The 112,836-nt window shown below is 41.8% G+C and overlaps 36 protein-coding genes across 36 annotated transcripts; 20 read left to right on the forward strand and 16 right to left on the reverse strand.

Annotated features, from left to right (window-relative positions):
* Nucleotides 1-1,121: 1,121 nt before the first annotated feature.
* Nucleotides 1,122-1,757, reverse strand: EAF01_008089 (uncharacterized protein; the record flags this gene model as incomplete). Its single annotated transcript, XM_038916345.1, has 1 exon — nucleotides 1,122-1,757. The coding sequence occupies one exon, from the start codon at nucleotides 1,755-1,757 to the stop codon at nucleotides 1,122-1,124; it is 636 nt and encodes a 211-aa protein (XP_038767707.1).
* Nucleotides 1,758-2,746: 989 nt separating this feature from the next.
* Nucleotides 2,747-4,044, reverse strand: EAF01_008090 (uncharacterized protein; the record flags this gene model as incomplete). Its single annotated transcript, XM_038916346.1, has 3 exons — nucleotides 2,747-3,307; nucleotides 3,359-3,449; nucleotides 3,503-4,044. 3 exons carry the CDS (start codon nucleotides 4,042-4,044, stop codon nucleotides 2,747-2,749), a joined length of 1,194 nt encoding a protein of 397 aa, XP_038767708.1.
* A 537-nt stretch (nucleotides 4,045-4,581) lies between these two features.
* EAF01_008091 (uncharacterized protein) lies at nucleotides 4,582-6,935 on the reverse strand (the record flags this gene model as incomplete). The annotated part of the gene is made up of 3 exons (XM_038916347.1): nucleotides 4,582-4,872; nucleotides 4,922-6,634; nucleotides 6,684-6,935. The coding sequence occupies 3 exons, from the start codon at nucleotides 6,933-6,935 to the stop codon at nucleotides 4,582-4,584; spliced, it is 2,256 nt and encodes a 751-aa protein (XP_038767709.1).
* A 126-nt stretch (nucleotides 6,936-7,061) lies between these two features.
* Nucleotides 7,062-8,871, forward strand: EAF01_008092 (uncharacterized protein; the record flags this gene model as incomplete). The annotated part of the gene is made up of 7 exons (XM_038916348.1): nucleotides 7,062-7,692; nucleotides 7,740-7,806; nucleotides 7,866-7,974; nucleotides 8,031-8,117; nucleotides 8,169-8,249; nucleotides 8,298-8,369; nucleotides 8,425-8,871. The coding sequence occupies 7 exons, from the start codon at nucleotides 7,062-7,064 to the stop codon at nucleotides 8,869-8,871; spliced, it is 1,494 nt and encodes a 497-aa protein (XP_038767710.1).
* A 2,502-nt stretch (nucleotides 8,872-11,373) lies between these two features.
* Nucleotides 11,374-13,458, forward strand: EAF01_008093 (uncharacterized protein; the record flags this gene model as incomplete). The annotated part of the gene is made up of 1 exon (XM_038916349.1): nucleotides 11,374-13,458. One exon carries the CDS (start codon nucleotides 11,374-11,376, stop codon nucleotides 13,456-13,458), a length of 2,085 nt encoding a protein of 694 aa, XP_038767711.1.
* A 1,118-nt stretch (nucleotides 13,459-14,576) lies between these two features.
* On the forward strand, nucleotides 14,577-15,105 carry EAF01_008094 (uncharacterized protein; the record flags this gene model as incomplete). The annotated part of the gene is given in 2 exon segments (XM_038916350.1): nucleotides 14,577-14,616; nucleotides 14,630-15,105. The coding sequence occupies 2 exon segments, from the start codon at nucleotides 14,577-14,579 to the stop codon at nucleotides 15,103-15,105; spliced, it is 516 nt and encodes a 171-aa protein (XP_038767712.1).
* A 1,696-nt stretch (nucleotides 15,106-16,801) lies between these two features.
* Nucleotides 16,802-17,879, reverse strand: EAF01_008095 (uncharacterized protein; the record flags this gene model as incomplete). The annotated part of the gene is made up of 2 exons (XM_038916351.1): nucleotides 16,802-17,104; nucleotides 17,286-17,879. The coding sequence occupies 2 exons, from the start codon at nucleotides 17,877-17,879 to the stop codon at nucleotides 16,898-16,900; spliced, it is 801 nt and encodes a 266-aa protein (XP_038767713.1). The 3' UTR covers nucleotides 16,802-16,897.
* Nucleotides 17,880-20,496: 2,617 nt separating this feature from the next.
* Nucleotides 20,497-23,874, forward strand: EAF01_008096 (uncharacterized protein; the record flags this gene model as incomplete). Its single annotated transcript, XM_038916352.1, has 6 exons — nucleotides 20,497-20,536; nucleotides 20,598-22,567; nucleotides 22,618-22,707; nucleotides 22,759-22,927; nucleotides 22,989-23,114; nucleotides 23,165-23,874. The coding sequence occupies 6 exons, from the start codon at nucleotides 20,497-20,499 to the stop codon at nucleotides 23,872-23,874; spliced, it is 3,105 nt and encodes a 1,034-aa protein (XP_038767714.1).
* Nucleotides 23,875-24,255: 381 nt separating this feature from the next.
* EAF01_008097 (uncharacterized protein) lies at nucleotides 24,256-25,098 on the forward strand (the record flags this gene model as incomplete). Its single annotated transcript, XM_038916353.1, has 2 exons — nucleotides 24,256-24,397; nucleotides 24,428-25,098. 2 exons carry the CDS (start codon nucleotides 24,256-24,258, stop codon nucleotides 25,096-25,098), a joined length of 813 nt encoding a protein of 270 aa, XP_038767715.1.
* A 12-nt stretch (nucleotides 25,099-25,110) lies between these two features.
* EAF01_008098 (uncharacterized protein) lies at nucleotides 25,111-25,595 on the forward strand (the record flags this gene model as incomplete). The annotated part of the gene is made up of 2 exons (XM_038916354.1): nucleotides 25,111-25,278; nucleotides 25,347-25,595. The coding sequence occupies 2 exons, from the start codon at nucleotides 25,111-25,113 to the stop codon at nucleotides 25,593-25,595; spliced, it is 417 nt and encodes a 138-aa protein (XP_038767716.1).
* Nucleotides 25,596-28,493: 2,898 nt separating this feature from the next.
* EAF01_008099 (uncharacterized protein) lies at nucleotides 28,494-30,587 on the forward strand (the record flags this gene model as incomplete). Its single annotated transcript, XM_038916355.1, is given in 4 exon segments — nucleotides 28,494-28,515; nucleotides 28,568-29,671; nucleotides 29,715-30,019; nucleotides 30,030-30,587. The coding sequence occupies 4 exon segments, from the start codon at nucleotides 28,494-28,496 to the stop codon at nucleotides 30,585-30,587; spliced, it is 1,989 nt and encodes a 662-aa protein (XP_038767717.1).
* A 1,100-nt stretch (nucleotides 30,588-31,687) lies between these two features.
* Nucleotides 31,688-34,914, reverse strand: EAF01_008100 (uncharacterized protein). Its single transcript, XM_038916356.1, has 4 exons — nucleotides 33,749-34,914; nucleotides 33,358-33,621; nucleotides 32,194-33,249; nucleotides 31,688-32,123 (listed from the first exon to the last, which is right to left on the reverse strand). Exons 1-4 carry the CDS (start codon nucleotides 34,327-34,329, stop codon nucleotides 31,700-31,702), a joined length of 2,325 nt encoding a protein of 774 aa, XP_038767718.1. The 5' UTR covers nucleotides 34,330-34,914; the 3' UTR covers nucleotides 31,688-31,699.
* A 1,769-nt stretch (nucleotides 34,915-36,683) lies between these two features.
* EAF01_008101 (uncharacterized protein) lies at nucleotides 36,684-37,508 on the reverse strand (the record flags this gene model as incomplete). The annotated part of the gene is made up of 1 exon (XM_038916357.1): nucleotides 36,684-37,508. The coding sequence occupies one exon, from the start codon at nucleotides 37,506-37,508 to the stop codon at nucleotides 36,684-36,686; it is 825 nt and encodes a 274-aa protein (XP_038767719.1).
* Nucleotides 37,509-42,544: 5,036 nt separating this feature from the next.
* On the reverse strand, nucleotides 42,545-45,245 carry EAF01_008102 (uncharacterized protein). Its single transcript, XM_038916358.1, has 5 exons — nucleotides 45,018-45,245; nucleotides 44,709-44,954; nucleotides 44,268-44,653; nucleotides 43,476-44,160; nucleotides 42,545-43,404 (listed from the first exon to the last, which is right to left on the reverse strand). Exons 3-5 carry the CDS (start codon nucleotides 44,499-44,501, stop codon nucleotides 42,953-42,955), a joined length of 1,371 nt encoding a protein of 456 aa, XP_038767720.1. The 5' UTR covers nucleotides 44,502-44,653; nucleotides 44,709-44,954; nucleotides 45,018-45,245; the 3' UTR covers nucleotides 42,545-42,952.
* Nucleotides 45,246-45,883: 638 nt separating this feature from the next.
* On the reverse strand, nucleotides 45,884-46,583 carry EAF01_008103 (uncharacterized protein; the record flags this gene model as incomplete). The annotated part of the gene is made up of 2 exons (XM_038916359.1): nucleotides 45,884-46,459; nucleotides 46,530-46,583. The coding sequence occupies 2 exons, from the start codon at nucleotides 46,581-46,583 to the stop codon at nucleotides 45,884-45,886; spliced, it is 630 nt and encodes a 209-aa protein (XP_038767721.1).
* A 1,317-nt stretch (nucleotides 46,584-47,900) lies between these two features.
* Nucleotides 47,901-49,604, forward strand: EAF01_008104 (uncharacterized protein; the record flags this gene model as incomplete). The annotated part of the gene is made up of 2 exons (XM_038916360.1): nucleotides 47,901-48,196; nucleotides 48,254-49,604. The coding sequence occupies 2 exons, from the start codon at nucleotides 47,901-47,903 to the stop codon at nucleotides 49,602-49,604; spliced, it is 1,647 nt and encodes a 548-aa protein (XP_038767722.1).
* Nucleotides 49,605-54,313: 4,709 nt separating this feature from the next.
* Nucleotides 54,314-55,371, reverse strand: EAF01_008105 (uncharacterized protein; the record flags this gene model as incomplete). Its single annotated transcript, XM_038916361.1, has 3 exons — nucleotides 54,314-54,527; nucleotides 54,587-55,001; nucleotides 55,263-55,371. 3 exons carry the CDS (start codon nucleotides 55,369-55,371, stop codon nucleotides 54,314-54,316), a joined length of 738 nt encoding a protein of 245 aa, XP_038767723.1.
* A 2,669-nt stretch (nucleotides 55,372-58,040) lies between these two features.
* Nucleotides 58,041-58,370, reverse strand: EAF01_008106 (uncharacterized protein; the record flags this gene model as incomplete). Its single annotated transcript, XM_038916362.1, has 2 exons — nucleotides 58,041-58,237; nucleotides 58,298-58,370. The coding sequence occupies 2 exons, from the start codon at nucleotides 58,368-58,370 to the stop codon at nucleotides 58,041-58,043; spliced, it is 270 nt and encodes an 89-aa protein (XP_038767724.1).
* A 218-nt stretch (nucleotides 58,371-58,588) lies between these two features.
* Nucleotides 58,589-59,474, forward strand: EAF01_008107 (uncharacterized protein; the record flags this gene model as incomplete). The annotated part of the gene is given in 2 exon segments (XM_038916363.1): nucleotides 58,589-59,232; nucleotides 59,243-59,474. 2 exon segments carry the CDS (start codon nucleotides 58,589-58,591, stop codon nucleotides 59,472-59,474), a joined length of 876 nt encoding a protein of 291 aa, XP_038767725.1.
* A 2,108-nt stretch (nucleotides 59,475-61,582) lies between these two features.
* Nucleotides 61,583-63,302, forward strand: EAF01_008108 (uncharacterized protein; the record flags this gene model as incomplete). The annotated part of the gene is made up of 5 exons (XM_038916364.1): nucleotides 61,583-61,873; nucleotides 61,934-62,062; nucleotides 62,129-62,402; nucleotides 62,453-62,683; nucleotides 62,740-63,302. 5 exons carry the CDS (start codon nucleotides 61,583-61,585, stop codon nucleotides 63,300-63,302), a joined length of 1,488 nt encoding a protein of 495 aa, XP_038767726.1.
* A 1,170-nt stretch (nucleotides 63,303-64,472) lies between these two features.
* EAF01_008109 (uncharacterized protein) lies at nucleotides 64,473-68,222 on the forward strand (the record flags this gene model as incomplete). Its single annotated transcript, XM_038916365.1, has 5 exons — nucleotides 64,473-64,670; nucleotides 64,805-66,224; nucleotides 66,275-68,014; nucleotides 68,072-68,146; nucleotides 68,197-68,222. 5 exons carry the CDS (start codon nucleotides 64,473-64,475, stop codon nucleotides 68,220-68,222), a joined length of 3,459 nt encoding a protein of 1,152 aa, XP_038767727.1.
* Nucleotides 68,223-70,209: 1,987 nt separating this feature from the next.
* Nucleotides 70,210-71,454, forward strand: EAF01_008110 (uncharacterized protein; the record flags this gene model as incomplete). The annotated part of the gene is made up of 2 exons (XM_038916366.1): nucleotides 70,210-70,421; nucleotides 70,548-71,454. The coding sequence occupies 2 exons, from the start codon at nucleotides 70,210-70,212 to the stop codon at nucleotides 71,452-71,454; spliced, it is 1,119 nt and encodes a 372-aa protein (XP_038767728.1).
* Nucleotides 71,455-71,715: 261 nt separating this feature from the next.
* On the reverse strand, nucleotides 71,716-72,591 carry EAF01_008111 (uncharacterized protein; the record flags this gene model as incomplete). Its single annotated transcript, XM_038916367.1, has 2 exons — nucleotides 71,716-72,411; nucleotides 72,481-72,591. The coding sequence occupies 2 exons, from the start codon at nucleotides 72,589-72,591 to the stop codon at nucleotides 71,716-71,718; spliced, it is 807 nt and encodes a 268-aa protein (XP_038767729.1).
* Nucleotides 72,592-73,379: 788 nt separating this feature from the next.
* Nucleotides 73,380-75,015, forward strand: EAF01_008112 (uncharacterized protein; the record flags this gene model as incomplete). Its single annotated transcript, XM_038916368.1, has 4 exons — nucleotides 73,380-73,396; nucleotides 73,492-73,795; nucleotides 73,866-74,321; nucleotides 74,374-75,015. 4 exons carry the CDS (start codon nucleotides 73,380-73,382, stop codon nucleotides 75,013-75,015), a joined length of 1,419 nt encoding a protein of 472 aa, XP_038767730.1.
* A 177-nt stretch (nucleotides 75,016-75,192) lies between these two features.
* On the reverse strand, nucleotides 75,193-76,145 carry EAF01_008113 (uncharacterized protein; the record flags this gene model as incomplete). Its single annotated transcript, XM_038916369.1, has 2 exons — nucleotides 75,193-75,630; nucleotides 75,849-76,145. 2 exons carry the CDS (start codon nucleotides 76,143-76,145, stop codon nucleotides 75,193-75,195), a joined length of 735 nt encoding a protein of 244 aa, XP_038767731.1.
* Nucleotides 76,146-76,919: 774 nt separating this feature from the next.
* Nucleotides 76,920-78,733, forward strand: EAF01_008114 (uncharacterized protein; the record flags this gene model as incomplete). Its single annotated transcript, XM_038916370.1, has 7 exons — nucleotides 76,920-76,944; nucleotides 77,065-77,156; nucleotides 77,209-77,235; nucleotides 77,307-77,382; nucleotides 77,451-77,981; nucleotides 78,032-78,455; nucleotides 78,505-78,733. 7 exons carry the CDS (start codon nucleotides 76,920-76,922, stop codon nucleotides 78,731-78,733), a joined length of 1,404 nt encoding a protein of 467 aa, XP_038767732.1.
* Nucleotides 78,734-79,836: 1,103 nt separating this feature from the next.
* Nucleotides 79,837-84,320, forward strand: EAF01_008115 (uncharacterized protein; the record flags this gene model as incomplete). Its single annotated transcript, XM_038916371.1, has 5 exons — nucleotides 79,837-79,852; nucleotides 79,973-80,124; nucleotides 80,224-83,854; nucleotides 84,028-84,191; nucleotides 84,294-84,320. 5 exons carry the CDS (start codon nucleotides 79,837-79,839, stop codon nucleotides 84,318-84,320), a joined length of 3,990 nt encoding a protein of 1,329 aa, XP_038767733.1.
* A 2,518-nt stretch (nucleotides 84,321-86,838) lies between these two features.
* EAF01_008116 (uncharacterized protein) lies at nucleotides 86,839-88,342 on the reverse strand (the record flags this gene model as incomplete). Its single annotated transcript, XM_038916372.1, has 4 exons — nucleotides 86,839-87,400; nucleotides 87,455-88,004; nucleotides 88,054-88,141; nucleotides 88,200-88,342. 4 exons carry the CDS (start codon nucleotides 88,340-88,342, stop codon nucleotides 87,009-87,011), a joined length of 1,173 nt encoding a protein of 390 aa, XP_038767734.1. The 3' UTR covers nucleotides 86,839-87,008.
* A 2,952-nt stretch (nucleotides 88,343-91,294) lies between these two features.
* Nucleotides 91,295-92,122, forward strand: EAF01_008117 (uncharacterized protein; the record flags this gene model as incomplete). Its single annotated transcript, XM_038916373.1, has 1 exon — nucleotides 91,295-92,122. One exon carries the CDS (start codon nucleotides 91,295-91,297, stop codon nucleotides 92,120-92,122), a length of 828 nt encoding a protein of 275 aa, XP_038767735.1.
* Nucleotides 92,123-94,942: 2,820 nt separating this feature from the next.
* On the forward strand, nucleotides 94,943-96,146 carry EAF01_008118 (uncharacterized protein; the record flags this gene model as incomplete). Its single annotated transcript, XM_038916374.1, is given in 5 exon segments — nucleotides 94,943-94,955; nucleotides 95,050-95,278; nucleotides 95,357-95,470; nucleotides 95,525-95,858; nucleotides 95,877-96,146. The coding sequence occupies 5 exon segments, from the start codon at nucleotides 94,943-94,945 to the stop codon at nucleotides 96,144-96,146; spliced, it is 960 nt and encodes a 319-aa protein (XP_038767736.1).
* On the reverse strand, nucleotides 96,005-97,745 carry EAF01_008119 (uncharacterized protein; the record flags this gene model as incomplete). Its single annotated transcript, XM_038916375.1, has 2 exons — nucleotides 96,005-96,778; nucleotides 97,128-97,745. 2 exons carry the CDS (start codon nucleotides 97,743-97,745, stop codon nucleotides 96,191-96,193), a joined length of 1,206 nt encoding a protein of 401 aa, XP_038767737.1. The 3' UTR covers nucleotides 96,005-96,190.
* A 304-nt stretch (nucleotides 97,746-98,049) lies between these two features.
* Nucleotides 98,050-99,381, forward strand: EAF01_008120 (uncharacterized protein; the record flags this gene model as incomplete). The annotated part of the gene is made up of 2 exons (XM_038916376.1): nucleotides 98,050-98,560; nucleotides 98,609-99,381. 2 exons carry the CDS (start codon nucleotides 98,050-98,052, stop codon nucleotides 99,379-99,381), a joined length of 1,284 nt encoding a protein of 427 aa, XP_038767738.1.
* A 312-nt stretch (nucleotides 99,382-99,693) lies between these two features.
* EAF01_008121 (uncharacterized protein) lies at nucleotides 99,694-101,534 on the reverse strand. The gene is made up of 2 exons (XM_038916377.1): nucleotides 100,239-101,534; nucleotides 99,694-100,182 (listed from the first exon to the last, which is right to left on the reverse strand). Exons 1-2 carry the CDS (start codon nucleotides 101,455-101,457, stop codon nucleotides 99,863-99,865), a joined length of 1,539 nt encoding a protein of 512 aa, XP_038767739.1. The 5' UTR covers nucleotides 101,458-101,534; the 3' UTR covers nucleotides 99,694-99,862.
* A 441-nt stretch (nucleotides 101,535-101,975) lies between these two features.
* On the forward strand, nucleotides 101,976-103,229 carry EAF01_008122 (uncharacterized protein; the record flags this gene model as incomplete). Its single annotated transcript, XM_038916378.1, has 2 exons — nucleotides 101,976-102,700; nucleotides 102,800-103,229. The coding sequence occupies 2 exons, from the start codon at nucleotides 101,976-101,978 to the stop codon at nucleotides 103,227-103,229; spliced, it is 1,155 nt and encodes a 384-aa protein (XP_038767740.1).
* Nucleotides 103,230-106,351: 3,122 nt separating this feature from the next.
* On the reverse strand, nucleotides 106,352-109,794 carry EAF01_008123 (uncharacterized protein; the record flags this gene model as incomplete). The annotated part of the gene is made up of 3 exons (XM_038916379.1): nucleotides 109,125-109,794; nucleotides 107,089-108,281; nucleotides 106,352-106,513 (listed from the first exon to the last, which is right to left on the reverse strand). Exons 1-3 carry the CDS (start codon nucleotides 109,288-109,290, stop codon nucleotides 106,352-106,354), a joined length of 1,521 nt encoding a protein of 506 aa, XP_038767741.1. The 5' UTR covers nucleotides 109,291-109,794.
* Nucleotides 109,795-111,077: 1,283 nt separating this feature from the next.
* EAF01_008124 (uncharacterized protein) lies at nucleotides 111,078-112,419 on the forward strand (the record flags this gene model as incomplete). Its single annotated transcript, XM_038916380.1, has 3 exons — nucleotides 111,078-111,198; nucleotides 111,474-112,220; nucleotides 112,295-112,419. The coding sequence occupies 3 exons, from the start codon at nucleotides 111,078-111,080 to the stop codon at nucleotides 112,417-112,419; spliced, it is 993 nt and encodes a 330-aa protein (XP_038767742.1).
* Between the last annotated feature and the right edge of the window lie 417 nt (nucleotides 112,420-112,836).

Genomic DNA, 112,836 nt, shown 5'->3' on the forward strand with positions numbered 1-112,836 from the left:
TATATATTAATATTATTGTATTTTTTATTTAAAAAAGCTTTTAATAATATAATGAATCTAATAAATATTTAAAAATCAATTTTAAAATTAAAAACTATAAAATTAAAGAGAGTATACTATAAAGCTATATATATGATTGGCTTGGAACTTAATATCGTACTAGTCTGATTGGACGCGATCATGTGTATATTGTGATAATATTACTTCAAACTCACTAAAACTCACTATAGTTATACTATATCTTTATATCTATTAATTTTTTTGAATTTTTTTTTGAATTTCTATATAGATTTAAGCTTAAAACTTTCGAAAAAATATATAGTTTTCTTTTAATAATTGTTGTTAAAAAGTTATTAAAGATTTTATAAAAGTTTTAAATTTATATATGATTTTTATATAAATTAAAAAATCGATATTTTAAAGTTCTAGATTTTAATATAGAAAAATCTTAAAAATTTAAAATTTTCAGATTAGATTTAAAACGATTTGAATTATATATATACAAATTTTCAATAAATTTTATTTATAAATAAGAAAGTTAAAAATTCTATTTTTTGGGATTTTTAATAGTAAAGAGTGGCTCAAAACAGGAGTAGTCTGAAAGTAGAGTATTCAATTTAATTTTTTTCTTTTAGAATATTCTCCTCCGCAGAAGCCAACCCACGCTCACCCGCCGCGGTCGCCATACTGGTAAAAAAATATTTTTCTGGACAAAGAAAATCCCATCGTGAGAACTGTAAAAGTTTTGGATCAAATTAAGGCTTCCGAACTGCAACGGTGCCGGATGCTTGGGCTTCAGCTTCTGCATGACCAATTCACTGCTCAAATCCTGATTTGGTTTCTCCATGCATAAGGGAATCCTTCCCAAGTTCTTGAACTTGGAGAAATTTCCAATATGGCAAGATTTTATGCCCAATCCCGGAACTGCTAAATTCAACGCAACGTGTTTCAATTTCGGGCTCGGATCTCCAAACATGTGATATAAAGCATCATATAGAGGAAAATGAACCTTTAAACAAGCATCGCATTTGAAGGATACATGAGGATTTCTCCGCTCATCCGCATGATCCATTGTACGAGCCGTAGAATATATAATATCCGTTTCAAAATTGACGTACATATTACGAGGTCATCGAAGCCGAAGATCGAAGGCCAGGCCGTCGAGATGGTGAAGAACTGGTGATCCGTGGATTTCTATGAGTATAGTAGGAGAGATAACCTCGAAGCACAGCGGGCTCGGGTAGTTCGTGAGAAAGTTGCTTGCTGACAAGTGAAAAATGGTATTTGAGTGCATGTTCACGAGATTTTCGGCATACGTGAAGAATGTTCGGGGTACGTGGTGTGATTAGAGCAAGGAAGAATTGCTTGAGCAGAGACCAATGAACTACGACAGGAATAATTCGTCGTGCTTCATTGCATATCAGGCGGCATATCTCAAATCGAATGTCAATAGGCAAATCGAGGAAGAATTTAAAAGTCTGAGGTGGAGCGGCTGGGCGCTTTCGAGAAGAAATCCGAGGACATCGATATTGTTGAGAACGGGGAATACATGATTTGCAAATCCGACGTCCACCGTGAAACTCATTGAATGCATTACCAGCTGGAATTTGAGAGACGGTTGGTATTAATGGAGTTGGTGATTGCAAATCGATGGTGCTAGGCCTGCAAGTGTCGGTGGAGAGTATATAATCAATTGGATTATATCTGCTGCTGTTTCTGGGAGACATCGGAGGCGTTTTTTGAACGTTGTAACGCATTACTTTGGAAGAAGTGATGGAGAAGAAGTAACGGTAAAAGAAGCGAGCTTGAAAGCCCTCAATCTCGACAGCTCTCAATCCAAGCAGTTCCCAAGAATATGACGAAAGTTTTACAAGCAAAAAGTCTTAGATTTAATAGTCTGACATGTCATCCATCTTCATTATCATTTTCACCAGAATCTTTTCAGGAATTTCGAACTAGTGGTGGGCCAAGATCTCTCAAATTGTATCTTCATTTCACCTATCAGAAGTAAAACCCTGGCGAAGTCTCCTCTTGTATCAAGGTAAATCTATATCTTATCCTCAATGAGTATACTCGACTCACCACAACATATGCACCACCCAGAAAAGACAAGTATCCTCATCTTTCCCTCTTCCCCCTTCTTTTGTCCGTTTCCGCTTGCAAGTCAATCTATAATCTGTGATCTCAAATTATACATATGATCTCAAGTTACAGCATCCAGTACCCAGCACTCCTCTTTCTTATACTGTTTTGCTTTCGAATTTGCGGTTTAGTGTTCCAAAATCAGGAGTGGTTATGACTACCTGGGCATATCATATAGTCGAGTATCTATCTCTTTCTCTGGATCTCGAGACTCTTCTATATCAAGATTGGACAGTTTGTGGATACTTAAAGACTTCCTTCGAGGGTGGAATGATGATGACTGTCGTTTCAGTACACGCAAAGAAGTTCTACAACAAATACGGATGTAGATAAAAGTATACAATGATATCACTTGACCAAATTAGAAAATAGGTATTAGTTATCAATTTTACGCTACATGAGAAAATTTCAGTATTTAGGATATTGTGAATCTTTCCGAGTGCTTAAGGATTTGATTAGATAGATCTTTCATTCATGATAACCCAAACGCCAGCCCATTTCATATCATAAAAGTCCACTCCTAAACTCCCCAGGATGGTATAATGCTCCATCAACTTTTCCTCCCATGTTTTTTCACACTATCACACTCCTCCATTTTCCCCATCTACCACTTCTTGGCCTCAACGCCCTCTGGAGGTTGAGTCTTGACAGGAGCTTTCTTAACATCCGACCAATTAGTACTCAAAGCAGTGCCATTACTTTCTTGGAAACTCTTCATCATAGCTCTCTTGGTGTCTGGATCCGCATCTTTATAAAGTTTCTTGAAGAAAGAATCCATAGGATCACCACTTTCTCCATCACTGTCTCCGCTTGTATCCTTTGCTCCTTCCTTCTTTTCAGATTTAAGAGCAGACGAGGCGAGGGCATCCCAATCCTTTGGACCATTTCGAGAGGACGTTGGGTAAGAGGGCGCCTTTTCGGCCAAGGGGTTTAGGACTGCAGCGGGGATTTCGGACTTCTTTTCCTCGGTGGATATGCTGGTGATGGGCTCGGTTCCTTCTAATTTGGACCACTTAAGGCCTTGCTTGATCTTGTATAATTCGATCTCGATCTTGAAGGGAGTGATGTTGAACTTGCTCTGCGAGGGATCAATTTGCGCGAAAAGTGGTGAAGCGGTGAAATCGTATGTGTTGCCAGTTTGTCCAATTGGGAATGAAACTTCAACCTATGACGTGTTAATTGCTGCAACTTTGGGAGCTCGGAAATAGTGTCATACCTGTCCATCTTCGATATTGATCTGTGCAGTGTCTTTCGCGACACCTTTTGCATAAATGGTGATTGTAACCTTCGAGTTCGATTGAATCCACCTGCGGAATCTATTAGCTCCTCATTTTACAACATCGAAAGCAAATATCCTTACTCTTGTCTAATATTTTCCTTTGCAGTTACTGCAGGAGCGGCGGCTGAAGCTTTCGAAGAACCCTCTACACCTTTGCCCTTAGGATCTTTTACTGACGGCTTGACAGCAGCCTGCTTATCAGGAACTTCCTTCACAGTACATTTATTACATTCCGCTTCCTCACCACCCGCATTTTCGTAATCCATCTTGACCTTTGCCTGCCACATAGTCAAAGCCTTTTCTTTTGGATTCTTTTGCATGCACCAGGCCAGACATAATCTCGCATCCCCATATCTGCCTAGACCATGAAGAGCGACTGCACGACGAAAGTGAGCGGTACCAATTAGTTCGCGACGAGAACGAGCGATAGCTGCATGGACGGCGGCTTCTGCATCTGCGAGTGATGCTTCGTAATTCTTAGCACGTTGGTGGGCTATAGATCTAGAAATGAGGTAGGTTGGAGAAGTAGGACTTTCCGCGATAGCTTTGGTCAAGTGTTCGATGGCCGCGGGGTAATCTTTCTTATCGATGGCGGCAGCGCCGAGAGCTGCTTGAGTCGACATGATGTGTTTGTGTACTTGGTAATGTTTGAATTGATATGTTTATCTGTTGTGAAATTATTGAGTCTGAATGTTCGAGAATAACGAGAAAACTTTTGGAGAAGAAACGGGGAGATGAATTCATTTATAGATTTGATCTATTGGGACTCGAGTAATAATTGAACTGGAAAGTTCGATGGTTCAATCTTCAGCCTTGTCGGTAGCCTGTAGTATAGCGCTATGTGGAGCATAAGCCACCCAATTGAACCAATTGAAAACTGGCAAACATTAACATTGGCGGGGTTATGATTTAGTACAGAAGCTAGAGCGAAGCTTGGTCGTCTCGAGGTCGTCTAGCGTTGTTATTAGATTTGACTGGTTTCTATTCACCAAGTGTATTGATTTTCCCTGGAGATCTATCTATATAAGTGCATTCACTAGAGAATATACTATCCAACCAAGTATAGATATAAGTATCATTACATTAAGCTAATAGCTGTTATATATAGTCATTACGCCATTCCGAGACCTAGATTCGATAGTCTCCTGCCCCTTGTGTCATTACAAAAGTCTAACATCTCCATATTTCTTGGCGAACAATCCCAATGCTTTCATTGGAAAGATGAACTTGTAGTTGGGATACGAAATCATGCAACTTTTATTGAATACACCCTCAATGGCCTCTTGCAGCCATTCGCCATTAGCTTGTTGCCGGCTCATGATAAGCTTCAATCCTCTTTCGATTGGTGCACGATCTGGGTAGTTGGCCTCAATCAAAGCAATACATGCCCACGCTGTCTGTACAACTTGAGAACCAGATGGATGCTCAATATATTCCGCTTGTTCACAAGACTGAAGAGATGTTAGAACTATTGGCAATCATAAGCGAGAGGCTGCGTACCTTATAGCTTTCAGACCATCCACCATCACTTCTCTGCTTGGAAATGAGAAAGTCACATCCTTTTCTGGCATTCTCACTGTTCTCGTAGGTTTCTCCAATACTTGCAAGACTTTCCAGAGCAAACATGCCAGCATATGTGAAACAGATACCCCAACTGCCATACCAGCTACCATTGGCATATTGGGCTCTTCGGATATATTCAATAGCTCTACCCTTGAAAGCCTTGATTTCGGATGCACGATAATCCGGATAGTATTTTGAGAACAATGATAATGCTGTGACTACAGCGGTTGTGCACTCGGGGTAATCGTATTCGATCATGATTCTACCGAATACCTCAGCTGCATTCAACATTTCCAAGGCTTCTGAACCTCGAGTTGGCTCATAAGATGCACAGCCGCCAGATTGATTCTGGTATGTGAGAAGAGTATCAATGGCATCAAAAATTCGTTGATCTTCCAGCAAAGTTGGATAGCCAGGCGTTCGTTGTAAAAGTAGAACGGCTTTCAAAGCTTCGGAGATACAGTCACTGACAGCATATCCTTGATCTTTGTTACTGAAACCCCATGCTCCTTTTCGTTGCTGACGATAGCAAATATCTTGATCGTCGACATTCTCTCGAATTTGTTGATCCTCAAGAAACTCGAGTGCTTTAGTCAACATAGGTCTCCATCTCGGATCTTCAGCCAAACCAGCGTCCATCACGGCTTGAATTAAAAATGCCGTATCCCAGCATTGCACTCCATTTGTTCCATTCATCAGCATACCTTCATCCTTGACCCACATAAAGTCAGCCATTCGTTCTCGATGTCGTTGTACCGAATACGCATTAGGCCCCTCTCGAATATAGCACGCGAGGAAGTTCATGGGTCCATTGACAGGTCCGAGATTGGAGAAATCGGTATTCTTATCTTCCATTTGAATCAGTTTGAATACCCAATCTTCGGCTTGCTTTGCCAATGCATCGGTCCGGAGATATGGGTTGTAGATATTGACGAGAAACCAATTTGCTGTGTTTAGGAGCCATGATTTGGGATGATAATTGTCTCCTGGATGAATGCTGTTTCGGTTTCCTGCCCAATTGATAGCTGTATATGGTTCGACAAAAAGCTCTTGTCGTAACTGCTCAACAATGGGTGTCGTTTTGTATGCGAACTTCTTCGACCAGATGAATGACATAGGTGCATATACTTGGCGCATGTGAATCCACCATCTCCAAGGATGGAAAGGCACCCAGTTAGGCAACAGCCAAAACTCGGGCGGTACGGGATTGACTATATCCCATTGACATACACCGAGTACGCTCAGCCAGAACTTTGCCCAATGCGGTCCATTCTTAGCACTACCAAGCTTGTGTAATGTTCCTCTAGCTTTAACCATTCGTTCGTCCTCTTCACTGACTCCGACCAATCGAAGAACAGTATAGTTCATGGCAGTCCCGAAAACGCTACTCTCTGCCTCAATGTGTAAACCCCATCCCCCATCATCCGGGTGCGCTCTTGCAAATAGATAATTTTTTATTTCTGTCGCAATATGATCCGGGATTGGAGTTTCGGTGACAGTCCAAGTGATAACCAAGCCAGGAAGCAGAAACATCGGCCCGCCATATTCACATGCCCAATTGCCAGGAGGAAGCTGAAGTTGTTTAAAGAATTCGAGGCAATTGTTGACGGAATCAAGAGGACTCTGAGCTTTTGGAAGATCCGGTAAACCCTGTCAATGCTGTTAGCAATGATGTTATGACAAAGTACGATTTCCATACTGTTGGCAATCCTAAGAAATACTTGTCTGCAGTTGTTTGAGGCCATTCCGCAGCATCTTCGTCATTTTCAAGGTAATGCCATGTCTGCCTACCTCTCTCGTCGAGCAAACGCCATCGAGAGTAATCTGTACGTTCCTGTAATTTTGGCCGTTTTGTAGTCTGCGTAGTATCTGAAGAATCAAATGATCTTTTTTCGCCCGTCTTTGGTTTGGTCTCGGTGTCACCCATAGAATTAAGTTTGGTTCTCGCCATAGTAAGAAAGGTTAAATTCGAATGATATGATACAATTGTCAAAACATCAACTGTATAACTAATTCTAATAAAGTTACAAGCTTTGGTGGACCCTAGATATTTCAGGGGCCAACAAGGCGGTCAAAAATGGCAGTTGGAGATCATCACCGTCACTCTATTTTAGCGTATTCCACATTTTCTCGTCTCCCGTCTTCCCCACGGATCTTCAAATGTTCCAAATTTAGACATCAGACGTCAAACATTCAAACATCAACCGTTGATGAAGATGCACTTCCAGCCGATAGATGTCGAATCAAATTTAAGAGTGCCATGGACTTTGTTCTTCTACAGGATAGTCTGAAGGATACGCCGTCTTCATCGTCTCAGTTGCTACATGACTCACCTGCCAAAAGACTAATCAGTGGAACTGACTCTATAGATCACAGTTATAAACAGCAATCCGCTTCATATCACCACGGAAAAGATAGTGATGTTACCATTCTGTTGACAACACCATTATCAAGGCCCGAGAAGATTGAACATCTGAGTTCAAGGGACACCTCTACACAATCTTACCAAACAGGATCTGCCATATGCAAGATCGAAGAAATTTGCGAGGCCATGACTGATTGTATGATCGGACGAAGCAAACAATTTTCCATTCATTTGAAATCTCGAAGTCGGGGCACAAAAGATGCAAGTTCAGGGAGCAAAGAATTTTTTACTTCAAGGATTGTGCAGTTTCCCAGCTCCTCGCCTCGAGAGACGTGGAAATTTGGTAGATCTAATGTCTTTGTTTGACATCCCTTACTGATGTCAATATAGTTGCGTTGCTACGGATTCTGGAACTTTCTCATGAGGCGCTGGTCACTGGAAACATCATCACCAAAAGGTATACTACTATCATCACTTGGCACTGATGTCCGTTTCAGACTGACAATGCATCATTAGAGACATGTATTATCGAGACCCAGAGCTTTTTACGAAACAAGCAATTGTCGATCGTTTCGTAGATGACATCGCGTGTACCCTTGGACTGAAGCGCGACGCTCTGAATGTGGTCAGTGAAGTCCTTGCCGCAACAGCGTCAATTGTTGGCTGACTTGCACTTTGCAGATGGCCGCTGCCAAAGGATTGGTTACAGGCTGGTTCATTATGAAGGGAAGGAATCAGTCCACAATGGATTATTCTTCAGCAGCAGATGTTTGCTCCTAGGGACTCTCTCTGTGTCACACCTTCTCACTGATTTTGTAGTCACGACTAGTACCATGGGTAAAAGAAATAGAAGAGATGGACCTCTCGCGGGTTAAATGGATACTAGTAATTGAAAAAGAGGTTTGGCACACTTTAATACGAGCTTACAACATCACTGAATGCAGATAGGCGACGTTTCGTACATTGGCAGAAAAGCGATATTGGGAATATTCGACTGCGGGGAGAGGAATATTACTTACAGTATGTAAACCGGAGTATTTTTTCTATCATCATGCGCAGGGCCTGATCATAGTAGGCAAAAGGTTATCCTGATATACAAAGTCGACAATTTCTCCACTATTTGTCGAAGCATTATCCAACAATACCGATATGTGCTTTGGTAGACTTTGATCCTGACGGTATAGGCATTATGTCCACATACAAACATGGCTCTGTCGCACTCGCACATGAAAACGAAAATCTATCCGTCCCCTCCATGCTTTGGCTAGGATTTAGAAGTAAGGACATGATGCAAGGAGGGAAAGAGAACGAGGGTTTACTAACATTAACGGAACGCGATAGACGACTCGCAGTGAAGATGCTGCAAAGAGATGTATGTCAAGAGGACGGAGATGAAGACGAATGGAGAAGAGAGATTCAAGTCATGTTGATGCTAAATAAGAAGGCGGAAATCCAGATTATTGGAAACGGCGACGCATTAGAAAATTGGCTGAATAGAACTTTGGGAAAAGAAAGGAATTGACTGGAATTAATATGAGAAAAAAAAAATCTCTTTAATGAATCAACGACATTATAAAACAATGCAAGGGTCATTGTTTCGGTGAGATCACAAACATGTCGCAAAATACATGGAATGAAGAGGATCAAAATTTACCTCTCTATCTCACGCGACGTCGTCACCTCTCAAAATTGGGCATTTTCAACAATCAAATATCGATGGCATAAAAAGTCTAAAAAGATAATTGAATCCATCACGCGCTATATTTCTCTACTCACGTGAGCTGTGCAAACCACACGATTCTTGACTGTGACCTGGCCAGTGGCTCCTCATCAAGGTACAACAATTGGGACTTTTGGGACTTTATTAACGGGACTGGGACTGGGACTTGCCAACACGGCTATACAGCCGATTTTGTGTGTTGACGAGAAATGTGATGTGGTTCGGGTATTTGTATGGAGGAAGGCGGTGGCCTGGTGGATATGTGTGTGGTGGGTTGAACAAGATGAACGGTGAGCGGTGATCATGGGGTGAGATGAGATGAGATGAGGTGATTTGGTTTATCTTGGGGCGTACTTGGAGTGGTGATGAGTATGATGAAACGATATGATGCTTGATATTTCTGCTGCTCTGTATGTTTTTGTTTATAGAATCAGCTGTGCATGCTACATGCGGTGGTTTTCGTGTGTTTGAGTATGTAACATATGCCATTTGTGAAAGAGAGGGGGATGAGATGATGTTAAGGTGACGATTGACGGGCGTGTTTATATGATATTGCGATTAGCTATTATTTAGTTTCCTGATTTCCTAGTGGAACATTGAAACACCTATGGTGTGATCTTTGGTATTGTATGTTTGGGGGGTGTTAGAAAACCACTCCTTCATATATTTTGCTCTCAGCTCTCAAGTTCCTCATTTGGCTGTGTAGCTTTTTGTGACTCGTTATTCAATGGCTCAGTTCTAATGCCTTTCGAAAGGACTGACTTTAGAACAGTCTCCCTGCCGAAATTCTTGCTTATTCAAATATATCTACGGTATTCTATTCTATTATTGTCTAATCTATAGTTGGGTATATATAATCAAGAGCTGTATGCCGTGTGAATGATACAAAATTTGTTATTCTGGAATTCGATGGGCTAGACACTACAGTGAGAAACTTATTGAAAGAACTGCATGATGCATATTCCCATTAGAAGAGTTTCTTCTACATAGGTGTGAGGAAATGAGACTGCCTAGCAAAGTACCATAGGGGATCAATCAAGCTGGTCTTCTTTCATTAATTGATATTTTTATTAGCAATGAATCATCAATTTTTCCTCAAAGTCACTGTGTTGTGTTTTAATGCTGCAGCATGTTTGCTTGGGGCACAAAGTGTTGTGTTATGATGTTTCCCCTAACTCCTGAGCCCTTGGAGATTTTGAAAGCTTATAGAAGTATCTTTAGATAGGTATGAACTCATAATAACTGAACGAATATGCCCATCCTGGACTGACTATAAACTGTTGCAAATTCTTTGCGATTTTGCTAATATCATTTTCACTCAAAGGTGTTAGTCTAATAATAATTGTTTGACCATCAGTTGCTAAAGAAGAACAAGATATTCACTCTTTACACTGGAACTAAGTACTACTCACTCTGAGCTTTCAAACTTGCATCTCAATACTTGTTCACTATTCCATCAGATCACAGAAAAGTAGTACATTCTTGGTGATTATATATGGATCATGATGAAGTAGCATATGCATTGAGAAAGCCTCTATACTCAGGTAGTTGAAGGGAGCCCAAGGAATTTCCCAGTTCACACAAAATATTCACAGTTGTTTCAATGTAATCTCCATCTATTGATCATTTGTGAATGAATTCACTAATTTCTCGAAATGATAATGACCAATTATTATCCACAAGTCCTTATTCCATCATCTTAAGTTTTCTATGAGGCTGAAATAAGTCAACAATCACTTTCTCGGCTTACCTAATCATCACATTTGTGTCTCGAATTTCAATGGCAATATTGTTGTTACTATTTTATGATCTACGCCCATTGAATACTACACCTGCAGCAGCTACAATGCCTCATCAATCTTTGAACCTCCAATCAACATATCAGATGGCAAGAACAGCCACTTCTAATGATTTCAAACATGCATCTTAGCCAAATTGCAATAATACCCGTGGACCTAGTTACAGTATCCATATTAGTTTCTCATTGTCAGAACATGAATCATGTGACTATGAAGGAACCATAGTAGCTAGTGAAGTGCTTAAGTCCCGAGGACCCCATTATCAGTGCTGCTTTTCTACAATTTTGCCGACGTCAAATATTTTGACAATTTATATTTAAGTACTTATTATACTTTCATCCACCCATTTCATACTAATAACAAACTCTACAAAACAAAAGTTGATTGTCTTTTTGACGTTTTGAAGAACTTTTTTTTTCGGGTTAGCTCGACTTCGGTCTTGAAAGACAACAAATCGATTCTACAACCTCCCTATCCACACTCAACCACATTTCAGATAAACGCCATGGTTGATATCACCAACAGGATCGAAAAAGCCGAGCGCCTCAAATCTCTGAACGTTTTGAGCTGCGAAGTAAAATATAGGGAGATAGATGACCTAGCTCGAAGACTATCGGAAGTAATTCTGTATAATTATCGAGCACTGCGCCGCATCATTGAGTGCAAAGAGGAAGCTCTTCGGCAACGGTGGACCAAGAAATCATACGCGCAGCGACGTAACATATTACAAGATTGCGATATTGAATTATCTGAAACGCATCTCGCAGACTACACACAACTTTGTCGATTGCAGGTGGACCCTGATAGAGATCCGACCTCTACCAGGCAATTGATATCTAAAATCCTGAGTCATCGAAATGATTTTCTACACCCACAGTTGAATGTCGAAGATCTCACTAAGGTGAAGTCTATGCTCCTACTGATTAATTCTCGAGGTCGCAATCCTCCTCATCTCTTTGCGAGCGCAGATCTCAGGGCGGCAGACTTGGGTGTGGCCGGTGGTTTTTTATCCTTACGGTTTTTGAAGGATCATACCTTACTGCTCGAAGGAGAGTCGGTGGAGACTTATGGACGGCTAGTTAGGTGGACAGACGAAACGATGAAGGAGAAGATCCTGGCAGGGTTCCAACATTTGCCACATGAGGGTTTACTGATTCTTGAAATACAGTATAATATTTATTTGTTCCTTGTGAATTGGTGTCAGGCGCTTCTTCAGGACATTGAAGTCGCCACAATATGGAGGCTTCCTATTGAACCAGAGCCACCGCTACTTGTAAAGACTTCCGATAATACAACGATGGCTTCAATAGCCATGGAGACGCCATATCTATTGCCTTCCAAGCTGGATTTCAATCGCTTGCGAGCTGTAGTCATTGCCAGGCGACTTAGCGCGGAAGATTATATCCACGATTTGAGAGAGAACCCCGGTATTTTCGCTGATGCTATGGTGGAAGCAAGTGAACATAGAATAGAGAGAGTGCTAGATGATGAGGGTAAAGCTAGCTCATCTTTGGGCACGCCAGAATTCTGGGAAGATTTAACTCGGGGTGTGGTGGCAGATGCATATTCTGACATAATCAGCTGGGATATCGTCAGCCAACAACTTGAGCGTCTAGGTATGCTTCAAGTCAAACATGCCGCTGTTATTCATCCGCAAAATTCTCTACCAGAGGAGTTTTTAAGAGAGTTATTGGGCCTCAAGAGTGTGCTTAAACTCATACAAACGGGACCTATGAATAACTTGACTCAGGGACTTCCGGCTTCCTTGCCTTTTCGCCACAAGTTCCATCGACTATCGGTAACTTCTGGTTCCGGACAAGCTACTCAACAAGTTGACAGAGGAATTTCTAAGAGTGAAGATCTTATGATTCAGCTTTTCGAGATAATATTTACTCCAGAAAAGCAGGCATTCCTAAGTTTACCTGCAATTATGGACGAGATCAAGCACATGATTGAAGAGGACCTCGAATTAAAGGCAAAAATCACACCGTGGGTATCCCGAGTAGTCTCTAATCTAGGATTAATTTTTCGACTTAGACAAGAGATAGATTCTTATCTACCATTGGTAACAAGTTTTCCAATGGAAAAGGAAACACACAAGGACTGGCTCAAAAATGACTTACGAGACCGGTGTTCAGTGTTACACAGGACAGAACATTATATGACATTTACTTTCAAGTCATTGAAAGCGCTAGCAGACCCTACTGATGGACGGTACCACTATCCATGTGACCAGCGACGAACCAAAAAGATTACGGAGGCAATGCAAAGTGCTGAGGGAAAGTTAGACTATTTTTGGACTAGGCTAGATTTCGAATATCGCCGACTCTCCCGCTATGCTTTGAACAAGACTGTTCGCCATAGATATACCAATATTCGGACTGTAGAGAGGACACCTGATTGGATTGCGCCCACCAGACCAGCAAGAGTCTTTTCTAAAAGTTTCCAAGTTTCTACTATACCGCAATTCTCTACTAATGAGCCAGTATCCAACTTTGTTGCTCCTGAAGAGAAGATTAAGCCAAAAACCCGCGGAGTACCTACCCCCTCTGCGAGTCTTGTTGAAGTGACTGGCGAACTACCAAAATGAAGTGAGTCTGAGGACTCAAGTAATGTCTTCAAAGGGCTTCAGATCTTGCACAAAATCAAAGAGGCCAGAAATTTCGAATACTACCAGCGATTCACAATGTGATGAAATATTTGCTAGCAATACTGACTACACTCACTGTTGTCGCTTCAGTCAAAAATGACCCTCAGAGCCATCTTTGATACCGGTCGCATGCGCAAATTCTGCTGGAAATCCGCCATCTTCTTCTACAAGACTCTAGACAGTCTGACGTGGGTGTGCGGATACTAGATGTTAACTCTTCGTGCTTTACCTCCACCCAAAAGTCCTCTATGCTTCCAAAAGACCTCTCATCATATTCTGTAAGAGGCATATAGGTAGAAAGCAACAGTTCTTTCTCATCATTTCTATTCAATCAAAGAGTTGAATCTTCCAATATGCCCTATACGGTTACATTATGCTTACTCAGCATTATTTCAAGCTTCGCTAAATAAATTTGATCCACTATTTTCCGATCTAACTTCATCTCGGTCAATTCTATTTGTTACAACTGGACTATTCATCACCATGAGCTAAAGCTCAACAACCATACTCATTCAATAATGTCAATCTAACCCCGCTCGCTCGAATCCTCCCTCTTTTGCACACATGTTCTACTTCACGAGCAATAGCGCTTGGCAAATATTGACTTCTGGGTAACGAACCTCGTTATCTAGGTGAGGATCTACTTGATAATGAATATCTTGATGAAAATGGTCTCCTCATTGACGGCGATTATGAAATTACTCGAGGATTTTACATCAACCCCTCAATTACACTTCACTTCACTTCACATGTAGAAGATCAGGATATTAAGCATCACCCTCATTGGAAAGAAAGCGAGCCCACAGATTTTGAAGGCGGCATATTCGCGGAAAGCTCTCTATTTTCCGGTCGAAGATGTGTTGGATTTGCTAATGGGGTCTAATAAGGTTAGTGAAGAAATCAGATATCTGGCTTTTAATCTCGATCTCCCTGGAGTGGGACACAGGATCTTGGGGTATCATGATTTAGGGTTGGGTCCTAATGGAAACTGAACGGGTCTGGAGAGAGTGATACTTTGTTGGAGGGTGTTGGTGTGGTTAGAATTGCGGCCGAAAATGATGACTTTCCAGAAGACTCAAAGGAAAAGAAACATTCTCCGTTAACACAAAAGACAAGTCTACTTCCTCAGTCATAGACCTCGAGAAGGAAACAAAACTTTACGGGATTAGTCAATCTTTCACCGGCCAGTCAGCAGGGGAAGGCAGCGCCTTGTTCAAAAAATGTATGTCCAAATACTCAAAGTTTTCTGGAGATTTAGTTTCTCAAACAGAAGCATGGTTCGAATGTTTCAAACCGACTGGAAGCCTAGGTGTAGACGGAAGACCTGCTGTTAGTTATACGGGTACATTGGGATTGGGAGCTCTCAAGCGAAATGGTAACAAGGAAGAGGAAGAAATGCTCGATATTCTACCATTTATAGGTTTAGGGATAGTAAGCAATTACATCAGTGATAAAGAAAGAGATTCTGGGGGATTGGAAGAGAATCCTTTTGAGAAAATGTGTTATGATAGATATGGATCATTTGAGAAAGATGAAGCCAACGAGTACAGTGTCTTTGGGTGTTCGGTAATCATAGGGGAAGACTGATTTCTTCAGTCGAGGAATTATCGAGCTTATATACTTGTTTCATATTTCTCCCGTATCGAACGCAATCACAGCCTCTTCTTCTTACTCTGAATGGGAAACATGTCTTCACACGTATTGTCGCCGCTTCAATAAAAGATCAGTAACTCATTGTCAGTTTAACAAGCTCTTCACCCGTTTTCCTCCGTCTTAGATTAAAAACAACTTCAATGCCAAAAGGTTCTTCTAGATTTTTCCTGTTGCCCCCTACATCCACATTCTTCACTACTACGCATATACTTCCTCACGCCACGCTCTAATCCCGCGCCTTCATCTTCCTCCCCTTCCAACACCAAAACCAAATTCTTACCACCACACCGGAAATAACCTCTCATACCGGTCTTATCCTATTCTATATCAAGTTTTCTAATGCGTCGCTGAGACCGATCACTTCAGATGTGCAACCAAACTTTTTGTGTGGAAAAGTTCATGTGATTTGGGGTTTTGGCTGCTAGGGGTTGATTGAGAGGGCCACCCCCGACGCGGGGAGGAGGTGATATCTTTAGAGGTTGGGTAGGGGAGGATTGACGGAGGAGAAAGGGTGCTTGGATTCTTGAATGCCAGGTATGATCAGTGTTGGATGTCAGTTCGCCTGTTGATGTTGCACTTCGAGGGTTTGATGAATATGAAGATCTCTAGCTACCTAACAACTGATAGATAGAATGAGCTTAACAGCGAACCTAATGCTATTCGAGAATACAAGATCTTTCAAAAACTTACCTATCCTTTGTTTTGGCAACAGAAGATATTTTATCAATAAGTCATATTCCATACTTCCGATTTGAGAATCTCATTTTGTAGATTCTGTATCCACGGTTCTATCTTCAAGATTTCAGTGGCCGAGTACCGGAGGAAAAGGATTAGGAATCTATCCCTAGAGTTTTGAAAATCAACTTGAGTGATGATTTGCTATCAATCTTGGACTGAAAAATCTAAAGCAATGACTTCAGTATATCCAACATCCAACATTCATCCCCGACAAAAACCTCTATGTCATCAAAATAAAAAAAGCGTGATGGACATTCAAAATGCCACTTTGATAGAACAGAGAGATAGACTCGAAAAAACATGCAAACACACGATGAAGAATCTTCATATCTATTCTCCATACCTATCTACTGAGATATATCATCGACGCAACGCGTAGTCTTCCTTGATGAATTTTCTCACTAGATAGGTAGGGTATGATTGTAGTATTTGATAGCTACTATATATGGTGAAGTGGTGTTGTGATAATGGGAGTTTTACCATGGTCCATAGAGCCCTGACTGAAGTAGCATTCATGATGAATTATCGTTGTAAAACGTAGGTACTCACGAAATTAAACAAGACGCTCAATTGCGTGAGGATGAAAAGGCCACAATTCAGATCCACAGGAAAATACACAATCAACCACCTGTGCCAGCGAATTATCTCTATCTTACAATTCCTCTCCACCAACATCTCAAGAGTCATACCCTCAACAACCAAATCCACAACAGCGAACTTCACAACAACGATAAGTAAATAAGCAAAACCCACAAAAAATTCGTAGCAAACAGATCTATTTTATTCAAAGCCGAATATAAAGCTAAAACTAGCAAGATTGTTCAAGCCCTTCTATCTCTAGAGCCGCTGAGAGCTAGCTATAATGATTACCTACATAGGTATCTATTCTCCATTTTCCGCGAAATCATCTCCCACAACAAAAAAATTTCATCACCCCATTCACTATCCCCGAAACCTCATCACCTCCCCTTCACAACAGCACCCTAGCTCAAAAAGGAGAATAAGTATAATCATTCCTCAAATTACTCAAACTTCCATCCGCATTGCACAAGGAACCTTGAGGTTCGAGGTTGTAGTCAGAGGTGCACATGAACCAGGAATAGCGGGAGACCCAGGAGAGATTGTCCATCCAGGGCATCACTTGGCCGATGAAATATTCTTGGTCGGCTTCGGTGACGGGGCTCCAGAGGGCGAACTATGAGTAGGGAAGGTTAGCGGGGGGTCAGATAGGTGGATGGTGTGGGGTTGCGGGTGCGGGGTTTGAAGTTTCGGGAGGAAGAATGTGGTATAAAAGGTTGTTTGAGATTAGAGGAGATAATGGATAAGAAAGCATGTGTTAAAGTGAAAGATAGAATGAAATGGAAAGGATAGCATACCTCAGTAACCCAAATTGGGCGATTTCCACCAGCCGCATAAGCAGCACCGACATAATTATAAAAATCTGCCAAATAATTTTGACCACCAACACTTTCATACCAATGAATTGGCACGAAATCGATCTGGCAGCCAGTGCACAAGCTCAAGAAAGATTGTAACCAAGGCAATCCGCTAGGACCATTTGTAACCTGAGGAGCACCCAGTGCAACACGACCTGCAAAAGGTTGAACGTAGGTTTTCCAGGCATTGGCAGCTTGTTGAGGACTCATGCATGATTGACCTCCCCCACATGCATCGGGCTCATTGAAGGCCATGGTGTGACCGGTACCACGAGCGATGGCGGCATTGACGTTGGCGGCCCAGTTGGAAGTGTGATCGGAGGAGTCGGACCAGAGACAAGGGATAAATTCCATGGAGGTGGGGAAGGAGGTTGGCATGTAGGAATCCCAGTTCCAGGCCCAGTTGACTTGGGAACCGCCGCCGTTGAAGTGTTGGATGAGGGAGACGTCGTTGAAGGGGACACCTCGCTTAGGCCAGGTGGCGAGAGCGGTTTGGGTGAGGAGGAGAACGGAGATTTGCATGATGGTAATCATGATTTATATACTGTGATTGATTAGCTGGTACCAAGGGATTGGGTAGAGGAGGTAGAACTTACGTTTCACAACTCGAGAAGATCACTCGAACTCAATTGCTAATGTTTATGATGAAACAAAAGGCTTCTGCGATTAGTTAGAGTCAGCTATGAAGGCTGTGGGGAGAGTGGATTGTTAATCCATAGCAGATTGATCTGAAGGATGCACCAAAAGTCTGGATATGAACTTACATGATTGTATACTATAAGAGTAGAGGTGGATTGGAAGGAAGAAAAAGAGTAGGGTGGAAGTGCTGTTGTGACTGTAACGAAGAGAAAGATCAAGGGAAGAGGGGAAGAAGCGAACACTTTTATCTCTCTTCATAACTATGAGGTGATTGGGAGTCGGGAGCTCTAAAAAAAACTGTTGAACTAGTTTGACAAGGGTAGCAAGGGACATTCCGATATCAGAAGAGCTGTTGATGGGCCGACAAGGTGCTTGGTTTGATATCAACTAGCATTCAACTTGCTCACAATTGATACTTTTGAAGAGATCCACCGGCTTCTAGCTCAGGTCGATCTCAGTGAATAGTTGTTTTAAGGGTTCATACATTTTGACTAGTTCCCACAACTAAGCGTTGGCCAGCTGGAGGTAGCATTCGAGTCAATGTATCTATCTTGATTGCAAGAGTTGTGCAGATGAGTTTAGCTTGAAGGCAACGAACAAGATCGGACGAAGTTCAACGACATTTGATTGGACAAATAGACGTGATAAAGACTAGATCGATCTAATTGAGGTTTAAGGCGGCATTCAAGAGGAATCTCTGCTACCTTTGAGCAAGTTTTTTAAATTGGGGTGCATAAAAATAACTGAGAATAAGTCTCACTTTATATAGATAAACAATGAAGCTTTCTATACATAAGCATCTCCGGTCAATACTAGTAGTTTCTGAAATATTTTGTGCATCGAGAAATTCTTATATCATTCGCTACGAACCTGGATGGTTCGGAGTGTATATTTATCTAGACTAGATTTATTTCTGGATAGAAAAGCTTGCAGGTGAAGAGTGTTGATGAAAAATAGCTAAGAGTGTTCAGAAAGTCCCAATGAGTCAATCATGAGTATAGTATGCACAAGGAGCAAATATAATTCTGTGAAATATGAATGAAGAGTTAAAGCAAGAACCACAGAAAACATATCATATGCCATCAACACAGACTTATATTTAAACTGATGGTAGGATGCATGTATAGATAGTATAGCCCAGTTAAATGTCATCATGAAAACATGAATTGAAGAACCAAGTCAAGAGAATTTGTTATTACCAAGCAGACTTGAAAGCAATGAAGGGAATTTTAGTTTACTGAAAACGGTTGTTAAACGTGCAACAGTAATCACTGCTGATGAATTCCTACATCATTGATAAGCTCATAGCAAGAAAGTTAGCATTGAACACTATTCATTCAATGCCAACATCACTTGTCTGGCAGACAAGTATTACCTTCCCTAGAAAAATCATGTGATAAGAATCACGTGTCTAGAAGCATTGGCTCCAGGACTTCTGGATATGTTTCAGCCTTAACATATCAGCCATGTTCCACTCCTAAATCCCTCGAGCACCCTTAAAAAGACTCTACATCAGATCTATATTAAGAAAATACATCCAATTGATGATTGAGTGGCTGAAGTAGCCCTACCCCAGATTTTCGTATCCCCTTGATCATATTAGTCAAAAGGTTAAAACAACCACTTTGCTAAAACTGTTGATCTCAGGGTATCTCTAACCCATTACAGAAGTTCAACCTGGGCATTCAAGATAATCTTCTATATTCTCATAAAATATTATGATTGATAAGAAATAATCAGTAAATGGATGCTACCGCCCAACTTAGGAGCAAACCCTCGATTTAGGCTTGACCGCCACACCACTCGACCTATAGATGGTTCAAATGATGATGGTCTGAGTCAATAAGGGGGAGCTGACCAGGGGCAAAGAAACAGGGACAGATATATATATGAAGTCCGAGCCATGAGTTGGGCTTTTATGAATGATGGCAATCAAAAATTGTTATTAAAGTTGCTATTGGAAGAATATTTGGAATAACCAAGTCAAGACTCAACGCCAGTCATGAAAGAGTAAGTTAGTTGTCACCTCCAGCTGTACATGATACCTCCAGTATCATGTATTACATAATACACACAGAAAAACAAAAAGTGGCTCAAAGTGGCTCAAAGTGGCTCAAAGTGGCTTGTTTCACTCCATATAAGGATGATTTCACAGTATTAGCCAATCAGAAATGATAGAAACAAAATCATTCTCCACATCTCTGATAAGAACGTCCAAATCTAGAATTGATGCTTAAGACCTTGTTGATTGATTGCCCGAGCACCTGAATTGACTTCTTAGGTTAACTTATACCAAAACATCAATTGATCAACTAACAACTGAGAACCCCGAGCCCAGCACAGAAATGGTCACACACTTTTCCGATGAACGGATTATGCATTATCTCAAATCAATCCGGGTAGAAACGCAATACAGAAAGCTTTAAGGGGATATATCTTGTCCAACATCTCACTCACATCGCTTTAAGACAAACCCAAGAATTCGTCCTACCAAGAACATACCCGAGTCACCATGAAGTTTGCAAAGGAGCTGGAGCAGAGCCTCGTGCCTGGTATGATATTCACCAGTATTTACGTGTATTTCAACTCGCATTCTTACTGACGATTGTATAGAATGGCGTGTAAAATACCTCGATTATAAGCAAGGCAAGAAGATGGTCAAAGCAGTCGCTCGTGCAACCAATCGTATAAATGCAACCCCTCGATCAGATGCGCGAACAAATTTGAATCCTCAAAGTGGCAGTATATACGGTGCTACATCCCCTCTCGCCCCAAGAAGGCCTCAACCGTCCGGAAGGTTTGATGGTACGACCGACCGTCCTCAGTCAGCTTCCGGGAGGGTATACGAGGCATCTCACGGAACTGGGGAGGAAACGGCGTCATCGAACCCTGCTTCATCGATACCAATCGCAAGTAGGCGTGTACCCACAGAGCATACACAAGATGGAATGTACGGCAGCTTTGTGCCAACCCCTCCTGCCATGGATATGCACAATTTCGAACTCCCAGATCCAGCGATACAAGCTGACTCTCCCCTTGAATCCTCAGAGCGTATGATGTCCACCGTTTCAAGTAGGAAAAATTCTCTGGAGATTGACGTACCATCAAGAACCCCAGAAAGGAATCCTATGTCAGCCTATCAGAGCGCATATGAGGTGGGTACAACTGAAAGTCCGACTAGACCCAAGTTTGCTTCACTGAGAACCCCCGGGTCGCGCGCCGAATCCCATGATATTCATGGGCAGCAGATCCTGAAGCGAATCTTCTCAGTTGGCACTCCATTATCTAAACCACACAGTCGTCCTGACGTCGATATGGTTGCCTTTGATCATGTACGAATACGTCAGCAAGAATTTCTCTCTTGGATGGATAAAGAGCTTGACAAGGTCGAAACTTTTTACAGGTCCAAGGAGGATGAGGCGGGAATCAGATTACAGGTTTTGAGAGAACAATTGCATGAGATGCGAAACCGCAGGATACAAGAAGTGGCAGAAGCAGAACATGCAAGGTCAATACGTAAAGATGACGAGCGTTCAGTAATGGGAAGGATTTCTCGTGGGCATTCTGGAGATCAAGATCTCAACAGGCATTCCTCTCAAGAACATCGAATTGCTTGGCTGGCGCCTTTTGGGAGAATGGTAGATAATGCAAAAGCAACAGCATTAGGGCCACATCCAGGAGCCAACTCTAGGGCATTAGCTAGTATGAGAAACTCGCCCGAGTTGCAGTTTAAGTCTCAACCAGACGACGGAGTTGCAACAAACGGCAACCGCGATTATGTCAGACGGCCTTTCGAAAACGATGTATCCTATCGAACCGCGAAACGAAAGTTGAAGCTGGCTTTGCAAGAACATTACCGGGGTATGGAACTTCTAAAGTCCTACGCGCTATTGAATCGGACCGCGTTTCGTAAGATCAACAAGAAGTATGACAAGGCAACCAATGCGCATCCCCCCCTTCGGTTCATGACGGAAAAGGTTAGTAAGGCATGGTTCGTCAATAGTGATGTACTTGATGGGCACATACATACGGTTGAAGATTTGTACGCACGATATTTTGAAAAGGGTAATCATAAAATTGCGGTTGGAAAATTGCGCAAGACTGTTGGAAAATCGATGGACCAGTCCGGTAGTGCATTCAGAAATGGGGTGCTGATTGGAATTGGTGCTGTCTTTTCGATCCAGGGAGTCATCTCCGGTACTGAGTACTTGGATCACCCCGATCCTGTGATCCAATTTCAAACCGGATATCTGCTGCAAATATACGGTGGATACTTTCTCGGGTTATATTTATTTTCGTTATTTTGTTTCGATTGCAGTGTATGGACTCGACACAAAATTAACTACAAATTCGTTTTCGAATTTGATCCTCGGCATGATCTGGATTGGCGACAACTTAGCGAATTTCCAGCATTTCTCATTCTTCTATTCGGCCTATTTTTGTGGATCAACTTCTCTGGCTACGGAACACCAGAAATGTTTATATACTATCCCATCATTTTGATCTTCGTTACAGTCGTGATAATATTTATGCCTGCTCCTATAATTTTTCACAGGAGCCGGAAATGGTTTGTTTATTCTCATGTAGGTCTCTCATCACTTTACTACATACAACTCGTACTCATCTTCAATAGTGGCGTTTACTTTTGGCTGGATTATACCCCGTAGAGTTTAGAGATTTTTTCTTGGGTGATATGTATTGCTCCCTTACCTATCTAACGAGTGTAAGTTTCTTCGTCAAATGAATTATAGATCAAATCTCACGCATCGAACAGAATATAGAGCTCTTCTTTTGCCTTTATGCGACATCCTGGCATAATCCTACGAAATGCAATTCCACAAACTCTCGTCTTCTTGGATTCTTTTCGACCTTACCAGCTATATGGCGTTTACTTCAATGCTTCCGACGTTACCATGATACTAAAAATATGTTCCCGCATTTAGGTAAGCAATTACTCCAGGTTATTTAATATTATATACATCCGTATGCTCATCAACATGATAGTCAATGGTGGTAAATATGCTATGACCATAGTATATTATGTAACTTTAAGCATCTACAGAATAGATAGAGATAGGACGAATTTAATTGTATTCAGCTTTTTTGCTGCATTAAATGCGGTATACGTCAGTAAGTATTTTATCCTTAATGATTCGTGATCTTTAACTGATCAAATACAGGTACCTGGGATCTTTTGATGGATTGGTCTCTGCTTCAACCTGGAGCTAATAAGCCACTTCTTCGCGATCTTAGAGGATTCAAGAGTACCTGGTGGTACTATGCAGCTATGATTATCGATCCAATCCTTCGATTTAATTGGATATTTTACTCGATATATACTCACAACCTCCAGCACAGCAGTACCGTATCCTTTTTTGTCGGATTCTCCGAAATTACTCGCAGAGGAATGTGGACATTATTCCGTGTTGAGAACGAACATTGTTCCAACGTTGCTCGTTTTAAAGCATTCCGCGATGTTGCATTGCCATATGATCTGGAGTCCGGAGAATCGGAGGAGTCTCAGCCTATTACTCCTGTTGAAACAAATGAAATATCATCGGCACTTGATAGAGAGCGCACCCACACAAGTGGTCTCTCACGCCAGCAGACCAACACCAGTTCGACACGCCGTCGCCCACAAAGAACTTTTACTAAAGTTTTGGCCGACGCGCATATTCAAGATTTTCAAAAGAAGAAAAAATCTACTGCTAATAATGGAAAGGGTTTGGACGGAACTGATGAGACTGATGTCGATATAGACCGTGCTACTAGTAGTGAGGATGATGATGATGATGATGAGCAAGATGCACAAGATCGTCTGGATGCAGATAGTTTAGTTAGAGGTGGACCAGACAAAAGGGGAAGGAGAAAGAGTCGAAGAGGGGTTTAGTTGTCATAATATGGTGGGCAAGGCTAGTTTATATATTACCAGCTGTGACAAGTCATGATGGAGTTTACTTGAAAAGTTGATGTTCATTTATTTATCTTCTGTCAATAGATCAAACAACCTTTTAGACCCTGAATCTGTAATCCTCCTCTCTATGCGACAATATTGGATTATGTTGACTGAGGGCCATTGGTAACGCCCTGATCTGGGAAAGCAGTCCGGTGTTGGATTATCACGTGTTTTTCCGTTTCGTGGCTGTGCCGCTCGCTAAACTTTCCCGGATGATATAAGTTACCCATAACTTCCATCTTCTTTGCTTACACTTTACTTTCTCTTTATCATCTTCATCGCCTTGCAAAATATGCTCTCGATCACCACTTTCCAATGCCAAGACGAAGAAGGACCGCCCGCAAATTCACAGTGCCGCCTAATCCTCCCAGGCCGCTAGGAGGAAAACTTTGTTGCTACAGGGCGGTCGTGTATCCTGCACACAGTGTAGAATATACTCGACTGCCAAGCAAAAACTGTAGCTAATGCCATAGTTTGCACATGAAAGGCACCTTGCCCTTGATTTCGGAGCAGATCATGCCCCCCACAACATTTCACCAATTTTCTCTGCTTCCAGTCGAGATTCAAACAGAGATTTGGAAGCTTGCCGCCAGTTTCGCAGCTGATGAATCTCGTGTCATACCAATTATTGTCCATTGGACACCTGGCTGCTCGAGCCAAAGGTACAGCGAAATGAAGAACAAGACTCCTCTTTTTCTGACACCCATTTCTATCATACCTCCGCTGTTACATGTCTGTTCCATCTCTCGCTCACTAGCTCTGCCTCTATATGAGCTCGTGAGCATGTCCAATGAATCTGGTCATCAAGATAAGATCAATGCTATGGGCGTTCGACTCAATGTACCCTCCACGCACGGCGATGAAGCAACAGGCATTTATGTTAATCTCAAGAAGGATATCGTTTATTTCACAAACCATGATTTTTTTGATAAGACATGGAATCAACATTTTCCAATGTCAAATGCACATGCAGATTTGAAAGATCGTCTTATATACGAGCCACAATTTTGTCAACCCTGCTCAGACCTTTTGTTTCCGGTTAATGATGCGCTTCGTCTGTTATTTGGAGATGTGGATATAAGGAAAGAATTGAGGAATATCGGGTTCAGCTTTGATATTCCAGTGAAGAGACATCATTTCTGCTGGGGGGGGGTTTAAATAAAGATTTCTATGGAATCCGAAAGATTGTTTTCGTATCTGAAGAAAAAGGTGAAAGGAGAACACTACGAAATGGGAAAGCACATGGCACCTACACCGCAGCGTCTACCTCCCAAATCCCCAAGTTTACGAGTCCCTCGCCATATGTCAGAAGTAAATGTTTTGAAACGTACAAAGAACGTTTTCATAAAGAAGGAGCTTATACGCAAAATGGGTGGGAATATATGATGGCTCATGCCCGAGAATAGTTTTTCCAACCGCTGATTAAGGGGGAAAGGGGACCTCGTGGGACCGGGCCAGGCACGGGCAGAAATTGGTTGCAGTGGGGAATACATGGGTTGGTACCTTTTGGTTGGAAAGATACGGGAGTGGGAGAGGATTGGGAGGAAGATGGGGGTGAGGAATGGAATCATGAGTTTATAGGGCCGAGAGTGGAGTTTTTAGTTGAGGATGGGAAGGATAGGAATAGGGCGACGAGGGATATCTTTTTGGTTTGAGAGATACTTGGGTTTTTTTTTGATGATTGTGTCTGGGGAAATGTTTCGTGGTCCGAGGGTAAACGGGTCATTTCTCGTATTGTCTATGGCGTGTCAACTGCTGCTTTTGTAATCTGTCTTTTAGCTAGTCAACTGGTTATGTCTTACCAAACATTCTTTTCATTTTCACAACTTTACTATCCTTCTCATTTTCATCATGTTACTATTCTCCCAAATGAATCAAATTTAAAAGCTATAAAATAGGAAGCTCTCGCACAACACTCCCTATTTGATCTTCAGGATCGCTGAAACCAGACCAACTAGGTTCCAGATTTAAGATCGTAAATACCACCAACTTTCTCTACAGATAAACGCACATATTTGATACTCACATCCCTGATACACTACCACATACCATCTCATCACGTCTTCCCCATCAAAATCATCCGCACAACGAAATACAATACATCCTTCCCCCCGCTATATCTAGTACCATACTCACGCATAAACTTGGCATCCACAAGACATTTACATGCAACTTCGATTATCTCTGAAGAACTCACTTATTCCTGTTATTACTCTCCAAAGAAAAACAGCAAACATACTCAATTATAGTTACCAAGAATCATAGGTAAAAAGAACTAGAACTAGATATTTGCTAATTTAAATACGTTTTTAAGAGTTTCTAAATATTGGTGGCTCAGATGGAGGCGAATCGCCGGCGGTAAAGCTTTGCAGGCATCAACTATCGGGGAATATCATTGCCAATGGGCATGCCAAGATTTATCTATCGTATGAGATGGCTGATATATCTACAGAATCATTGGACTGTCAGAAACTGCGAGGTTATGTTTGTATTGATTTATTCACTGGTATAGAACGCCATATCTTTGTGATTGGGGTCGTATGTACAGTGTTCCGAAATTTGAATATTCTGAAATCGAAAATAAGTGATCCAGGGTTTTATTATCCCATGCCAAATGTTTTTGCATCGCGGCTTCGAGAAAGTCGGCAGTTATAGATGAATTATGTTTGATGCTCAAGAATGAGGTCGGATATTCGAGATTGTGAGCCGTGGAGCGAAATTTCGAATGTTACGTATTGAAAATCTGAGAATGGGAACGGCTTCAAAGCGCTAGGCAGATAGATAGCGCACCAACTAGATTCTATCTACATTTTTCGAAACCGTCTATTCACGCGCTTCTAATGCGTGAGAGTTGGTGCTAGAATTCAACTCTTTCATAATATTGACTCGGGGCATAATTGAGGCGACATTGAGCTCACGGACATAGAGTCAGTGTAACCTTAACGGGTTCCAGTCAAGTTACCATTTCTATTAGCAACATTGATTTTTCTTACGTAGACGTAGAACGTGTAAGTTGATATGTTTTATGTAGTATAAGCTCACTATTCATTCTTTATCTTCCCTCCTAATCTACATCGTTCAAGTGATCCCCTCATCTCTAAAAGTTGTCTGCTCACACTGTAGGTGCAGCCTCACTATGACGTCGCAAACTCCACTAATTACTTTGAAAAGTTGATACTTAGGTAAATTAAAGCATGCAGTTACTCAATCTAAAAGCCAGTTCTACTATAAGCCTCCCATGCCCTCAAAAAGTTGACCACAACAAGTATCAAGTCCAAAATAATACCCCTTACACGTGACCCCATTACCCGAGTTCTCAAAGTTGGAGAAACTAGAGTCTCACACATCAAATCACCCTTCAAAACAATAAGAAACAACTTTTTAGATCCTTGACCATCCTCAAAATAGTTGATTACTGTTTATTACATTGGTCTCATAAATATCCAACTATCCAACTAATAAAAAACAACTTCTAATCCCCATAAACCCCTCTAACAACCTATTTCCCTACCCAAACTAACTCTTCAAATCTACCCAAACCAAATCTTCAAATCCGAACCCAGCACTGAAAACTAGAGAATCAAAGAACTAATTTAAACAGCTCAGCCTCGATTAAGTAAGGTGCTCAGCCGCTTTCTACCCTTCAGATAACCTTACTAGAGAATATCTTGTGGGGAAGATTTCCTTTCTTTCTTCTTTTCTTTCTCTCTCTAAGTAATAACAATAACAACGAACTCCCAGTACAACCACTGGGATATTAAATACTTCTTTTACATCAGCCTGCGCTTTACTTTTGGCTTCATTTTCAGTCTTTGAGGCTGGTATTTTCTGTGGTCTTGGTGGTTTGGAATTGTTTACTGGGTGAGTTTGTGCGCTTTTCTTTTGTTTAGTAGGTTGGGTGTATGGTATTGAAGGGTTTGAGATTGTTTCTATTGGTATCCTTTCTCTATGGTATTTTACAATACTTGTTTAAGGATAGGAATAAGGTGAAGATTTGCCTGGTTTGAATTGATGATTCTAGGGTTTGGTCTTTCATCCTACTGTGTTTTGATGAGATTGGTATGGTTCTTTATACCTTTTATTCAACTCATCAGTCTCTCTAGCTCATCACAACTCAATGAGAGTGATTCCAATCTCTCTCCAAGTTCTTGAATTTTCTTACACATGTTCAGCAGAAAGCTACTTCTCAGATTTATCACCATCACGTCATCTATTTTGACTCTTCAGCTTGTCATACTTCGACGATAGTAGTTCCATTGTCAAGGTTTGATCTTCAGATTCTCTACTCTTCGTAGAGCTAGATGGATATCTTGAGGTCTTGGATTATATTTACTCTTATTTTCTAGCTCTAGTTATCTACCATGCTTCGACGAGAGTTGTGTTATTCTGATCTCTCTTGTTGGAATTTCTCTGCTACTTGCACAAGTAGACAAAGAGTTCTGAGATCTTTTCCTATTTTCTGTTTCTAGTCTATCTTTCCTAGCTTATCATACTTCGACGAGAGTATACAACTATCTAGCCAGATCTAAATGCTAACTTGCCAAAACAGAAAAATGGACTCTCCCAACTCCCCAAGTAAGCAATTCTATCTGAACAATAGTCTCTTGATTCACTAACATCTCATTAGATTTCTCCCGTCCTCTTCCTCCTCCCTCATCTCCTCGCAGACCTCCTCCTCCACTATCCTACCTACCTGGACACAATCTCCCCGTCTCAGTCCCCGAACTGAGCGAGGAACTCGCCCTCCGCGCTTCACTAGACGGCAACCTGGACGATATTCACTACCCGGCAAAACCAATCCCCGACCCGCAATCCTCAACCAAAATCCCACAAATCCCACGCCACATGATCTCCTCACCTTCTCCCAATTTTCCATCCCACCACCTTCGCACCACCATGTCTTCCCCCCAGCTTCGTCGCTCAGCTACCTCTCCCGATCTTTCAGCTCCTCCAGTCTCACCCATCCCCGAAGAGCAAGAATACACACCCAACCGCAATGGCGCAATCAGTCGCACAGATCGCTATTCACGAGTCCTTCCCGCAATTCTTCCTCATCCATCAACTCCACCACCACCAATCCCCTCCTCCTCCTCAACCAACCTCTTCACTTCCTCCCGCCCCAGTAACCTCCGACACGTAACATTCGCGCACGAAACCTCCGATCTCTCACTCACCCCTTTGATTCCCTCTCAAACCTCTCAAGACTCCTCCCTCCCCACCGAAACCACCAAAAAATCCCGTTTCAACCTCACCCTCGCGCATCAAAAGATGCACAAAGCATTTTCCACCCTGCGAACACACACGCAGACCCTCTCTCCAAAACCTAGTTTGATTCTGCGAAAAAAGTCTTCCAGTTCTGCGCTCTTTGGTTCGGGCTCTGGCTCTTCTCCACTCTCTGCTTCTCAAGCATCGACAGATGAACCTACGAGACCGAAAACCGCACCGTCGTCCTCATCATCTTCTTCTTTTTCCGGATTTGGAAATCCTTTTTCGGGGATGCCGGGTGTGTTTATGAAAGATACAAAGGATAAGGAGAAGGAGAAAGAGAAGAAAGATGCGAGAGCAGGAAAAGAAATGCAGATCGGTGCGCCAACTGGAATGGTGAAGAAGACACCCGAGGAGATTCAACAGATGTTGAGAGACATGGGGGTGAGGAGTGAGGATTTAGCGTTTGTTTCAGGTTCTTCGGCTTCGGCTTCATCTTCGGCTGCTGCGCATCTTGGCTCTGAAGGTGATGATACCGATAAACCCCCATCCAAGGGAACAATACCAAGTCTCACCACCTCCCACTCCTCAAAATCACAATCCCCACAGACCCCCCCCAATCTTAAGCGCCAACCAAAAAGGCAAACTCCCTGCTCTACATGCTGTCCCGCCAGCCCCGAACCCTCACTTCACTCGTCCCCTGCGTTCTTCCTCGCTCTCCGTCCCCCAAGATCTCACTACTAAGCCCCTCGGTTGGTATAGCATTGCTCCTCTCGATTCTATTAGCGCTACGCTTCCGAAAATAAGAAAGGAGAATTTATTGAAGAATGAGGAGATTGAGGGGTATTTTGAGGAGGTGAAGAGGAATTTTGAGGTTATTAAAGAGTTTAGAGGATGGAAAGTCAGAGAGGAAGAGAGACAATGAGGAGGAAGAAACGAAGAGGGATATTGAGAGGTTGAGGAGGGAGTTTGTTGCGAAAGAGAATGAGAATGAGGAAGGGGAGGATGGCGATGGTGATGATGATGATGAGGACGACGACGAAGAAGAACCATACATCTGGGGCCAATACGGCAAGCCAAATCCAGATTTCGTAGATGGCGGCTGGGCACAAGAAGAAACTAGTAGTGCGGGGGTTGGAGCACGTTGGTTTGTATTCAATGATGTGGAGAAAGTGTTGGGGGGACCAAAGTGTCCGATTACACATGCGGTTGATGGGTTTGAGGATGAAGATACTGATGTGGGAGAGAGGGAGGGAGAGGTTGTGGGATATACTGAGGGAGATGAGGATGGAGAGATTTTAATTGGGATTGAGAGAGAGGAGATAAATGGTACGCTTTTGAGTCCGATTCAAGAGGGATTTGGAGAGGGAGAGGAGGAATTTGATGAGGATGCGCGACAGCTTTCTCAGGAGGAGATATTGAGGAGAGAGGGATTACTTTGAATAACCAACGCAAACCTTGCTCGTTTTCCTTTCCTTTTGTTTCTTCTTTCTCAAGAATTCCGCGGATCTAGAATGAAGAATTTGGGAATCTGGGTGGAGGTTGGATGCATAATGACTTGGGAGTTGGATCAGAGATACTGCATTCAAAATGGTTGAATTACTGGGTTATTGTGATTGGGAGTTCGATGAAGATGCGCGATAGCTTTCTCAAGAGAGATTTTGAGGAAGAAGGGAGTACTTTGAATAATGGAATGGTCGAATAGTTGATGATGAAATGATGGATGGAATGATGGAATAATGGATAATGGGTGGTGGAATGGTGCAATAATCACATAACGAAGTGATCCATGGGGTATTTCATTTTCGATTTCATATTCATATTCATGTTCATATTCATGTTCATGTTCATTTTCATTTTCATTTCCTCTTTTCCTCCTTTCCTTTCCTTTTCCATTTCCACGTCTTTTCTCAGCAGCTTCTAAGAATATTAGAGCAGGAGATTTAATAAATCGGGGTAGAGATTAGATGAACCATACCAATCTTTAGCGATTCTGCACTCACCAGGACCGAGTCACCGCAGATGGGAGATGGGAGCTCGAGGAAGATTTTACTTTTATTTTCATGATACCAGCGAGGAAGGAGCGATTGTGTTATTGGGTGTACTGGATTGGATGTATCTGGATAGGATTTGTTTCTATTGAACAAGAATCAGAATCAGAAATCGGGATGTTATATTTGAGGTGCTTGATTGAGATGGTGGGATTATATGATGTGATGTGATGTGATGCGATGTGATGTGATGTGATATGATTCGTAATATTTGCAAGTGATATAAGTTATATGATAACAAACACTGATTACAAAATATGACAGGGGAAAACCCAAGGAGTCGTTGAGAATCATTATATAACTTCAAGTAAATCTATCTATCTATCTAGAAGATTCAATCATCAACTCCTATAGCACCCGTATAAGTATCAAAAACCCCAGGATACTATACATTATCTTTCCCTATCCTTCCCAGCCCCAGCCCCAACTCCATCGCTGAAAGAACTTCAATTCAAATTCCAAATTTAAAATTCCTATTCACAGCAAACCCAAATCATAACTCATCACCTCTCTGAAAATACCCCCACGGGATCAGTTTCCCTTCTAGCCTCATACCCCTTCCTCATTCCCACCACTCTAAACTCTCTTCCTCCCCCTTTCTTTCCACCCATCCCACACTCATCGACTCCACCACCATCAACATCCACAAATCTCAACTGTGTCTCCAACACCCATTCGGGTAATGGAATCTTCCCTCTCACTCCCCCAGGTAATAATCTTCCAAACTCACTATCCCTCGTCGCTGCCAGGATGGCTGAGAAACTTTTATTATGCGAACGTCCATTGATATGATATGCGTATGCGCCCAGAGAATTGGCGATGAGTGCTACGAATATTGCTATACCGTATGAGAGGAGAAGAGTAGAGGAATGGTAGGCGTATATGTTTATGGAGGTCGTGGAAAGGACTGAAGTATTCGTGGAAGGGCTGTATATGTTTGTTAGTATCTCTTTACTCCGAGAAGAATTTGACAAGAAATATGAAACGAAAAACCTACGACAACAAATTACTATTAAGAAACCCACACGTGACATTCCAAGCTAATTCCTCCACCAACGCTTCCAGAGTCGCATTTCCCGCCAAACTAATATCCTGCGCTCTCTGATCACTAACCGCCGTATTATTATTCCCCAAAGGATCATTACTCTTCCTTTCAAAAAAAGCATCTAAATCCGAGCTACCAAGTAAAGATGTATGAGCAATCTGCGTTGTGATTTCTGAAAAGTATGTAGATGGAAGACCTGGAGCCGAAGGAGCAGCTTGGAAAATACCCATGGTACCAACCATCAGATCAGCAATTGCCCACATATACGCTGAGTATGCATGTTGAACCATGAGTGATTTGGAGAGTGGAGTGTTAACATCGGGATAAGGGACTGAGTTAAGTACAGAGAGGGATTGAGAAGTAACGGTTTGGGTTCCTTCTTCGAAATTAATGTTGATATTGTAGGATGCGTTATAGAGTGTGCAAACTGTGTAGTGATTTTCTGTTTCAAAGGATTTTGATTGGTGGTATCTCGAATAAGCCATCCAGAGTTGATTGGAAGCATTCTGGGGTTGTTGGAGTCGGGCTTGAGGGATTACTGTAACGCCGTGGTTGGGTAATGAACTATTGTCATAATTCCCTAGGTTAGGAACAAACGCGTAATAATAATTCGATACCTCTGTAACTGATCCTGTGATATTGGCGACAGATTCATCTCGAAGATTTTGTATGATCGTGGCGGTAGTTGAATCAGCTTCATTACACTTGACAATAGGTCCGTAAAATTGTACATCATATGTTGCGTTGGAGAAAGGTGCATTTATTGGTAGGATTTCCCCTTGTGTTGCAGTGGCAGTCGATAGACGTGTAATGATTGTTCGTGGCCCAAGAAATAGTGCGTGTTGTACACCATCTGTGACATTCACAGGTGCTGAGTATGTGAATCTTGAAGGTTGATCATGACCATACATGTCAAGGGAAGAGACATTGGCGTATGTATGAATGGATTTGGAACTGGGTACAACGTAGAGTGTACCGGGAGTGAGTAGAGAGCCGATGGGTAGAGTCCTATATTGGAATGAGTATAAAGTTTCATGAAAGCCTGTCACAATTTTGACTCCTCAAACTCAAATTCAAGAGACAGTAAAGCTGATGACACAGAGCAGGCCAAGTAACGTTGAAAATGGCCACGCATAACAAAATCCAAAAAAGACTAACCATGCAACTATCGCAAGTAAAGACCCCAATTTAAGCTTCCAAAGCATTTCTGTGTTCAAAATTGATAAAACAGATGTATCGGCAACGAAAGCAGCATCAAGACAATTAACAGAAACTTTCGTATCCTTGTGATACAAAGATTTCCAAAGCCATTGTGTATAAGCAAATCCAACTGAGCTGACGAGACATACTTGTGAAACAAAAGCAAAGGTTGTTCCATATCTAAGTTCATGTGTTAGTCCAGTTATCGTTATGTCGGAAATGAGAATTAAGGAATGAGGGATGAAAAATGAGGGATAGGAAGTGAGGAGTGTTACTGAGGACTCTATATTCAATATGAAAGACTTACCTCAAAGTCCACTGTTGAGAATAATCATCTCCCACCTGCTTTCCCACCATGCAACTATAAAATACATGATGAGCAATACTAGCAATAATTCCAACGAACAAATTTCCACCCATCAAAATTGGTGAGCGCCAGAAGATACCATCGTGATAATGGTGACTTGGTTCCGACTTTCCCACCAAGTCCTCTTCTTGTGTATCGAGTGGTCTAATTGTTGAATGACTTCTCCCCGTCTCGGAATGCTCAGATTGCATAGAATGAGTTGATTGTAGCGAATCCACTCGAATGGGATACGGTCTTTTTTCTTCGTCTTCCATGTCGATGGTATGAAAAGCATATGGAGTTTTTTCATCATGATTTGTCTTGGGAATGTCATGCGATTCGATTCTTTGGTCCTCCATTTCGATTGTATGGAATGTATATGAGGTTTCTCGCTCGTGGTCTGTTTTAGGGAAATGGTGCGAATCCTTTCCTTGATCCTTCAACTCCATAACATCCTGCAAATCCGAGGCCTTGTGGCTGTGATTGGCCATGGGCAAATAATGATTCAACCTCATGGGATGAGAAGTCCTTCGGCCTGCCATAACGACCGAATAGAAAAGTGTGTGGCCATGAAAAAGCGAATTGCACAAAGGTGAATTATATTTCGCAACCAACGCAATCTAAAGCAAAGGGTCTCCAGGGCTTCGAGAGACCCTCTCATGTACTTGATTCGAAAATTCAGGAGCTTAAATTTGAGGATATTTCCTCTGGAATATATTTCCAATCGATGGGAGTCTCGACTTTCCATCCACTTTCGCAAACTCTAATTGATTAAAAGCACGACGACGAGTGGTAAGCGAAAGTTTCTTTTGCCGGTAAGTATTAATTTTGGCACCGATTCAGCATCTTGGTATATACTTGAAACCTTATTGAGTTCATAAGGCATAGTGTAAGCTTTTCCACGAAATTTGACAAACGAGCGAACCCATCCCATGTTGACAAGACGAGAACGGTGGAAATTACATGTGTGTATGGCTGGATCATGGAAGCGGCGTAGTCCCCAGAGAGCTATGATTTTATATCCATCATAAGTTGATGATTGGTGCATCAAGTAATAAGTAGTATCAGATTCAGATACGTGGGAAATCGAAGATTGTGTATGCTTCCTACGAATGTAACATGACACGCACGAGAAGGATTTGACAAAGGTAAGGTTAAGGGTTGAATTCTCGCCCCGTAATCGGTACGCGGAGAATGTAAGCACATTGATTATTGACACGATGGATCATGGAACGAAGAGATCCATTGGCGAAACTGCAGCCAAACGATTATTGAAAATGATAAAGTTGTCGAACTCTACTACCATCTACGGAGGTCGTGGTCATTTTGAAGGAGACTAGGTAGCCCTGTAGATATCTATAATCAAGCACACTAATTGAGCACTATAAGGTTTGTGTTCTAATCGTTTCAAGCCTATATTAGATTTAATAAGCCTATAGGCTTCAAGTATTGTTATTTAAGGTTGCTTTGGAATTCATTTGAGCCCTAGAATATAGGCATCACGAGTCTATTCAGGTAGAGCGGAAGTCAGTTTTTATAGATCTTGATTAAATTCGACGATTTATAGAGCCTTATAGTGTATGTGCCTTGAAAGAGTCTATAATCTTTTCAAAATAACTATTATCTTTATAGATCCTAATTAAATCCAACGATTTATAGAGTCTTAAAGTGTTTATACTCTGAAAGAGCTTATATTCTTTTTCAAAATAACTATTATCTTTATAGATCCTAATTAAGTCCAACGATTTATAGAGCCTTACAGCATATATACTCTGAAAAAGCTTATAATCTCTTTCAAAATGACCATCACCTTCATAGATCCTAATTAAATCCAACGATTTATAGAGCCTTACAACATATGTACCCTAACAGAACCCACAATCTCTTCCCAAATGACCGCGACCTCCGTATGTGTTGAGCCCATTCTTGTTGTCAATGTTGTCGGACAAATGTTGTGCAATGTTGTATATAGTTCCACAGAGTTGTATATAAAGGAATTCCGTTGGGCATCCGGCCTCTACCAGGATATTGGACACTGAAAACTGCACGTGGAGCCATATTCTAGCCTTGATGTGATATCTCTCCCAACAACACATAATCCCAGAATAGCATCACATCGTCAAATGAATCTGATAAATGAGATATCGTGAATACGTAGACGATGAAACATGGGATCTTATTCATCGAGACAAACTCGTAAACTCTATTTTCATCATTGTTTGAACCCCCAGCCGGCCTTCAAATGATAACGTGAATGAACCATTTCCGAGGCTCACCCGTGAATCCACCAATCACAATCGAGGATTCGGAGTTTGGAATCCTCCTTAATTTTCGACATTTTATATTGTATATCGTTCCCGATAGTCCGAATACTCCGTTCGTATGTGTAGATTTCACTGCATCTTTCACTGGATAAGTTCCTTCACGTCTTCCTGCCTGTCAAGATGAATCGTCTCATCCCTCAATATCATCATCCAGTATGTCCTATTGTGTTCCATTATGAACCTTTGTCAATCTACACCATTTACACCATTCACACCATCTATATCGACTGATATACGGTTCCTCACTCAAGCCCGCCTCATATATTCATATCTCTTCCTATCACCACAACGACCGGATATTCATATCTCAAATTCATTGCCCAGTCTTCTCCATCACAATCAACTATCAAATCCACACCTTCGACATCCTCTACGTGTACCTATCAAGACATCTCCTTCTCTCCTTCTCTCAAGCCCACTTCATATATTCATATCTCTTCCTATCACCACAGCAACCACATATTCCTATCTCAAATTCATTGCCCAGTCTTCTCCATCACAATTAACTATCAAATCCACACCTTCGACATCCTCTACGTGTACCTATCAAGACATCTCCTTCTCTCCTTCTCTCAAACCCGTCTCATCTTCCTCCCTCTCACAACAAACACCGGATCTTCATATCCCCTCAATCCCAAGAATCCATTCCCACCCCCCTCCTTCAACACCACCTCTTCCACATCCACCCACCCCCCACTAGCCCAAAAATATCCTCCCACCCATTTCCTCCTCTCACCATCATCCATCCTCATCCATTTCCCCACCACCTTCGTCGGAAAACATCGATTGCTAAACGCCATGTGAGCTTCCCCTCCCTCCTTCAACACCCTATTTATCTCCTCAAAAACTTGAACCGGTTGAGTGAGATAATCCACTGATACATTACACATCACCACATCCATAGAATCACTCTCCACCCCCTCCAATTTCGGATCCCGATTCAAATCTTGAACAGAATATTTCGTCAAATGTTTATTTCGTTGTAATTCTGCTTCGTTCATCCCAATTCCTATCATCGTGCTGGGTTGGAGTGATGATGGTAAATGTGAAACCCACGATGAACAGATATCCAAAACAGATGTTTTGGACGTGATGAAAGTCGAATAGTAGTGTTTCAATATGGATATAGCGCCATCGTCAATGTGTTGAACAAATCGTGGTTGAGAATACCATTCTGTATCTGGAGATTCATCTTGGCGATGGAAATCGGATGGTGTGAAATTGAATGTGGTTGGATAGAGAGATCGAGGAAGTGGTGTAGTTTTGGGTAGAGGGAATTTTGGTGGAGAGTTGCTCGTCATTGTTCTGGTGCTGGTGAGACTTTGAATGGGAATGGGATAAGATGGTTTTATGATATTCCGAACAATCGCTGCGGATTTGATCGAAGGACGATACATTGAAGTTTTATATATTTAGATGTAGGAATTACCGGTACACGTTTTGTGGTTTATTTCAATTTCAGAATAAAAAAAGTTAACAAGTAGGAATTTCGAGTGGTGACCTAACCTTACCTCCCTAACCAAAGAAAATGGTATCGTCATGGAAGCTGGTGAAGCTTAAATTAATAGATAACATCTTAACAACAATTGAATACATCCATCTCACCCAACTTCATCCTATCCAACATAAAATCCCATTCTTATAAATCTCATCATCTTTCAATTCCTTTGTATATAGTTTTTGAATAATCTAGTTATCTTCACCGTACCTTAACCTACTCGTTAAATTATTGCCATTCGACCAAAATGACTATATTCCAGCAACCATTCAAACACAATGCCTTCCCCGTCAAAATCGAATACTCAACTATATCAAAAGAAGATCCACGAAAGAAATAAGCAATGACGCTCCGCTGGCTCTCCGAGGGCCACTGCCGTGGAGGCAGACCATCTCCCTAGAAAATCTCAACAATATCCACTCATCCAACATAAAAAAGTGCTTTCTCCAAGATCCCTCCCATCCTCACTCCGTATTACCTTGACCCCCTCAAACTTCCCCATTTCCTCATCTCAAACTACATCTTTGAGTCACCATCACCCGGGCAGATCTCTAATCTCTCTATCATCTCAAAACAAGCTTTCCGCATTAATAAGATTATATAAGAGATAACAAATACATACTCAGGACATCTCATTACAAGAAGCCTTATTGAAAACTAAAGCTAATATTCTAAATTATAAACTCTTAATATTCAAATGTAATTCAGATTTCGTTAATTTATAAAAATAAATAACAAATTGTTCATTATATGTGTAAATATCGAAAACTCAATTAATTATCAAATCTAAATATCGAAAAACTTTTAATAAAAAAATTACAATTTTTAATGAATTATATATAATATGATTTATCATTGAGTAGATTATATCATTAAGTAAACCATTTTCACCTCAATTCATACTTTCAAATTCATATTATTTAATAACAATTAAATCAATTGATTGAAATTATAAAGATTTTAATAATCTAGAATCTATTAAATCATTTTGATAAGTCTTTATATTATACTCAATCTTTCTATACTTATTATAATATTAATTAAAAAATACTTTTTTATTAGAATTCTTTTCTTTTTAATACTTATTATATTAAATCTAAATATCAACTTTTTATTGAAATAATATATTAAGAACCTTTTATTCAATAAATACTCCTTTTTGATATAATTAAGTTTTTTTTTATATGTTAATGTTTATTTAATGCTTTATTTACTATTCGAAGTATATGAATCTCTATATTCAAAAATGTATTTTTATAAGCTAATCTTTTTATATTCTTAACTAAAGCTAATATAGTTTCGAATATAAATGTAGGGAAGCTTAATTAATGATAAGTTATTCGAGATTTTATTAAAGTTAATTGTGAAAGAGCTTCAGATGAATTATAAGGGGTTTAAGAGATTCATAAATCTTAATTGAAAAAAAAAGGGAATAGATATACGAATTTAAATATTCAATTTCAAAAGCATAGTTTTAAAATCGAAAGGTATTAAAACTATTCCTTAAAACTTTGATTTTATATTCTAAAAGATAATTAATTCTTTATATAACGTGGTTTATTAATGAGTAGGTTATATCAGTAAATAAGTTACTTTCACCTCAATTTACACTTTCAAAACTATATTATTTAATAATAATCGAATTAATTAATTGAAATTATAAAGATTCTGATAATCTAAGATCTATTATATTATTTTGATAGATTTTTATATTATAACCTATCTTTCTATATTTACTATAATATTAAATAAAAAATACTTTTTTATTAGATTTATTTTCTTTTAATATTTATTATATTAAATCTAAATATCAACTTTTTACTAAAATAATATATTAAAAGTCTTTTATTTAATAAATACTTCTCCTTAATATAATTAGATTTTTTTTATATATCGACATTTATTTAATACTTCATTTACTATTTAAAATATATAATTCTTTATATTTAAAAATATATTTTTATAAACTAATCTTTCTATATCTTTAACTAAAGTTAATATAATCTCAAATATAAATGTAAAGGAGTTTATTTGATAACAAATTATTTAAGATTTAATTAATATTAATTAAGAAAGAGCTTTAATTGAGTTACAAAGGTGTTACGGGAGCTGCCTCTAGGGTCACGTGGAAGTGTCTAGAGATCTCTTGAGGTGGTTTAGATTAGATTTTAAGTAGGAATTCAATAAGGTTGTAACTGGTTGCAATTCTCGTAACTATAGTAATGAAACTAATGATTGTTCTTGAGCACGAAGCTCTACATTGTAATGAAACCCATTCCCTTATATAGACCTTCGTTCCTTGTTGTCCCATTGATCCCATCGTGTCCCACCAGGTGGGAGCAGTGGGATCCAGTGGGAATCTCTAATCCCGTGACTTTCTGATCAGGTGACTCGGTATGTTAGATGTCGTCGTAACAAAAGGGTTTAAGAGATTCATTAATCTAGATTGAAAGAGGGGGGGGTAGGTGTATGAATTCGAATATTTAATTTCGAAAGTATAGTTTCAGAATTAAATAAAATTAAACCTATTCCTTGAAATCTCAATTTCATATTCTAAAAAATAATTGATTCCTTATATATAACTTTAAAAGCTATAAAGAATTCAATCTTCGAAATATAATTAATATATACCTTAATAAATTTATTAATTTAATTACCATATAAACATTTCAGATTACTAAAATAATTAATATCAAATAATTAAATTAAATAATTTAAATATAATAATAAACATAAATATATAATATTATTTTCTTTATAACATACTTAAAAAGCTATTGATTTATAATTTTTATATTTATCTAATATTAATATTTAATATTTACCCTTTCTTTAATTCTATTACGACAAACATCACATAACACATTCGCATATCACATGAGAGAGCCTTAAGGAGCTACAGACTCCAGGAGCATATGGATCCCAAAAGTTTCAAATAACAAAGGTCTATATAACAAATAAGTTTTATTAGAATATAAAGCTTTATATTTAAAAGAACAATTATTAATTTCATTATTATAGTTACGAGAATTACAACCAATTACAACCTTATTGAATTCCTACTTAAAATCTAATCTAAACCACCTCAAGAGATCTCTAAACACTTCCATATAACCCTAGAGGCAGCTCCCATAACAAATTCTTAATATACTTATTAAAGTATTTCAATTATTTTAAACCTGTTTTATTATTTGTTTACCTATTAAATATAAATTTAATAATTTATTCCATAAAAAGATTCGTTTTAGTATACCAATTAGAAAGATGAACTTATTCTTAAATTATTAAAAATAAGGGAATAGTTTCACTCTTTTCATTTTTGTATATTATTACTATAGCTTATTCTCAATTACCTAATTATACTACCTTACTTTTATTATTTCGTTCAATATTAATTACTATTATTACTATATATATAATCCCTATTATAAAGTCTATTTTATTGAAATTATAGGAATCTCTATTCAAAATACTATATTTTGCTTATATATTTATAACTAATTGAAATTACTTTTTAAGAAGTTTAAAATTCTTATAGAAAGCTTTTTGAAAGTTATAAACATAATTAAAATATATTTTTAATTTAATTTAATATTTTACGAATCGATATGCCTAAAGCTTTTCAATATATTTTATACCCTTTAATTTGAGAATATGATTTACTATATCTTTTATATTCTTGAATTTAAATAAAAAACCTTCCAAATTTATATCGATTATATATTTAGAAATAATATTCTCTTTTAATTTTAAAAGATTATAAGATTTAGGTTAATATTTAGAGTAAAGAGTAAAACCTTTGATTTTATATTATAATATTATATTCGGGATATTATATATCTTTGTAGTTTTTCGAATACTTATTTTTTTATTTTTTTTGAATAGCTTTGATAACGAGGAGTATATAAGCTTTTTGATTATTCAAATTCATTATGAATTGTTGATAAAACGTATATTGAAAGAAAAGAATGTAAATTGAGGTGAAAGTGATTTATTCATTGATATAATCTACTTAATAATAAACTACGTTAATTTATATTACTAAATAATTCATTTCAAATACATTTAAAATTCATTTATATATAATCATATACTTTCTTCATTTATTAATATAATTTTTTAAAAATCAAAGACATAATATTAAATTATATAAATATTATAAAAATCTAATTTGTTTTTGAAAATTTAAATTAATATAAGAATTATTATTAAAATAATATTTTTAAAACAAAAATCATAACAATTTTGATTTTTTTTAATAATATAATGAAAATCTTTAAATAAAAACTAGATTATATTTAAAAAGCTAATTTTCATAATTATTTAACCTTTTTTAAAAAAAAATTGTTTGATGATTAAAATTTAAATATCAAAAAACGCCTAACTTTGATATATTTTGAAATGAGCTATCTAATGATATAAACTACTTAGTATTAAACTATATTATAAGAAAACATTATTTTTATAGGGGTTTTATTATGAAACTTACAGGGTGTAGTAAGAAGGTTTTAGAATTCTTATGTATTAATATTCTCAATCCTCCACCCCAATCCTCCACCCTAAGCCTCCACCCCAAGCACAAGCACGAGCACAAGCACAACATCCAAGTTCAAATTCAATCCTCTCATCATCCAATCCAATCCAATCCAACTCTACACATCCTCCCAACTTCCCATCATCTCCGAGTAAACATTAACCTACTCCAGTAAATCCGCACAGCTTCTCTCCCTCAACAGATCCCATTCCAACTCTTTCAAATTATCAACACCTTCACCATGATGATATCCACCCGTCTGTTCGGATATACTCTCCACTTTCCCTAAACCCCCTGAATTCTGGGAGGGGGTTGAATGTGGGGGTGGGTGGTGAGGGGATAGGGAGGGGAAAGATGTGGTGAGGGGATGGGCATGGAGATGGAGATGTAGAAATATGTAGATACAATACTGATATTGAGCTTTGTAACACGTATTTTGATATATATCCCTACTATAGAGTAAGTTTCAATATCAATATTCTCTCGTACCTCGCGAAACGTTCTATGTATGTTATGCTTTAAAAACTATTCAACGCCTTCTGCACTATGCTCTGCAACCGTCCTATACCCATAAGCGCCTAAAAGCCCAATCATCCTACTCCTATCTGACAAAAACGCATTTTCTTCATCTCATCATTATACTTTGATGTCCATCCAACTACGAGATTCATCTCAATCATTAAATCTCCTGCTTTTCTTCTTTTCTTCCTCCGACACATTGATTTATCCAACACTTCCAATTCATCACACCTTCCCCCCACCATTTCTAAACCCAAAAACTCCATCTCCCACCCCCCCTCATCCCCATCCTAATTTACCCCCTCCATCGCATGCCCCGAGGGTCCCTGCACCGCATAATCACACGTGACAAACGCTCTATCCACCTCCGGCAACCCCTCACAACAATACTGCAACGTTTCCGCCACATCATGTGCCTCCTCGAGCGTCGTTCCCTCGGACAATAAAATATCAACTTCAACCCACACCCCGTCGCCCGCATGATACGCCGTGATACTTTTGTATCCATTGACCAGCGGGGCAAAGCGCCACGCGAGGAAGGTGAGTTTTTGCTGGAGTCGATCATCGACTGCGGAGCCGGTGAGACGGAATATGTTCTCCAGACAGGTGGATGCCCAGTCGTAGATTATGAAGAGGGAGAGGAGACCCGCGCCGAGGGGGTCCAGCCACCAGAGGTTGGCGGCGTGGCCGATGTAGGGGAAGATGAGGGAGAGGGTGTTGAAGATGACGTCGGTTTTGCAGTCTTTGGTTTGTGTTAGTGAGGGAAATCTTGCCTCGGGGTTGAGAGAGATCAGGAATATAAATGATACATACCTTGAGCCAAAGCTTGTACCTGAGTAGTTTTAATCCTAATACAACCGAACCAAATAAATCCCTTGAGACCAATCGTACCCGCCATCGACGCAATCGCAATAACCGGTAATTCCTTTGCTTGATGCGGACCCTTGGACATGAGTTTCTGAGCCGACTCCTGAAGAATTTGTAGAAATGAAATAATCATGATGATTGAGAAGACCAGAATTCCAATCGGTTCCAATCTTTTTCTTCCGACGGGAAATTTTCGTTTCAAGCTCATTAATCGCCATTGCACTAATCGATTCGTCATGAATACAATCACCGTACACAAAAGATCAAGCGCAGAATCCACCAACGAAGCAATGAGAGAAAGAGACGAAGAATAAAACGCCGCAACCGCTTTCGCAATTAGCAAGATGACATTCGCGATGACATTTATATTGATCGCCCATTTTGCGCTCCTGCGAGCTTTTTGACGTTTTTCTTGTTCGGCATCGGGTAAGAAGGGTTCGACAAATCCTTGGGTATCTTGTAAGGCGCCGCCGCCTTCTGCTACTCCGTCTCCGTTGTCGTCTCGTGGATCGAAGGATTCGAGAATGTCGTCTGCGAGGGCTTGGACGAGAGCGTTTACTTCGAGCCAGTCGTCTAGTCGATTGTTTTGTTCTTCGTAGAAACCGCGGACGGACTTGGGCATTCCTTTGAGCTGTGGGGAGAGTTAGTGGGATGTTTCACTTTGCGTGTAGATAGGTAGGTGTATTTGAGTGTATTCGAGTTTGAGGAGAGGATGAAACAAAGTAGAAAATAACATACCTCTTCATCATTCTTGCGAAAGCCCTCTAAACTCGATTTTTTGACTCCATCTAACAACTTCGTCTTGAATTCTTCTCGTCTTCGATCATCTGGTTCCAAAGGGCCATGATCACGAAATCTATATTTTCTATCTTTGGATGGTCTGCCTTGTTCTAAGTCTCGACGGAGATATGTACTCTGTTTGGCATCATATGCACTATCATTTCCAGTTGTTCGGCTTCGATGACCTACCATGTTGAATTATGTATGGTATTGATATTGTCGATGAAGATGGAGGAAAGACAGGAGGGAAGGGAAGGAAGGAAGGAAGGAAGAAACAGAACACAAGGATAAGGTTACAAGAAGGAAAGAATGAAAGGATAGAAAAGGAAATCGATTGCTCTAACCTATTTTACGACGAATTATTAATGTATTGTAGAAGTCATGATCCCTTCATCTTACCTAGCACTTATTACTTACTTAGTTACTACGAGGTAAGATTAGATGAATCGACCTTGGTTTTTTGGTTTTTGGTTTTTGGTTTTTGGTTTTTGGTGGTGGTGGTGGTGGTGTGTGGTGGAACATTCATGGTGTCATTTGATGTCACTGGCAAGCCAACGTGGATCATTTATCGTTGCCGTGAGATGCGGATGCGATGGTGCAACAAGTCGACAACGAGACAGCGAGAAATATGTTTCTAGAAATATTCTTCTTTGTCAATCGATGTCTTTAGAAGATAACAGAAACATTCGTGTTGTGTAGAAGATATACTTTGATATGGATTTACGATAGAGTTACTGTCTCGGCATAGATGAGAGGGTGGAGATGCAATTGTTCAGACAAGAGATCAAGTCTGAAGCGTACGTGTTGGATGTCTTTTGATCATCATATCTTGATTTGGGCAATACGACGATATGTTGGATTCTAGAAAGCTGACGGTTGATACATACGACGATATGTTGAATTCTAGAAAGCTGTCGGTTGATACATACGTAAGATCTTACAATCTCGAGTCAGACTTTCCACACAATCAACACAAAACGATTCATTGATCGCTTGACTCTCCCCTGCCAAGTAAGGTTATAAGGTTATAATATATGAGGGGCGAGAAATCTATTATCTTAGTGCGAGGTACTTCGTACAAGGGACGAATTAGCGGTCCGAAGCGATGATTAATTTATCATCTTGGTTACTTTCTTTCTTTTGAAATGACAAATCAGACTACCTAGGTAACTATAATAAATACAAATCACGACCAGATTATAGGACCAAGCACACATATCGTCGATCAAGTTCAGAGACTTAATACAATATCCTCGACTGATTATTATCAATCAAAACACCCAATATACAATATTCTCGAGTTGTAAGGTGCAGCCAAACACACAATCCCTCGCACTGGTAAGAACACAAGTCAAAACACCAAACACACCAGAGCCTCATCAACCAGCTTAATAGACTCATGATGTTCCTCCAAGTGTATCTCCTTGCTTCTTTTACTTCTTTCTCTTTTTGCTGTTGAGTAAGCTTAATTCGTCGGAGATTTGGCTTAAGAGTTCCAGCTTGGCTTTAGACAGATCCTCATCCACACTGGAATCAGAGTCATCACTCTCTTCTTCGATTTTATTGTGAGTTTCCTATTCTTTCCCGCTGTCATCTTCAATCTTGATGCTCCTCTCCTCTTGTCGCTCACGGTCATTGATGACGTTCTCATTTTCCACCTTGATAACACTCTCATTCTCATTCTCACTCTCACTCTCATCCTCATCCTCATCCTCATCCTCACTGTCATCTATCGTTTTATCGACTCTCTTATTTTCAACCACAATGATACTCTCATTCCCATTATCACTTCCACTTTTGTTTTCATTGACGTCTCCTTTCTCCATTTTATCCCTCGCCAGTATTCGTTTTCTTCTCGATTTGTCTCCTTTCTCCGCTTTCTTTCCTACCGAAGTCTCCTTGATGACAGATTTTCGCGTCTGCGATATTGGTTTCGCAATTGCTAAGGGCTCTCGATCACTGTTTGAGTCGATGGTCGTGCTATCGGTTCTGATAAAAGGCTTAACGACCGACAGTGCATGATTGGTATCGATAGCCGGCTCCCCCATGGTAACACAGAGGGTGCTCTGGTTCGAGGGCTCATCTGTGAAGAAACTTGACGCAGTGCGGATCTCCCTGAAGTTCGTTCGAGAAGAAATTCTGGATAGCAACTGTTCGTTCAGATGTCCCTCTGAGCCTTTGTTCCACTGATCTCATCACTTTTCTCGACCAAGAGCTCACTTTGACAAATTCTAAAAACTCCCGGCTCTGCTGCCCTACATCTTTCTTTGACATATTGTCGACTTGGTAATATTTCATTTCTTCCTCAAGCCCCTGAAGGCTTTTCACAAGCGTGTCCCGGCCCACATCCGAAAGCTTTGCCATCATCACTACCTTTTTACTTTCCTATACGAATAAATGATTCTGAGCATCAGGGACGTCACAGCTTTTGATGTGGTCGGTAACCTCGAGAAGAGGAACCTCAACATCTGCCAGTACAATTCTGGAGACTTTGTCATGAAGAGTAGGGCTGTAGTTTGCGATACGCCGATCAGAATCATTCCGAGGTGTATGCTCTCTGTCCAAAATTTGAACATTTGGACATTGAACGCGCTTGGGCTCCGCAGCAAGTTGATCGGCATTATCTTCGCTTATGTGCTGTTCTGAACCAGCAACAACGTGATTATCTATGCTTTGGGAAGAGTCAAGCTTTGCGTTAAACCGATTGAGGCTAATTTTGTTCGTGCTTGTATTGGGCGTGGGTGAGTGAGTTGAAGTCGTACTGCTACATTGAGACGCGGTTGTACAAGGCTCAGTAGGCAAAATGACAGTCCCAGACCTTTCGACGAAGTTTATTGCTGTGCTTTGTTATTTTGAGTGCGTTCTTCGATGGATTCGAGAGTGCGAAGACAAACATTTGCGGTTATTCTCTTGTTTGTTATTCTGCAGGTATCCACGAGTCTAATCGTTTTGGGAAGTATGGTGGTACAAACATCTTCCTACATATTAGATCAACTATCTTGTTCTTCAAGACGATATAAGCTCGAATCTGACAAGTGCCTATCTATGTACTAATCAAAAGCTAAGACATCTAATTGTAGATATCGCGAATTACGACACTCGACTTACAATCTTTCATAGATTAAGATAAACTTTGGAGTCTTTGCGAATAGTATCATCTTTGTAAACTGGACATATACACGCTGTTATTACTGTTGGGTTATTTTGTTTCTAAAAATAGGTACCTATTCTCTCAAGTGGCTGAATTTACCGTAACGCCACTCCCATTGAACGCCACATTCGCTATGACGTTTCGGGAAGGGGCACACGAGACCTCGGTCCGTTCTAAAATAATGCTTAAAACTTTCCCATAAATTTATTTTTACCAAGTTTTTGCTCACATTAACATTAACATAATAGAACTCAATCACATAGCTCAAATATCTAGATTTATAGATTTCTGAATAGATTCATATTTTCTTATTCCTTTTCTCATCCAAAATCGCAACAGTGTCTTCAATTCCTAACCACATTCTTCATTATATCAACAAACTCCCTTTGCGACTACGATTGCCACTTGCTCCAAACAAAACAACATTACAACCACCACAAATGACATCCTACTTCTCACGACTAAGTCCAATTCCGGGGTTTCCGGAGTATACTGGACCTCATAAAGTAGGAACAATTGATGTCGAAATCCCTATTGCAGAACTCGATTCCCCAGCCCAAGTACCAAACAATGCAGGAAATATTCCAACAATTCAATATCGAATTTTTTACCCATGCGAAACCGAAACAAAACATAAGGCAAAGAGTGTGAATTGGATACCGGCACCTCAAAGAGATTATATAAGTGCATATTCGAGGTTTTTGGGAGCTGGCAGTACATTGGCAGAGGTTATCTCGTAAGTTAAGGTGATTTTTAGGACAAGGGGCAAATGCTGATACTTGGGGCACGATAGATATTTCCCAAGATTACTTCATTACGTTACGATTCCAGTTCGCAAAAATGCGCCTCTTCTACAACCAAAGACGAGCAATGATCGTTGGCCGGTGATGATATTTTCGCATGGGTTAGGTGGTTCAAGAAACGCGTATTCGCACATTGTAGGATCAGTGGCGAGCCATGGGATGATAGTTATTGCACCTGAACATCGTGATGGTTCAACCCCTATATCCTACATTCGAGAACCGCCATCCGATTCTTCGACGGATAAAGAAAAACATGCAAAGAAACAAGTCAAGAAAACGATTGACTATGTTAAATTGTCGCATACACCCAGTCCTGAAGTTGAGGAAGGAAGAAATGAACAATTGAAGATTCGACTTTGGGAGATGGGGTTGATTCATGACAGTTTAGTGAAATTGGATGAAGGAAAGCAAATTACGAACCTCAATACATCTTCGACTTCGTTAACAATATTCAAAGACAAAATGAATGTCCATGAATCTGGGAAGATCACTTTTGCAGGTCATTCGTTTGGAGCAGCAACAGTTGTTCAGTTCATCAAATCGGTCTTTTATGCCCCTGAAGCATCTTCCGCTCCAAAATCTTACAAACCGGTTTACGAACCATCTCCAGATTCTTCCATATGCTCTCAAATCACACCGAACAGTCCAATCGTACTTTTAGATTGTTGGTGTTTCCCTCTCCGCTCCCAAGCAACTCGCTGGCTATGGGATCATCCTCTTCCATCATACGCTCCCTCTGGACCTGGTGGCTCTGCAATTCTTGCAGTCGAATCCCAAGCCTTTCACAAATGGACCGAACATTTCAACGCTACCAAACGACTTCTTTCTGCCGATCCATCCTCTCATCATCCATCCAGTGATGGAAAATCAGAACCACATTTTTATTATCCTACCTCGAGTGCGCATCTTAGTCAATCAGATTTCGGTGTTCTTTTCCCATGGGTTACGAAAAAAGTATTCGCAGCAGAGGAACCAGAAAGGATCATGAAATTAAATGTTAGAGCAATCATGCAACTACTTAGGGAAAGAGGGGTAGAAGTGGGAAAAACTTGTAAAGAAGATTTGGAATTAGAAAGTGGAGAAGAGGAGACAGATAATGATTTGAAGATCTTTGGAAAGGATGGAGGAGTTAGAGGGTGGAATTGGTTGAGTGTTTATGATAATGCCGGGACAGGAAAGTTGGATGAGGGAGAGGAATCGGAAGTCGCGGATAAAAAATTGGATGGAAAACAAGTCGAGGTTGGAAAGGATGAAGGAAATGGTGAGAAGAGTATTGATGTAGAACCGGCGGATGTGGTTATGACAAATGAGGTTACCGCGAGCACAGAATCAAAATTGTGAGGAGATGCCGCTTGGAGACTACCTAACTAGTGGTCTGCATCCATGACCTTCTGGTGGTTGGTTTTCGAAAAGGTGTTTCTTTGGGGGCCTCTAGGTTTCAACAGGGCCGTTCCTTTTATTTGTATTATTTTGGGCTGAGGACAATTGATTCTGGCGTTGGTGTTCGAGAGAGGAGACTAACCAGGGATCTGGAAAGATGGAGATGATAAAGGAATATGAACAGAGATCTTGGATATGAATTAGATCGAATAGAAGTGAAGGATAGGTTATATACGATATCTTATATCAGTCAAATCCTTCGGTGATAGTATATATACGGGACTATTGTTCCGCCATGTAATATTGAAAGATATATACCTGGGGATGGTCGATTGGCTGGAGAACCAACTGATCTTCTCATATTTTGGCTTGACCAGGTGGTCAATGACACAGGTATCGTCACGCATATTTAGCATGAATATCTTATCCCAATTCGAAGAATCCCCAGCTCCTCGGCACAGAAGCATCGAATCAGGTAACTTGTGAGATGGAGAAAATCCAAGAAAAACTAGCTCGTTGATAGAGCGTCCATCTGAACCTTGGAAAGGGGGAATCATAGTGAATCCCTTCCGCCCCACTTCTGCGCTTCAAAAGCGGATACGAGGAATTCATTATGCGATTGCGAGGGATTTACAAGTTGATTGTTTCTTCTAGTCTGCTTCTCTGTTGGAGAGAGAGAGAGAGAGAGAGCGAGAGATTTGGGTTTGAGGTTTGAGGAGGGGGGGGGGTTTTTTTTTTTTTTTCTGTCGATTCGTCCTAGGTGGTAGTATGTGTTTTGGGTGCTGGAATTCTTGTGTGGGCTTTGGGAGTTGGGAGTTGAAAGGAGAGGGTGTATGGATGGGATGTGGGATGTGGAATATAGGATATAGGATATTAGGAAAAGCGACTTTGGATTTTGAGTTTGAGATTTTGGGCGGTAGGTGGTAGGCGATTATAATATAATATAGAAGTTTATAGATTTTGGATGGTGGATAGAGGGATAGAAGGGGTGGAGGAAAGAAGATGGAAGTGTAAAAGATTTGAGCTTTTGCAAAGGGAGAATGATTCTGGGAAGGATGCTGGGGAGGTGGTGTTTCGGTTAGTTTTGTAGGGTTTGGGGGTTGGATGTGGATTTAGGTATGCGGGGGGGGTTGTTAGGGTGGGTTTTGGAGAGATTAGGAGGGATCACATTTGCGTCTATGAGTCTTGGCATGTCGAATTTAAGGGGTGTGAAATTTGATTTTTTTTTGGTATACAGAATGTGTCTATGGGTCTTGGCAGGGTCATTTTTTGTTGGGATTTGGGGGATTGGATTTGGATATTAGGCGGGAGGGGAGGGGGGGGGGGTTTGTTCATGAATTGAGGGAGATCACATTCGTGAAATAAGGAGCTCTCTGCGTATCGAATAAGAGGACATAGAATTTGGTCTTTCGGAGCAGAGAAAATGCATCTATGAGTCTTGGCATGGTTTTTCTTCACGCCAGTTTTGGAATGTACGTGAATGAATAGCGTGATTTCTAATAAAATTGAAGAGATGGGGGGATCACATTTTCGTCTATGAGTCTTGGCATGATGATTTTCTCACCAGCTCTGGAATACCGAATATACGTGAATAATTAGCGCGGTTACTGGCAAAATTGAGAAGGGAGGAAAAACTCACAAATGACGAAAAAACTGAAAGTCGAAAATACTCGGTCGTGTCGGCTCGATTCGTGATCACTTAGCTTCTCATTTGAGAATTTCCAGCTGGCACCAACGGGGAGGTGTGATCAAGCCAGCCGCCCTATTGACGAATTAGCAATTAGCGGGAGGGATACTTATCTTGTCCTGAAAAAAAGGGAGTGGCGCTGATGGCCCCGGAGGGGGCCATGGGGAAAAAAAAAAAGGAGATATGTGGGAAAAAATCGCTGATGGAGCCGGAAATGTCCATGGAGGAAAAAAAAGGTTATGTGGAAAAATATCGCTAAGGGAGTCCAAGGGGCTCCAAGGAAAAAAAGTAAAGGGTATATAAATTAGATTCGCTGGTGGAGAAAATCCACGGTGTGATTTTTTGTTTGTAAGGGTTTTTGGTATGAAAGAAAGGAAAAGTCCCAGAGAGATAGATCAAAAAAAAGGAAAGAAAAGAAAAAAGGGAAAAAAAAGGAAAAACTCCAGGCGCCGATAAGAACAAAGGAAATTTTTTGGTGATTGTTTCTTAATTTGATTTTTTTTTGGTGCGGGATGGCGTTTTTTTTTTTGGTATATATGTATCTTCTGTTAGCAGAAGAAAAAAAAGACAGAAAAGTGTCAGAAAAAGAAGAAGAGGTGGGTGATTAGTCCACCTCGCAGAGCCATCCCGCGAGCTCTGCCTTCATGCCCCCGAAAGCCCACATGGGTCTGAATCCTACTGGGAGGATTGATGACCCGCAAAGATTACCTGCAATGTTAGGATAATCAAAGGATGGAAGATAGGGATGGTGCCACGTAGCTGGATGTTGTTTTGGGGCCTTGGGCCTGGCCCAGGCGAAGTAGACCGAAGCGTATTGGTCGAAGATGGATGTGTCCATGGAGGAAGACATCGTGGTATCGGTGGTGGTGATGGTGAAAAAGTGTGAGTGAAAAAATTGAATGGTTGATTGTGAGCTTGAAAGTTTGATTGTAAAAAGAGTTGATCGTTTTCGTACGAAGAAGAAAAGAGGATTGAGTGAAGGGGAAGAGCTCTTTATATAGAGAAATTTGGCCTTGAAGGCCTTTTAGTCTCGGAGTCTTACGGGGGCACAATCATAGCAAACAGTCATGATGTCGCTAACTTAGGGGGAAAATTCTAATCGTTAGAGCCCTGCACTAGATCTACAAGCTAGATGTAGATCATAAGAAAAGTTTAATTTGTCGATCTGGCTTGGGTAATTAGCTTATCTGAGAACATGAGTTGACTTGAGATACTGAATATTATGATTTGCTGTACTGCTCTGTAATATTTGATACACAAAAAGTATTGAACTTAATCTAGACATCCAATCCCTATGAGATGCTATCCTGTTCTGAAATATTTGATCTACGTAAAAGTCTCAAGTAAATCTAAACATCGAAGCCCTATAGATTGCTAAACTACTTTGGGACATTTGATCTACGTAAAAGACTTAATTTAATTTGTAAGTCGAATGATTATGAAATTCTGTACTGTTCTGGAACATTTGACCTACATGAAAAACTGACTGGATTCCAGACAATGAATCCCTATGAAATACTGTACTGATGTGAAATATTCAAACCACCTCAGATACTGTAGTCAATACAGGCATCCATTCAATCTGAAATATTCTCTCAACATGAGATGTTGAATTTATCTGGTATATTCATTTCCTTTGCAACAATCATAATTCAAAATTCGAAGGGGTTAGTTTGCACCCACATTATTATGATTCAATCTTGCCCATGTACTAAGAGTCTATGACGCTAGCATTTACTCACGCTAGCAATCAATCACGCTAGCAGCCCATCACGCTAAATCAATGACAGCTGGAGCCGGCAATCCCGTCCTAAACCTTAAAGTATTTTATCCAGCCCTACCACTCGGCCCAAGACTCAATGATCTTCATTATCACCCGTAAATCTAACCTCAACAGGAATTCATGAAGATTATCCTGTCGTTCAAGAATGACTCACAGAAGATACCAAAACTCAGTACGTCAAATTTCGGAAAGCCCTACGGATTCACCCGAAGAATGGCGCAACCAGTGATGATTGTGCGCTTCGAGATGCCTGTTAGTGAGTATATACTTGTCATTACAGGAAGATAGTGGGTTGGGGATCTGCTAGGTATGGAGATCTGGTATATATAGAGATTTTCTAGAATATGAAGATCCGCCAGAAATTCCCTTCAAACGAAAATAAGCGTGCTTATCTTGACACAATTCAATACTTGACGTAAGAAATTGTCATGAAGATTATTGAATTTATGGTAGATGGGAGTTTAGCTTGTGCTTAGAAATGATCATCGCAGCTTCTATCTTGATTATTGGAACTTGAGTTTAAGTGCAAACAGATTTATACTTTGGTAAGAAAGGACCATAATGCAAATGTCATTGTGCACATGTAATGCATCCGTATGAGCATAGATGACGTAATAAAAAGATGAATATCATGAGAATGATTTGGATCTGGCAGCATAGAAGGAGAGAGCCTGAGGATATCATGAGAGTTTCTCTCTTTAGATCGAGGGTGGATGTAATTAAGGCGCTCGGAATATGGTGTTGGTATCGTACAGTTTGGAGTCATTCTTGCTGGGAGTTTGACATATTGATGTCCCTTTCTTAACCGAAAAAATAAATCACATAAACTAAAGTATAATATCGATGGCTCTCGCAGTCATTTAATTGAAGTTCCTCAGATACATATATAAAATGTCTTAGAGATATGGAGAGTGAAACTGCTAGTTGGGAATATATGTAGGACTGAAAGACTGAGAAGTAGCTTCCACCACTGATATCGTGTCATATAAGGACAAAGATGCACATGCCCTCAGCTGCAGAGTCATAAATAGAACTTTACTAGTATCATTGAAGGAGAAGATGAAAACTGTAGTCTGAGGCTCAGTACACTTTCACCTGTACGATGAGCAAACATGTTTTTACAAGGTTCTTAGAACCATCATATACTTAAATACTGATAGAATAAGTGATATGGAAAAAGATAGAACAGTATTGTGAGATTTACAAATCCTTATCCAAAGCCTGTGCCTGACTCATAGCCCAATAAGTCCCTCGCAACTCCATTAACTCTAGGTGTGTGCCTCTCTCAACAATTCTTCCTTTCACATGTACCAATATACAATCCGCGTTCCTGATGGTCGCAAGTCTATGTGCCACTGTGATCGTGGTAATCTGACCCAACATCCGATTCAAAGCATCGAGTACTTCCTTCTCGCTCAAAGAATCAAGCGCACTGGTCGCCTCATCTAACAACAAAATTCTAGGTTGGCGTACGAGTGCTCAAGCAAGTGCAATTCGTTGCCTCTGCCCCCCGCTGAAACCGAAACTTTTCTCTCCACGTTATGTATTGTAACCTTCTGGAGAGAAATGATAAAATCGTGTACATTTGCATCTTTTGCAGCGTTTTCGAGGCGTTCATCAATGGAAGACAGATCATGAACACCAAGAAAAATATTTTCTCGAAGAGTGCCCTCGAATAAAGTGGTGTCTTGAGAGACGAGACCCGTTTGACTGCGATGGTTTCCGGTATCAATCTCGTTCAAGGAAGATAAATTGATGAGAATGGATCCATTGTTGATTGTGTAAAGCTTCTCGAGCAAGGCAATAATGGTGGGCTTTCCAGAGCCTGGTGGGCCAACAATCGCTAGATTTTGGTCTGGTCTAATTGATAGATCGATTTCTTTCAGAACTGGATATTGTGGAAAGTTTGAATAGCTAAATGTGACGCCTTGAAATTCGATAGGGACTGGAGTCTTTCTTACTTTCTCGTCATCTCAATTCTTTTGCTGAGATGTGGTCCCGTCAGATATGGGAGCTACTCTTGATCTTAACCCGAGAATTCTGTTGATGAAATGGCCCGCTTCGGACACACCTAGACTTTTATAAGTTATTGATTTTTGAATGCGTCGAAACACTTACTACACGGGCTTGCAAAAGAGCTCAGCTGCACCTTCACCCTCTCCACCGGACAATATCGCCAAGACAACAATCCATAATTCAACATGTTCCAGCTTGACATCGGCCAGTAGGTTACCTCCATGCCAGAAAATTAAGGCCATAGCTGTACATAGAAAAAGTGTTAATCACAGTATTGTATATAATCAAGATATAAATTTAGCAAGAAAAGCTCCACTCTCAGAAAAGGCAAATAACGGCATTGTTATTCTTGGAAAGGACCAGAAGAGATTTTCGCATTCTCTTGTCGAGTTGAAGGTATACCTCGTCCTCCATGGTCAACGCTGCCACTGTTCATACTGCTCAGTAGGGGTCCAGAACGAGTTCTACTCTTCGCGGAGGCTGAACAAACTCTAAGGTAGCCGGCCTAAAGAATAACTGGCACACTACAAAACAACCCCACCAGTGCTAGTCGCTATCAGACTACTAGCGCCAAAATGCTGCACGATGTTAAATTTACAAAGGCAACTAAAAGAGACCCAGAACTGTAAACAAGATCTGAATGTGGTTCGTATGCAATGAGAGAGATGCTACAAGAGTTCCTGTCGAATTTTGGTCCTTGTCAAAGAAAGAAGGATCTTGCCGTATTCATGGATTTGAAATACTTAATTTGGTAATAGAACTTTGTGGTAATTCCCATTATCGACGAAATGGTACCCATTAAGAAGAACGTGATAGAGACTCTGATAGCAACTACAAAACACATGAGAGACAAAAGTTTTCCGTCCTCTGAATGTTAGAGTCAAATTTTCCAAGCCTTGAAACACTGTGTCCAAACAGAATTGCTTGGGCTAGGTATACGCCACCTGTAATCACACATTTAGATACCACCGCTACCAAGCGTCGTATGAGTGCTCTATGATCCAGTAAGCTTGGCCATAAAGATCAAAATAATGAAGACCTTGGCGGAGATATGCCGTCAAAAGCTCTCATGGGTTGCGCCATCGTGTCAAGTTGCAATCCTGTGGCATCGACTTTGTTTTCTTCTTAAATTTCAGATTTTTCAAGCCGCTGATCGGTGTATTGAATTGTCTCGTCGAGCCGTTGTGCCTCATCAAGCTGAGCATATTTACCGTTCCTTGCCAGTCAAGATTGATGTGAGCCACTTTCAAGCACAGTTCCATTTTTTAACAAGATATTCTGGTCCGCTTTTTGAACAAGGGATAGTTTGTGTGTTATGATGATACTCGTCATACTTATTGAGACCTTTTTAATCGCTGTCTCTACGATCCGCACCAGTTCAATCTTGCCCTACAATGATTTCGCATTCAGCTCATTAATAGCGAATCCATCAATTGAGACGGTGCCTTGTGCAAGCTCATACCATTTCTCAATCAAACCAACAATAGTACTTTCTCCAAAGCCACTGGTGCCAAAAAGAGCTGTCATCTTACCGGCCTCAAAGCGGATATTTAAGCGATCAACTTGAACATTAACAGAAGACCTGGAGAGACCAAAGTAAGAGATATCATGCAATCTAATCTCGCTCTCAATACTTTCGAGTTTTACATCGCCACTGCTGAGGGAATTGATAGTTGGCGTACTGTTAAATACTTTATTCAGATTTATCGAGGCTACTCTCGCCGCTTGAAATCTTCCCCCGGTCTAACAAAATCGTTCCATACAAGAATGCAAGAGCATACGAAGAGAGCAGAGCAAATCAGCTTATGGGATACTGCACTGCAAGCATGGGACTCTTCTACATTTTTTCAGCGTGGCAGCTTCGAGGATTGCGGTATAGTCATCAACCAAGCTTCGATTCCGCGACACAGGCCATGACCATACGTATACTGTTAAACACTTCTTCCGCCAAATCCGCCGCGCTTTCCTCAACTTGCTGAATTTTCTGCTCGAAGCGTATATCCAGAGCAGCGGTACCAGAGTTACTGATGAACAAAAACACAATTGTAGAGAAAAGAACCAAAGTAAGCTGCCAGCTGTGTACAAAGGCAATGGTCAGAGAAACAATGACAGTTGAACCTACTTGCATAACAAATCCAAGCTTTTCAGCCAATGTATCCTCCATACTATTGATGCTCATGGCAAAACTCTCGGCGACTTTTCCTTAGCTCACTAGTCCCGTATCTTGATGGATACCTGACTTCAGATACGATGCTCTGAGTCTCCTGAAACGATTCATTGCAGATATTGATAGTAAGATACCATTAGCGCAGGTAATAATCCATTGTCCAAAAAGAAAGATACAATAATAAGCGCAGAACTTCATAATCAACGGTTTCTTTCAAAGCAGAAGCATCTTGGAAATTATTAAATTTGTTGGCTAAACCTACAAAAATCAAGGGCATTAGTGGCCGTGCTGTCCCAACACCAATTGCTGCTGCAATTCCCACAAGCTGGAGAATATCCACTGGCCATCTTGATGCGTCAAGAAAAGCCGGCCAAGAACGGCCTATCACTTGAGCTCTGGGTAGGGCGGTGCCATGGCTAATAGTTGCCATTGAGCCTTTGAACAAAATGAGTATAGTGAAGAAAAAAGAAGATAAGAATGTGCTACGGAGATTTTCTGACAGAAAAGCAAAATGTTTCCTTTCGCCCCGAAACTATTGAACATCCATGGATACTCTTAACAGTTTGCTGGATATATTAGAAAGACCATATATGGTGTGATGTGTACCGCAAAGTTCTAGATTACAAATCAAGATCATAATGATTTTGCCGAAGCATTCAACCAACTCAAATCTAACCATAAACAACCAATCAATCGCAAATTTCGCCCTGCCTCCACTCATCTCACTCTATGGATCGTCGAAATCTATTTATCTGCATCGGACAAATGGTTATTATAGGCAAGAATCATACTCAAAACCGTGTCGCTCGCAACAGCCGCCCTAAGGTTTACATCTGCCGATTCCGGCACAGACAAATCGTCGTTGTAAGCCAAAATCATACTCGAAACTTGCTCGCTTGGAACGGGAATTCTACTTTTAAGTTGAGCAGGTGCAGCCTCGTCTTTAATGTGTTAGCAACGCGTTGACGACTTCAATCCAGTAATAGCCGGCAGACATGTACCTTTAGTCAAGATAGGAGCACCTAAAACGGTCGGGGCAGTGGCAAACAGGCCGATTACGAACGCGACTTGCATCATGAAAGACTTGGATATGTTTGGGCTTCAAAGTTGGGATACCTCACCCCCTCAGTCCCATCCCATCATTTGTCCGCAGCGGAAATGAAAAACTTCCTTCATTCGCGCAATTAGATTCGCGTCTCTATGATCTCTCTTCGCGATCAGATAGACCAATTTCATTTACTTTTTGACTTTCGAATGCGGAGAAGAGGAAAAATTTGAGGGATACGCTTGGTATGCTTATTTCTGGGACAGTGGATGTAAATGACGATGGATCGCAAAAGAGCGAGAAAGTTGATTTGGGGGCTCCTTATGCGGTTGTGGGGGATAAGTATGCGGAATTCATTAGGTCTGGTGCGATTAAACAAGGTTTTGGTCGAATCACTCAGCTAAGACAATGTGTAAGTCACTCCCGTCGTTTCTCCATAAAACAATATCTAACACATGACACAAATTCAATGCTCGCAACCATTGAAATGCAATGCAAGCCAATAAAAATAGAAGAAATCGCAGCCGTCGTATACGCTACTGGATTTTCCACCTCTCCCGCGCTGAATTTCCTCCCAGAAGGGATTAAAGAAAGTTTAGGCTACAATGCTTCATATGCTTGTCTTCCTTTACTCCTAAGTGAAGATTGTATGAGCAGTTCTCGAGACTCACCTAGCAACTTAGCACTCATGGGATGTTTCGCCGGATCGTATTGGGGAGTTTTAGACAGTCGAGCGCGTGTGATTACGAGGAAATGGGGGGAGCAAAGTATTGAGCTTTCATCTCCTGATTTTTCTCATGATGAAACGGAAGAAGAGGATTCCTCGAAATTCTGCGCTTTTATGGAAGAGCTGAGGATCACGATGGATAGATCCCTCATCCATCCCCCGAAGTATCTTCAGTGATTACCCCGAATTACCCGAATTAACGGAAGAAAACTCTCGGAAACTAGGGCTTCAGAAAATAAACCTATCATGGGACGAAAGAGAAGGAATGGTGAGTCCAGCTCACTACATCGACTCACAGTGCAACATAACCGAATCCGAAAAAGCCATGCACAAACTACAAAAAACACTCCAAGATTCCCGGGACGGGAAAGCTGTCTTCGCTAAATCTACTTTCCATGGTCTGTAAGGAAACTGGAAAGATTCCAATACAAAAACCGAACTTGATGAATTCTCACACAAAAGCTCGAGCTCGAGCTCATTCCATCCCCGATACCCAACAGATACAACTTCCGATCTCGTGTATCTCTTTATCACACAGTGCGAAAAGTCTATCCTTTCCATCCCCCGATCAATCTACTGCCTCCGCGAAAGCGCAAATCGAATCGAGATTTGGAGTGTTGATCTAAAAAGTGGATTAGCAGCTGACAAAATATGTTATATTCTTGATTTCAACCACGGCATCTCCGAGGAACAGACAGATGCGAATCGAATTACTGTTGTAGCTAAAGGAACTCCTGATGCAAATTTGAGATGTAAAGTTATGTACTCATCCTGTTTTGCGGGGGTGGGGATTACAGAATTCAAGATTAAGTATTTTGACGAGAAAAATATCAGGATTAATGATTCTGGCGCTCATTTTGTGCGATGGATGCTCTAGAATAAAGAGGGTGGAAATGTTAATGTATATTATCAAGAATTGTAGTTATGTATTATATCATATATACCATCATAAATCTCCTATACGATCCTATACGAAACAAGAAGCAGTTCGAAGTCATAGGCCAATTTCGGAACGCAACCATGAAATGTGCTTCGCTATCTCAACAGTCTCAGCCATTCGAGCCGTCAATTCGACCAGAACGCGTAACGATATTCATTGGGTAATTCATGGCTTCTGTGTAACTACATGACAAAATTCAAGTCCACGAATCTGAATAATAAAAACCATCTTCCAAACTTTGTGCTTCTACATTTAAACAGGCGCTAACACCAAGGAGATGCGGAGAAAGGTATAGCTATGGCATTGCGAGTATTGGGAATGAATACATGGATGAAGAGACAATAGAACTGCAGGATACAAAGAGCGCAAGAATAGTAATGGAAAAAGCACCCATTATTATCACAGACTCAGTTTGGTTGTGAGAACCCTGTACACTGTACAGCCAACCCTGTGTGGTGTTGAAGGTACAAAAAAGTCAAACTTGACTTGAATGAGATTGGCAGGCGGACACTAGATTCACTCTCGCGATATCTCTATCAAGAAATAGCATGTTTGGAGTGATGAAAGCAAACAGCAATTGGATACCAGATAGACGTGCTACCTCGGAATCTGGTTCGTTGTCAAATGAAGAGAAGTAAGGGAGCTCTGTCGGGTTTGATGGATTGTATATGGTTGGATTCAATCAGAATCTCATGTTCTAAATATTCAGTTAAAGATCTCTACGGAGTGACATGTACTCGAGTATGGTGCTAGTCATTTCGTAATGATGTGTTTGAGATCTGAGATGTATGAAGGGCGTGTTGAGCTGCAGGCAGGTACGATAGTATGGTGACCAAAGACAAATAAATGCACACTATATTATACTGCCCCTTTTGAAGCGATAAAGGAGTATTAACTGGAATCTATCTATAAAAAAAGGGGGGGGGGAAATCGCAAGTAACATAAATTCGAAGATCCAAGAGTTTGCTGCAATGACAATAGTGGGTGAATATTCTGGAAGTGCCAAGTAGGAAAAGATTGACAATATCTCATAATTTTATCCGAGAACTTCGGTAACCCACCTTCCCCCAAAGTAAGGTTGTAATTTATATCTTCTACAACCTACTTTGCCCTTGTTCTTGTCCTCTAGTTGTCCCTCGAAATATTCATTCTCAGAACGAACACCTCTACAAACAATTTGTAGTCCCATGTAAGTAATCACAATAAATCCGCATGGAATCTAAAAATCTCATCCCGCGGACCCGAACTCCCATCCATACCTTGTAGCTCCGAATCCGTAGAATCCCCGCACAAAGTGTACATGGGGACCTGCGTTATCTAGTCAATCTGCAGCGGATGCACAAATGCTTTGTAAGAACGACCTGGGTACTTAGAAATGTATATATCCGGCTTATTTATCTATGAGTCAATTTTTTATTGGATTAGATGTTGATTTACAATTATCCGGTATTGTCGAAAAAATTCCACGTTTTTGAGTTTTTGAAATTGTGAGCGAGTTGGTATAGTTGTTGTTTGACGTATTGTTTCCGTGTGTGTGTGGAATTTACGAGGAACGGCGTGAGATTTGATCAACGATGGGCTCCCCCGATTTTGCAGCAGCTTCTTCGCCTCACCATTCTTCTGATTATGACGATGGAAAAACAGCATATGCTACCCCCATCGAATGTCAAAATCAAGATCTTGACATCGATGAAGCTTCCAGAAAGAATTTGGAAAGGAGATTGGTGAGGAAGGTAGATTGGAGATTGTGTACGATCGCTGGAATATTATGTAGTTTGAATTTGATGGATTCGGGAATCATTAGTTCGGCCAGTGTCGCAGATGATTTCTTTATGGATTTGGGTTTGGGGGTTGGAAACAGATATGTAAGTTCTTGTATCCCGTCAATTGATCTTGTTCTTGCATGTTGATCTTATACACTGTAGTCTGTGTCAATCTTAGTTTACACAGTGTCAAGTGTAGCATTTCAGCTGCCAGCTACACTGTGTGTGAGGATGTGTGGACCAAGATTCGTCTTCTCGTTGATTACGATTGGGTTTGGCATTATAACCTTGGTATGAAAGACTCTGAGTCAATCCCAGACTTGATTTGAAGGAGGAAATTCTAATGGCATGGCGAAGTGCACAGCTTTCATCAATACCTGGCAACAGATGGTAGCCCTTCGTCTACTCCTGGGAATTGCCCAATCTGCGATCTTTCCAGGATTGAGCTATCTTATTTCAACTTGGTACACCAGAAAAGAACAACAACTTCGTTTCGCTTTTTTGCAGACGGGCGAGGTTATCGTTGTGGGTCTGGGAATTTTCCTCAACTATGGCGTAAATCATCTGAATGATAAAGGGGGCTTGGCCGGCTGGAGGTGGATGTTCCTAGTGCAAGGTTTGCTTGCTATAGGTAAGTTGCTCAGGTTCATGGCCCGGTGTCGAGAGCTAATTTGTTGATAGTTGTGGGATGTGTAACCTATTTCTGGATGGTAGATTTTCCAGAAAATGCTCATAAAAGTTTTCGTTTCTTGACGGCCGGTGAGCAAAATCTGGCACTGACGAAAATTTCTGATGATAGAGGAGACGTGAAGGCCGAGGAGTTTTCATTGGGAAAATGTATTATCCATTTCCTAGATCCAAAGATCTATGGTTTCTGTGCTTTGCTCTTTTGCTTAAACCTGGTATCGACCAGTAAGTACTAATCACCAGGCACACCATTGGAACTAATACGCTAACTCCAACCAAAGGCATGTCTTACTTTCTACCCATCATTCTGAAAACTGGAATGGGATTTTCTGAGGACAGTTCCATCATGTTATCAGCACCACCATATTTCTATGCTGTGATTCCCGTCATTATCTCCTCAATAGTTGGTGATCGCTATCAACTTCGAGGCTTGGTCATAATTTTCAATTCCATCTGTACCATTGTGGGTTTCTGCATGTTGGGATTCGCTAGTCAAGACACAGCTCGATATATTGGAACATATTTAGCGACAGGAGGTTATGTGTCGAACTGGGCAGCAATGAATGCATACCAATCATCAAATATTGTCGGACAGTGGAAAAGAGCAACCTTTGCGGCTGCCGGAACTGCCTGCAATGGGCTCGGAGGAATTGCAGGTGCATTCATTATCAGATATAATGAGGCGCCTCGATATTTGACAGCTATTTGGGTCAGCATTGGCTCTCAAATTTTCATTATTGCCATTGTTGGCATTTTCTCAATGTATTTTTGGTATGCCAACGGCCGACAGAGAAAGGGGATGGTCTTACTAGAGAGGACCATGAACTTTAGGTATACTTATTAGAATCTGAGAATGTAACGTCGGGTGGCTTGAATGAAGACTTCACCAGCTCAACGCCTCCCGTATTTTGAAAAAATTCATGCAGTATCTAGCTATATATACGTTGAACATGTAGCTTCTCAAAGGATCTCGCACGAGAAATGGTTTTCGCATCGACGAGTACTATTTCTTTGACCAAAAGAGAATGGATATTCACAGCGGAGAATCGTCTAACGAGGGCCAACTTCACAACGCCTATATCAGCTCAACTCTGCAAACAATAGTTCATCGGATGTTGTCTTCTCGAACGAACGAAGTTATGAAAGCCACACTCATTTTATTGACTTCGAGACTTCCAAGTTGTTAGCAGGTGCGTTCAATGTGTGTTCATACCCCAGTAAAAGTTACTCATGATACAGTTTATGCTTGATCATCCATCGGGACATATATAACATCCCAAGAGTTAATGCATGAATCTTGACATGCCAATGCCTGACCTACAGTATCGTTCCATCCATACCATGCTGACTGACGTAGCTGGTGGATGCAACTCAACCACGTCTTTTTATCCCGATGACTGGGGAACTGGTGAATACAAAAGATGAGTAGTAGTGTTCTTCAATATGAATGAGATAAGTTTGTCCTGATTTATACTCGCGCAATAACTGGTGAATTAGATTAGATGTCTGCACTCTAAAATGTTTCAAGAGCTGGAGTTGTCATGCAGAGCGAACGAACGCTAGGATTTACATTAAACAACTTGAACTTACTCGAGTATTAGCATTAGCATCTAGATGTGACCCTAGATACGGAAAGCTCTTCAGACCAACTACGCAACATCATTTCCTATCAACTCACCTCACAATAACCAATCCGTGTCTACACTCAATTGTTGAAGCTTCCTAGGTATTGCTCCTAAGATCTTAGAATATTCATTTGCTTCGGTATCATTTAATCATTCGGCATACATAGACCATCGACTTCAACAGCCCAATAACCCAATACAACTTTGTCATTTGTTCAAAGCGGCAAGCTCATCCATATCTGGGTCAATCCGGCATCGCGAACTTGGAACGACTGAATTCCCGAAATTACATGGGGCAGTCTTTAGACCACTTCGCAGTACAATAACAATTCCGAAACCGAGCAGGAGGTTATTCCCCTCATAGCAACCTTCCAGGCGAGTTATACAAGATGGGTTTCCTGGGTGTTTATACCGCAGTATATGATTACGTTCCGGCAGGTGAGGGAGAACTTACTATCAACGAAGGTGATATCCTCTATGTGCTAGAGAAGAGCACAGAAGACGACTGGTGGAAAGCAAAGAAGAAGGCCTCTGCAGACGATGAGGATGAACCCGTGGGATTAATCCCAAGCAACTACATCCAGGAGGTATGGATATTCAATTTGGATCTGCGATTTATGACGATGGCAATAGGGGGATTAACACACCCGTTCATATGACAATATGAACATACTTAGTTTATTAGCGATAGTGCAGCAAATATTAACTTCTATCTCTATAGGCAGTACCATCTAGCAAAGCTAGAGCTCTCTACGATTACACGAGACAGACAGACGAGGAACTATCATTCACGGAAGATGCACAACTCGAGGTTTTCGACACATCAGATCCGGACTGGATCTTGGTCGGCTTCGAGGGAGAGTATGGCTTTGTACCTGCAAACTATATTGAATTGTCCGAGAACTTAGAAGAGCCCAAAGAAGCACCTGCTCCAAGTCTTCCAAGCCGACCAAGACCACCACCAGCTGCAGTAGAAGAAGAAGTACCGGAGGCGCCCGAGTCTCCTCTATCACCTCAGTCGCCCGAATCCCCAGTAGTTGCGACCCCGGCTGCTGCAATCGCAGGTATATTACATCAGACTCAGCAGAGGAAATCGTCCGCTCCAGCAGCTCGAGCCCCACCAGAATTCACCCCCGAAGCCTCCGATGAAGAACTACCCACACCTACATTGCCTGCGAGGCCAGTATCGCAAGTATCTGTACCCCAGCCTAGTCGAGAGCGGGATCGAGAGCCTTCCCGGCATTACTCTCCAAGGCTTCCTGCATCTCCCACTGGTGTCACCGCATCCCCTCCTTATAATAGAGTATCTTTCGCCACAATGGGCGTCGATACCCCAGATGAGTCTAGAGCGAGTCGTGTGCCAGGTGGATTTCACATGTATAACATCAGCGAGATGGTACACGTAATGGGCAAAAAGAAGAAAATGCCTACAACTCTAGGTATCAACATCGCTACAGGTACAATTTTGATCGCCCCGGAGCAAGCCCGAGATGGACCAGAACAAACTTGGACAGCAGAGAAAATGACGCATTATTCATTGGAAGGCAAGCATGTTTTCATGGAACTAGTACGACCCACCAAGAGTATTGATTTCCACGCCGGGGCTAAAGACACCGCGACGGAGATTGTGAGTGCCTTGGGAGAACTTGCAGGTGCTGTTCGTGCAGAAGGATTGAGAGAAGTTATTGCAGCAGGATCTGGATCTGGTCAGAAGAGAGGACAAGTTCTCTACGATTTTGTGGCACAAGGAGAGGATGAAGTGGATGTAAATGTTGGAGATGAAGTTGTTATAATTGACGATATAAAAAGTGAGGAATGGTGGATGGTACGGAGAGTCAAGAATGCGAAAGAAGGGGTTGTTCCAAGTAGTTACATCGAAGTTGTTGGTACAGTGCAACCACAAAGTTCGGCTGGAATAAACGCGGGGCGATCAACCGTTGAACAAAATAGACTCGAGGAAGCGCGACTAGCAAGGGAGGCCCTGAAGACAGCGAATAGAGACGAGGTTGAGGTAGGCCCTGGAATGCGACTACCCGAACGGGGTAGCAGTCTATATGCTCGTGACAATGGTAACCAATCTGGGCAACAGAAGAGACGAGATAATGGCCGAGAAAATAGCTCTTCGAAATCTTCGAAATCCAGTAAGTAACATTTCAATTCAGCGCAATGCATTGTTGCTAACAATCCATAGAACCTGATCCTGCCAAAGTAAGAACCTGGACGGACCGCTCGAAGTCCTTCAGTGTTGAGGCACAATTTTTAGCGCTGAAAGACGGTAAGATAAATCTTCACAAAATGAACGGCGTGAAAATTGCTGTCCCAGTTGTCAAGATGTCGGTTGAAGATCTTGAATATGTTGAAAGAATGACGGGTATATCCTTGGATGAAGACAAGCCGCTATCAGACATCAAAAAGCAGCAAAAGTCACGAGCAGCTGAAAGACAGCCGAGCAACGGTGCAAGCGTCGGCGCAAGCATTGAACGTCCAGAGTATGACTGGTTCCAATTCTTTCTCTCTTGCGACGTTGCTGTGGGTCTTTGTGAAAGATATGCACAGGCATTCAAGCGAGATTCTATGGATGAGAGTGTTTTGCCTGACATTGATGCCACTGTACTTCGGACCCTTGGAATTCGCGAGGGGGATATCATTAAAATAATAAGATTCATAGACAAGAAATACATGCGGAAAGATGGGAAGCGAAACATCAGCCTCGGTGAGGATGAGGGTGAAGCTGGCCTCTTCTCTGGACCCGGTGGTACATTAAAAAATAATACTCGAAAGGGTCGCCCCGCTCCTGCTGTACAAACTAATGATGTGGTGGATGCAAACGCCTTTTCGCAAAATGGCACCGATAAGTCATCCCCTCAAGGTGTCGCCACGCCCCTTGCAACTGCTCCAACTCCAGCAGGAAAGGACGTCAAGCGAGGAGGGTTTGATGATGATGCATGGGATGTCAAACCATCAAAGCAAGAAGTCACAAGCAGTGCGCCTGTCGAGTCCACACCGGCTCCAGCTCCCGCTCCACAGCAGCCAGCTATTACTGGCTCGATGCAAGAACTTTCGCTGTTGTCCACTCCCCTTGAGCCAGTAAAAGCACAGCCGACTGCTCAAACAACACCGCAACCTCAAGGCCCACCTCCTGTCACTCCTTCAATATTTGCTGGAATTGGAAACCAACAAACTGGACTCCCTCAACAGCAACCTGCGCCTTCTGGGCCTTTATTCCCAGCAAATTTGGCGCGCCAACGTCCTGGACCCCCTCAAATGGGAGCAAATACGACTCTGATACCACCACTTCCTCCTTCGCGACCTTTATCAGCTCCTCAAGCTGTGACTGCTTACGCCCCACCTCCACTTCAAGCTCAAGCAACTGGGTATGGAGCTTTCCAACCTCAAATTGCTCCTCCTGGACAAAGTCTGCATGACCTCAATCAACAACGCATGCAACAGCAGCAACAGCAAATGCAACAACAACAACAACAACAACAACAACAACAACAACAACAACAACAACAACAGTTTATGCAACAGCAAACTGGCATGATGCAACAACCTACCGGATTCAATCAATTCAATCCTGGAGCACCTAACAACTTCCAACAATTTCCCATGCAAACAGGCACTCCTCAGCAATTCATACCGAATCAGACAGGTACACCATTTTCGAACCCTTCAATACAGCCATTCCAACCACAACCACTTCAACCTCAAGTTACAGGCTTCCAGAGTGCATTCCCTACTGGGCAACAATTCCCTCAACCTACCGGTGTAAACTCATTCTTGCCTCCTGCCATGCAACCTCAGCAAACAGGCATGATGAATGGAACAACCAGTTTTGGTGGCCAGAATTTCTCTGCACCACCGGCTCCACCTGCGCCACAGCAACATCCATCTCCCTTAATCCCTCAAGCGACCGGGCCAGCACCACCAGGTAATTTTGTTCTTTTACCATACTATCATATGAACCTGCAACTAATGTAATTTCCAGTTCGTTTTGGACTTAATGGCACCAACAACATCGCGCCACAACCCACTGGCAGACGCGCGAACCTCTCACAAGCCAGTAAGTTCATCTCTATGTCTCCATCAATCTCAAACACTAATGCAACACAGCTCCTCAAAATCCATTTGGATTCTAAGTTGATAATAAACAAATGTACACTTTACCCCGGCTATCAATGTTTTTCTCGTTGTAAAATAGGTGGATAGGCATGCATAGCTAAGCATCGAGATGTTAATATCTTTTTCATTTTACTTTGACAGAAATTCGTTTACGTGGTCACGTATTCGTGGCTATGGATATATTAGGAAGGGCGTAGGGGAGCCTATAGGAGAGAGGTTCATAGCGATATTATATCATATTTAATTGATCAATTTATCTGGAGGGAGATAAAGTGTGATGTGTCCGGATTCTTGCTGATGATGTTTGTTTGTGATTTGAAGTTGACACATGGAGTGTTTTATGGTTGAGTTCCGAACGCGGTCTTTGTGTTTTGCTCAATCCAGTTGCAAGGACAAGAAATCACAACATGGTTAATAACTCCACAGCCAGATTCCGAGAAGTTCCTCGAGAATGTTGAAACTTGCGAAACGACAGGGAGTAGGGAGCCTTAGAGATCTGCACACGCGCACGGATGCGCTCTTATGCACGGACTGAAAGGGGAATGTGAATCAAGCTTGTTTCGACGAGACTCGTGTGAGAAATGTTTGTGAATTACAATGTGGTTGTGTTGGGCTGTGCTGTGGAGGGAAGGTTCAAGGGACTGAGGTTTGGGGCTTGGAGTTTGAGGTTTGAGGTTTAGGAGGGGAAATTGAAAGGAAAATTCGGGTAGGGATTTGCCGGGTAAAAGGGGGCTTGGAGGATGTGAATTTGTGAGTCTGTGACTTTTGGATTTTGTGAGAAGAGGGTTATACTGCAGTGGCTACTAGTATAGTCAAGCATGGAAGGGGGCTTGGTTGAGGAGCGGGATGAGTGGTCTGTGAAAAATTTGTGAAGAATTTGTGAAGGTAGAGGTGTAAGTGAGGATGATATCAAAAAGTTATGGTGTATTTTCTCGGGGTCGAAAAAGAAGGGAAAAGGGAAGAGGTGAATTATACTTAATAATTGGTTGTTTTGAGAGTATTCTGCTTTGATCTGTACCGTCTCTGTCTACTTTTTAATTGGCACATCAACCAAGGGAAGCCTCTGAAGACTTAAATGATAAATCCTAGTCAAATATTCTGCCGTGAAGTTTTGTGGCACGAGAATGGAGATTTTTCATGGTAGGATGTGATATGATATGTTCGTGTTCGTATATGCATTTTGAAAGTTAAGCTTAATCTTCCCCTCCTGGTTCGTTTCGTGTGACGTGTGACGTCTTTTGATTTGGATGGAGTCTCCAGAGCTTGGCGTGTTATGGGTTGGGTGAGTAGGTGGGTAGATACTAATGATGATGATGATGGCAAGGAGGAGGATGTTTTGAGAAGATGGAAAATCTTTGGGGGGATACGGTAATTGATGATGCGTGAGATGTTTTATGGTGGTGAGTTTGTGGTTTTGGGGGTAGTTTGGGGCGAGGATTGGGGATTGGGGAGAGGGTAGATGATAGATGATAGATGGGTGTTTAGTGTAAGGCGGAGTATTAACGCTTGTGAGGGATGTACGGGTTTGTGTTGATGATTTTGTAACTTGTAGCAAAATATCAGATATCGGATATCAGATATCGGATACGCACTGAACATTGACTCGAGAAGTCGTGTGCCAAATTGTTTGACGTGAATTTGTGCGATTCATGATAGTCTGATGTTTCTTGTTGAGGATGTGGACTTTGTGTATTAGGTGATACTTGCTTTTGGCACCGAGAGGGTGGTATGATCTATGTTAGTTTTTGTGTATATATACATTATATCGTTCACCCCAACTCTTTATCTGTTTTTTCTTTCGTCTTGCTCTAGTTTCTTGACACATTTGTGTGCTCTAATTTCTTTCGTATTTTTTATTTTTTCATTTCTCGTAATACTCTATATACAGTTGACAGGTTCAATTCCATCTACTTGATACTCTCATCTACATTCATCCATAACCGAACCTAATATTTCACCCCCCTTTTTCACAAAACTTACGGATATACTCCTAATCACTCAAAGATGCATACCCAAATCCTCTACACTTACGCGCTGGTCGCATTCGCCAGTTGCGTCCTCGCTGCTCCTGCTCCTGTCGGGACCTCGGGGTCACTCAAATTAACGTCTACATCTGTATCCAAGAATCTCGTAGCTCGAGCACCATTCGTGATTTATGGGAAATCTTTTGAGGAGGATGGTGCTCCTTCGTTTGAGAAGCAGAGAAGGGTTGATGGGTGTGTAAATCTTTTTTTCTTCTGTATCTATTTTTGTGTCTGTATTTGTGTTCAAAAGCACGGGATATAGCCAGAAGAAGATAGAATGTATAAAAAAGAGAAGAGCAAAAAACTAACAAAATATAGATTCGCACTCCCAGTCTCAAAAACAACAGTAATCTCGAGAGAAAATGATGAAGCTTCGGGACAGCCTCCTAATGGACAGTCGGAAGAATCGAGTAATGGAAGTGGGAATAAACCTCCTGCTGGACCATCGCCTTCGAGTGGAACAAGTAATAGCGGGGGAGTAGATCCTGGATCACCTTCTGGATCACCGGCTCCTTCGAGTGAACCGGGGAATAGTGGCTCGAACGGAAAGGAAAATGGAAATGGAAAAAAACCGGCTCCTAGACCTCCTACTGCGAATGCATCAAATAGTACTGAACCGGGAAATAGTGGTTCGAAAGGAAATGGGAAAGGAAATAAACCGGCTCCTGGACCTCCTACTGCGAATGCATCAAATAGTACTGGACCGGGAAATAGCGGTTCGAATGGCAAGGGGAATAAACCGCCTCCTGCACCTCTTTCTCCAAATGCATCAAATAGTACTGGACCGGGTAATAGTGGTTCGGAAGGGAATAAACCGGCTCCTGGACCTCCTGCTGCAAATGCATCAAATAGTACTGGACCAGGTAACAGCGGTTCGAATGGAAAGGGCAATGGGAAAGGAAATGGGAATGGAAATAAACCGTCTCCTGCACCTACTCCCTTGAATGGACCTAGTAACACTGGGGGAGCGCCTCCTGGATCACCTTCTGGATCGCCGCCTCCTTCGTCGACTGGACCGGGTAGTAGTGGACCGGGGAATAGCGGCTCGAGTGGGAATGGGTCATCGGGACCGTCGAATGGACAGGGGGATAATGGATCTAGTGGTTCGAATGGTTCTAGCTCTGGGGAACCTAGTGGGGAGGCGAGCGGGAGTGGTTCATCAGGACCATCGAATGGACCTTCGAATGGGGGACAAAGTGAAGGATCGGGCGGTAATCAGTCTTAGAAATCAATCTGAAAGCGTGGTGAAGAGTCAGGGAGAAAGGGAAGAGCGATCCCCTGAATTGGAGAATGTTCATTCGAGTTAATAATTTATTTTGATAAAAAAATTGGTACTTAATACGCTGCGCGTATATACAAGGGGCAAAGTAAGCGGAAATAGAAGCAAAGAGTATTCATATTGTACATAATTTGTTGTAATAGAAACAGATGTCAAAACAGACAGTCTAGAATTAGAAATCTATTGTCATTTTCTCTCCTCATCCATTCAAAACACTGCACCTTCCTCTCCTGTTGACTTCCCAATTTCCACCTGTGGAGCATCATCCGCATATCTCTCATAAATCGGTAAGTAGTATTCCGTCGCACTCAAAGTCATTTGGATACTCTTTCTCTCCTCAATCGCCTCAACCCATTTCTCCCATCTTCCTCTCAATCCTCCTAATTCCTCAAGATGCAGACCCCCTTTTAAATAATCAAAGACCCAGATACGGAGTGCCCAGGGCGCTAGAATATAATCTACTATACACGGTTCTTTGCCTGCGAAATAAGGTCCAACGGGATGCATTTCCTGAGTGAACTCATAGAGCGAGGTTAGGAACCTATTACGAATCGACACAAACCTAGTATCCTTCACTGAAGCCGATTGATACTGAAGAAAGCGATTGAAAGCCGGTACAACACGTGATGTAATGTGATCGGTCCAAATCTTCAATCTGGCTCTCTCGAAGGGTTCGCGAGTGAGTAAGCGAGGGTAGTGAGATGGATAGGCGTCTTCGAGAAACTCGCATATGATTGTGCTTTCGTAGAGGGCTTTGCCTTCGTAGGAGAGGGTGGGGATCAGACCGCGGGGATTGAGTTTGAGGAGGGAGAGGGGTTTTTGGTATGGGTTCACTTCGATGTATTGGAAGGGGATGCGTTTTTCGAGGAGGAGGAGAAGCACGCGTTGGGTGAAGGGACAGAACTGGTGGGTGGAGTGAGTGAGTGCGAGGTTGTGGGAATGGGAATGGGGAGGGGATGGGAGAATGCATACCCATCCAGCATAGAGCTTAACTGGCTCTTCTTTAGAATGTTTTTTAACCATCTCGGCGGCCAAGCCAGTGGCATGTGGAAAGAGATTCGCATCTGGATGTACAGCGGACATAATGAAAGGGTTGATTAATTGAACGACAGAACAAACTCGAGATCACTGCAGAGGAAGAAAGAAGTATAACTAGAGGAAAGAATATATTTACTGACTCAATAAATCCATAAATTAGCTGCTATTTACCTGTGTACCCATCTAGTAGTGCAGCACTTGCCTATCTAAACTAGAATGTTGTGGGTTTTTCACCAATTTGGGTGATAAATTCACGATGATGGGAAAGTTGATTTTCCATACAAATCGGCCACCAAAAATCTAAGCCACAGGTCTTATATATCCATGGATGCGGAATGCAGGGGCTTTTAGATGTTTGTAGTTTCCTCTATCTTCCTAGGTACCCAGATAGGTCGATAATAGTAAGACATTACCATCACTAGAAAAAGAACGAGATTGATTAAGAAGAACTACTCAAGATAGATATATATACACCTTTATATAAATGCTCGTATGAAAATAGTAATATTATATAATTTTCACCCAACCCCCCTTGTCCAGCTGAGAAAAGAGTCAGATTCACCTGTCACTCGTGTGGCTGAATAAAACATCCATCCATATGAACAAATAGTGGCGGGGCTATGCGGACCACCTTTTGTCCAACAGACATACATACCTCGCATACCTAACATACCTTTTGATTTCTGACAACCATTTGATTTCCACAACTTCGATTTCGACTTCGATACCCATTCTGATTCTTCCATCGGTTTTTACAAATCATCATCTCTGGAGTCGCATATCCCATCCCATCCCATCCCATCACACAAATACAAACAAACACAGTTGCGAAAATGACAGGACCTTCAACGTAACCCTCCACTTTTCTTTCCCTTCCCTTTCCTCAACTCCCCATCAAGCATCACTCACATGTGAACATTACTAACCTTTTTATCATCCCCACAGACCCGGTCAAGAAGGGCCCTCCTTCGCACCTCCTCCTCTCCCATCTGGCTGGATTGCCCAATGGGACGGCAATTCCAAGAAATACTATTTCGTGCAACTCAGCACTGGGGCTTCGCAATGGGATACACCTACGCACGCTGCACCTACGGGTCCTACCCCCCAAGCCACACCACAGGGAACAGAACACCCATATGGATTACCAGGAGAGAATGGAAGTCAGGGTCATGCGCAGGAGATGGGCGGTGATGGGACCAGAGGATTTGGAGGGGAGAATGCGGGCGGTGATGGGGAGAGAGGTATCGGGGTGAGTTTATTTATGTGTTTTATTCTAGAGAGTTTATCGTGCATCATGCTAATGTCTTTTTCGACAATAGTCTTTCATCACCAACCAATATCTTAAGAAACAAACCGGAGGCATTCTTGGTGGAGGCAGTAGCAGTTCCGGTTCACAAGGTGGATTGGGAGGACTAGGCGGACTCGCCGGTTCGTTCCTTGGAGGGGGATCATCCGGATCAAGCCACAATAATAATTCGCATTCGACGAGTGGAGGTGGTTCATCAGGTATTGCCGGACTCGCCAGTTCATTCCTTGGAGGAGGATCATCCGGATCAAATCACAATAACAACAATTCGCATTCGACAAGTGGAAGTGGTTCATCAGGTATTGCCGGAGCTTTGATGGGCAGTTTATTGGGCGGCGGAAAGAAAACAGACAACGCGCAGAATCAGAATCAGAATCACTCTAGTTCGCAGAGTGGTCAACATGGACAAAGTGGTGGAAGTGGATTGATGGGAAGTTTGGGAGGAATGTTCGGCCATCAGAGTCAATCTGTGAGTAAAACCATAATGATACATTATGGTATTGTGCTAATTTTCCCAATAGCAGGGTGGTGGAAACTTTGGATATTCAAACAATAGCAGTGGAAGCCAAGGAGGCTATTCCGGTGCTGCTCCTCCAAGTTCCTATCAACCAGGTGGTACAAGCCAAAATAGTTACAGCTCTCCAGCTCCTGCACAGCAATCTTATGGACAAGGAGCTACACACTCTCCATCGTCACAGTCCTATTCTCAAGGTCATGCACCATCTTACTCCCCAGGATCTGCTACATCACATCAATATGATCCACAAAACCCATCTCACGGTATGCCACCAAAACATGAATATGGTGCTCCAGGTCAACAATCACAATATGGTGGTCCTCAACATCAGTCTTCATTTGGACAAGCACCACAATCACAACATAATCAATACCCAGGAGCTCCAGCTTATGGATCTGGTCCAAGTTCTCCAGGTGGATATGGTGCACCTCAACATCAACAGCATGGACAGCACCAACAACATCAATACGGTGGTCCACCTGGCCCAGAAATGTCAGGAGGAATGTATGGTGGTGGAGCGCCTCCTGTACCACATGGAAGCCATCCTCACCATGGTCAACATCAACAACATGGCTCACAAGGTGGTTCATCTGGTGGTTACCCTCCTCCTCCTTCAGGTGGTTATCCCGGACAACCAGGATGGTAGTGCCTCTACTCGCGTTATGACATGATGAATATAGGTAGCAATCTAAAAAAAATTGGTGTGTTTGGGATGGTCGGGTTTCTTTTTTGATAGAAAGGATATGGTATCCTGTAAATGCGGAACTTGCATGGCTTTCTTTGATGGCAAATAATTCGAGGAAAATGATAGCCTGCTTATTATTCATGATTCTTTCTTCTCATGATTCAATTCTTCAGTTCCTACCTTGCATATCCATATCATGACGTATCGGGAGATACACCAACTTCCGATAGCAAGTAATATTATATAGGCGATTGTTGGTACTAATGGTTGAGGTAGGAGATTGAATATGTAGGGGTCGAGAATTATGTCAATTAATACGGGTGGAACGTTTTCCATCAGAGTTTGGTTCATGGTGTAATAATCGGCTGCTGCATAAATCTGCAGGAATAAAGTTGACGATGTAGCATCCTTGTGCTTGTGTCTGGACTCCGAATCTTGAATTTGGGATGTGGGATCGGAGAGATCGTTGAAGAGAGGTTGATGGGTCTCGGAATATTGTGCAAGAGATGTGATTAACTCCGAAGTTTCGAATACCGTAGGTAGATCATAGGTTTGGAGGTGAAATGAAGTTGGATCCTGGAAGGAGGGAGGCGAGGTAGAAATTAGCTTGATTCAGATTTATATAGATGGAATGTTAAATATTGGGATTGGGATTTCGGGGGTTGTGATGTATGAATTATGATGTGTGGGATGTGGTATATTATGTGTGAAATGTGAAATATGAAATGTGAAATGTGACATCAACATGAGATATGCAAGGTGGAAACGGAACAGAAATAGAAATCAAATCATACCGTAGCAGCCCAACATACTCGCACTTCATATCGCTGTCCCTCTTTCAACTCATCGAGTAGATACCATGAAGAAACTCCATATCGTGCATCTGCCGTGGGAAACTCGGCATGGATATGCGTGCGCAGGGTGTGGTGATCGGGAGTAAGAGATGGGAGATGTAAATCGGAGAGGGTGGGGTGGGAGAGCGGGATGCTGAGGGCGGAGGGGGCGAGGAAGATGGCTTTTTCGGTGTTGGCTTGGACGGGGGAGGGCTGGGTTGTTAGGAGGAGGAGAGTGAGGAGGTTGGTGGGTTGCATTTTGGATGGGGTGAGTGAGCTGGTTGGTGTGATGGATGGATAGTACTAGTTTTGGTGTGGTTTTTAGGTTTGGAGCTGTGTTGTGTAACTTGTGTTGTTGTATTGCATTTTGGAATTCTCGGGGTTTGTTGTATGGAGCTAGATGTATGGAGCTGGATTGCACCTTGGAATTCTGGTATAGAATTGTATTGGATCGGACCTCGTATTGGGGATGATTTTCGTTCCTTTATGAATGTCTTGTGCTGGAATTCGTATGATGATATTCATCCTAATTATGAGTTTCCACTCCCAGCTCGTCCAGCTATGTACCAATGTTTCTTCTAGAAGTCAGTCAAGTCAGTCTACAGAGTACTCACTCCGTACCTTCCATCGTAACCCGAGGTGTTTCATATTATTCTTTTCCACTAGCTCACCTTTTTACCAATCAACTAGACCGACTAATCCCTTCTAAGCTTAATTGATCTATCCAAGTGGATAAATTCCAGAAGCTCTGACTATAATCTCCCAATCCTTACTAGTCCCCAAAACGCCAACGCGGTCGCCCCTTTAGATAAAAATCCCGTTGTTTATTTTCTCTCCACTTTTTCCAGAAGCGACGACTTTAATTCCTCAACATCCTTCCCCTGGTGCTTTCCCAATTCCCCACTATCAAATCCTCCCGAAAAGTACCATATTTGAGCAACATTCTTGCAAGAGATTTCCTTGCTAAGATCATCTTCTTCTTCTAAATAATCTCAAATCTACATCTACCTCTTCACCTATTTACTATTCAAGATGCGTGAAGTTATTAGTGTCAACGGTAAGATTCTTCCGACGTGTTTATACTATACACCGCTATAACTAGGGGTTGATCTGGTATTTCGTAAACAAATACGATATTGATGCTGGAAAAGTATATACTGATTTGGGTTCTCTATAGTCGGTCAAGCCGGTTGTCAAATCGCAAACTCTTGCTGGGAGGTATGTCTACAAGTCAACAAGACATGTTGTCGCACTGTTGCTGTTGTTGGAGTATGTTGATATGGAACTCGTATGACTGACACATGTTTTTTCTCTCTTGCAGCTTTACTGTCTTGAGCATGGTATTCAGGTAAGAATCTCCAAGTCTGACAAAACTCTTTGGAATACTTGCGAATCTTCACTAACACCATCTTTCCACAGCCCGATGGATACTTGACCGAGGAACGTAAAGCCGCCGACCCCGACCAAGGCTTCAGCACCTTCTTCTCCGAAACCGGTATGCATACAAGTCCAAGTACGTGAACTATGATGGGTCAGAGTGCTGACAGGTTATTTGAAATGAAGGTCAAGGAAAATACGTCCCACGTGCGATCTACTGTGATCTCGAGCCAAATGTCGTCGATGAGGTCCGTACCGGTACATACCGCAACTTGTTCCATCCGGAACAAATGATCACAGGAAAGGAGGATGCTTCAAACAACTACGCTCGTGGACATTACACTGTTGGCAAGGAGTTGATTGATCAAGTTTTAGATAAGGTTCGCCGGGTTGCCGATAACTGCTCTGGTCTCCAGGGTTTCCTCGTTTTCCATTCCTTCGGTGGTGGAACTGGATCTGGTTTCGGTGCTCTTCTTATGGAGCGTTTGTCAGTCGATTTCGGAAAGAAAGTAAAGTTGGAATTCTGCGTCTACCCAGCACCACAAACCGCTACCTCCGTCGTCGAACCATATAACTCCATCTTGACCACTCATACCACCCTTGAGCACTCCGATTGTTCTTTCATGGTTGATAACGAGGCTATCTACGATATTTGTCGCAAGAACCTTGGTCTCGAAAGACCTGATTACGTCAACTTGAACCGCTTGATCGCCCAAGGTATGATAGTTTTTGAGATAGGAAATTTGCCTCGTGTTAATGTTTTATAGTTGTTTCTTCGATCACTGCCTCCCTTCGATTCGACGGTTCCCTCAATGTTGATCTTAACGAGTTCCAGACCAACTTGGTTCCATACCCACGTATCCATTTCCCTCTCGTTGCCTACTCCCCAGTCGTCTCTGCCGCTAAGGCATCCCACGAGGCCAACTCCGTTCAAGAAATCTCCATGTCTTGCTTCGAGCCCAACAACCAGATGGTCAAGTGTGACCCACGTAACGGAAAGTACATGGCTACTTGCTTGTTGTACCGTGGTGATGTTGTACCAAATGATGTTCACGCTGCTGTGGCCACCCTTAAAACTAAGCGTACTATTCAATTCGTTGATTGGTGCCCAACTGGTTTCAAGATCGGTATCTGCTTCCAGCCACCTCAAATGGTTCCTAACGGTGATTTGGCCAAGGTCAACCGTGCTGTGTAAGTTGATGTAAACCCCTTGTATATGATTTTGCTAACCCCTTTTAAGATGCATGCTTTCAAACACAACTGCTATCGCTGAGGCATGGTCCGCGCTTTCCCACAAATTCGATCTCATGTACTCCAAGCGTGCTTTCGTGCATTGGTATGTTGGTGAGGGTATGGAGGAAGGTGAATTCTCTGAGGCCCGTGAGGATCTTGCCGCTTTGGAGCGTGATTATGAAGAAGTTGCGACTGATTCTCTTGAGGGTGATGAGGGTGCCGATGCTGAGTACTAAATCATTCTCTCTTTCCACATATTTATCTCCTATGGGATCAAATATTTGCAGAGCTTTATTTAGTACTTGATATCGTAGTGTGTGATGTTCTTCGAGGCTTGTTTTGGAACAGGTTCATGTTTTCCGGCAAGCCTATAAAGACATTCTTCCTTTCAAGGAATTCATGAAGGAATTTCTCTTGTTTTTTAATCAGAATGCTTTTTTGTAATCCCAAATACCACAAATCCTAGTAGTCAATACAGATACCAATAAGAAAAATCTAGACAAATGTGACATTCCTTTTTAAATAGGATACTCTTTGGTTTTGTGATCATGATCAATTATGCTAAGCAGGAACATGCATTTCTCATCTACCCCCTCTTTGATAATGATGCATGAAATTGTCTTGTATGTCATACATCTCATAAAGCTACTAATGTATCACAATGCACGACCATGAACGACAGCAAAGTATAAAAGTGTTAGTTTAGGCAAAGAGATCGGAAATGACAGCAAAATGTGACACAGAAAAAGATATAAAAAAAGAGTCAGAGTGGTTGAGGTGATCCAATCATTCTAAATGAAGTGAAGCAGATGATGATATGATGGAAATTGATTTGTTGCCGATCCGATTTCTCCGCCTTTCGCTTCTGCTGGCTAATTTAATGTTTTAGGCCTGGGTTGGCTGTGGCTAAAAGTAGGTAGGTAGTTATTTGTAGGTACTTTACTTTTAGTAAGATACATTACCGTACATGCCTTGCCTTGCCTTGCCTTGCCTTGCCTTGCTTTGACCTTATTAGTACCTTATTAATAACCTTCGCTCTTAATAATAAGTAAAGTACCTACCATCATTACACTACACTACACTACTTCGTCCGCATTAGATCGAACTTTGAAAAGAACGTCCAACTCCCACGTTTTTTGATATTTTTACTACGTACGGAAGGAAGCTGCCTTGGTTTTTGAATTCTAAGAAAGATTTCTCGTATTCGACTTTTCCGAGTTAGCGTCGGTTGAAGTATTATTTACATGCTCCAGGAGCTTCACGATTGTCGCAAGCGGCTTCAGTGATTATCGACAACTTCTTGCTTTAACGACTGTTCTCGAATATTCAGGAGAGCAGAATGGCCGACGATCCAGGTGAGAATTTCTTTATTTTCTGAGCTTGATGGCTGTTGCGGATAGTGTTGGATGGTTATTCAATAGCTATAGCTATACGGGATCTGCGGATGGATGAATTTATCTACTAACAGCTGCCAGTGACACCAGCCTTAAATCTAAGTCCCGAGGAGAAGCGTGTCTTTGGACAATTGTTTCGACAGGCAGACACGGAAAATATTGGGGTTGTTACAGGAGAAGTCGCAGTCAAATTCTTTGAAAAGACGAGATTGGAACCCCGAATTTTGGGAGAGGTATGTTTTATGCTATTTACTTGGCTTACTTGTTTTACTTGGTGTAACGCAGAAGAGATGTCTCTATGGGTGATATCATACTGACTTTCTGGCTATTAGATATGGCAGATTGCGGACACGGAGAATCGAGGGCTTCTGACACCAGCGGGCTTTGGTATTGTACTAAGATTGATCGGACATTATCAAGCTGGACGAGATCCCACCCCTGAATTAGCTCTACGCCCCGGACCGCTACCAAAATTTGATGGAGGTTTAGGTAATATCAGCCCTACTGGTGGCTTTCAAGCTCCCCTTGGGCCTCCCCCCAGCGCCTTACAACCTCAACCCAGCGGCTCTGGTCCAATTCGAGTCCCTCCTCTTCCTGCCGACAAATCATCACAATATGCACAACTTTTTGAGAAATCAGGGGCTCAAGGAGGCATTCTTCCAGGTGAACACGCTAAGCAGATATTTGAACGTGCTGGTCTACCGAATGAGATATTAGGTAGGATATGGAATCTGGCAGACACCGAACAACGAGGGGCTCTTACATGTACTGAGTTCGTGATTGCCATGCATTTAATCGCTTCGTTCAAATCCGGACAATTACGAGCCTTGCCCAATATTCTTCCTGCTGGTCTTTATGAGGCTGCTACACGAAGAGGACCTGCTAGTCGTCAATCTACTGGGAATGGTGCCATGTCGGCAATTCCAAGACAATTCAGTGGGCAGCATGGAAGGGCTAGTAGTCCTCTCAGTCGACCCGCATTCACCCCTCCAGTTCCACAACCTAGCGCTGGAGATTGGGCGATTAGTCCAATAGATAAACAAAAATTCGATACTATCTATCAAGGTCTTGACAGAACTGGCAAGGGTTTTATCACGGGTGATGAAGCTGTGCCATTTTTCTCCGAATCGAAACTTCCAGAGGAGGTGTTAGCACAGATCTGGGATCTTGCTGACATAAACTCGGCTGGTTTTCTTACTATGGATGAGTTCGCTGTTGCTATGTACCTTATCCGACAGCAGCGAGGTAAAAAGGACGGCAGAGATTCGTTACCAGCCACTTTACCCCCTAATCTTATCCCACCAAGCATGCGAAATCAAGTCAGACCGGCACCCATGACTACAGCTCCAGCTTTTGAAGCTCCTCCACCCACAATGCCCAAGTCAGCTGCTGAGGATCTGTTTGGACTAGATGCACTATCATCACCGCCCCCTGCGCCTACCCAAGCACCACAATTGACTGGAGGTTCTGCATCCTTTGGTGGAAATCGCCAATTGAACGCTGATCCTTTCGGAAATGGTGCTCGACCTTTGAGCCCAAGTTCACCGATTCAAGCATCTCCACAACACACAGGATCTGTCTTCAAGCCTTTTATTCCATCCTCTTCATTTGGACACACCCTTACTGCACAAGCCACTGGAGGATCTAACAACTCTGGGCCTTCTCGATCATTCTCGCAGCAACCATCAGTCAGCGAGGATCTTCTGGGAGACAACGATCCAGAAATTAGCAGCAAATTGACTAACGAGACGTCTGAACTCGCAAACTTGTCCAACCAGGTTGGAAACTTGGTGACACAGACGAAGCAAGTTCAGGATCAGAGGAACGCAACACAGCATGAATTAACTCAATCTGATTCTCAGAGACAACAAATTGAGGCCCGTCTTGCTCAACTTAGAACAGCGTACGAGCAAGAGGTTAAAGATGTGCGAAGTTTAGAAGAGAGGTTGACTGCCTCGCGCAATGAGACCAAGAAGCTTCAAACAGAAAGTGCTATGCTTGAAGCGACCTTTGTGGATCTTCAAACTCAACATGGACAGATTGTCACAGCGCTGCAAGCTGATCAACAGGAAAACGCCAGTTTGAAAGAGCGCATGCGTGTTGTTAATGCAGAAATCGCACAGCTAAAGCCATCGCTTGAGAAGTTGAGATCCGAAGCGCGTCAGCAGAAGGGTTTAGTCGCAATTAATAAGAAGCAGTTGGCAACTAATGAAAGTGAACGAGACAAGCTGAAGGGTGAGGCTTCAGATTTGAATAAAAGTATTGAGGAAGACACTGCAACCCTTGCAGCAGCTGCTAGGGCGCGTAGCCAAAGCCCCGTTCAGGCTAGAGCTCAGAGTCCTGCTTCGGTTGCAAGTCCAGCACCTTCTACTATGAGCGCCAACAACCCATTCTTCAAGCGCCAAGTGACTGGTGGAAGTAATAATGATATGGGCTCTCCTTTTGCTACTTCACCCGTGCAGCAGACTGACCGTTCATTCGAGAATGTATTCGGACCAGCATTTACTTCTGGTCTTCCACATCAAGAAACAGCAGCACCCGTCACTTCCTTCAAGCAAGATCTCCCAACCCGACCACAAACAAGCGGTGGATTTGCTACTCCGTCCCTTTCAGGCGAAGCACCCCCACCAATGCCTGCATCAAGACAAATAAGCTCTAGCTACTTGCCATTCCCATCCCACGATGATTCTGTAAGCTCGTCGCGACAAGTTTCTGCCCCAAACAGCAGATTCGGGGATACTCCCACGGGAATCGATAACCCTACAAACTTCCTGGGAAATACTTCGACTGGTTTCCCTTCCGCGAGCCAAGCTGAACCCGTGATAACAGCCAGGGCCATTTCTCCTGATATCGATCGCCGATCCACCGCATCTCCTGCTGTTACAGATACCAAGGAAACAATCCCCGGAGCTTTCCCAGGTGATGATAATTCTAACATTGTTGCCACGCCTACTGGCGGTACTACTTTGAGCGAGCAAGCTGCCGCTGATCCATTTGCAACTACGAAAGAACCTGTACGTTCTGGTACAGCCAAGGATGACTTCGATGCAGCCTTTGCTGGATTTGGTAGCTCTGGCAAAGCCCCAGAGCGTTCAAATACTGGAAACTCCGTGGAACCCGCTGCACCTGTAGCAGCCCAATCTGGATTTGGCCAGGAATTCCCGCCCATCTCGGAACTGGAAGTTGATGACGAAAGCGATAGTGCTAGTGAAGATGGGTTTGGTGGTGGTGGTTTTGAAGATGACTTTAACCCAGCGTCTCCAGATCAAGTCAGGAAAGCCCCTGAGAGCCCTGTCGCATCACACGCTGCGGGCAGTACAACTGGAGGTGCCAAGGAATATTTAAGTGCACCAGCTCCTGCTCCTACTGCTGGTAGTGACCCTCCAACTCCTAATGCTCAAGCTTCGCCACCTGCTTATGATAAGGCCGTTTCGCCGGCTGATCAAGCACACTCGGAGGTTCAGCAATATTCTGGACTTCTTCCATCGCGAGAAGTTCCATCTCCTGAGCATTCTACATCTTCTGCCGCGGTCGCTCCCCAGACTAACTTTGGAGCGCCAACACAGCCAGCCCCGCCTGCCAAGGTCCCCTTCGATGATGACTTCGGTGACGACTTCGATGATCTTGAGGATGCTAAAGAAGGTGAAGCAGATGACGAATTTGCCAATGCAGCTTCATCTATCCATGAATCGAAAAATGGTTTAGATGACTTCAATCCCATGTTCGATAGTCCGCCATCATCTAAACAACAAGATCATTCTAGCAATGCTTTTAGTGGTGACGGTTCTGGATTTGGAGACTTCACCGCGTCTCCAACACAACAAACTGCTGCGCCAGCTGCCGTGAACGATAACCATGATTGGGACGCAATTTTCGCTGGTCTTGATGGACCAAGTGCTGAAGGTAGTGGTTCTGGCCAAGGTAATGGTAGTGGTACGGCTTCGAAAGAGACAGAAGTTGCTGGTAAATATATATTTCCTTTTCCGGATGGTTTTCCTCCCCCTCCTCCCCTCCTCCTCTTCCTCCCCTCCCTCCAGGGCACATCGCGCTCATACGTGGTGGGCAACTGTCGGCATGGAATGGAAGGACTATTTGTCCCAACCCAAATCGTATCCTAGGGCTAACCTGGAACCTAGGAACAATATCAACTGGAACAGCAGCAGAGAGACCACAAATTGGAAGAGCACTGACAGAAGGTGGCGAACATGATGATCCAATCTTAAAAAATCTTACAGGGATGGGATATAAGCGAAATGATGCTTTGGCGGCATTGGAGAAGTATGATTATAATTTGGAGAGGGTGAGTTTCTTTTAGTTTTCTTTCTCTGCCTAGGTTGCTTTGGATTCAAGGGTTGCGGGGTCCTGAAATGAACATACAAATGCTAATTATGAAATGGTTTAGGCGGCCAACTATTTGGCAGGTCAGTAGTTAATAGATGAGCCGGGAGTGCTGAAGTGTATGAAGGGATGGAAGACAGAGAAATGGCAGGATTGGAGGAGGAACGGGGAAAGACCGAAGGAATTGTGCATACTTAATAACCTCCCGTTAATATTGTATCGATTACGTTATTATGCGTTATAATATACCTTTTTTTAATTTTTGCGAGAGGCTGATGGAACGAATATAATTTTTAGAAAATTCGAGAAGTTTTAGTCCTCGTTTGTTTCTGATTTCTATGAGAAGAATTGGGCAGGGAGACGGGAGATGAGATATACATCTAAGGATAGACTATATGACATCGTCAATTAGTAGTGAATAAGTGAGTGATTTAAAGATTGAGGGATTGGATTTGGTGTGTGCTAGGGTGAGAGTTTGAGTATCGGTTTGGTATGAGATAATTTTCTTCATAGCCTTTAAATGAATAGATTGATATATATAAAGGTTTTTTGGAGAAGAAGGTCAAAGTGGTGATAAAGAGCTTCATTGCTTTCAATTTTGTAGCTCGAGGGTCTTACTTGGTTTTGTTAGACCCTCTCGCGTGCCAGGTAAGAGGTCTGACATATATGATATATATCGACATACTACAATTAAGTAACCAATTCACAATAACCGGAATTGGATTTAACAAATAATATAAACGAGAAACTAAACCTAATCTTGACTATTTCCCGTCACATACATCAGAACCATCATCGAACATACTAGAGGGTCTGGTAAAGACCCGAAGACACCTAGGTTAGATGATTCTATACCCTTTAGGGTATATAAGCCCTGGTTTCTTCTTCCCTTCTAGAATTCTTTTTCAGAACCTTATTTAGCCTCATTTAACATTGCTTTCAACAGCATCGTTCTCAACAGCGCCGATTTAGATACTTGAGCAATGGGATACGTGCTCCGAAACGCCCTTGCGATTCAGAAGCGATGGGTTTCTCCGGCACAGTCGTTACTCTTTCGACGTTAGAAGGAGAGATTTCCGAGACTTCTCGCACAGATGTGAGAGAAGGGAGGGCTTCGAATATATCAAGTATGTATGCATTCTTCTTTTGCTGTATACCTGGGTACTAATATGTTAGACTAGATGAATATTGAATCTCATATTGCGATCAGCAAAAGGATTTCTAGCCGTGTATTAGGATTCATTAATATATACTGAGCTCAATGTGACTTTCACATTGCCTTTGGTAAAAGCAATATTAGGTCTACTATCTCTAATATATTATGTCTAATACCGGAAAATGTCGATCCGAACAAGCCCTTGGATTTTTTAAGCTGTAATGTCAAATTTAGTTGGAGATGAGAAAGCATTTACATCGTCATGCTCTTGAAAATGACAAAGACAGACGCAGCTGTATAAATGATTGAATGAGTGAAGAATGAGCTTGAAAGTAGATATGGATTATCTCTGGATGATTTTGTTGGTGATTCTCGCGGCGTCCATGGGAGGTTCATGATGATATTTGCGATGTGGTTACAGACCTGTATTGGGGACAAGTAGGCCTCTTACCAGGTCGATGGATGCATACACCGAAGTTGCGTCGAAGATAATCGGATGGTGCTGCTGGTAAGTCTCGAAAGGTAAGATCTTACAATGTCGGGTTGATCTAATTTCTCAGTGGGGTTGCTGGCACTAATATATCACAGTTGGGGTGAGAATGAGATCTTGAATAAAGGTCCATCGTATTGCGGTTGTATTGTTATTTGCATATATCCTCTCTCGTATTTGGAAATTACAAGTACGATGACGGGATTGATGAAGGATAAATGGACCGTTACGATCCATTGACTGGGAGGAGTATACAGAACCGGACGACAGAGTGAGTGTCAGCTCAACAGTCGTTTCATAGCATAGTCCTGACTGTCTCCTCTAGATGATATGGTGCATCCACTAGGGCGAAGATCTCAAGCGCACCAAACTCTCATATTTTGTTTCTACTCCTGATTGTCCTCTTCTTATCCCCCCTCAGATCTAATTTCTACCATCAAAGTCTTGCAAATCGAACATAGAATTGTGTCAACATGTCCCTCGTCATATTCCACAAGAACGAACTGTATACTGACAGCCGATCTAAGAAATGTAGATAAAAGCTTGCTTGAGAAGATAATGGGAATTGATAGAAGGGAATATTGGGGCCTGTATTATGAGTCGGTTAGAGATGAAGCAGTTGCGAAATTTTCTGTCTAGTTTGGGGAAGAAAATAGGGGCCGTGGAAGCGAGATACTAATGAGAGGTTGAGCATAACGATATAGGATTGTACGACGCGCGAAGCCTTTTTGTAATTTGCTGAATAATGGGGACTAGATGCAATGCTCTCTCTGTAGCAATTTTGTAGCAGTAGAAATGATCACTAGATCCTGGTCTTCAGTCTATACCACTTGATCAAGAATTTGCGACAATGGATATACGTCCCAAGAATGCAAGAATCTGCTTCGCACAGTTGGAGGTATGCAAGTATTGCCGTTGATGCAATCTGTAAGGATAGTCTGAGTTCTAAGACGGGAGATCATGTTGCTTTTCAAATTTGTTGATTACTGTTACTCTTAGCTATTGCCCAAAAACGAATTCAAGGTCTATATTGGTTTATTTTGGACACCCGTTCATCCCCCAGAAATCCACCTAAATTATCAAACTCCATAGCCATAATGCAATACAATCATATCAAAAATGACATTCATTAATTATTTCATAAGTTCTGCGCCTTCCCTCACCACACCAACCAATGCTCCCGTCTGTATGACTTCGCTTCCTCCACCACTCAATCTATATTCGACCTCCGCTAATCCTTGCAACCAAGTTATCATAACGCTTGCTGGGACATCCAGTTTTGTAAGTTCTTCTGAGAGAGCAGTTATGATATCTGCTAATGCGAGTCCTTGTGTGGATTTTACCGCATTGATCATTTGTAAACAGGATTTAACATCAGTGGTTTTGAGAATTGTGTTCATGATTTTGGAAATGTCGGCTGGATGGGGGGAGGCGATACATTCGTATATAGTAGTTTCGGTAATGAGGTCCCGAACAATGTCTTTTTCTTCGATCTTGGGTGTGCCTTGAATATGGATTGGAGTACCTTTGCATTATATTAGCTTCCTCGAATTTTACAAAAATAACAATGACAACTTACTACTAGCATGACAAGCCTGTAGAACGTTCAAAGCCCGTCTCATATCTCCCTTACTCAGTCTAACCAGTGCATCCGTAGCCTCAGCATTAATTTGTACATTCTCCTCCAAAATCACCTTATCAACAAGTACCCTAATATCTGCCTCTTTCAACGGACTAAATCGGAATCGCGTACATCTACTTAATAGTGCCGGACTCAATTTGTGCGTATAATTCGCAATCACGCAAAATCGTGTATTGGCAGTATATTTCTCCATCACTCGTCTCAGCGCCATCTGTGCCGTAGAAGTCATCGCATCTGCTTCGTCGAGAATAATCAATTTATATGCGCCGGGTGATGTGGTTGAAGACTTCGAGGCGAAAATTTGTTTGGTAGAGGCGAATGTTTTGATTTGTTCGCGCACAACGTCGATTCCACGGTCGTCTGAGGCGTTGAGTTCGAGGACCATTTGGCGCATGTTTTTGGATCCGTAGATGCGACGGGCGAGAGCGAGGATGGTGGAGGTTTTACCGGTTCCTGGGGGGCCGTAAAATAGAAGATGGGGAAGTCTCTGGAGGGAATGTTAGGGTGGGGTGAATTTTTAGAGCAAGAAGGCATACATTTGTGTCGACGAATTTGTTTATAGTAGCAAGAATGTCTTGATGACCGGAGACATCTTCTAAAGTATCTGGACGGTATTTCTCGACCCTGAGGCGGCATGTTAGCTTAAAAAATGATTCTAGATCTTTGACTTGATCCGACTTACCATGGAAGACTATCTTCTGCCTCCACTGGTAAATTTGCTGCGCTCCGTTTGCCCTTCGAAGTCGTAGCATCGGGGCCAAATATCATTGAATCACTCGCGTTGGGGGCAACGTCAATTTCCATATCATCCTCATAGTCGGACATATTTGCGAGGAGTATCTGTGGTGCTCTGAAAACTGTTGATCGTGAATTGGGATCGAGGCTACAATAGAAAGAACGTTTTCCATTTACCTATCTCGAGTTGTGAGACGCGTCGAGATTTTGGGCGCGTTAAGTGGTTTATGTAAGCTATGCCTAAGGACCTGATGGCAGTTTTAGGCGGTGAAAACTTTCGGTCGTCTCCTTTAACAACACCTAGTATCCTAGGGACCTTTTTGTGTCCAGGATTTCAACAATCTCATTGATGCCACTCTACTTAGAAGTAGTCATACCTCATTCTGTCATGAAGTGTCAAAAATTTTCATTCCTCATGAACGATCGAGCAATTCTTGATATCTGGGAGTAGTAAGACTATCAAACTTGGTTGCTGCCATGGAACGATACGTTCATGGTACTGATTTGGCTCTGTCATTTGCAAGTGCAAAGTCAACACCTATCATTATTTTGAAGCTCCGTTGTTATTTTAAACATTGATATCATGCACTATGACAAATTCTCAATGTATCCCAAGCAGAAATCAACCCTGTGCCAAATGTTCAATTGGTCGCGTTCGTCTGGTAATACTAGTTGCGCCCGAAGAGCATGCTTTACCTAGGTAGTTTTCAATTCACATTCGTTTAAAGCTACCCTATGTTTTCTTCATTCATAAAAGCCTGCTTTTACTCGTGTTAGCCTGCGTAGCCTGCGTAGCCTGCCGAAGCACCCGGTGTTATTCACGGATCCGGAGACTTGAAGTTTTCGCCCCCATTGCCGAAGCTATGTTCTCACATCTTATTCGGCGTACGTGGAAATTCTATGACACTGTCCAAAATCCTTGCCCAATCTTTCTTTCCAAGAGTTGTATTTGAATTATGGCCGTCGAAACATCTCCTCATGCTTTTAGACATGCCCTGCAAAATTCTTCCAGCCAATTATCTTGCAGCAATCGAATCTCTATAGTTTTATAAAATTTCGTACAGATTTCTCGTATACTAGGGGTTAAAGAACCCAGCCGTCTGCTATTGATTGCGCAAGTCGGATTTTACAATTCGGACGAGTTTGTCAGCGCGCTGAATGATATTTCGATGAGTTGTCGATCGATACAACTAAAGCTTAACACCAATGAAGGGGATTTCGAAAACTAAGGTACTCCAATCACATTTCTTAAACTTGCATGGGATACTTTGTCGCGCATCTGAGAATCAATTTAACAAGGTATATCCTAATAAGCCTTTGAATAATGCTCAGGTAAGATCTGTCCGGCAGAGTCTATGGCTACCAATTTAAATCTAGTATGGAACGATGCTAGACTGGAATCTTTCATTCATACAGTATGGGATCGTTTTGTTGCACATCGCCAACTCAAAATTTACATGGCTCATCCTGTCAAATGTTTAGGAGCCCCAGACACTAGGTCATCTCTGTAAATTGGTTCCAATACTAGAGTGAACCCGTCAATCATCGCCCCGTTTCTCATCCCTTTTCTTTTCATACATCTCTTTAATTTTCGCCTACCCCTCCAATCAAACTTTAGTGCAGTTTTGTTTTGTTGCATATCTACGAGCTTCCAAGAACCAGGTATATCCTAACAAATCTTTAGGTTTTCGCTGATCACCCGGCAATTCGGTAAATACTGATTAACGATCACCGACTCGTCAATACACCATTCGCACTTAGCAGTTACTAGCTTCTACCTTAATTGTAAGCTATCAGTTTATGAATTTTTGTAAAGAACTCTAGTAATGTGCATTTGGCAATTCCAACTGAGTAGAATCGTTAAGTCTATACTTGACGCTCGTTATTCCAAAACCGCTGACACATAATAGCTTTTTCAAACTGGAATTTGAGTACTCAAGGCTTTCATTTAAGTCGCTAGTCTAGTGCGTGACATCATTACCTGCCAGTTGACCTAGTGATTTATTCAGTGCAATTAAAGTTTTGGATGTCAGTGAGGGAAAAGTAGTGACGTTATCGCTCGATCGTCATCAAGATCACATTGTCGTTGTCTCGCTAGATTAGTGATAATTACCTAAAACTGCCACTTCATCATCTAGGAGGCTAGTGATGGTTATCGCATAGAGTAGTGTCAGATACCCCTGCACAAAGCTAGTGTCTACACTCATACACATTAAGTAGTTGATAGGTTCAATTGGTAGCGCTGCCCTAGTTCTCTGTCATGCAGATTCTATCTCAAAGCCTTCGATCGTCGGAATACTGCGAGTTCGACCTCTCAACGCTTTACTGAAGCACACGAGCTTCAATTCAATACCTCATAGACAAAATTAACTCACTCATGTCATATTGTTTTCCATTGATTCAACATCTTAAGCCGGCTCAGTAATAAGTATCTTAGATGAATTCAAAACCTCACGGAAATTGAGTCTTTCATATGATCTCAGCATTTCAAATAATTTCAAACTCCGAATTGAGATGGATATTTTAATGAGCTCAATCTTTCAGGCTGTGTGAATTTCTTGTACGAACTCAACATCTTAACCACACATATTGTCTAACATCATGTTGGTATCCGAGACGTGTTGAGTAATTCAAATCGATACGATGTTCTAACATTTTACAACACTTCAATGTCTAAATTAAGCCCATTAAATTATGAATATCCATTGTCTGTAAGTGTTTAGGGGTTTCAAATTGACTCAATGTCTCGAAGTAGTTTGGCATTTCAAATAGATATAGCATTCAAAGGTGATTAAAGCATCCAGAGCCTTCCATTGTTTGATCGTCGTTTGATTATACACATTGATATTAGGCGGATGAGGGATCAACAGTAAGATTTCGCCTATTTATTTTAGTGTTACGAGGTTACAATTAGTCTCGAGTGCTAGCGAAGTTGTGTGAAGTGGTGACGTCTTTCAAGCTACCTATTAGATTGCCTATATATTTCACGCCTTTCCCTCTCAACTCTTCTTTTTCTCTTTTTTTTTTCTTCTTCAGCTTATTATGTCTTTCTTCTTGAACACATTTAAGTCCACCCTCGCACTTGTCGGATTCGCCACCCCACAAGTCGAAACCTCAACCCCCGCTGCGCCCACCTCCAGCAATGCCATTCTTTCTGGTGAGTATAGCCTCTCACCACCTTTGCTAATTGACTATTCAGCCGAGGATCCCTCTTTCACCTCGGATTTTGCAACACAGGCCCCGGTACCTACAAATACCGGACACATTCTCACCGGGATCCTCCGGCCCGGCCTTAGGCCCTCCACTGTCGTTGACAGCATGCAAATCCACGGATTTCCAAGGACACTGGAAAATTGGAAGGTTTGCCCTTCCACCCCACTCTCATTTAAATTTAAAAAGGTAAAAGCCAAGAAGCAGGTACACTTCCATGAATACCACTCGAAGAACCTCCATAGATACCTTCCATTCGACCCAGAGGAACCAGCTAACTCCTGGATCCCTTACGATGATGCTATCCTGCATCAACCCGGCATGATGCCTGGGAAACGCCTGTCAGGGTCATGGACCTGTTCCATTTGCGACAGACTCTGGGGCAATACAGGCAACCACCAAACCATTCCAGGACGTCCGGGCTGGGAATGGCGGGACCCGGTCCAGCCCTGTCCCAAACACCCACGGCCTCTATCTTTCAGGAAACCCGAGCCCTTTTATGGATTGGCTCTCTCCCAGAGGGAGCTAATTTACAGTAACCAGGGCAAATACAAGTATCCATACGCCCTGCATGGAGGCCTCATCAAACCACCTACGAGGCCGGACCCAGAGGATGAATCAGAGGTTGAGGACGCTAGGCTAGGCGATCTCGGACTCTGAGACATCCTCTGGATTCATATACAACATACCAAGTCCATCGCTACCTCGAGTGATTCAATTGAATCTACCAGGTCGATAGCTACTTTGAGTGGTTGTATCCTCCTCTAGGTTCCCATACGACATACCAAGTCCATCGCTACCTTGAGTGATTCAATTGAATCTACCAGGTCGATAGCTACTTCGAGTGGTCGTATTCTCTTTTTCTGGAGTTCTGGCGTTCTTTGCTTTCTAAAAAAATTCGCGGTATCCCCCTATTGGAACACCTGGTGCCAGCCTCAGGACCCTTGGCCGGGTACCTGACTAAGGAGGGGCCAGGGACTACGGGAAGGGGAGCCTTTACCTCGGGCCACCAGTCTCGGGATCCTGCTAGGGGACATCCAAGGACCTATGAGGCCATTGGCTATTCATAACCTTCGGATGAACATTCCTGTTACCGCCGGACTGGTCTGCTGGGTAATCTTGCGATTAAAAATCAAAAAAAATATAAAATTCTAAAATCCAAAAACATTTTGCGCTTTTTGCTTACTTTTCTAGGCATTCTCCTTTCGAGTTTCACTTCAGGACCTTTTTTTTTTCCTTGGACACTTAGTCCACCAGTGATTCTCTCTTTTTTCCTTTTTTTTTCTTTGGACATTTAGTCCACAAGCGATTTCCTTTTCTCTTCGGACATTTGTCCACCAGCGATTTCCTTTTCTCTTCGGACATTTAGTCCACCAGCGATTCTCTTCTTTCGAACACCCTTCCTTGCCTTCGTCAACCGAAGGCCACCAGAGCATTATTTTAGACAAGTATAATCTCCCCTGTTAATTGCTAATTCGTCTATAGGGTGGCTAGCCTTGATCACACCTCCCCGTTGGTGCTAGCTGGGTACCCTCAAATGAGGAGCTAAGTGATCAGAAATATCCCTGCGTGAATACGCTCAAATACACGCTTCTGAGGCGAATATCTCGTTTGTCAAGTATTGAGCTTGATGAAGGTTGGACAAATGTCCTGATTTTGTAAGAGTTCAATTTGAACAGCTGAATTTGGCGATGCATTGTAAGTATATCAGTTTCGTGTATTTCACTTGATTCTCCCTGATCTTCCGTCGAACTCCATATTACAAATCCATTGATCTATGACTATCGGCTAATCCGAGTACTCCAAGAAGACTCTGCTGAAGTCAGCTTTGTGATATATTCAGAATCCATTATCCGACAGTTCCTCTAAACTGCGATCAACTAGACTTAATCCACACACTTGCTTTATCTTGCATATCTCCACGTTCCGGAATGGACCTCCCTCAAAGAATCTCAATTCCTCTCATTGAGAAAATTCACCCCACTACTCACCAACACAATCAGCTGGGTACCAGCCCGTTGTATTTTATGTTGCAACAACCAGCTACGTCACAAACTCGGGGCGCACGAGATCACTAGCGAGATTGAAAAGTTGGAGTGTAATAGTTGAAGTGATGTTGAAGTAATGTTGAAATGATATTGAAGTAATGTTGAAGTAACATTGAAATGATATTGAAGTAATATTGAAGTAATATTGAAATGATATTAAAATAATATTAAAATAATATTGAAATAATATTGAAATGATATTGAAGTAATATTGAATGTGTGATATAGTGGACCTTCAATATCCAGCTAATTGTTAGCTATGGATCTACACGATTTTCCCTATGATTTGTAAAAATTCTCCCTGATATTCCATAGAGTATTTTAAATCGTCTCATCTTCCAAACAGAGTTCTCGTTTTGCCCTCTCAAACTATCTTATCCGTCAGCCGAGAATTTGGCATCCGACTCTCATTCTCCTTCCCCGACTCATCCTACCCATCATGGGTTGAAGCACTTTGAACATCTTTGCAAGGGAAAATTGTCTTGAAGTCTGAGAAGGAACAATTGACTGAAGACTATAAGAATACGATTGACAGATATAATAAAGCGTTTATGAAGGAATCTGTGAGTGGTATTGTGCGTCTCACTTTTCCATTTCCGAAGAACTTGTGAAAAGGAGTACGAAGGAAAGAATGCCGCGATTGAACGTGTACAGGAATTTTGTGTGACTGCTGAACATTGGTCATTACTTTTGGCTTAATTCCTGAATTGATAATGGAGAATGAAGTTTCATTCCTCTAATTCATTTGATAAATCGAGACTTTATCCTTCAGTTCAACTCCAAGAGTTCCTTCTATTACTCAAACCAAACTTAACACCCAATCACCACTTATCGATCCTATCCCCATGCCAATCCCCTCCAAACTAACAGACCTTACCATCTAGTCCCTGATAATCTTCTGCCACTCCGAAAACGACATCATCGCTTCTCTTTCCTACATCCAGAAACACAATCTCGATTTCACTATCGCCGCAGGAAGACATAGTTATTATGGAGCTGATTCCTGTGATGGTGTAATCATTGGTACGTCTTGTTCCATTATTTGTTCTTCACTTCCTTTCAATGCGTCCGGATGAATGGGAAATATAAAGGGATGAGGCATCTACTAACATCCGAATCTAGATCTGGGGAACATGAAAAAAGTAAGCATCCATAAGGAAAATATGAAGATTACAGTACAAAACGGTTGTAGAGTTGTAGATATGGAAACTCCGCTTCAATGTACGTAGAGTAAAGTTATGTTATTCGATATATGGTTCTACAGATTCTATGGATTGTACAAGTACCATTGGGATATCGATGATTGATTCTTTGAGTCTGATTCAAAGATTGATGGTTCGATATCCGAATGGAACATAAAAATTATGCATTGAAAAAGTTGATACCAGTTGATATTACCTATTACCATACAGCGGAAGGATTATTAGTGGCCATGGACCTAGCCAGTAATACAGATATATTCCCCCTCTTTTCCTCCTTTCCTTTCCCAGACCCTATCATCCACCCTCTATTCCCTATCATACCTGACTCTCAAAATAGGAATCGCAGATCTAACTCTAAGCAGTGATTCAAGCCTTCTAACCGGCAGATACGGTCTTGGGATTGATAATCTACTCTCAGCCCGCGTCGTATTTACCAATAGGATCGTTTTAAACTCTTCCGAAGATGGGGATTCAGATCTATTCTGGGGTATCAGAGGTGGAGGACCAAACTTTGGCATCGTTGTTGAATTTACCTATCGAGTGCACAAGGAAGTTGATGTATACCAGTAAGTTTGACTACGTGCATGATGAATTCGCGGATGAGATGAGGGTGAGAGCTAACAAACTTCCTCGTGGCCCTTTAGTGTACGGACCGGAGAAGACGAAAGCACTTCTCAAATAAGCCGATACTATGCAAGAGGTAACAGAGTAAACAGACGGGAAATTACGCCTTCTTTTGGCGATAATGAAAATCCCAAGTATGCCAATGTCTGGTATTCACCCTATCTGTATTGTATCCCATGATGGACCAGAGAAAGAAGCACGCAAATTTACTGCCCCATTGTGGGATTTGCAGTCTGTAATATCGGCGGTATCGATGAAGCCATACCATTTGCCAACATAAGCAAGCCATCAGGACTCGTAGACGAACCGCCAAACCATCAGAAGTTCTCAAACACGAGCGTGTTCATGCCTCATCCATTCGATGTCGAAATTATGGAGAAACTGATACAAGAGTTCGACGATTTTCACGATAAGCACGGAGATGCACTTGCACCTTCACGAGTTATAATCGAGATGCGTTCTTATAAGGTTGGTGGTGCAATCCCCTCATCGGCAATTTCATTGGCGGCGAGAGAAAAGACGGTTTCTGTTACTATGTAGGCACAGTATGATAGTTCTCAAATTTCGCACACGGTTACGAGAGAGGAAATTAATAGGATGATTGGGCCAGTCAAGGAAGCAGTTAAAAAGCAAGGGTCTAGAAAGTTCACTAATGCTAATTTGGGAAGTGGAACAGAAAGGACTCAAGATATGTTTGGACAGAACTATGCGAGGTTGAGAGAGATTAAGAGGAAGTATGATCCCGAGTTTATTTTCAAAAAGTGGTATCCGATTCCACCAGCAGAACACAACTATACCTTGAAGTTGTAAATCTCCAGCGCTGGAATACTTTGAAATACCAGTCGATTGTCTTTTCAGGTCGTTGCTTCGTGCCTATCCAAAATTGATACATTCCACTCCTGAAATTTCCTCGCACTTGGTGGAAGATACCGCACCGCACTCAATTCTAGAAAATGCCTGAGCTCGTGTATTACTTCCCCCGGTAATTCCAGTTCCTCCACAGACTCATCATGTGTTGATGAATACTTGGCCACAGAAAAGGACTTCGAAAGGACTTTCATAGCCAGTATTCCAGGTTTGCCGGGTGTTTCCGAGATACGCATATACCTACGATGGTAGAAGTATGAAGTAGTATATCTAATCGAGGGATTGAAGATCCAGATACTAAGGCCTCCCCACTCTACTAGTCCAGCATCGCTTGGGTTTTTCCAAGGCAATATGTTGACGCGGGAAACACAAGATGAGTTCATTATTGCCAAAAATTGTGCCGAAATGATTCTGGACATCGATGGCTCAAGAAACTTATCCGAAAGATTGGATAATGGAGAGCCCTCGAAAGTTCCCATGCGCAAACTCCATTTGAAAAGTCGGATTCCTTCGTTTTGAGGATCACTGGTTCCAATCGTAGCGAGACAAATTTCACAACTTATGTTACACTTATTCTGTGAGTAGAACCAAAGTTAGAGATTGATAAGTTAATTGAACGTTGCTTTGCTTGACGCAGAATACGCTAGATAAATGTCACTTGTGGTGAACCCATGACTTCTGAAATCTCAAAGAAGATACGGTGATGGAGAATGCCAAGGTTCGAAGACCTTCAATCAAGTTAGAAACCCATAATCTGAAGAAGAGGGTAAGGAATATTGACTGCTGCCAGAGCAGAGCAACAGCAAGTATTTAATCTTGGGTATTTGTATCGGTGACCAGCCTATGGAGAAGCGCCTGGTCTCCTTCTTGGTACCCGCATATACTCGAACTACAAATGAAGATAAAGAAAGAAGTATAATTTACCTCGTTACCTCCTTGAGGAAGAGCACAATCGGTTTCCGACACGAGAAAGGTTGAATGATCTATAAAACCGATTCCTGGCTGTGCATTGAACTTTGTATTTGCTCCATAACCTTTTGTTGAAGCTAAGTTTTCGTTTTCATGATTATGGTCAGCATCATCCGATGGCTTGTGACAGTGCCAGATATCCATCATTTCTGCCCAACCTTCACTTGGAAGATCCCTCCACTCTTTGATACGATCTGCTTCCACGATAGTCGTAGAGCACCTGCGACATTCGAAAAACTGTTCACCAATAACCATATCTTTTGCTGACCATGGCGCTTCAATGGTTTGTGCAGTGTCTACATCAGCTCTTTGGAAGTCTCCTGCCAAAGGAAGACGCCATGATAATTCAAGGCTACCAAGAGGAAATTCTCGTAGTGGTGAATTTGATACCACTTGACTGGGAAGCATTAGTCGAATATCCTGTTCGGCATGGTTCAACTTCAATATGGTTCCATCGGCCAATAATTCAGCCTTTGTAGAAGGATCAGATGGTGTGTCCAAGAAGGCCAGGATAGATATCTGTCGAATATTTGACAGAAGTTCCGCATATATCAAAGGCTTAATTAGAGGCATTGCTTGATAGAAGTTGATAACTTCATAGGATTGACTGACATGATTGAGATTGTGTTGAGTATATCGTGTCGCGTCCTGTTAAAAGATATCAAAGTTGGTTTAACACTCGGCGCGGGTGATGTTCCGATGCCGTGGTCCGCCCTCACAAGCCACAATACGCCACGCTCAACACTCAACAAGGCTCAATGGATATCACCGCTTTTACTCAGCCACGAATTAGATCATTCTGCCATATTTCAGCTCAAGCTTCCCCACACTTTGACTTGAATCCCGGGACCTCCATAGCTCAACACCACAAACAATCATGTCGGCTCCTATGATAAATTGGGTTCCTATTGTGAACAGAATCTACAAATCTGTGGCAAACACTACTATCGGTTCATCAACACAACCGATCACTATCCTGCCAGTTGAAATCCACGACATTGAAACCGCTCCAGAGAAACGACCAAGGACGTTGAAGCATCTCTTAAAATCGAACCACATTAATTATTCAATCCTTTACAACAACAACCGATTTCATAACCATTTACCACATCATCTAGGATCAGCATATCTTCTAGGGGCAGATTATGATCAATTACAGAAAGTCTTTGCAGAAGAATCAAAACATCTTGAAGAATGGCATGATTCTCCTGGAGAAATCACAGATGCAGATTGGAGAGAATTCTTAGGAGAGAAGGTATATCAGAGGGCGTACGTTGATTTCTTTGAAGATGAATTGGCTTTGAAATATAGTTATGATTGGAAGGTTCTCGTAGAGGAATATCTCTACAGCGGGGAAGCTCCTCTTGTTAATGGTCTTACTTCAGGACGTATGTATAATTTCTATTTTACCGCATTTGTACTAATGAGTGTCTTAGTCGGTCACCCCCTTATTCATCTCGGTTACGCAGTCGAATTGAATAGTCGCGAATTGGCCATCGAAGCCCTCTCCCTAGCGTCGAGCTGCTACGATTTTATGCACAAATATCTTGATGATCCATCTTATACCAAAGCATCTACCTATAGCACAACCTCGCCCATAGAAATTCTTCACAAAATACATGTAGATTCTCGATTAGATGGTGTCTTAGATGGGCCTTCGCCTTCAAATATAACCAAACTATTCGATGAACATGAGGATTTTATACTCGAGCATTGGAACGCCTGGAGCATTACCGATCCTCGTAAACAATTCCAAGATTCCCAAGAAGCAGCCGTAAATTTGCTGGTACAAACGGTCCAGCCTGGCACTCACGCATACGACTTCTTCATGGTACATATCCTCACTACAAGCCACGCAGTTCGAATCCTACTCCCCTTCGTTCCAGCGAAATTCCAGATTAGTTTGATTCGTCAATGGTGGCTATTAACAATTGCCGTCTACTGTTCGCAGATGCGACCGGGAATAAATGAAGATATTGAGCAAAAACCAGCAAAGGGATGGAAATATGTTGAAGATAAAGCTATCAATGGTGTATGGTCAACGGATCCACATTATGTGAAAGCATTACGGGCCATGAAGGAAGCAGCTTTTACTTGGGGAGATGTACATGAGAGATACTTGTCCATGGCTGCTACCTTTGCTGATGATTTTAATGGATGGACAGGATTCGGAACTAGTGAGTCTGATCGTATTGGTGGGCATCTTTGATTTCGCAGCTAGTCCATTGTATTTTGTATTAGTAGTATGATTACGTTTTAATGGGTTTTGTAAAGCTTTTGGTGATATCTAAAGTAACTTTACTCGATCTCCAAAATCTGTAATTCTTTCGTTGGGGTTATTTGTTTCATGATTTTCCAATTCTTTGAGTTTCTGAGTCATTATCTAGTGCTTCATAAACGAGCTGACAACAAAACGTTCGCGTTCACGAGCCACGTTTCAAATATTCAAGTTTGATATTCAGCCTTAAAAATATAATTAAATAATTTATTCAATCATCAATTTGACCTTGAGGTGCCAAAATGCAGATATAGAAAGGAAAGGCAGCCACGCTAAGGAAAATCGGCTGTGGAGGAAAGTCAATTTTCATGCAAATCTCGCTTTCTGACATTAAATGCTGCAAAGGACATTTATATACTCTATATCCCTTGTAACTGGTATATTGATTTGAGAAGATATGTGCGGGTATGAATCAATCTCTATCTAATCGTCGTTCTTTCCGCGGAGCGTACTCCAGAACGTGTAAGGGATCCTGCCTTGATGTACCTTCTGGCGAATTATTCATGGTCGAATACCCAGAATCCACGGAACTTGTACAATCCCCGGGCTCGGCTGGCTCGACATCGCAGAGGGTTACCGAGACAGCAGAAAGATGGCTTCTGATGTTCTCGAAAGAATCGCTAATTGGCGCGACGTAAATGCGGTTGAATACATCTGAAGCAACGACGTGGCCATAAAGCCTGTTGCTGTTCGCGTCGATTACCCAGGCTCCGCTGGTTCCGGGTTGGAGAACTTTGTCTGAGTTTAGCTTTGTGTCAAGACTAGTTCATTTGGATAATGTTGCTTACCTGTCGCATTAGTGCACGATAAGAGATATGTCTGGATGAGTACATTGCCTGGTGGTACCATTAAGTAAGATGGTAAAGTAGACATGGTTCCTTGGATATGTTCGCCAGCCAAAAGAACTCCGACATTTATTTCCGGAGGTTCTAATACATGGGGGCCAATCTCAAATATGCATTTCTCCATGTAGATGTTTGGCAGAATGGCAAGTCTCGGGCTGATAATGCTGATTAATGACCAATCGAGATTTTTCCCGCAATTGACAGACGGGTTTGATACATTTGCTAGTGAAACTCTGCCCATCAGTTCATTCGAAGTAGACTGGATACTTTGATGCTCCTTTTTATTTTCGCCGTCAACAGAGCTAAAGTCCAACTGGAAGTCTTCTTCACAGGATTCATCATCGAGATTCTGACTTGGTTCATCCTGGAAACCCTTAGAAACAAAGTGACCTGCACTCATTCCGTAGAACATTTCTTGCCCCTCGATGTCGACGACTTTGATGATACCACCTATCGTAGCTTTGCACGAGCTTTCAGTCGCTATCTGGGTACCGCACAAAGTGTCATGTATAGGAGACCTGCTAAAAATAAGGATTGCCTCTTCATCAATGTGAAAGAAATTGGCCGGCAGAGATCCATGATCATTCTTGGCGAGATATCTAGGCTTGAGCGGACATACAAGGACTCGTAACCGAGGAGAGCGATCGTCAGGCTGATTTGATTCGAAATCAACCTTAATCAGTGGCTTCTTGAAGAAGCTGTTAACTTTTTTGAACACAGCTTTATCGCATTGAACAAAAACCCAAGGTTCTGCGGATTCTTCATCTTCTCCTAGCACCTGTAAGGTCATCAAAACCGAGGAGTAACTGGGCAAGCTTCGTGTAAATTTGTTGAGACTTTCTGCATATTGCTCTCGTAGATCCGAAAACCGCTCCCAAGTCAATAGAGGAATCGGCTTATTATACGCTCGGAGTTGTTTCGGCTTGCGCAGAGGAGACCACAGAGTTCTCCCGCCTGCGGCAGAATGATCGACAGATGACCTAAGAGTCACCGGAGTAATATCCGGAGTGGTAGCCTGCGATGCGTATCCGGAATCTAGCCCTTCAGATGTCACATTCTTTGTTTCGTTAAGTGCAGCTGAAGAAGCTATCGGGTTCAAGTCACATATGGCTGTTGCAGCCTCGAAAGCAGTAGACTGATAATTATCTCGAACGGCTGCCATGGTCCACGAAGTGGAGGACTGCAGCTTAATTTAAGAATTTCGATAGCTGCATACGACTCAATTCCACAACGATAGCTAGTAGAAAACTGACGGGGATCAATTAGGTTGAACGAGGTGGTGTTTTGAGTAGAAATATATGATAGGAATTATTGAAAGTGATGTGCAAGTGGTTGAGGCTATGATGTAAGCCACAAGGTTTAGTTTTGGATAGAACTCAAATGACTGGCGATGGTCACACTGTACTACTCAAATATGACAATCCTCCGGGCTTAGTCAACAAGCCACGCTCAACTTCCACAATTGTACTACTTATACACAGCTATATTGCCACTTTAATTCATGCATGTTTTGCTATTATGTGCGCAAGATTCGTGAGTCCATAACATAGCCTACTCTGTTGACAGACCTCACTAGTGCCTTGATAAATATTTTTTTGCAAGTCTTCACAAGTGACATGACTCTAAAGCATCGCGAGAGTGCCAAATCAAATACATAGTAGGGCTTCTTATACTTCAATGATGATGGCTTCAGTCTTTCCCTTGAGAAAAATCACCACCGCTCAGTTACAGGAACTTACTAAAGCCTTGTGGTTCTGGCATATATGTATAGACTGCCAATTAGGAATTCCTTGCACAACATCCGATTGCTCTTGGTGTAGATCAACAGTCCTCGGTTCATATTTTGAGTTCTTCAAAAGTTCCGCATACAACTACAAGTACAACCTAACTCCTGGTCAGAGTCCAGGGCTCGCATGTTTCGAAGACTTATTAAGGATTATCAAAGTCCTTAAAGCGTACCCTGAATATACTAAAGCGGAGTTGTTGGAAGCACTCTTCACTGATCGTCCCGCGCGGGCCGATCAAGAGCGCGCTCTCGATCTTGCTGCTCAAGTAGTCATGATGGTCAATTGCTCTGAATCTCGCCAATCCTCTGTCTTGATGGAGTACGGTACTCAAGGAGCTCGTTGGTATTACGAAGATTGCTATATATCTTTTCTCCATGACGTCTTCCCCAAAACCGCCCATTCAAGCATTGATGAAGTGAAGGACAAGCTGCGGGCTACCAAATTGAAAAAGCATGCAGGCCTCAGATTCCAAGCAACAAATGATTTGAGGAATCATTTACGACTTGACCAAAAGGCTGGGGTCGTCGAAATCTTCCACCAAATTGCTTTTTTGAAAGAGCACTTGAGGCTTTCGAAAGAGAGACCGTCAAATATGTCTGCCCCTGACCTTATCATAGAGTAAGTGAAAAAAGACCTTTAGATTGTGACGATGAAGTCGATTCCACTCTCTGATATTCAGTCAAAGGGATATCACACGCTGACGTGCACCATTTACAGGGGTTTGCTCCCTCGTGCACTCGCTCTCGAGGTGCTCGATTCTATACAAAAGATACTTTTCCCCCTCGCGGATGTCAAGAACAAAGAGCTTCTATTATCTCTTACTTCACCCTTGACTTGCAACTTCGATACCGATATGCTCAGGTATGAGAGCGTGTCAATTCGCAAACCTGAGGAGCAGAATATCCAGTATCATTATTTCGGGGCACGATTGGCAGAGCTACACCAAGAATTAATGAATCCGACTCCTAGAGGTGTTGAGAGATGGTTCGAGAGAAAAAGCAGTCCGAGATTCGTGATGATGGCTACCATCGCCGGTGTTATGTTTGCGATTTTCCTAGGGTTGTTGAGCCTGGCTTTGGGCGCCTTTCAGGCTTATGTTGGATATATGGCATGGAAGCATCCTGTTCAAGCACCATCTGGTTCATAGAAATGATTAGGATATGCGGACTTTGAAATTGTAGCAGATTACTACGCATATAAATGAGATAGAGTTTATCTTGTGTCGAAGATTCACAATGTTTTACCACAAATTCTTCCAGGCAGGCAGGTGCATGTTTATCGTGTCCGACTATCTTCACCTGACGCTAACTTTATTTGGCGAGAAACTACTAATCAATGGCCTAGTTATGGATATGCTCACACCTACACCTCCATCTATCTCACGATCAACATGATCTTTCATACTTTTATTTTATGCTCACGGGTTCGATCGGTTACTATACAGCCCTACATACATCTTGATGCTTTCCCACTCATATAGCAAGAATGTTCCACGAGGTCTCATAAATCATGGTTGACAACTGCGAGAAACTAGGATTCGTTGACCTCCTCTACAAATGGTGTAGTGAAAGCAATTATCCCTATTGAATTCAGTTTGCAAACGTGGCAAAATCTACGACAGGTAGGCACTTACAATCTTTTGGAAGATAGATGTGCTAACGGTAGAAAGGATAGCATAATTCGTCAAACCAAGATCCATATGATAATGAAAAGTGCACCTCCGCAAGCAATCAAACCGAATAGGCATTTTATCTTCCAACGCAAAGCCAGGCACTTGACACGTTGAATCAGCCAAAGGTGCTTGATAATTCTTGACCAGTTGTTGCCCAGATCTTATAGGATGCTTTGAGTTGATGTGGTTACACCAGACGGGGACTTGCAGAGTGTTAATGTGGCCACCTCCTGAGTGATTGGCCAGGTCCTCGAAGTATCCGAAAATGCGTCGTTAATTTTGAGGATATGGCTCGGTTTATTTGCGATACACAATAGTGTAACTAGTGCTACTATTGCCATTCTCAGAACATCGTGATCTGCTCATCTGCTTATCCAATCTCTGCAATTTCTACAATATATCATCGGCGGTGTCAATAGGACCTTGGCAGCTCTTCCGATATGTGTTCTGATCACACCCGTAAAGCTACATGGGCCATATCATTACAGGGGCTCAAGCAAAACACACATAAGGATCAAACGAAGAGTCTATCAGGCTGACCTCAACGATTTTGCAACAAGCAGAGACTTCTTCCAAGGGGAGAAAGAAATGGAACTCGCCAGAAGCCCTGTGAAAGCTTTTTTTCTTCTTCTTCGAACGCGTTCTATACAGTATTGCACTGAATATAAGAGTTTAAAGATGCTGGATTATCATTGTTATTTACGATCCCGCGCATGCTACAATATCTTATACGATATTATCTTGCTCGAAATCGCAATAAAGCATGTCTTAGCATAGCAAGCTATATTCAGGATAACGAGTTACTCTCCAAGACAACCTATCAACACAGCTATATGCCTCAATCCTCCCAAGAAGCGAGTAGAGAAGATAACATTTAAGGACACTGATCACAATTTACAAAATACATCAACGTCCGTCCAAATCCTATATAATTTTCCATCATTCAAATCATCAACCTACAACTTCAATCGCAGATATCACACTTTCTGATGGCTTATGATCGATAAAATCAAGGCGCAAAATTCTGACAACGTTCTTATGCCGGCAATTCATTCCGTGAGCGACTTAATAAAATAAGTATGATCCATCGCAAACTGGGGTCTGGTACACGTCTCATCAATAGCAAGAGTTTATTAGCATACTCAGAGTATCTTCGATACATACGATAATAGCCTATCTACGAAGACGGCTATACTATATCATTGTAAACCAACGGGCCTACTAGGCCCGTAAATGATTTATTGTTTCAATGATAAATCTCAACCTTTACTAATGCGGCCATAGGTTTGCACAGAAAAGTATGCAACTTCATCGTCAAACAGATAAAATGAAAAAACTATGGTAGGATAATCATAATACATTGCAAAAGGTATGCATGATGATTATTCTATCAAGCACCTGGAAGTTAACTAACCCAGCTAGCAAGCAAGAATAATATTTGTCATACTTCCAAAAGAAATACCACCAGTCACCACATGAAACTCTAGAAAATCGTAATCTTAACCCACATCAATAACCCCTCAAATCACTATCCTACAAAACTTAAAAAACCCCAGTCGAATAAATAATCCCTCAGCTCAAACTTATATATCATCCAGCGCTCGACGAACTCCCAGCTCCACCTATAAAGACAACTCTCTTCTCCTCTCTTCTCCTCTCTTCTCCCCTCCTCATCCAAAATCATCCTCATCCTTCCAATCTGCTCAATTCTATCTCCCATCTCCCGCCCTCAAGATTTATAAGTAGGAATTCAAATCCGAATCCAAATCCCCTTCCAAATCCCCTTCCACCTTCCCCCATTCCCATTCCCCCAGTTCCCATTCCCCCAGTTCCCACTCCCCGCCCCCTCAAAAAAGCAAAATGGAAAACGCAAGGAGATATCCACAGACCCAAGCCCAAGCCCAAGCCCAATCTCAACATAACCCTCAAACTCACCTCATAACACGCATCATATCTTGACCATACCATTATCTCATCACAACACTAGAACCCAGAACCCAGAACCCAGAACCCAAGAGACGAGAAATAGACAATTCCTAACACCCATTTCAGATGAAAGAAGCCTAAACTCTGAACTCTGAACTCTTTGAACGCTGAAATATATACTTATATACTCGACCTATGATCTTGTGGTTATTTGTTCATTTATTCCCTGGGAAGTGAGGAGTGAGGAATGAGTAGTGATGATTAATGAGTGATAGTTGACGAGTGATAAGTAATAAGTAGCGAGTATGAGTGATAAGTCGGAGTGATAAGTATGTATTTGTGTTTACAAGTTTGTCAGAAGATCAAGATGTTTCATATACAGAGTGATGAAATGGATATATTTTGATAAAGAAAAAAGAAAAAACGTTTTGGCCAGGGAAGGAGAGGGAAGGAGGGAATTTTGAATTTTTACCTCTCTTCTCGTCTGCTCTCGTTGGATTTGGATTGTGTTTGATGTTTGTAGTTCGTGGTGTCTAAAACAACATTTGTTTTCAGTGTCGATTTCTCTTTCCTTCATTCTTTCGTTTCTCGTACCCCACCCTTTCCCCTTTCCCCTATCCCCTTACCCTTACCCTTACCCCACTCCCCTTCCGCCCATCCCCATCCCATCCTCACCCTACAACCTCCTCTCTCTCCTCCACCCACAAATGACCCCCCGCCTCCTCCAAAGCCCTCACATGTTCCTTCTGCTTTTCACCGCCCTTCCTCGCCAGAAACAACGGGGTATTCCCTGCTTTATTACGGGCATGTACGCTTGCGCCGCGCTTGAGTAACTATTTATGGGTTGGGGGTTAGTAAGTGTTTAGGGAGGTTTCGGCAGAAGCTTAGGGGGATTGGGGGTGGGGATTTGATGCAATGAAAGATGGAAAGATGATGAGTCAGGGGAGAAAATATTTCAAGGCTTTTTAGGAAAATTGCGGGAAGTTGGGTGGAAATTTGAGGAATCGGAAAATCCATGGATGTGTGATTATTTGTCTGGACTAGCAGACCGAACGACATGATATGTGAAGGGTTTTTAGGCTGTGAGATGAGATTTCACTGTCTCATTTATTGATTTAAAATATCGAAAATATGTTATAGAGATTCCAAAATCCAGATATTTGGAGCCCTTCAAAATGATATGTGTGTACATATGTGAGTATAATTGAGAAGATTAGCACCTTCAAACTATTTGAACACTTCAAATGATTCGAGTAAGAGATCATTGTGTGCGTTAATGCAATATAACAATCAATTGAAGAAAAAAAATCAAAACTTTTCGTTATCGGACGGGAACTCGAAGAATTAAAAACCTGGAAAATCTACAGGAAAAGGAAGAGAAAATTTGTCAAGCGGAAGCACCACCTACTTCTCTCAACAAGTCTACTGAAGGACCTACAGCCCCCAAATGTAAAGCGGTATTTCCTACGTAATCCGTTGTTTGAAGAAGACCAGCTCGATCGTGGTCGAGGATATTGATGATGGCATTCGTATCACCCTTTTCAATTGCGTATCCCAATCCCGTAAAAGCATGTTGTTGAGCTGTAACTGCGACTTCGGTTGGTGGATGTGAAAAAGCTGTGCTACCTTCCTCAGTCATTTCTCCACGAATGGAACATTGCATTTGCATGGTAACGTCGTCGTATGAAAGATCAGGAAGAGCAAGGAGGAATAAAAGTTTAGTCAGGGCAGCTTCAGTTGTCAAGTCGTGACCGAAAACTACACCTGCTCTGCCTAAAATGGTGGCTGGTGCGTACAGCGGGGAGACGGAGCCAGAGTGGCATTGTGATACGTTGACTATGATCACACCTCTCTCACATGCCTCTTTCATGATCTTGATCATACTTCCATCATCTCCACTGGGTGCGTTACCGGCACCGAAAGTTTCGAGAATAAGTCCGCGGAGATTTGGAATACGAAGGACGGCATCAATCATTTCTGGTTTGATACCAGGGAAGATACGAAGACATGCTACGTGGGAAGTATCAAGATTTAATTGTACTCCGAATTTGGCAATCGATCGTGGACGACGAACGAGATTCCAATTGACTGTTGCTCCTAAAGCAGTCACTTTTGCTAAAGGTTCACAATTTGGTGAAGCAAAAGCATCAAAGGAGGTAGCAGAAACTTTGGTAGTGCGATTTCCACGGAACAAATTGTGATGAAAGAAAAGACATACTTCCGGGATCATAAAAGTTCCGGCTATGATTAGTGATCCAAGAAGGTTATCCACGGCATCAGATTGAAGAGCAAAGATTGAAGCTTGAGATCCTGTAAGAATAACAGGTTTTCCAAGATGGGACAGCATGAAAGATAAAGCTGAACTCGTGTATGCCAAACTATCTGTACCATGAAGAACAACGAAACCATCAAATAAATGATAATTTCTTTCAATCGTAGTAGCTATTTGTGTCCAACCATTTGAAGATATTGATGAAGAATCTAGTAAGACGGGAAACTCGTACAAGGTATACCGAACATGTCGAGAATACGTGCTTGGAGGAGTACGTAAACTGGGTAAATATTCTTCTGTAGTGCTTGTGGTCATAACCGGCATAGGATCTGAGTAAAAGTTAGTCATTAAGTAATTCTCCGAAACATATTGCGTATGCGGTGGATTATCGTTGTCGGAATAAAGCAATGCATATCCAAAGCGGAGATAATGCAATGCAATGAACGACGATGGGATGCGTGTGATATCTCTTAATATAGATCATTCAATGAGAATTAATTGAGATGTCATCGTAGGACTACCAATGACATATCCCGAAATGAATTGGTTGAAAGAGACTCACTAGAGCCATTCAGTGTAACTCGGAGACGCAATTATGTGTACAAGAAGTCCCTTGAGATCTTCAAGATATGTAACACTTAGCAAACACTTCCTATCGACCTTACACGACTTTCGCCATATCGGCGTAAATATTTTAATGGTGTTCAAAGTTGAAGACATTGGACGTCATTGCAGATTTTCTAGCTCTCGACGATGTGAAATAATATCATACTGATGTAAACCCCAGAAGAGTCTAGAACCATACTATCACGCAATGAACGACAGAATGAAAAGGATGTCAAAGTCAAAGACATCTAGACTTTCGAGAAATTTTCAATGATTGACCAAATCCAAATTTGACAACCAAGTGATCCTTCAGACCTAAATGCTTTTCGATTCAATGATCCTTCAAATTTGAATGTTTTGACGTCCTGATCCATAATCAATCGTATTTCAATGTATCAATATGGATTTGATCATGAAATTCTTGTCAATGTCGATTCACGTGTGAAAATGGAAGTACCACTCCATCAGACTGGGAGACTTGGGATTTTGATTCTGAACTGTGTACGTTCATCGCGCGTGTAATTTTGATTGTACAACAAAATTTCCCAACGTAAAAAAACTCTTACCTGGATTTGAGCCGTCGTTGAATGATGGTCTCGTAGCCATTCCTTCCTTGAGGAACCCTCTTGCTGGAACCAAGCCTTCCGGTGAAGATTTCATGCAAATGGTACCTCCTGTCATAATGACGAGGACTCTGCCCTCTGGGTAAGATTGTGTCGCCATGGTGGGCATGGTGAAATGACGGTAGGTGGTTTAGGGAAACACTGAAGTGAGGGTTGGTAGTGATCCAGGAGAAATGTATGGATCGCTAGGAGACTATTTCGTAAGGCTTGTACTTGGGCCCGGAATGTTCGAGGTTCAAACTCAGCTTGAACGACGAAAGGTAGGAGACTTTTAATTTCTTTGATAGCACGAGAAGAATATGGTGGGGTAGTGTTTGTCCAAATGGAAGTTCAAGGTATGATATTGTCTAAAGATGCAACACCACACGGAAGAGTGAAGTGATGAGATATGATAGAATGTGATGACAAGGTCGTCGTCGTGGTCTAGATTCAATCAATGAATGTAATGTGAAGATAAGAAAAACTAGATTGTGTTCACATGAATGAATGAATGAATGAATGATGAATTATTATTCAGAAACATCCACATCCATATTTTTTCGATTAATCATCTTTGACGAAAGGAAAACTAAAACGTCATTGACCAATCAGAATTGAGGATGGAGGACCACCAGACCCCAGACGGAGGATATTGTTGAAATCTTGTAAGGGAAAGCAGACTTCACTTCAAGCTTCACTTCTATCACACTTCGCTACCTTATTATGTAAGATCTTATCATTTTGTTGAATGAATGAATGAATGATTGATACATTGATACATTGATTGTGAATGTCATGCCTAACCACCTACTTATGACTAGTCTCCAAGTTAATACTCCAGTACCGGTATACAGTACCAAGAATCTCGTGATGCACGGAAGGGAAAGGATTCATATCCCGTTGCCAAAATTGAGGCTATTCCAAGAAACTTATTACATTCATTCACAATTGTAACCTTGTGTTTGACGTTACCTACCCAATCGATCTTCTCCAGAGGAACCTTCCATTTTGATGCAACTCCGTACAAGGGAATCAGTCAACCTTTCATTTGAATCGTCTTGACACACTCGAAGGCTCTATCCATCCGTACCAAGACTTTTGATATTGATGTGTTATACCAACTACTACTACGTACACCCCCGAGATTACTAATTCCTTGATCGAGGGGACCGGTGGACTCGGGAGAACAAACGACAAACCACTGGTGAATGAAGTTCATTACCGGTATCCCAACCCTTCCCATCCAAGCATCCAAGCAAAATCTTAACAAAATATACTTTCCGTTCTTTACACTCATATATCGTCTTAATTATCGTCCACTTCCCTTCACGACGACAATGTCATCAAATATCATCGATAGCAAGTCGAATCTTCATTCACTACGACTACCACCACCCCTACTCTACTTCTTACCATTCAATTCTTCCCATCTAGACTGTTCAGACTATTCAGACTATTCAGACTATTCAGGCTATTCAGACTATTCAGACCATCCAGACCATCCAGACCATCCAGGGACCTGACCTGACCTACTCCCTCCCTAGTTCACATCATTGCCAGTTCCATCGAGAATCATTTTCAAAGCTTCAAACTCCACAGGACATTCGGTCCCGAGATAAAGTCCGACTTTACACTCAATTCCACACCAGTCTATCAAATCCGGGTGACATACAATTTTATTTCTTTTGCCAAGCATTCAATTCTTTTCTGTTTCGGTATAAGCATCACAGTGACATTCTTTCTCTTCTGCTTCTCTCTTAAATTCATTAAAAAAAAAAGGATACTCTGCTCTGTATACACAGGAAAGTCGAAAGTGATCACCACAGTCCAGCCCGCCCTTACTTCGTTCCCGGTACCCCTCGCCTTTTCCTGCTTACGCGAAATCCTCCACTCACGCGTATAAATTCTAGCTTGGCTATGCGACAAACCTTCGCATTTACAACCGCGGCTATGGCAGCAGCTTTAGAAGATACTCCCGTTTCCTACGAAGATTTGGCAGAAATTGAAAGGGAATTTGATGATGTTGAAACAGAAATTAGTACGTCAGATTATATTTTCTTATTTCCTCTTCTTTTATGACGTTGGAGGTACTTTGATTTGCCTTTTTTGGAGGGGCTAAGTAACCTTACGCCACGACTTTTGGAATTTATCGGATCAAGATCAGATCAAGTCGATTCTTTTGCACGACATGCCATGGATGTACACGTATACATTACGTTCATTTCTTTGATTGTTTTGTATCTTCATAGGATCTGCCAATATTCTATCTACGGTTTGATGTGGTTAAAGATGAATTGACTAACTTTCTATCAGTTCGTCAACAAGTTTCCCTTACCCAACCTCTGTATACCCATCGCAACAAGACTATCTCTCAGATTCCCAATTTCTGGGCCCTGGTACTCGAACAAGCTCCTCCAGATATAGATCAATATATCCAACCTTCCGATTCCGCTCTTCTACTTTCCTCACTCACTTCCCTACATGTATCGCATTTCGAACTCGAAGGTCCACAATCTACCAATGGAGGAGATCCAAGATCTGTATCAATTACATGGACGTTCTCCCCAAATGAATACTTTACAGACGAGAAATTGGTCAAGAAGTTCTGGTATAGAAAGAGTCTTGGAGGTTGGTGTGGTTTGGTCAGTGAACCAGTGAGGATTCACTGGAAAAAGGGAAAAGATTTAACTGGAGGTTTATTGGATATGGTTTGTGATGCGTGGGATGCAGAACGAAAGGAGAATTCGAAAATGACTCTACAACACAAAACTCTTGAGAAGAAAATGAATAATACAAGCATGGGAGGTTTAAGTTTCTTCGCATGGTTTGGATTTATTGGTCGAAAAGTTAGTGAGGAAGAAAGTAAAGAAGCAAATGCTAGAGATTTAGCAAGGAGGGAAGCTAGGAGAAATGGAAAGAAAGTTGTCGAATCGGAGGAGGAAGAGGTTGAGGAAGAAGAAGATGATGATTTGGGAATGAAATTGGAAATCTTTCCCGATGGTGATGATCTTGCTATTGCTATTGCAGAAGATTTATGGCCTGGTGCTATCAAATATTTTAGTTTGTCTACCCTTTGATTCCCCAATGAGCAATTGCTTCTCAATTATGAGAATTGTATTAACATATAATTATAGCCGCAGCACAAGAACAGGATGCACTATCAGATGCTGATTTTGAATCAGATGGTGATGAAGAAGAAGAAGAAGAAGAAGAATCAAATGAAGCAGAGAGACCAAATAAGAAACAAAGATCCTCTTAATTTTCAGGATCAAATATCTTCTTTGGATTGATTTGGTTCTATAAAGGGGTCTTTCTTTACAAGGGTCGGTTGGGTCAGGCGATCTTCAGAATGGATATAAAAGTTTGTCTATCTTTTATATCTGGATTGAATTTTCTGGGGGTAGTTAGGAAAAGGATGGTTTGGTTGGTGGGCGTGGTGTTTTTTTTCGGTGTTTTTTTTTTTGACTCGGAATTGCAATTGCTATCCGGATCAGATTGATTGAGTTGTTTGGATGCAATGAAATTTAATTAACGCATTAAGATAAGATGATAGATTGTCAACAATCGGGATGGGGAGTTGGAGTTGGTATTGGATTTGGAGCTTGGGGTTTGAATTGGAGAGAGGGTCTTTTCTTGATAGCGTGTGCAGATGGTCGTTGGTGGTGGATGGATGGGT

The sequence above is a fragment of the Botrytis porri genome, assembly GCF_014898465.1.
Source record: "Botrytis porri strain MUCL 3234 chromosome Unknown BPOR_011, whole genome shotgun sequence".
Taxonomy (NCBI): domain Eukaryota; kingdom Fungi; phylum Ascomycota; class Leotiomycetes; order Helotiales; family Sclerotiniaceae; genus Botrytis; species Botrytis porri.

What these genes read in the sequence shown, in the direction of transcription:
- EAF01_008100 (XM_038916356.1), bottom strand. Translation starts at nt 34,329, where the DNA reads ATGGCAGGCCGAAGGACTTCTCATCCCATGAGGTTGAATCATTATTTG. An exon ending in TATGCGTGGCCATTTTCAAC is followed by an intron (nt 33,250 to 33,357) that starts GTTACTTGGCCT and finishes ATTCCAATATAG; the next exon opens with GACTCTACCCATCGGCTCTC. An exon ending in CTTAATAGTAATTTGTTGTC is followed by an intron (nt 32,124 to 32,193) that starts GTAGGTTTTTCG and finishes AAACATATACAG; the next exon opens with CCCTTCCACGAATACTTCAG.
- EAF01_008102 (XM_038916358.1), bottom strand. Translation starts at nt 44,501, where the DNA reads ATGGTAGGTCATCGAAGCCGAACAACTGGAAATGATAGTGCATATGAT. An exon ending in TTCGCAAGAATGATGAAGAG is followed by an intron (nt 44,161 to 44,267) that starts GTATGTTATTTT and finishes CTCTCCCCACAG; the next exon opens with CTCAAAGGAATGCCCAAGTC. An exon ending in GGTACAAGCTTTGGCTCAAG is followed by an intron (nt 43,405 to 43,475) that starts GTATGTATCATT and finishes CACAAACCAAAG; the next exon opens with ACTGCAAAACCGACGTCATC.
- EAF01_008121 (XM_038916377.1), bottom strand. Translation starts at nt 101,457, where the DNA reads ATGGCAGCCGTTCGAGATAATTATCAGTCTACTGCTTTCGAGGCTGCA. An exon ending in ATCGTGCACTAATGCGACAG is followed by an intron (nt 100,183 to 100,238) that starts GTAAGCAACATT and finishes ACTCAGACAAAG; the next exon opens with TTCTCCAACCCGGAACCAGC.